Raw genomic sequence first — 144,179 nt, 5'->3', positions numbered from 1 at the left:
GGGACTGCAAAGAGGGACATCACAGGTTGGATACAAGATAAAAGGATCCTCTCCAGGTTGGCACCATTTGCCTGTAAACTACAAATTCTATTCAAATGTCTTCTTGGCATTTACAGCATTAATCTCCTGTAGGGGATTACTGTGCATCATTAGCACATAACCAATAATAACAAAATATGAATCTTTGCAAATATGATTACAATTTTTCTAATCAGATTGTGTTTCAAGGTGCATTCAAGGGAATCTAGGTTTTTACATGCTAAACTAGACCTTGATATATGAACTTGATGTTCAACAGTCTTAATAGTTTTTCCCATCCTCACAGATGATGCATATATTTATTTGTTGGCTATCTCTGAAAACACTTAAGGTCACTTTAGAACCTAATCTAAAAGTATCAAGTTATCTGACAAACTGTTAAAAGCACAATACATAAATGTTAAAGGCAACAGCATATCTCACACAGTGAAGGATAGGTAACCACATGAAAAAAAAATCACATACATCAGTGAACACTTTCATCACAGTAAATAGGCCAGCTTAAACTTGTCTGCTCTTAGGCATTTTAATGTTCTTACAGTGCTTGAAGGAGGGAGGAGCTCCATAACTTGGATGCAGTGCAGCTGAATGCTGTGGCAGAGCTTTAAAGGTGTGCAAAAGGATTTTGAAGTCAATCTGGTGTTTGAGCTAGTATAGTGAGGTACGAGGGAAGTGAGGTGCTTGCTGGTCTTTGTTCATCTTTAGCCATTTAAAATAAATAACAATGACAAATAATGTCCCAATGCCCATCTGTTCCACCTGCTAAGACAGAGACTGAATATTGATATGCTGAGAGCAAGATTTACTGTGAGAATGATGTTGTGCAAATGTGCACTTTATTATGTTTGCAGCAATCAGCATGTATTCAGTGATTATATTGATGATTAGGTTTAAATTCAAATTTTATGAATATAAACCATAACTTCTTGTCCACTATTTGTTTGCCTTACAGTAATATGATTTCTTCATTAATAACAGCCTATGGCTTCATTTTAGTTTCTAATAATTGGTTTTTCATTATATATAAGCCCATATTTAATGCATGTTAGTTTTGCCCACTACAACCTTGTGGCTCATTTAAATCTCATTTGCACAATGTTATAGAGTAAATTGCATGACCTTTGTAAATCCAGCAGAGTACATAATCACCCTCTCTTAACATGTCTCTTCCTATTATTTGCATGATCCTTCCTTAAAAGCATTTGCAGTGACGAAAGAGGCACACCTTGCACACACTCACACAAATGACACGCAAACTGCGGTTCCGAATCTGTGCCCAAAAATTTTTTGCAAAATCCTTAGTGAATGTTGTCCTGAGTCTGCTGCTACTGTATATTTAACAAGTCCTTCAAAATATTGTTTGTATCTGACTTCCACAATGACCCATATAGTAAGTGTTTTCTAATCTGATGGCCCTATCAGCAGGACAACATAATTTGTCAGTACTTTCCAAAACTGTAATCACCACTGCTAAAATAAAGCCATTTTATCTGACATCTTACATTTTGTTGACCTATCCGCCCATCCTGATTTCCTCCCTTTTAGGACTTTGTGACTCTATAGATTGTCAGCGCTGTGAGGCCAAGACAAGATTCCATACTTGTTTCACTGCATTTTCCATTTTATCACTAATTATGACGTAAACTTATCAAAACAATAAAAACAGTTAACTCTGGAACAACAGGGAAAGGTGTGGCATATCAAAAATACAGCCTGCACTGGGCAACCAAATCTTTTCTGAGAAAAGAATATGATATTGGTAGATTCTGAAAAACCCTGGATTACATTTAATGACAATATCTTTTAATGTACCATGACAATGTTTTAAAATAACTTTTCTATAAAATCTGCACATGGCAATTATGAAATAGTTAATGTTTCATAATGGGGGGTTTGTGGTTATTATAAATTAAATAGAATAAGGTTAGGATATTGTTAGGGTTAGATAACTAAAACATTGGTCAGAGTTGGGGAATGATTGTGGTTACAGTTAAAAAGCAAATTGTAATTGCAGGTTTGATATGTGATAGACACAAATTCCAAGCAGCAGCAGATTGGATGCAGTACATGCCCATATAACCTAACCTCCATGGCCTTAATTTCAACTTCGCTACATAAAGGGCACATAGACTCCTGGACGTAGAATCGTATGTGCCAGATTCATCCAATATGAATGTAATTCCAAGGGCTGTTTGACTATATACAGTGGGCTGATGGAAATGTGTCTCCACTGTTTTAAATCAGTTTGCATTTTAGTTAAAAATAGTGTGGTTTGTATTTAAATGTGTTATGTGTTTGGGTCTGCTCCCAAAGCTCCCTATTAACTTGGAAGAGATGGATTGTTTGTGTAGCCTATATAAATTATTGGCTAGATTACGCAGTATGGTAATATAAATTGGAAATATTGTGGATGTACAACAAGTGAGTCCTGTATGTCCTGCAGCGATACTGAGGTTCACTGTCTATAGTGGTAAAAATAACCCACTGGCAGATAATCGCTATTAATATTTAATACTCTTTTTCTCCAAAGCCTCATAACCTTAGGATACCTTTAATAACACCATTTTAGGAAATGTCAAGGACACACATGATATATGGGTTGAAATGAACACTTATATAGACTTAAAAAAGAAACAGGAATTTATTCAGTAAAAATCATTTGTCAAATATGTTAATGACTGAAGAGTAAGTACAAAGCATATGGGGACTGTATTACTTGTAAAGCAATTCTTTCCCCCTTTAATATAAATGTGTCGTGGCTTCATGTTTGTTAGCCTACTGTACCTCAGCATGTTTCTAACTATATTATAATTTAAAATAATTTCTTAGTTAATCTTGCTGGATCAGTTACTGTTTAGTAAGAGGATTCAAATAGATCATAATTTGCATGAAAATATAGATCAAATACTTTGTTTCATCATACCTAGCTGTCTAGATTGAGAGGAGGCAGATTCAGGGATATTTTGAGAAATACCACTGATCAACCCTCAGAGGGAAGATATTTGCTTATATCCACGGTTTTAACCAGACCCAGCCTCTAGTGTCTATGATGTATTCACACTTTCATTGGCTCATGCTGTCTGCCTATTGACCTTAGTCAGAAAAAAAGTAACCTTTACTGTGCGTCAAAAGGATTTATTTAAAATTAATGTAGGAGAGGCTTTTGCTTTAATAGACAAGAAGCTATTGACGTTTACTTTTCACATTATCTTGATGTTTACTATCTGGATGAGCAATGGGAGTAATTTCAATGCAGGGCGAACCGAGCAATCATACATTTTAATAATAAAGATTCTGTCAAATGCATGGTTTGAGAAGAATGCCTTTAAAACTGTAGATATGCATCAAGGGAAAATACTGCTAAGCCAACAGCCTAACCCACTGTTGCTGAAACAGGAAAAATAGCCTGTCAGTAATTTAGAATGTGAACAGTTTGTTAGAATCCGAAAACGATGGTGGCAGAATAATTATTTTTGACAAGTCGATTGATAGAGTGTTGGGCTGTTGACAAATTGCAATAACAAAATTCTGTTTCTGTCAGCCACTTTTGTGTATTACCATTTCCTTTTATGTGAATAGAACATTTTTAACATAAAAAATTGACATCTGAATTGATACAATCTGTCATTTATAATATAATTCATATTTCTTTGTCAAATTTAGAGATCTGCACACATGGCATTTTGACAAAAAATGATTCTGATGTTCCTGTTTCATATAGGAATGGTTAATAATATGAATGTCACTGTCATGGCTTTAAGCAAAAGCAATGGACTAAATTCTGTGAAAGTGCTGGATAGTGAAGACAATTGTCGCACAGCAAACACAGACCATCTATCTGCAAAAAGTATATCACCCTCAGGTACTCTCTAACACAACCTTTTCAGCACCATAACTGGTAACATAGAAGATCACTGCTTCTTTTTGTGGTCCAACCAATCAAGTTGATGACTAGCCTTGAAGGATAGGTTCACAATTTTTCAAGTCAGTCCTGAAACAATAGCCAGGTGCCCAAATGAACACTGACACATTTTTTTTGCTGTAATCATTCCGCCTATTCATACCAGCCTTTGAGAGATCTCTTCATAATGCCCTTTTTATGTAAGTGATAGGGGGCAAAACCCACAGCCCTCCTTCCATGCAATAGTGCATTTAAAAGTTTATTTGAAGCTAATATGAGGACTCAGCCATCCAAATTAGTTAAATTAATTCAATTTCTTTCAAAGTTACAGTCATTTTAGTACAGAATTCCCTCTTCTTGTTGCTATGCTTCAACTTAAACTGAACAGGAAAAGTGTCCGTCAAGACACAAAGAGGGATTTTTTGACAGTAACTGTGGAAGATTTCCACGTTATTTGACTAACTCAGACAGCTGAAGCTTCGTATTATCTTCAGACAAGTTTTTAGACACATTTTTTTTCTCAAAACGAGGACTGGATTTTGTCCCCCATCTCTTACATTGTAAGTGCATTTGGAGATGATTTTCTAATGGTCAGTATGAACAGGAGGAATTGTTACAGTGAGCAAAATCTGTTTTAATGTTCATATGGGCACCTGGCTGTTGTTTTAGGATGGACTTGATAAATTGTGAACCCATCCTTTAATGACTATGGGTGGATTTTTCAAAAGTTGGCAGGAGTACAAGTGTTAGTTTGAAAAACTAATCACAGGTGCTTCCTAAAACCGCTGTGAACATGTAGTAAATCAGCACTATAGAAGAGTGTACCAAAATAAAAACAGAGCTCTAATCAATTAAAATAATTGACTGCAAGTCTGAGTTTTTAAGCATGGGTTAGAGAGGTTCATGTATAGTGTTTGGTCCATGTCTTTGTAATTTCTTATTTGTGTTAGGGATATTTGACTCCATGGTGTACATAGCAAAGATCTAAACAATGAGTCCATCAGTCTCAGGGCATAGTGTTGAGCTTATCTCTCTTAGCTTGTTGAGCCACGGAAGGGAGAAGCAGAGAAGTCTTGTAGATTCAAATATCTTTTTTTCTTTACTTGAAAGATCTGCCAAGAATAATTCAGCACAATCTTTGCTGGATTAATTAGTCTTCTGCACTTAATTAATTAGTCTCTTGTCAATTTTAACACATTCTATAGTTGATGTATACACCATCATACTGAATGAGTAGAATGAGATTCCCCCTGTAAATGAAACAAGCATTAAAACATCTGCACATGTTTCTAAAATGCTTCAGCAAAATAACATCAACACTGGATTACAAAGCATTCCCATAATGAGGACCTGAGCGCCCCCAAAGGGACAATTAGGAGCAATGAGAGAGTTCTGCTGACATCGCTGATCTGTAGAATAATTAACACCTCTGCCCTTTGTGTCGTCCCTGAGGAAAGACCTTCTTCAGCACACTGGTGGGTAAGTCTAGTGGAAACTTTTACACTACAGTAATATACACACACACATGCAGACATACTAGGCACACACACATTGTTTTAAACCTTCAACAACAGACTCAAGACAGGCATGATACTCAAGTCTTGCAGACAAGTTAGCCTGTGGGTGACATGTAGCAACTGCATGAAAGACACATGCAGACACATTCTGGGGAATTTTATAAAAACGTTTTGAGTTATTTTTGTAGTCATTTTTATCCTGTCTGTCCTCACAGTTGCTACAACTGCAGATAGCAACAAGCAATATTTTTAATGACTTATTAATTCACATACATTTGGTCAAAATTGGGTATGTACTCTCTAATCAATATGGTAAATGCTTAAAAGGGGTCCAAGTTCAGACTCCATCTCTGTCTGGAGACTCTCCGCCTCCAGTCCAGCCAGTCATTGCTGACTCCATTCCCCAGGCACTGTGAGGCACCTCTCAGTATGACATAGTACTCAATGAGTAAGTAATGAAAAATATTTCCAAGACCATTAAATTAAACTTGACTGTGTGAAGGCATAAAAGCTATTTGAGCAAGAAGTTGGATAATTGAAAAGTCACAAGCAAAGTTAGCCTTCAGCAAAGTTACTAGCTTAAATCAGTCACCACACTCTGCAAATGCAGAAATACATTTATATATACTGTAAATTATCTTTCTACCTAACACTCGCAGCATTTAAAGGAAACGTTTTATATGACGTTAATGCCTTTTAAAATATTGCTGACTGACTGTTTTTTCAAACATGTAGAGACTGTTTAGAATTCCTGAAATTCTGATTTGAATTACATTTCCTACTTTTTGAAGGTAATCGCTGCCCTTTTCTGTTCTAATATTTGTGTTTTTGACAGCTATTGGGAGATGCGAGTGGAAATATGACTTACATCTGCTGTAGTAAACAAAAATTACTATCAGAAACATTTCTCCCAATACAAAGTCTGTCACAAGGTTCAATTTGTCCATCATTTCAGTTTTGTTAGACTTTCTGGAAAAAGAAAAAAAAATGCCATTGAATAAAAGCATGTTGAATTTGAGATCTTTAAAATAAAGGAAATCTTCTTTTTGAGTGAGAATAAGTGTCATTCACAAGAATGGGCCAGAATGGTATGATAATATGCATAACAGAAAAGAACAGCCGCTGTTCCCCCAGGTACCCAATGACTCCATGTCAATTTAGCAAATTATATTTCCATTATTTTCTTTTCATTCCACTTATTAGAATGGTTGAGAAATTAATGAGGGATATACCCGCAATACAAATTTGCCGTGAAGCACTGTTTTTTTCCCTGCTAATCACATTCCTCTTGAAGGATAGAATGAGAAACAGAGGGAATAGGAGAGCGAGACAGAGACATGGTGTGTGTGTTGGGGGAAGGTGGTGCAAAGGGAAAAGTTGTGGGGTGAGTTAAGAGGACCCTTGGCAGCAGCTTTAAGAGTCATAGATAAAAGTGAGGGGGTAATGTGACTAGGCTGAGCAGGTGAGGTGCACTGAGATCAGCCTAGAGGAGAGATAATTACACAGAAGCACAGGGATTACCATGATTCTAGATGAAGTGGAAAAGCCATGCAAAGCATATTATTATGATGAGAGGAAGTAGAACTAGATCTGTATATAATTTATCCTCTGTGGCAGCATGAGAGGGGAGGATTGAGGAACTTATTTATCCCTGAAGGAGTTCAAGGTATTTAGGCCTAAATAACAAGCAGGGAGACATCAAAGGGTGTCATCCCAGAGAAAGAGCTTCAACCTTGCCAAATACCATGATTGCCGCAAGATCGGTAAACAGATCTATTAAACAGTGAGATCACTATTACATTCTATATATGCCTTTTCTGTATTATGAAAATTAGATCAAATCTAGTCAGTATTTTAGTTACAGCTGTGAGTATTGATATTCAGGGGTATGCCTACTAATCACTTTCATCTATATGGAATGCTGAGAAATCAAAAATTCATACATAATGAAATATACATACAGGAGTACATACGTAATGTGTTAAAACATTCATATGTGATTCAGCCCAGCATCCAAGCACTTGTGGTTTCTCACATTGAGAGCAAAAAGCCAAGAAGCGATGGTTATATGATACTATGAAACACTCTTTTGCTCAAAGGAAGTGAGCAGACTTGTATCACCCTTGTATCACACTTTAAAGGTGTGGTCTAATTTACACCATCATGCCATTTTTATCTACACAGTAGTTGTCTGTCTCATCCAGTAGAGTATTAATGTCCCTTTACATATTTCTACCAGCTGTGTTTTTGTCAGTATGTAATTAGCCATAGTAGGTGGGCAAATTAGTCTCAGAGGATTGTCTTCTGTTCATGCCCTGGCATGATGAAACACACACTTGTAACACAGACTATGTAGATTTTCCTCAAACCCACATTTGTGGTGATAATATAGACCTAATTATTATGATAATTGCACTGTTGTTTAATATGATCTTATCTCCTGGGTCCCTTGCACAAATCCCAATTTCTAACTCATATCTCTGTTTTATGATACATACAACTTGAATTCACATTACAACAAAGACATTATAAAAGAAAACCAGGGCAAAACATTGAGCCTGACTTGATTGAGTAAAATACCTGTAAAAATTCAATGTTTAGCAACATTTAAGGCACAAATTCCTATATTCTGACCAAAGTGTTCACATTACACCTACACATTTTGAATGTCAGTTGTTCTAATAAATGTGCTTGAACTGTGGGACAATGCTGTGGGTCCTTACATAACTAAGAAGATCCTTACTGGATGCTTCATAGTGTGGAAGTTGCAGTGATGAGGACTGAAAAGTACTGGAGCAGCGATAATTATTGGTGAACATTGATTTTTGCCTCCATCGGGTCAAAAAGTCCCTTTGATGAACACTTCGGTCGATGACAAAGTATCTCTAAAATTAATGTCTACATTTTCATTAAATTTAATATGGATATTTATGATCCACAGAGGATGAAATCTATTTGTTTTGGAGACACTCCATAACTCTTACCTTTATCCTAGCTCTACTATCAGGCAATAATCTTATCTTGTTCACAAGTAAAAGCAAAACAGGCAGATCTGGTTTGGGTTGTTGTGTGGCATATTGTGGATGAGTCATCCCATTGTCGTGAGCCTGCAGGCAGAGAGGACACCCCAGGGGTGTGAGGGTAGTTGTTGGTACCCAGCGTGTTTCGTTTATTGGCCCTACTGTTGTTTGGTTGGGTTTGTTGTTTATGAGGCTGATGACGTCTGGTGGCTGGAACTGCTGATTCTCTACAAGGTGCAGGTGACTCATTAATCAACAGATCCACAGCAACAAGAGGAAAGGGCTGAGTCAATGGATGTTTAGAAGAGTCATTCAACATCACACATGTAACTCAACTGAAGGTCAACTTGAGGAGTAAACCGTCAGAGCTTCCTCACTAATAATATTTGACATGGAGAAAGCATCAAGGCTCAGTGGCAATGGTAAGCACTTAAGGGTCAAATAATGGTCCATGTGAGGAACCCAAATGTCAGCAGCAGCACCCATTAGACTGTAGATCACTCCAAGATCTACAGCTCATGTGAAGAGTGAGTCAAGTTTTTCATTCTCTCTATAATCTGATGAATCCCCTTCACACTGAAACATCACTCTGTCCTGCCAACAGAAGTGTGGAGAGAGTGTTTTCACAGTTAGCACAGCAGATTTCATACACAGCAGATGTTCACATACATACAGACACACTTACACACTTACAAATATTCACATATAGTTGGGGTCATGTAGCCAGCATAACATGCATTGTTCTGTCCTTTTATTTGGCATTGCTGTATATAGGCATTTTCTCTGTTAATTGTGTACAGTGTTCACAAAGAGACATCTTAAATAACATCTCAGACCAATATAAGACAACAGAGGGGCTAATTTTGTACTGTAGAGCTTGCAAGGCACTGTGAGATATTCACACATCCCATTTAAAACACTAACAATGAAATTGCAGATGGGATAATTTTATTCATGATGGACTATACTGCTGACAGTGAAAAACTTATAAACTTGTTTTATTAATGCATTCTACACTGTGATGGAGAGGTAATAAGATATAATTGCAAATTAGTATCTGAAGTGTACACTGGAAAGCATGAGAGCATGAAGCATTGTGAAACACCCCCGGAGGCAAATGGATCTAAAGGTCTCAACAAAAGTATTACATCAGGTACAGGGTGTTGGTTATGCTTTACAAAAGCTCCATGACATCAAAGTTTGTGCAGCATTTTGATGCCCTAAAATGTCACCACAGTCCTGAGAACTCCATCCTAAATGAGGCTTGCGAGGTGGATAAATATGCTTTCATTTTTCATCGTCTGTCTTGCCAAGGCGAGCAAACTATCCTCCATTTGCTAAGGTCTTTGCCAATAAAGACAGAAATTTGATATCTTAAGATAACAGAAATGATATTACCCAGAAGCCATAACTGAGTCCTGTCAGAGAGGAGACGGAGTGAGTGATTGCCCCCAGTTATGCAAGAGCTGATCTATCCCATTAGGCTTTGGTGTAGGCGCAAGCCCAGAGCTTGTGCCACTGAGGCTGACTAGCGGTTATTGCCTGACATGAAAATTCTTTTTCAAGCATAAAGTGTCAGAAAGTAGGATTGATGCTTCTGCTCATTATTGCTTCTGCATTTTGGGATGAGAAAGGTAATATTAGCTTGGAAAAAAATATGAATCGCAAAGCCATGTGATTGATATATCTGGGGACTTTGTGGCACTTCAGACTTGAGGGTACCAAACATAACTGAAAATAAATAACTGTAGGAAAAAGAATAACATACTATAACATTAAATATTGTACATGTAACATAACTGTTACATGTACAATGATGATCAGCCAAAGAAATTCTCAACCCCTTTGCAGTTTTGACAGCCTACACACACACCCACACAGACCTATGCATAGTTCATACATTCTGGCACATATTGTAGTAATATAAATGGCTGCAGGCTGTTGGGAGCTCTCAGCAGTGTTATGACCAATTTATTCGCTTGGTATGGTCCACCCTCTGTGTCCTCCAATCAGGCCATATTTTATAGACTAGAGTATCAACACTACCTCAGTAATGTTGGGTTTTGAAGTCTTTTTTCTGTGCATTGGACAGTAGGATGTGTTAAAGAAGGATGGAGGATAAAACAGACAAGAGACAAGAAAAAATTTAATTAACAGAAACCAAAAAAAAAAACAATAATAAAAAAGAAATGTCAGTCATGACTCACAGTAATCTATAGCAGGACCCACAGTTATTGCTGTTTGACTTTCAAACTTTCATAGTATGTACACTAGCTTGAAGTTCCTTCCTTGAAAAAGGAATCAAGCTATGATCTCATAATAAGAGAACTACAATAAGAATATACTACTTATGTCATGATTTCTGGATTGTTGTGGACTTTTCAAATGTAATTTTTTGATATTTTTGGTTGGTGATTGTATTGGGGTGACGGTGGACATCTACTGCAGCCATCTTCAACCCTCACCAAATCAGACTGAAACAATTTGGATGGAGAGATAGGATTCCCGGTAACAGAATGAGTATGTGAGCCTTTAAGTAAGTCAGCTCAGACTAAGGTCTGGTTGCTACGAGTATATTTTAAACCATTTCTTGTCATATTTCCCACATATCTATATTTAGCAAAATCATGAACAGACTTCAACTGAAGATGTGTTGCTCTGTAACAATACCTTACCACCCCTTTAGATCAACATTATCTTGTAAGGTACATACAGACATACAGTACAGTATTCAGAGCATAAATACTGCCACATTTCATTTCAGCTAATTGAGCTGATTAACGTAAATATGGAAATAAACCTGAGCTGAACCAGTGTAATTTGTAATAATAGATTCCCATGGTAACTTAGGTTAAGCTTATTTTAACTCCACTTGCTTCACTGGTTAATTTAATTTGAGGAAAAGCATGGATGCATTAAGTCACCTTTTAAAGGTGAAATCTGAACTTTAAGGAGGTTTGAAATTGTTACCTGACAGATGTTCAGGCTTGAAAAGGTTCATTTGAAATATGGCACACTAAGCCAATGCATCTGGAAAACAAGATTTTTCAAAATACAATTTATTAAACACTATCAATACCAAAACATTCTGATTTATTTATAGGACCAGTGTGTCAGATTTAGTGGCATCTAGCGGAACAGACTTGGCAGAAATTGAATATAATATTCATAAGTATTTTTTCATTAGTTTAAAATCACCTGAAAATAAAAATAATTGTGTTTTTGTTACCTTAGAATGAGTCCTTTGTACCTACATAGGGAGTGGGTCCTCTTCCATGGAGTCTGCCATGTTGCATCACCATGTTTCTACAATAGCCCAGAACGGACAAACTTTTTGTTTTGTTTTGTTTGAAAAAAAAAGAAGCTTGTCCTGTTTTTTGAGAGTTTGACAGCCACTGTGGGCTCTCCTGCACACTTGGAAGGGGAAGGGAAGGTGTATTCATTTGGTTGCAATCTGTAACCTCGCTGCTAGATGCCACTAAATCTTACACACTGGTCCTTTAAAAACAAATTTGTTCTGAAAGTGGCAATAGGGCCCCCTATTGATCAGATGTCAGATACTTCCACCAACATTGTTCACTTGTCTTTCTTCTAGCTCTTAACTGTTATCAGTTGTTCAAAAATTGAAATTCACTCAAAATTAAGCTCGTAATTCCACTATGACATAGATACTAGTATGGTATCATAGAGTATCTCAGAGTATCATCATTTATATTTTAATGCATTGAGTCAGTCTTAACAGCCAAATAGTTAGATGTGTGAATACTTTCTGGTGACTGCGTTTTTTAAACCATAACACCATCAGTGGTCTTGACATTGTTTCAGACACACCGTTGGAGCCACATGGTGTCTAACAATCGGAGACAAAAAAAGACAGATGGGAGGTGGAAGGAAGCCACAGGGGAAAGGCTTATGTCTCAGTTTCACTGTGACAATGGAGCACGTGTGCTTGGTATTGTTGCTATTGTGCACTCACACACTAGGCATCAGCTGACCAGAAAACTACATCACATCCTGTCTCAGAGCTATTGATCTTAAGTTACAGGGCCTCACGGTATTTTAACGGATGAAGAGGTTTCCTTAGCAATCCTCTGCTGTGAGAGGGGCCCCCACGAACCTGGCATCTGGCAGTTGCATCATTCAAATAGAAACAGGAAAGTGATGCATGCATTTCCACCAATTACATCATGACATTTTGTGGTGTTTTGCTGTTTTAACCAATCAAACATCTCTGCTTCAATTCAAGTACTTTTTCTTTTTCTTCTCTTTTTTAACTGAATGATATATAACCCTTCCGATCACTAATTGCCTGGAAATGGACAAAGCTTTAAATTGCATATAAGGGAAGTGATGGTAAACAATATGTTTTTTCATAGAAAGATGAATTAAAATGGACTACCTCCTAATTTAGTTAGATTTTATGCACTTAAGTTCTCTAACAAAAGACATATTTTGGCACACATTTCCCAAATTGAAGGGCGCCTTTGTGATATATAATGGATTATAGCCTCTTCTGTTACCTTTACAATGGTAACTTAGTAAACTTACATTTAAATTACTAGACAAGGAAAAAAGCATCCAAAGTCAGAGGCTGCTGGATTAAGAAGGTAGAGCAATTTATCACAGGATATCTAATAATAACAAGCCTGTTTAAAAAAACAACAACAATTCATTTAATTATATTTTTGTGTGCATTTTAATAATTAACACTATTTTGGTTTAAACAACACATTTACCTGCTTAAATAAATGGCTTGAACTGGAAATTATAATCGTAACCCATAGTTCAATACAGCATGTGTAGTACATTTGTACCTGTGTGGTATTTGTGCAATGTTATTTTAATAACTAAAAGTGTTATACATAAAGAATGCCCCTGTATTCTGGGCAAAATAATAAATATGGAGCAAAAAAAATGTAGCTTTGATTAAAAAATACTATTCATATTGCATACAATTACTTTTAAGCACTTTTCAATGATTTGACACAAATGTATCTCTCTCTTGACCAAGGCTGCCTGTTTACATTTGAAAATCCAAATTATCTTTATAAATACTGTACATCCTCCTCTCTGGTGGTTAAGGCTGTTTAATTTCAAACAGTTAATAGAAAATGTATGAGCGGTTTCAGGCATGCAGCTGGGTTAAAGAGTAATAAAAGCAGCTTGGGTATTGAAGAGGCTGATGAAGGAAGTCTCTTTGAAAGGGAGGGGCTGGACCACTGGACTGCTTTCTATTGTTGACCATCTGTAAGTGTGCCTCACACACACACACACACACACACACACACACACACACAGACAACTTTTTGGACAGGAGCCAGAAGGTGGTGTCAATAGTCTTCCTGGGGGATGGGCAATTTCTACCGTTAAAAGTAATTATTTTCCTAAGGGTTACATGGCTTTTTTTAAAGGAGGGGGTTGGGTGTTGAGAGGTCACTTAAGGAAATGAAATTAATTTCCGTTGGGAAGGGAAAGTTTTGTCGTTGGGAATTGACAGATCTGGTATGAACATTTTGCAACAAGAAAGTGAACAATGTATTTTGGGATTTAGCCAATAATATAAGAGAAAACAATCAACATGTTGTATTTATCATACATTTAAAAATATACATACATAAACAATAACATCACAGATATCAGATCAGTGTTGGGCATTATAACCACAGGATAAACGTGGCCATTAAGCTTTTTCATGTATCTTTTTTAACTTGCTATAAAGTGTGTGAGTGTGTGTGTATGTGTGTGTATGTGTGTGTGTGTGTGTGTGTGTATGTGTGCGTTTGAGCAGCCTTACAAAAAAAAGCCCCTTGAAAATGTAATCAAAAGTGTTTCTCTATAACTTTAATGCCTCATGACTAAAAAAAGCAATAATCAAAGTGAAAGTTTTTGAAAAAAATCATGTGCTTGTGCTAAATCCTGATTGGTTCCCATAAGTATGTGACATCACCTTTTTTCTCCAGCAGAGCCACACCCACTACAAAGCACTGAGAGGGGCCCAGACAAAAAACACTTGAACTTTTAACTGGTTATGGGGCAGTCTCATTATGCCTCTGATGCCTCTATATGATCTACACAAGCAAATGAGACCATCAGCGAGAAGGTTGGCTATTTCTATATAGTTATTCTAAATGGGTGAGATTCCCTGCAAAATCAGATTAAACAATTTATGGCAGCCAGCGCCACAGACAGTTCATTTTCCTCACCCCACAGAACATGAGTTCTCTTCCAATGAGTCAATTAATCCACATCCTCCGTCTCAACGATCCAGACCGTGGCAACAAAACACAAAGAAATCAAGACGAGGATCAGTAGTATTACTTGCTACGAGACCACTAGCAGGTGCTGAGACTCCATGACAGCAGGACAGGCCACAGCGGGGCGAGACAGAGCTTCCCATCAGAGTGGGAAACAGTTAAGTGAAGAACATATAGCATTGTACCATGAGGGAGTACAAAGATGTTACTAGGACCATGGACCACAGAACGCATTTCAAATCCCCCCCCTGCCCCGCACACACGCACACACACACACACACACACACACACTTAACTTTAACTTGACTTCCACTTACGATCTTTATGGTATTACAGCTAACATATTAAGAGCCTAAAGACTATGTAGAATTTAAAAAGAAACATCAAACTCACCACTGCTCTTTAAATATTGCCGAAGAAGTGTATCCGTCTGTCATTGTGCTGGATGAAGTCCCTGGCAATCCCCAGAGCATCCACTGTTGCCAAAAAATCCTTGTGTGTGGACGCACATCAAGCTATTTAGTCTTTTCTGGGTCATCGTTGATCTCAGATATGTCTTTAAATGACGGAGGGATAAGAAACACCTCTAAGCACTGGCAGTTGACAAAGGGATGGTGTAGAATAACTTCAACAGCTTGTGCACCTCTGGCAATAGAGGTTTTGCCACAGGAGTTGTATTCATTGCCAGTGCTACTGATGATACTGTTTGGCCTGCTTCTATCCCAGAAGTCTGAATTGCGTCTGGCAACATATCAAGCTGTGTGCTTTGTCAAAGTCAAAATCCCTCTTGTAGAGATCCACTATGGAAGACGGGAAACCGACCGTCTCCCCAATCAGGCACTCCAGGGCAGCTACCATATGCAAGTCTCTCTGCTCAAAACGCCATTCCAATACACCATCAAGTATATCCAGAACTTCAAAGTACAGTCTCCTGTAATGATCTGCTGGACTCAGGAATGCGTGTGCAGGCTTTCACTGCATCTGTGCATACAGTCCATCTCATTGGACAGAGAGTACTTAGGTTATTATTGCCCAGGGATATTTCATTTTTTAAGACTTGGAACTTGTGGTTTTGTTCGGGGTACTGTTTCACAATATGTACCACCTCTTGCATGAAGTCCAATGCATCTCTGATTCACAGTATCTCAAACATAAATTAAGACAATGCGCAATGCACATAAATGGCTGCAGGATTGTCCCATTTAAAGCGTGCTGCAAGTCCAAGCAAATGACCAGACATACTTGCAGCCCCATCGTATGCCTGTCTACGGCACATACTGGGGAAAACGTTGCATTGGATGAGAATGTAATTTAGTGCAGTGAGAATGGTCAGAGCGTCAGCCTGAGGAAAGTCAAATAAACCCATTAAATCCTCGTGAGGGACATAGCTGTTGTCAACTCTGTAGAATAAATCCATTAGCTGCTCTTTATTTGAAATGTGGTCTCATCTGCAATTAGTGCATATAACTCCCCACGAATAGGTGAAATAACCTGGGATAATATTGAATGAGAAATTGATTTAATCAGTTCATTGATTATGTCATTGCTCATGTAGATTCTGTCAGCTAACCATTGGTAAATTTCAGGTCAATCCTGAGCCCGTAATTAAAGCAACTTGTAGATTGCTGTTCTTTGGATCATTAACATCTAATGCCATGCTCTGACCCATGAGATAAATGATGGAGGATATCTCCTTAACTAGCATGTCGCTTCTGTACTCTTGTTTAACTTTCAGCTGGGTGTCAAGCTGGGGCACAATACGTTGCTGCTGGGATAAATACAAATTGTAGTAAGCCATGGCCTCTCTGTGATATTTGCTGCTTTCATGTTTCTGAAAAGAGCACACAGCATTTTTCCAGTTTTGAAATCCAAACACAGAGAAAGCATGTTCATTAGTTTTGCTTAACCCCGAACGCAGTCTTTTAACAGTCCATAGGTGACATTTTTGCTTGCGTTTGACACAATGTTAGCCACTGGGAGTCTTTAAACCACTGTGGTTGAACGGAATGGTTTTTCTGTGTTCCACCTTGTATATGTTTTGTACCTGAGAGAATAGCTGAGTCATCTGGTTGGTGGGACCGGTGAGTCAGATCCCTACAACACTCACTGGAGCAGTGGACTTCTGCCAGGCTTGCAGAGGGAGCAGAGTTGGGAGGTGGAGGCCCTGGAGCAATGGAGGAGTGTATGGCTGGATAGGAGTACGGAGCACAGGGCAAATGGTTAGCTGGAGCAGCAACATAACAGGCAAAGTGGCCAGTACTAGCTGGAGCCAAGGCAGAGGGGGTAACGTTAGCTAGAGGACCAAATGGAGAGTGAATATTGTCGGCTGGCTTGTTGGGGCAGCAGAGGCAGTAACGTTACATGCAGGGCTATTGTTCTCCTTAACATCAGCAGACTGGCTAGGTGGAGCAGCAGCAGCAGATATAGAGCTTTTTTCTGAAGATTCTTCAAAGGGCTCATGGTTGACTGGAGTGACAGCAGTCCCCTTTCCAACTTTCATTGGTATTGCTGCGAAAAAATCTGTTATTTTTTGATGTTTCATTTTCATCACATGACATAAATCGTGCGATCCTTGACTAGGACAAGGGGAGGACGGGGGAAGGACATTTTTCTTAGTTTGATAATGTTAAAAGTAAAGTTAAACTTGTTGTTAGCCTCCTGACTCATTTTAAAAATGACGAGTGCAAAAGAGAGGGAGAGCACGAGCAAGCTGAGAGCACGAGTGAGAATGAAAGAGAGAGAGAGCAGTAGTGGTTAAGTGAGCTAGAGAGTGAATAAAGGGAGCCAGCAGTGGTGCAGCAAGAACAAAGCAGTTAATCTGAGAAATAAAACTTCATTTTCTGATTGTTTCACAGCGGTTACGTTCTAAAGAACAAATAAACATGTCCACACCTCTGCACAACCCTGCGGTAAGGTGCCGCATTGCTGGACTTGGTGGTGAATGCAGCCTTACATGTAACCTAGGTGTATGAACGGTACTAAAACAAAGTTTACTTTGCTTCACTATCTTCATATTACAATTATTTATCTTACATAGCCATAAATAGATACTTTACCTCTTTGCTGTGCATCCTGCAAACAGCTTTATTTAAAAAAGGAAGAAATTGTATTAAAAATGCATGCGCTCGCCAAGATCTTTACAACACGAGGTGGTGGTACTCATGAGAAATGCAGTCTTCTTTTTGAGAAAACACTACTGCTTTTGTCCACAGGGGCCGCTAAAATCAATACAAAATGAAAGTTCCTTGTAGTAACTTGAAGTTAAATGACCAAAACTGTATAATTTTGGCTGAAAACTTTGTTTATAAAAGACCACATGTAAGGAGCTGATTGAAAAAGGTTATAGGTTTCAAGGCCTTTAAATTTATAATCTCGAAGATTTTCATTTAAGTAAATGTCTGTTAAGTCACTATCTATCACTGAATGAGGTAACTGACTGAGCCTAAGGCCCGCTGATGAAAGCCCTTGCATTTGCAGTATTATGATTATTACAAACTGGTTGTCGGCAGCAACTTTCCCGCCATGCATTCAAATCAGCGGAGCTTGTGTGTGAAGCGGCTTATTTTTCAAAAGCTTACTCTTATTGGCTTTTTACTTGCAAAGCTTTTATTGCAAGTGCAGTAACTGTCTCTTCTGTGCTGCGCTGTGTGTGCAGCATGCGGGGCTGAGCACTGCCCCTCAGTACTCCTCAGAGCGGAGAAGAGGACTGACAGCAAAACACAGTAGAGACTCTCACACTGAACTGAAATGAAACAAGTGCACATAAGTTAGGTGAATAACATAAATAAACAGTCTCTGTTGCATTTTGCGGTCATTTATGGTCGCGCACTATCCTCTCCTGTCCACTCCACTCCACTTGTGCTTCAGCGAGGGCTCCTTGTGTCTGTGTGTGCTGCACACACAGCGGAGCAGATGACAGTGAACCAGGTGAAGTACTTGAGTCGACAACAACTACACTCATTATGTTACTGTAAATGCAATAAAAGATTTGCGAGTAAAAAAAACAACAAAAATAATTTATTTTGGTTATCCGCACAAAAGAAAAACACACCTGCAATTACCGCTTATTGCCATATGGTACCACCAAAGAGAACAAAACGGAGATCTTCAAGATTATTACTTCAAAGAAGTATATAAATTAATACTGATGTAAAGTGTTGACGTTAACAGGGCAGCATGCTGAAATTTGCACATGCTTTCTCAGCTAATCGGGATTGGCCTTCATACCCACAGCAGGGTGACAATGGTAGCTCTGTCTGTGCTTGGCTTGCTCACATTCTTGTAGGCCTACCATTCTACCGGAGGTGAGTTAGACATGACCACTGTAACTGAGCCTGACTGACCTCAGACAATAATAGAAGCAGGTGAACCACAACCCCAATGTGTCTGTATGTCTCTCAGGGAGCCTAAGACTCATGCAATATAGAGATGCCCACGAGGCCGCCAAACCCCCTCTGTCTGGGAGCCACTGAATCATCAAAGCACTGAAAGTGTCTGAAGTCTATAGTGGTAAGCCAGCTGCCCAATTGCACTAGCTCCAGTTGCTCTTTTAGGCTACATGCACTCAACACGTTTTTGTTTTAAAACGCATAACTTTTGCTACATTTATGCCTAGTGTCCACACCCCTAAAATGGAGACTTTTGAAAATGCTGCTGACCCCATTTTAGTTTGAAAACTCCAGGGTTGCATTTTAGTCTGGATAGGCAGGAACGGAGACTTTTGAAAACGATGATGCAAACACCCATGTTTGCTTACTGATTGGATCTTATCAGTCATGACGTGTCTTTCCCTGATTCTTCACGCCCTATCACATGACCCTTTTCCAGAAGAAAACAAATGACATCAGCCTTGACTACCAGTTGTTAATTCAACATAAATAACAAATTACAGGTGTTGCTGACATTGTTGTCTATGCTAGCAGCTGTTGTGCAGTTAAATTCAGCATTTAACAATGCTAATATTGCCTACATGTGCAGGAGGCAAGTTATTATTCGAGCGATTTATGACAATTCCCATGTTCAGTGGTGTTATCAGCCCTATGTGGATTTCAGGTATTTCAGGTGTGTTAGTATGAACAGAGATAATTTCTGAAACGGGGCTAAAATGCTTGTGTGGACAGAGATCATAAAATGCTGTTTAAAAATGAAAACATATTAGTGTGGACATAGTCTTAGTGTGAGCATCCAAAAAGGCACACACAAGTTCAGTAGGCATAGGTGCAGAATGGGCCTAATGTATTTTCTTGGGAACCAGGAAATAGCCAGAATTGAGCCCTTTCTGTCTGTCCTCCTCAGGAGCTACTGAAATTGTTGACTGTTGTTCTGGAAAGAACATTCTGCATTATGGGTTAGTCAGATAATTCAGCAGCATAAATGCAACAAAGAGAGTCTATCGCTGTTTTAGCTGGCTGGCTGTATTGCTAGCCAATATTACAGTATATAGACTGACTCACCAAGCAGCATCATAGCTTGCCAGGATGATAAAGACTGAACTGCTGGGAGCTTAATACTGTAGCCAACAGAAGCTGAGTCACTACATTGTAGTGAGTTTCAACATGAACTGTTTTAATATAGTAAAAATGAAGCTTTGGTGAAAGTTCACTAATGAAGATCTCTATCATCACACTCTGCCTTCAAATGTCAATTGTGAACATTATTATTTTCTTCCATTCTATTTCTTTGTCACCTCCACATTCCCATTACCTTGCAAGGCAGCTGGATTTGTGAGACCACAAGATGATGACATCATGACATCACGCGAGAATCCATCTTGTTAGGCCTCAAGTTATGCACTTGTGTTTGAACCACTGATGGTTCGGACCAATCAGCATTGCGGATCCAGATGCCTCGCAAGGTAAGATGAGTATAGACGGTGATGGATGGATTCATCCAATCACGTGCCAAGTTGTTTTTTTTTTCGAAAGCACCTGCCCTTTTCCAAACAGTTTCCATGGAAGACTTCTCAGATGGTTCTGTGTAATAAACCATCTGACATGTCAGGTTAACTTTCCCATGCTGTCAAAAATGCCGTCACTCACACTCGCACTTTCCCACACTGTCAAATCCTTTCATTCTCAATTCTGACTTCACCATACCTGACCATTGATCTTCCTACCCACATTCCTCTAGTCAGTCAGACCTTTAGTGCTGCTCTTAAAATATTGTTGCAATTATGCACTCTGTCCTTCAGACCTACATGTGTCCAGAGAGACCCAAACAAAGGTTCATCAACCATCTGCTGGCTCATTCCACGACCACCACCAGCGTCTAGACTCTAGGGGATCCCATTCTATCTCCTACAGCCTGGTGCTGGTTGCTAAGATTTTAATCAAAATAACCACATTGGATAAGGTATTGTAAGAAGAGGAATAAGTTAACTAATCTTAGATTTAATTTCTGTATCCCACTAATGTCTTGAGTGCATGTTGACAATTACATCTTAAATAACTGAATTATAGGTATGTTATTTAAAGCCAGTTTTCTAACAAAGCCATGAAGAGGAGAAAAATCCATGGCCTAATTTTTTTCTATACTACTAGGAAGGACAAAGATGTTGTACTGTATAAATGAATTTAAGCTCAAGTGTAAGTGTGCTAAAAAATCCTCATTGCACATACCAGTAGTCTGAATAGCAAAAGCCTGTGCATTCTGAGCCTTTTCTTCCTCTCTATTTTGCAGTGAATGTGATGTTTGGCATATAAGGCTATTAGTATTGTATATGAAACATTTATTATGATTCATTCATTCTTTCGCTTTGTGGGTTGTATTCAGGGGTATAGGAGCTAGAGTACATCCCAGTATACATTGGACGAAAGGCATGGAAATACACAGAAGTAGGTAGAATCTTGATTTGCCTTAAGTGCTGTCATACTTTTTTATCACTATATGAGGCAAGATTCTGTGAGGCTTGCTCATACGAGTGTTCCTAGATGGATTTGCCAAACTCTCTTGAAGGGACAAACTTGTCGTAATTTCCTTGTTCTAGCCTGACAAAATATAACCACAAGAGGGAAAGTTTGACATGAAGTGAGGTGCTTATAAACATCTTTCTAAATCAAAGCGGTCAACCTCTAATATGATAATCTGTCATGACAGCCGATATAACAATCAAGAAGATATTAGACGAGATAATATTATAGGGGCCTAGAGGCAGCTGTCGGAGTGAGAGAGTTTTCCTAACAACTTCTGAGATGCTGTGCCAAAATATGCCAATAAAAATGATAAAATCTAAAAAACCTCCCAGTAAACTGGCAAACCATGATGATGATAATATGGTGAACAGAATATTAATTTTGCATTAATACTAGTGCAAAGTGGTAGGTCATGAGCACACTAACTGTGTGGGTGTTTCCAAACGGAACTGCTATTTTGGATCATGTATGTGCAGCAGTGCTAATTGCACAAGGGATGGGTCTGGAATATAGATCAGAGGGTGTGGTGAATAATAATACTAATAAATACTACTAAATATAATGATAAGCCAATCACATCACTGGTCTCATAGCACTCAAACAACCATGCCAAACACAGTGACACATGACAACAAGGACTCACCAGATGGTGAATCAGCTTCAACAGGGAATTATGTTGTTTTCTGGGTGGTGTGGAGTGGCATGACATGAACACATAGCACCACAAATCAGCAGCTAGAAGCTGATGGTGTAGGGTATTTTTGAACATTTAATTAGCACAATGATGATAAAAACAAATAAAAAATAGTTTAGTGAGGTCATTTATATGACCGCTTTGATCTGACCCTATTTCAGTCATAACTAATGTATCATGTCATAAATGGTCAAATCATGTAGTAACTTATGAGACACAACTGAATCATCAGTGGACTGATATGAGAGAGATATTTATCTGTATTAAACAATTGTGCTTTAACAAATCATCTATTTAAATAATGCCATGATTCAGGCACTCCTTTTGGGAAACATGTCAAGAAGAATAAGTTTTTGTAAATTGCCAATTTTGGATGGAATACACAGAGACAAGATCAGATAACGCTGAATCACCAAGGAAAGAAAACTGCAACTGCACTGCTCTCTGTAGGTTATTTTCAAGCATGTTGCATTTCTGGCCACACCCCAATCAGCAATTTCAAAGCCATTAAAAGCTGATTTAAAACACCTGCATGCATTATCAGTTATTATGTTAGTACACTTGTGTACTGAATGAGTTGCATCTGAGGCTATTTCAATACCTGTTATTATACAAATTTCTCTGCAAAATTCAGATGGCCAAGTAAACCAGGAGCAACCCAGTAGATTTCAATGCCATTAGCCACCCTGCTCAATAATCAGCTTCATTTGCTAAGAAAACAAACTGGGGCCAGATGGCGAGGCTGATGAGTGTTCATCGATCTGGGGTCCCTCTTGCATACTTGCTTAATTTTGGAAATGGAGGGGATGGCCTTCTGAAGGGTGAGGAGGGAAACTCTGGGGCAGATGTGCCTTCCCTCCTCTATGCTAAGCACAACACTCTAAATGTGAGAGGCATAAAAGCTTTGGAGCGGTCCTCTTGGAGTTTTAAACAGCCCTAATAGTGAGCATATCTTCACTTTCCACTACCTCAGTATTTAGTATTTTTAGTAGAGAGCTAAGCCTGTGTGAAATAGAACTTTTCATCAAGATATCATATGAATATTGTAAGAATACCCTTCCATTTAGTGCACTTTGGTCTATTGCCATAACACATGCAAATAATGTTTTAATAGTCTCAGAGCCATATGTGATAAGTCAGATCTGATGATTAAAGTAGTGTTTGATGAGCTCTTATTTCTCAGGTAGAGGAGATTGATCCCTCATAATCTGATAGTGATTTTATTCAGGTAATATTTAACCTTCAGTCTGAGGTAACACCACCTCTGCCACTTTCATCTTTGCATGATCTTCTGTTCAGTTGGTTTATGAAATAAACATTTCTGCAACCTTTTTTGTAGTGTTAGATTAAATATTTAAACAGAATGCAAGTTTGATGTTTAAGAAAAGGTGTGTGTTTTATAATACAGTCCTTATCTTTACACCATAATACCACAGGATAGGTCTTAATATTTAACTCATCTTTTTCTTTCATGTTTCAATAGATACTGAAGATTTCAGCATTAAAAGTGAGCAGCAATTTCATCTGGATTTGACCCAAGTGACCCTCCTACTTAGGCTGAGATATTAGTCTCACATTCCAGTGAGAGAGAACAGGCAGCTTATTAAAAACAACCCTTCATTACCATAAGACATAGCAAAGCACTTGCCTTCCTAATCTTTGGAAAGCTCCAGATGAATATCTATCCGTGTGACCCAACAGTTGTTGTGGACGGTGCAGCTGAATGCCTGCGAGAAGAAACTAGTGGTTGTTGTTGATTTTAGCTGGTATTGTGGCCAAATAACTATTGTCTCTGTTAAATCTTGTTTAGTCATGCTAGGATTGCCCTTCATTGGCAAGGACATGGTTGTTGAATATTGGTTGCTGTGAGTGGAGGAAGGAAAGTAGAGAGAGGAGACAGATGGTGTCAGGATCATGGTCGCACATATTTAGTTTAACAAAAACAAGAGAACAGAAATGTTTTGGAGATGGAAGGGAATATTAACCTGTTCATTGAGCTGATTTTCAAGAATCAAAACAGATATTAAGAATGTGATTAAGATCTTGGATTTAGATGAAGACCAATATGACCAGAGGCATGAGAGAACCTGAATCCACACCAGATATGACAAATGCGGGAAGGCAATCGGAGATGCTGGATGAATACTAATTGATCTGAATACAATGTGATGGCGAGTGCCGTCTAGAGAAGCTGGCAAGCCTGGCTTCAATTCTGCCGGTAGCAAGAGACCATGAAACAGATTGAGCTGATTATGCAGCTGATTATGTTCACAGGAAGAGAGACAAGAAGCACTGATAGTAATGGAGGAAGAGGCCTTACCCTCTTAATGAACAACTGACTTATTTGCTGGACAGGCAAGTGGATGAACCGTTATGTTGACATAAGCTGCTTATTTTAATGGTTTGACTGGGATGCTTGGACTTACGGTGACATAACAAGTCAAAATATAATTGTAAATCACAACTATGTCCATGTATTTTTTGTAGAATAATCAAGAGCTTAAAACTTACTCTTATGAAGGAGGATATTGTTGAACAAGTGTTTTGTCTGTCTTTAGAGACTTGTTGCTTATATAACCCATATTGAGCTACAAATTAAAATAATACTGAACATATATTATACATATTAACAATAATTAACCCCTCAAAACAAATTTTTGCCATCCATTAAACAACATAAAACATACTAACATATTGATATCTTTCAACATAGCTTATTATATTTTAGGTTTATATACACAAGTTACATATGGGCTACTGTAAATGTGCACTTCACAGTCAATCACAGTCACTGTGTCATGGTCATTGCAGCATGGGTGTCTACGGTTTTGCTGTCAGGTTAATTGTATTATACTGTATATACAATGGACTTGACAGCATTGTCATATTTTGTATACCATTGCCACAATTCTTCTAAATTATCTGTTTGATCATTTTGCACAAAATATAATTCTCATAATTATCAGCTTTAGGCTTATCATCATTCAGAGTTCATTTCATCCGAAACCTCCGACATCAAAGAAGGTTCTGATCTGAAAGTATACCTGACACACCAGCACTGCACCATCACGTTACTGTAATGGTAAACTACCGTAAAAAAAAACTTGTTCATGCTTGTATGTGCATTAATTTATAGTATGAATGACATGAAATAAGGCCAAGCAGAAAAAAAGAACGTGACCTGCTATCACCTGCATACTGGAGAAAAAAGGACTCTTACATATCTATAAGAAGAATGTTTTTTCAACAATTTTGATGCTTCACATGACAGAATTGTTAAAAACAAATAGATTAAGAGATATAAATGACTTGAGGGCTTATCTGAATAAAATGAGGGAGTTTGTAATTTGGTCATGGGTCTCTAAAGACCTGAGGTATCCGTTTAAGGGTTAAACAGCCCAATGGACTGTTATGAACAGTCCATTTTCTGACTAGGCAGCATGACTGAGTTGAATCTGCAGACTACAGGGCTGCTTTTTGTAGTAAACATATTACATGGCCAAAAATATTTTCACTGTTTTTGCAAATGATATGTTTTGGATTGGTTTCATGAGCCTTTGTTATACTGCAAAACAGAAAAGGCACAAAAAATGAAAGAGTTCTATTAAGTAGAAAAGAAGCAGAAGAGGAAAAGAAAATACATGTCATTCAAACAGTGTTGGCCTAGTATCTTGTGTGTGATGGATTTGGTCATTTACATCAGCTAGTCTTTTGTGGTACTGTACTCACGATTGTAGGCAGACCTTCCTATGAGCAGAAACCAAATTGTTCCTCCTGTGTCAGTTTTCTGCTACAGAAAATATTTTCAGGCTTCAGACTTCTAGCTTGCCTTATCTGCTTATTTTACATTACAGATTGGCGGTAGATTAAGATAACTAGCAAACCTGTTAAATACATACTTCATTATAAAATACAATCACACCTGCTACAGCCCACCTGTGAGTGAATTTCTGAAAAAGAAAAGCTTTTAAATTGTTTAACTTCCCATGTCACAGAGAACTAAGGGAGTTTCTATTGCCAAGGCTTCCTGAATGTAAATGATCTGGAAATTTAGCTTCATGATATTGTTGGCTGGTAATGCCTTTGAGGAAAAGCTTGTCGAAAAGCAGAGGGAGTATAATGAGATTTTGTGTTGCTTTCTTAAAACTCGGTAATGATGTCAACCTGAATGTATTGGGATCATAATAAGAGTCCATATTAAATATTCTTCTCGATCTGTTCTTCCAGCTTAATCGATTAGCATTAAAAACAGATGGATTTTCAGAACCCTCTGAGTAAACGGAGCTCCCAAAACTGTTCCCGTAATTGAAGGAAAGAAATAAAAAAAAAGTGTGATTTTCAAACAAAAACAGCACTTCCCATTTTCTCCTGTTCAGTCTTTGTGTCACTGAGCACTGTATGTAAGTTAGCTACCATACAATTTGTGAACTTCTTTTTAATCCATTTCTTTTAGGTGTGCCGGCGTGAGTTGCTGTTGAATCAGAGGTGGGCAATAGAAAGACTAAGGCTTCGACAGAGAACACAGGCTTTTTCCTGTTCTTCTTCTCCCAGCATTAATGGCTGGAGCATTCCTATTACCTGCTCTGAGCCCTGAAGATGGGATTCCTGTGGTGCCGGCCGGGAGCTGCTCTGCTGCGCTGCATTGTGATGAGTTCTCCACTGATGTTTTCCTGCTCTCGCTCCTCTCAACTCTGCCAGTTCTACTTTTCTCTCCCGCCTGTCTTCAACCACGGTGTAGTCGCTTTCTCAATATGTCTAGTACTTTTCTGCTTCTTTTTTCTATGCTCTTGCTGAATTTTTGTGCACTCTTTTGGTACGGTCTCTTCCTTTATGAGTGTGTGCGCACATTTTTTTTTACTACGTTGCATCTGTTCTCATTATTCCTGTATGACCAAACTACTACTAAGGATGTGAATTGAAAAAATATCATCAACTACAGTCAAAACTGACAACTTGGTAACTATACATTTCCAGGTGTGCTGTTAAAAAATTATCAGGTTATAAGGTGTCACCTTCTTATCTGGCCAAGTCAAAATATAATGCTAGAGCTGTAATTCCCTTTACACAATTTTTTCCCTGACCTTTTGTATTCTCCTTTCCTTCAACCAAACTCAAACGTGCTTTTACAAAGGGCTTATTCAGTGCATGTTTTTTGCATGAAAAAGCCATATTTAAACATTCCTTAATACAGGGATAAAAATTCATTACCTGTGAGAATTGTGTATTGTACATTTACACAATAGTCTTAGTTTTGGAATGTCTATTAACAATTCCAAAAAAAAAAAATAAAATAAAAAAAATCATTCATTTTGCATTTTGAATCATTAGCACACAACCAATTTTACTGAGATAAAATGACTGTCTGTAAAACATTTTAAGATATTAGATTATGAATTATTTGTTACTACAAATATATTAGTCACTGCTAGCTAGTTACTCATTAATAAATTCATAGCTATACATTGTCACTATCCTCCTCCTTCTATCCTCCTTCCCTTTTGTGTATAAAAAACACAATTTAATATGTGCACAGTATTCTTATTATGAGTTGCAATGTTTTTGTGTTAGCAGCATTTGTTACCTACAGCATCTGTCTCATCTTGTGAAATATTACCACAGCTTTCTGTTCCAGCATTTAATCCAGCTCGTTAACAGTTTCACTTGCTATATTGATGTATGATGTAATCAATAATGTAAAGCAAAGTCTGTCTGGAAAATGTTAACCTTAAATATGCAAAATGCTTAAAGAATTGATTGTCTTGAACTGGCTTTTACAACCAAGCCTGAGCTTTCGCCACCTGCAGTTGAAGAAATTGCATCATCTAAGAGAGAAAGACAAAGTAAGATTGCTTTTCTTAAGAAATAAGATATTTGTTGTGATGGATTATGCTTTAAATCAGCAAAATATTCAAACCATATACAGTTATTATGAACCTAAAAGCAGCAGAACATAATGAATCCACACATTATGCTCACCATGTGTAGTGACAAAACTGTCTGGATGTTTTACCCTCAGAGAGAGGGACAGACATTACAGGCTCTTTGGTCCTCCTTGCTGTCAGTTTCTCTCCTTATTTTCAACTTCTGTCCTCTTCCTCGTTTCTCTCTTTCTACTAATGCTTCTCTGTGCTGTCACTCCACGTCCCGCTAACAGACACCATTGTTGTCTCATCTGTTCATACTCTCTTGGGAACCCTGTTTGTCTCCTTATTCCCTCTACATCCTCCTCTTCTATTCTCTCCTCCTACTTTCTCTTTCTTCCCCAGGAGTCTCCTGTCACTGTCTGTGCTCCCAGTGGTATATCTTGGAACAAACAACCAAGAGACAGCAATGTAATATGGACAGAGCTAAAACGAATAAAGACACTGGAGGATCTAGAATATTGCACTGACAATGAAATGCCTAAGTAGTAAGGATGTGTCTCCAATAACATTTTAATTAAAACGTGGTAAACTGGCCACTGATGAATGTGTGGATTTGTGCCTGTGTGTGTCTTTGAGTGCTCAAAAATATGTGTTCCACAGATGGACTTGACAAAGCAAAGATGAAGTCTATATTCCCCAAACAGCCCCTTGCTGCCTCCCCAGGCTCTTGCTCCTCCTACTTTCTCATCCGTCCTCCGGGTAGTTCTGACATGGGAGCCTCTTTTGCTGTGGGGTTGACAGGAACCAATATCTCCCCCATCTGAGCCTGCATGAAGTCTGGGTCTCTCATCACAGAACTGGCTGCCTGACAGCTCATTCATTCAGGCTGGCCCCGCTAGGCTTTGCCCCAGTGCTCGCTGCCTTAACTGGGCCTCCATAACGAACTTCTTTGCCGTGTTGACTGTGCAAAAGGAAACTAAGCTGGAACTGGCCAGCCTGTATGGCTGGCCTGTATGGTGCTCTGGCCTCAGGGCCTGTACAGTGGTTGAAATGGAAGGGGTGGTGGAGACCAGCTAAGGGAGTAGGACAAGGAAAATGAAGTAAGGCAGAATGAAGAGAGATGTACAGTCAAACCTAATACAGCACTGGTGGGCAGACCAGGCATTCCTCTTCTCAGTCCCTTGTGGGTAGCACAGCGAGCCATTTTTCAAGTTAAAAGAAGGATTTGGGTTAGATGTGGAGGCCCATGAGAGTCAATGTGGCTTTTGCACTATGCATTGGGTATAAAAGAAGGAAAGAAGGCATACTGTTGGCCAAATAATCTCTCAATGTTACAGTGCAATATGTAAATAACTAGTTACAAACATATACATATATACATATACATAGACAAAAATGAGAACAAGCGAAATAAAAAAGCAAAATATTACCACTCCGTTGTTCTGTCTCAGTTTAGTAAAGAGATGAGAGAATATCAAACGCAACAATTTGAAGACACCTTAATTGAGAAGAATGTGGGCATAAGACACTCTTTTAATCACTTAGACCTAGATACTGAGGAGCTCAACCAAAATAGCTCGGTGTTCCGCCCTGCTTATTCCCTCACGTCTGAGTGGGTGCACCATTGCTGAATAACCTCCTCCACACTCTGATGGTGGCCAGCTTCTACTACAGATGGAGGGAAATTGGATGGGTAGAAAAAGAAATAGAAATAGGACAAGCTAGGCCTGAAGCAAATAAAACAGGAGTGGGAATCAATTTTATCATCCAATTATCATTTTGGCCTGACCCCTGTGCACTCAATATTACTAGTTTCAATAATGGATTCAAAAGTGCTTTCCCTACATGCTAATTAGAATTACTACATAGAAATAGAGATGGGCATCTTATTAAATCACTATACATTAAGTTGTGTGTTTGCATGTGTTTAATGTATAGGCTGAACCACAGTGAAATAAGACATACTCATGTCAATTAACATTAAATTAACCTAACAATTGTTTATTCTCACAGAATGCACATATTCTATCTCTTCAAAATAAAAGCTTGACAAGAGACCCACTGGTGAATTAGCATGATTAATCATGGTTTGCTGTGAAATAGTCCAGCTGTCATTGGCCAAGAACCATCACATGATAACTAATGCCTCAGTTAGAATGCTTTCTATTGTAGGAAAAGAATAATTTTGCCTGAATATGCAGACAATGGTGTCAAAAGAGTTATATTGATATGTTCATAACACAGTGCTCTGCATATCTTCTTTGTTTGATTAAATGCTACCGAACGTCATGGAGCATAACCAGCTAAATGTCTCAATTTTGACTTATTTTAATCTTTAGATGTAGTATCTTATATTTAAGGGAATTTGTATTAGTCAAACTGTAAGAGTAACAAACTTTCAAAAAATCAAATCCTGTGGATAAGTGCTGGCACAGCATAACAAGTCCTACAGGAATTAATTGGAATTGATTTAATTAATTCAGTGTGTGCCATTGGTGGACATAAGTTATGCCAAATACTATCACATTTCGTGGTTTATTATCCCTTCTGCTGACAATACACAGTATTTCATACATATCTTCCTGTTATCTGACATGGAAACCCAGATATTAGAAAACAGGGTGAAACTATGTAAATTGCTATTACCTCAACACCCTCCTCCAATTTAATGAGTTGGTAACAACAGATTGTAAATGGATCGAAATAAATGTTATTATTATTCTTGCTTTAATAGATCTACAGTCACCGTATTACAAATATTTCACATATTGTATTGAAATGCATTTTCACAATTTGTTTACTATTTATATATGCACTTTAATCATCAGGAATAACCTCCATGATGGCCAACTATTTGGGACATCATTTATATATAAATGTATATATATATCTTTGGTTGAGCAAATGGATGCGAAGGATGTATGCTTATTATATGCTGATATGAAGTATTAGCATAGCTTGCTGTTAGCTGTTGTTTAAGTGACTGGTATTTCTTTCTCTCAAAGTGGACAAGTTGATTAAAATTTATCAAATTTACAGATACATCATAGACTTTTCATGTTATTCAGTAATCATAAACAAACTTCATTCACCCAGATAATTCTTGTATTCATTTGTACAGGCATGTTTATTAAATAGCAGGTCTTGCTAACCTTTAGCCTGCATGCACTATTTGTGAACTGCGTAGGCCTGTTTATGTGCCCTGTTTGTGCTTTCTCCTGGACACTCCAGTGACAGCCAACAATGACCCCTGCCAGAGTGTCACAACCTGAGCTGTTCTCATGAGCATAATTATACAAGGAGTTGAACAAATAGAATGAAGCCTCCTTCTTAACTCCTCTGTCACCTTTTCTTTTGTGAAGCAGACATGATGATGCCAGCTCAAAACCTTGAGAGAAATTGATTTTCCACGTTCAAATCTATAATTCTCATACATAATCTAACTTGAAGAATTGCACTTTGATTCAATAAACATCGAGAACTTTTGTGCATTGAAGCATGAACTCAATTCCTTGAGGATGTAATCCCTCTACCCTCAGACCTCTGAGACATGCAAAGCAAAGAAGACTCACAGTGCAATCATAACAACATTGTGACCCATCACCAACTTTATTAGCATCACCCTCTCCATCAGAAGAAGGAAAAAATGTCTAGAGCAATTCTTATCTTTCTGGGTACCAAGAAAATATTCATCTAGAGGTCCCGACATACTAAAACTGTTAGAAAAATATCCATTATATGAGTATGGTTGGATAACAGATGTGGAGAGGGGGGTGGGGTGGGTGGCATGTCAACCCTGTAGTCGCAGTGATGGACATAAAAAGCGATAAAATGCAATGATTTGGGCATGTACAATGTGGGTGTACCAAAGTGCAATTGCTATTTTCATGACATATTAGCAGCATGCTTTTTGCAAAAGACAAGCTGTGATTCAGTTAGTATCCTGTCAGCCAATCACATTACTTATTTCATACCTTTTACTTTACCTTTTAACTGCTGTGCACAGTGGTGCATTATTAACAATGGCTGGCCATTTTCTCTGACTTCCCGAACTAGAAAAATAATACTGTAGACCAGGGAATGCAAGACACCAACGTACAACACCACTGGTGTCTTGCAGCCAAAGTCAGATCATGTGCCTCTTTAAGATGAATTTAGTTGTGGAGATATTAAAGTTGTGTTTATGATTCACAATTTAGTTTGAAACTCAATAATCCACAAGATAAATATATTTGCCATTACTGGCTCTGTAGTACAGTCATATTATTAAAATCACATAAAATTAGATGTAATTGCTCAAAGTAAAAGTTGGCACCAAAAATATCAGACTGTATTAGAGTCTATAGTTTAATACATCAAAGTAAAAGCCTCAGGTGGAACACCTGTATACTGTCCTGTTTTCCTTGGACATTTGAACATCTGACACTTAGTTTTTTTAGGATGCCAATTATTTATTTGTACATATTAAGTTAGAAGCCCTTAAGTATAGGGGATTCTCACTAATTTCTTTTGCTTCAATGGGATGGGATGGGTTACAGCTGGGTTGGGGTAACATTTTAACCACTAAAATTGATGTAATCATTTTAAGTGTGCCAGGAAAGACACTCTGCACAGATGCAGGCCAACACAATGCAGCTGAGATTAGAAATAAAACTCAAAGTAATTGTAACAGTTTCCATAGAGACTGGTAGTAATCCATATGGCAACCTTGCAGAGATTAAAGCTTTTGACCTCAGTATGGACCCCTGTAGGCAGCCAGGGCCGGCAAAGTTTCATTTAGCTGGATAAATGACATTGGAAAGAAACTAATTCAACTAAAAGTGATGACTTAACTTTTATTCTATAGCTTCTTGCCTCAAAGCCAATTTAACAACATGGTTTGTGATGTTTTTTAAGAGTCTATTCTTTTTATTTTTTCTGTCTTTTCAGTGTTGTCATAGACATAAGTCTTTCAAATAATTTATTAAAATCCAAGAAATTCTACCAAATTGTTGAGCAGAGGAAAAACTGGATAGGACATATAGTACCTTGTTCCCATTTACTGTAGAAAAACATGAATGAATAGTCTGTCATTACATCTGCAGATGTGTTTCTGAAATTTGCATTGGTCTATTTTCTGTGACAGCTGACAACCTTGGCTGTTCTTGATGATGTTTACATTATTACATTAAAAAGAAAGACATGGGACATAAATTCAAAATCTTTGACAATTACTGCAGAAAAAAGAAAAAAACAGCTTTGGTCAAATGGGAGGAACTGCAGGCATACATAACTGTGATTTCCTTGACCGATGCCCGTCAATAAAGCAAATGTGCCCGAACTTTCTTAAAATTGCCAAGACATTAGAAAAAGTGAAATGAACAGTTGAGCCAAATGCATGATACAGTCTCTAACTCTGATACAGACTCTGATACAGTCTGATATTTTTGGTGCCAACTTGTAACTACTGAAAATGGAGACATCAATCTAAAGACTTCACCACTGAGCCATAACTGCTAAACAACCTCTCTTGTTCTCTTAGAATCATTATGTTTTACTCAATCCAAAAAAAGCTCAATGTTAATTATAGATAATCTGATAGATCATGTGAGGCAACAACACTCTATCAGTAAAATTATCCCATACTCGGGCTTGGTTTACTCAAATGATGAAGGTCATCTGACCCAAATGTTGATTAATTGTCCACAAGTGTGTTTGTAGGATTCTGCATTTTTTCATTTCTGGGACAACAACACTCTCCATCTCCTCCTGTACATAGAAAAGAATGGAAAATATTCCTAAATATACTAAGCACCCCTCCTTCTCTCTCTCCTGTTCTGTTTTGTTCTGTTTCACACTCACATGCACACAATTATCCTTTACTGGAGGCTAGTTACAGTTCGAAGAGTTTCTCAACATTTTAAGTTTTCTTTTTTTGCATATATTATAAGTGCACATAACTCTTTTAAATAGTGCTTGGTGTCCTGACATTTTTTTCAGTTAATTTGTGTGCATATGTGTGCGAATAACAGCACACACATCTGGCAGACATCTGGCACTTGAAAGACACAGGAGGTGGTCAGCTCAAAGAAAAGCAAAATGCTAAGAGACCATAACTGACAGAGAGAGATTGGTAGGCACAGCAAGTGCCGCACACATCCATCACTTCAGTCAAAAGGTAAACCCTAAGAAACTCTGAAAGCACAAAACCCCCTCTCCAAGTGACAAACTCATGTATACCTGTAAATACATACAATCCTCAGTGCACTGAATACAGTCAAAAGCATGACATTTTATGTCAGAGTTTGTGATGCTGCATTTTTGTGTTTTACAAACGTAAACAAGCTGTACACAGTGTATGTCATCCCCAGATCATCCAAGAATATACACTACCTGTAACTAAAGAAAAAAATCCTGCAGTGTAGAGCAGCACATGCTGACACATTCAAAGAAGGATTACATAAGGGTGCCATGATTGCACGGCCCAGATGACTGCAACGAATAGTGCCAGTTGATATAATAGTGCCACTCAATGGCTCTGCCACCAAACCCATTTTGATTAAGCCCAAGATACTGATGTCTATCAGCAGTAGTGCTCACTACCGAGTCTGATGACGTGATGACAGGATCTTCAGTCCCTAGTAACAATCACTCCCACGCAGGTTCTGTCTGGAGTCTTGAGACAAAAGAGTAAAAGAGGAATTGAGTGTAAATTGTGACATAGGGCGACAGATTTTCTGAGTAGTACATGACAATGAAACAAAAGCACAATTCTGTTTTTCATTCTCTTCATAGAGTCTGAGATATGTTTTTGTCATCATAATTAACACCTGGATTTGCACAATACTGTTCTGTTGACAAAAGAGACTAACTATTGTAAGATTATGTTTTTGGTTTCCTTTTTTGAAGGATGTACAGTTTGTCTTGAAGCACTGTTACAAAGTTACTGTATCATGACAACAGTTTGGAAAATTAATTCCAACTGAGAAGGATCAAAAATAGAATCTTTGGAGGATAATTTTATTTTTCTCATTTTCTAGGTTCTTCAACTGCACATGTCTTATGTAAGTGCAGTATTTTGTTCACAAATGTTTGCATCTTGTGGAGAAATTAAAGCATTGCCTCAGAGCAGGGATGAATAGGAAGTCCTGTTTGAAGTTTCTGTTTCAAGGAGGCGAGCAATTACAATGAGCTCAATAAATATTTAGACAGTGATATGTTTAATGCATTAGCCACATACTCATATTTTGGATGTAAAACAATGAATTGACAATAACTAATGAGTTAAGTGCACATGTTCTGCACGCCCTTACTGGCCTTTTGTAGTGGCAAACGTAATTCAGTACATCATTCATACATTACACTCTGTTTTTAATTACCAATTAACAATTCTACTGATCACTGAGTTATATGTTGAACACCTAAAACAAGAGATGACACACGAATTTCTCTTGTTTCAAGGTTTTGTTCCCAGCCATGTTGCATTTCCACATGTGCAGTACATGACTGGATATAACACAGAAATGAGGGCATATTTAATATGTGTGTGCCTGCTACAGAGACTCGGAATTGTGAGAGTTCTCAACTATGTTTTTCTGGAAGGTGTTGAATCATTTCTGGTAACCGGACAGTATAACCATTAAACTGCAGGCAATGATTGGAACACTTTAGGCTTCAGTAGTTTGACTAAAGAGTCTGTTTTCTTGTTTACCAATTTATGACAATGAAATGACACAAATAGCCTAATGAGAACTGTACAAATTAAATTCAAAAACTCTTTGAAATTTGTGAGAATCTGGACATCCTTATCAACTAATACTGAGTGGAGGGTTAGAGAGGATTTTTGAAATAATGTTAGCTATGGCAAAGCTGTAGTCAACAGGTCTAAGGGACAGCAGAGGAAAGGTGAGTGGAAATGTTGCCAAAACTGCACAAAAAATGAAGAAATGCAAAGTGAAATCGAATATCATATGATTTTATGAATGACTGATATTTGTAATTTGAATACCAGTTTGTTTGGCAAGTGGCCATGGTTTGAACAGGATAAAACCCTCAGAGATGTAGATGTACACTCCAGGACTGTAATTCTATAGCAAATGTGTTGTGTCTTCTGGTTTCTTGCATCTCCATCGTCCATTACAACCATCAAACTAGTCAGATATTATCTCTCCAATATTTTGCTAATATGATATGGAAAAAAATTATCAGTGTATTAAATCTAATTGCAGATATAGTTGATAAATTACTAAGGGGAACAGTCAGCATTTTGATAACCAAAATATTACAGGCTCTATTTTTGTAGAAACTGGATGCGAGTGTAAATGCAGTCACGTTCTTGGGCAGAAGCATGTGTGGGTGTGGCCTGGTTTTGCAGCTCTGGTACAAGTGCAACTGCAGCTCACCATGGCACAACTACAAAAAAGGCCAAACCAAAATGAATCCAGTTTTAGGGTAGGAATGCATTATCAGCATATTGAGTTGGAGAAGTTTGGTAATGGCCCATCACATCAGCTGCTTTCATTCACTTTAAAAGCAGCAGACAATTTTCAAATGGGCAGGAATATAAGTAGAGGCCAGCTTCTTGCAGTTTTTCTATCTCCTATATATTTGGTTGTGATTAAAATGTTGTATTACATACTTGGTTTGTTTGTCTACAATTACTCAATGACTTAAGCTTCTATGATTTCATGTACTGACTACTCCTATATGCCTAATTATCCTATCACCAACAACACATGAATGTGAAGTTTCTAGAAAAATTATAATAGAAAATGATAACAGTTAGAAAGAAAGGTACACTAGGGGTCATTCCAAAGACACACAGGTGCAGCTATTTACAGTAGATAGGTGAAACAGTATTTTAAGCAACCGACAATTTTAGTATTTTCTTTAGGTGAAGACAAACATTCATTCACTGAGAGAGAGCTGTCTCCTTTTCCCTTCTTTTATACTTAAAATTACCAAACTGTGAGCTTTACATCACTTTCTTCTTGGTCAATTCTAGGCATTGACAGGAGATCAATAAGACACGCTGTTCTCCTCCCATGGTGTTTGGAGATCATGTCAGGATGGAGTGATGAATAACAGGAGAACAGGCTCGGCAGTGGAGAAAAATGAGCTGGACGCAGAACACATGGGTCAACCAGGTTAATGATGTTGGCCATGATTATTTGCAGGTGTGAATGATGTGAGATTAATCATTTAGGAGCAATGCTTGAATGACAGGAGGTGAGAAATGGCAATGATCAAACTGGCGGAAATGTTCATGAGCTCTACAAAACCTTTACTGAGGTGGAACAACAAGATGAAGTGAAAGAAAATAATGCAGCTGTACACTCAGCTGTGAGTGTCACGACATGAAGAATTTCAGGACATGTAGGCCTACTCTGGGACTATGGAGGGATTTCAGACCTTTGCTCATTGTGAATACTAAACTTAAATACTGCATTGTCTGTCATTACTCAATCATGGTCCTGTCAGAAACCTCAAATAAAAACAAATTATCTCTGCTGGCCATCTTGATATTATTGGTAAAGAACAAAATGTAATTAAATTGCATCTGTGGTGCAGGCCACACAGCATTATTTCACTTTATTTCCCCTGCAGATGCAAATCAATGACCTACTTAAGATGCACAATCCAATGTTTAATTTCCAACAGCATTCTGAAGATCTTCTTTCAGTCCATTACCCAGTGTATCATCCAGAAAACCATGTTATATGTAAACTATTTTATATTTAACAGATCAGCTGCATGCAAATGATGTTTAAGGGAATAAAGATACTTCACATGAATGCAAAATCATTCTTCTTCTGCTGAGCACAAGACATGGCAAATGGTAAATGGGCTGCATTTATATAGCACCTTTCTAGTCTTCAGACCACTCGAAGCACTACGTGCAAACATTCACCTATTCACGCACACATTCATACACTGATGGCTGAGGCTGCCATGCAAGGTGCCAACCTGCTCATCAGAAGTTCTAATGCTCATTTACACGCATACACTCACACACCGATGGCACAGCCTTCGGGAACAATTTGGGGTTCAGTACCTTGCCCAAGGACACTTCGACATGCAGACTGGAAAAGCTGGGGATCAAACCACTGATCTTCTGATTAGTGGACGACCCACTCTACCTCCTGAGCCACAGCCGCCCTGACATGACTTCAAGGGCATGTGCAGATTTAGCTTAATTGTACAAACAGATGTATCTGCATATTTTAACAACTATGAAAAAAAAATCTCTGGTGCATTCACAGGAAAAATAACCAAGCTAAAGCCCTGCACTCTCAGTGACATGACAGACGTTGCGCTCAGTTGCCCGACTGGACCAAAGCAGATTACCCAAGGCTCTGACAAGTAGAGATACATACATGTTTTTAAGACATACTTGAGAGCTCCAGAGAGCAGCTGATATAGATTTACCGGCTCTGTTTAAAATGCATCCACACGTACATCTAGACCCAGCTGTCTGTGTGGCGCAATCAGCAGCATAGTTCTGGGAATACTGTTGCAACAAGGAGAATGTGTGAGGTTCAGTTCCAGAAGGAAAGACTCTGATATTGCAATCTGCACATGAATATGTGTGTGAGTGTGTGTGTGACTCTTGTATGTCTATCTGTGTGAGGACCCAAGTTGAGTTTTAGATATTTAGAGTGAAAGTGAGGGCATTTGGCTCAAACGAACTCTTTGAAAGCTGTCTGAGGTCACTTTTACACCTGTAGTTATAGAAAATTTTTTTGGTTCTGGTCTGTCTTGAAAAGAAAAGAAAACATGGAGTCCTATGGACTGATAACCAATTCATTGGACAGTTTTGGTGACTATATTGGTCCTATATTGCATCATCAATGCTAAGGGGAAATCAAATGCCAGAAACTGACACCAAGTCATGCAGCACCTTATTAAATTTTATATGTATATTACCATTCTCTAGTGTCACATAGAGCTCACCAGGAAATAACTGATTATAATAAAATACTGTGGTTGGTCTGTTTTGCTTTCACACCACAAATGAACTGCATCAGAATTCACTTGAAAGCAGACCCAGACCCTCCTTTTCACTGTTATGCTGTTATGCTGTTTAGTCTGAACCAGAGTTGGATTGAACCACACCAACCATTTTTTGACGACCAGCGCAATTAGTGCTCCAACAGTTTGATAATTTCCTGACCTTGGAATTCGTTTTCCCCGTCTGTGTAGTATTTTGGTGCCCAGTGCTGGCACAGGTGGAAGGAAAGGTGCAAACAGGTGGAGGGTGTGTTCAAATGAAGCAGCACAGGGTGAGTTGTTGGTATTTTGGTGGAAACTGGATCTTAGAATTTGTGCTGAGAATAGATAGAATAGTCTCATAACCACGTTACTGGTGCAAAGTCAATTTGCTGCCACTTTAGTGATTTTATGAAAATAGATGAAAGCACCCTTAGTTTTAGGGTTAAAATTTGAATTATGTGTGTGTGTGTGTGTGTGTGTGTGTGTGTGTGTGTGTGTGTGTGTGTGTGTGTCGGTACATAGCATGTAAAAAAGAGCAAGACCAGGAAGAAAGTTGGAGATCCATGTGGACTGTTTATGTAAGAACAAAACCATGTATACATTACACCTACTCATATGTGGATGCATACATAGATGTATACACTTCCCATGATACTCTTCTAAATCCTGTGGTGATATTTAAAGATACATCTGTCGTTTAATGTAATGCAGAGATTATTCATCATTTGTGGACATATTGTCCATAAGTGTCAAGGGGTGAGTATACAATAGATGCATTGGGCTAGATTCACGGGAAAAACATGATTTGTCACAAGTATCTCTGATGCGATTTTATTATGCAACATTTGCGTTCTTGTAATTTAATGATTACAACAAGGTCCATTTTCATAAGGCGCACATTTAATCACCAATGGAAAGGCAAGATTTTCTGCCAGGAGCCTGTCATTGTGGTAAAAGCACACAGCATGAGTCTTAAGCTAATCAATGAAGTAAACTCTCACAGAGCAGTTTATGTCTTATGCATCTGACACATAATCAATTGATAAAAGTGCAAATATAAAGTTGAACCAATCAGATGCTTCATCTGGAGTCGCCAGCAATTCAAAACATGAGCTGCCTGACTGAGCAGCCTACTTAAAAAAAATGATAGATAAGAAACTGAAGCAGGGAACAACATGAAGGCCACATACAGAGTGCTGCTGTACAGGCTTGCAGCAGTTGTACCTGTTGGTGTTTTGTGTGATGGGTGTGTGTGTATAAGATGATATAGTGCATAGACTTGAGGTATATCATAAATGTTGGAATTGTGAGACATAAATGCACTTAACATTTCATCAGAGCTTTTAATAAGGGCTTATTTATTCTCAATGGCAACATTGAATTGATTGACTACTTGTTAATCTTGTAATTTCAATTTAATATAAAATCATGTGCCCCTTGAGACATATTCTAAAATATTCACATACATTTTATATTAGGCCATTCCTTGCATTCCATATGTGTTTTCAGTTAAGTTCAGTTCAGTAAAATCTGTAAAAGGCAGCATCTGAAGTAGTAGAGTGTACTTTTGGCAGGTTGTCAAAGACACTTCCTGGGTGTAAATCTGGAACCTTTGTTGCATGTCATTATCTTATATGCGTCTCCTGATGCTTTTCGGTATCAGCTATCTAGTAAAGGCAAATAAATAACTTTAAAGCTTATGAAAGCTTTTCAGGCTCAATAAATGTTTTGGACTCATATGAACTTCGTACACCATATTTTGATTTGGACATTTGAGAAGATGGATCATTTCAAAAAGCCATTTTCTTAGTTTGAAAGATAATTTTGGTATCCCTATAATTGATAAATAATGCAACTATTTCCCAAAATCATGAATATTGAATGCAATCTGTATTTTAAACTGCATTCAGGCAACAAAAGAAAGAAAAGTGATTTTATTATTCCAGTTAGTTGAGTTGCCCAGGTACATCGATTAGGCTGATGATGTCATAGGCCTAATCTACAGTACTTATAAAATAGATAATCATCAGTCCCTGAGCCATCAGCTAACATGCCTGTGTTATTACGTCTTTATTAGCTGTTGTTTCCTAACACCTCTATTTATTCCTGATGATAGTTTTAAAGTAAAACCACAAGCTTTAAACTGCAAATATGCCTCTGTCCTCTCTTGGAGTGACTCCACTCTAAAGTGCTCTAAATATCAGTGGACCTTCATGGTTAGTTGTAACTGCACATGCATTTTTGTATGAGAATTAGTACCTTCCACACTGTGAATGCACATTATCCTATATAAAAACACAGTGATAAAGACTTAAATATGAAAAATGAATTCATCCAAAAATGCACTTTGCAGCTCTGCATATCATATTTTTTTTTAGTTTCTTTCATAAGTTTCTTTCAAGGAGAAGCCCGTCTGAATTGTCTGCTTCATTATAGAAATGTTGATGTGCTGTGGTGGTGAGTGTACTTAAAGGGAGAGGAAAGGGGATGATTTCATTGGCCATGATTAATGACAGGCCCTGTCACACCCAAACATAATTTATGTCTCCAAATCCAACCCCTTTAACAACTGTGCTATTGCACCTCTGTGCTGCCTGTGGGTCTGGTTATGAAATTACCAAATTTCTCTTTTCATGGCCAAGTGAGTTTGCATCAGTGCTTTTCTTTGCCTTCTAATTTTAAAATAGATCCACGCCTGAAAGGCTCCACTCCCAGTACAAAAACATCATCACCCACACACACACCCATGGCTTTATCTGACAACAATGAGGTAATAGGTAGCCTCATTAATTTCACTACAGGTTACCTGTGCTTTGAAACAGTGCATCATTAAGGGGACCTGACATATTTCAGCACTGTAAGACAAGGTCAAAAAATGACCTTGTAAAGTGAGCGATAGGCTAGATTGAATGTGGCCCTGTCCTGAGAATCAGGTATCTCAGGGCTCTGTTGCTGTGCAGACAGGAGCAGGGGCAGGACAGGCTATGGTGTATAGTTTGCAGTTTGAAACCGGGTGGGGATTAGGAAGAATACAATATCAATGGGCGTGGTAGGGGTTGACATCAGTCATGACCCATTAATTCCCAGGTTTTTACTCCTAGTAAAGGCAGTGCACTTTGCAGAGCGGTTATATTTATGACGTTTTTCTTACCCCATGCAGACATGTTCTAAGTGAATATATAGAACCTTAATTAATGAGCTTGGTAGGGGATAACACATTTGCTTTGTTTCTATGATCCAAGGTGAACTCAATGTAGGAAACAGAGTACTGCAGTAAAATGGCAATGACTATTGGCACTGGTCTAATGAAGTGGAAGTGAATGCGGGTTGATGGACATGCACACTTTGGTGCTACAAACAACCAGTTCACGGGAAGGTACCAAAAAAACACCAAACCACGATAGGTACAAAGAAAAATATCTAAAGATGGTCCATGTTCAATGGTTTCATGACCTCTGTATGAAACTCTCAAACAGACAAAAATCTAATATATGAGGTGACCACATACATGCAAATATGTGGTTAACAATATTCCCCAAATCAGTCAGCTGTGTTAAAGTACAAGACAAATACTTATCACTAAATGTTTTGGAATAGTCACTTTGATTATGATGGTGGAACATAAGATATTTGTTGTTTTTTATGTTTTTTATTAAGCCCTCCATGGATGCTCAAATGGGATTAAATCTAATATTTGTGAAGGCCCTGGCATAATGGCTGCTCATAACCTCACATCACAGATATCATTGTCCTGGAAGACTCTTCAGATTTTACCTAAATTTCATCATGTTCACAAAATGACTGTGACATTAGTCGTGATTATAACTGGTCTAATCCTAAAAGATGATTGGACTGATTCATGGCCAAAACTGCTGCACACTACTTCAAAATCAGGAGAGCTGCTGAGGATATTAGGATTCTGTTGTTTGTGTTCAGTCTTTTTATAAGCGTATCAACAATGTCCTTGGTGCCAAGCAATCTAGATGATTTCTGTGTTAACTTCAGGGCTTTGGTTATCACACACTGAGAGTGAAGTGCAATAAAGAAACATTCCAAACCAAAATGCACATTAGTATTCAGAAGGAAAATTCAAAATGAGGGCACATGCAGAATCAAAATGAGATGTTTTATACTGCTGGAATAGTGAAAATAGCAAGTACAGTAGTGTTCAGTTCATAAATCCAGCATCAGCTAAACGTACCTCTGATAATGGAAAAATATTACATTGAAAAATTACCAACAATCCTGCTACCCCCCCTCCTTTTTTTTTTTTTTCTTTTACCAAGGTTGAGAATTCCTATACATCAACAATAACTGTCTCAACATCACTTGGGGAATTAATAAAGATAATTGTTGATAAATAAACTAACTTGGATCTGAAATACTGCTCTGAAAAAGTCATTCTGTATAATTAGATGTAAAAATGACAGTCATAAAAACACAATAGCTTGCAAATTTTATTACTCTTGCTTTCCTTGACTTTGAGCTTCTGACAAATATAGACACTTTGTAAATCTAAGGCATAAGACCATAAAAGCTGTTCCTATAAAAGTATTCTTAAAATCTCTTTGGGCCATGTGATTGATTCTGAACGTGTAAAATCTCAGGCTGATGTTTGGTTTTTCACAGATCTTTAACAAATCACGGCAAAGAGAATTTTTTTTATCATAAGACATCTTTCTAAAATTGGTGGGGGGACTGTTGCTAACATATGGTCCCACAAAGTAAAGATAAACAATTTTCTAAAGTGATCTTTTAAAGGCTATTAAGTATAGGACTAAAATGGAGGGCAACAAAATGAAGGTTTGCCCAGCTGGCCCTCAAAGACGCAGTTTTGAGAAGCGAGGAGACACAAGGACATTCTACAAAGGACAAAAAATTGAATGCTCCTCAATAATGTTCAGTATGAATTACAATAAGGCTGATTGATGGACATTAAAAAAGTCAGTCTGAAAACCTCTCCGTCTGTCCATGAAAATCTAGAGGTCAACGAAGCTCTAAAATAAAATATTACCTTAAAACACAACACAATATAAAACATTCTAATTCATTCCAGTGGGAGTGCCAGGGTTACGGGCAGGCTCACATTCCTTCCCCTCCTCCTCCCCACTCTAACTAATGAGAAGCTATAAATGAGGAGGTTTGGATAGTGTTTGGTTCTGAGGGGGCCAAGGTGCCCTCACACACAGCAGTGTGTAGAGAGGGTGACTGCTGGGCATAATACTTCACACATCAGCTGCCTCTCACATATGGCTGTCCTCGTCTGGCCCTGGCTCCTGCCCCATCTGCCTTCCCACCTCAGTCCCCAAAGTTTGTTTTTCCAACCAGTGATTGGCTGCCTCTGAGTCCGTATTGTGTTGCCACATCGCCCCCAAAGCCAGCCGTTCTATCATTCCAAGCCCTACTCTTCATTGTCATGTGCACATAACAAATCTGCCCTTCTCCACTCTACACAAGCCCAGTCACCCTCCTACCCTCATAACCTTCCCTCTATCCCTCCCCCCTGGATCACTGCCCCCATCCTGCCAAGCTTGGCGTAGGGTCACATCTGGAATGGAGAATTATTACTGCCCCATTCCTGCCCTCCCTTCCATCTATCCACAGATGGCCTGTTGATTTTAAGCCCTCTACTGTACAGTGAATGCAGCCTGTTGGCATACAGCGGATGGTTAATGTGGGGGGAAGCCTGTTGAGGGTTGTGATGGCTAAATTGTTTTTTGGAAAACAGATGCAAAGATTATTACTAAACATTTTACACTGATAATTTATACTGCCGTAATGATCTGCTCAGGTGACCATGGTATTTGCCCTGCTGCTAGGTAAGGCCAGACAATAATGCACTAATATACTGGATAACTGAGCTTAACCGGGCTGAGATGGTTTGGATTGATGAAGCTGAGTGTGACCTGTTTGGCTACAGTTCTGGTTGGAAGGGACAGTGGTGGAAGACGTATTCAGATCCTTTACTTAAGTAAAAGTATGAGTTTTAGCAGCAAAATGTACTCAAAGTATTAAAATAAAAGTACTCATTCTGCAATAGCTGATATGTTATTATACTGTATATGAGATCATTACATCATTAATACTGAAGCATCAGTGTGTAAGTAGCGTGTTACTGTTAATTTCAACTACTTTATATACAGTTAGCTAGTTTAGTCGAGTGGTTCCCGACCTAGGGGTCGGGCCCCTCCAAAGGGTCACAAGATAAATCTGAGGGGTCGTGAGATGATTAATAAACAAGGAAAGAAGAGAAAACAAAGTTCTGATATACAAATTTGTTTTCAGTTTTTGGACTTTTTCTCTAGCTTTTATTTTTGGTGAAATATTGGACCATTTGAATATTTATCGAAATGAAACCATGTGAGAAGTTTAGAGGGAAAAATCACTATTTGGTGGAGCTGTTAACAACTCATAGACATTTGAAATGTGACCCTGACTACATGCTGCTTTTTGTAAGACGTCAAAAGCCAAAAAGGTTGGGAACCACTGGTTTCATCTTTAACAATGTGTTGTTATTTAAAGCTTTTTATATTATCCATTATGTCAAATCCTCATCTGAAAAGTAACTAAAGCTGTCAAATAAATGTAGTGGAGTAGAAAGTATAATATTTCCCTCTGAAATGTAGTGAAGTGGAAGTATAAAGTAGCATAAAATGGAAATACTCAGGTAGTACAAGTACAAGTACCTCAAAATTGTGCTTAAGTACAGTTCTTGAGTAATGTACATAGTTACTTTCCACCACTGGGAAGAGATGAGGTTAAAACAGACATGTGTTTCTTTTTTTAACATAGTTAGGATCCAGTGTGACATATTTCTGAATGCTGTTGTTGCCTGCTTTTGATTTTCACATTTTATTGTGTTGAAATAGCTATTGCAATAATTTAATGTTTATGGTGTAACAGAGGCCAAAGGTTCCTTTACCTGCCATTGAACCATACAATGTATGTTATTCTCCACTCAGTATTGATTGCATGTTATGGAAGAGGCACAACATGCACAAATGAACATGGGCATTTGTGCATGTTGCATATATTTGTAAATATCTCTGCAAATAAATAGAGGTGGAGGTGTTATTGTCAATTATCTACAGGGTTTTGTATTCATGTAAATATTACCTTGTATTACATTTATTCCTGGTGTTGAATTTATGTAAACATGGTATTCTATTGTTTTGCCTTTATGTTGAAAGAGCCTGGGGTTGGTATTTTCTAGCCAATTATGTGCATCGGGGATCTATGAACAGCTGCTGGATGCTCTCAGTTGAGAAAGGTGTTGGCGTGTATACCAGTATTGTATGTGATGATTACAAAACAAAAGCTACAAGTGGTAGACTACATATTACCTTGTCTCATGCCTCTTTATTGCGTAACTCCAGCTGCTACTGATCATGTGGAAAACACTGATTTTAGAAGTTAAAATATCAATGTCTCTAATACAGTTAATTTTAAATGGCTTAATTTTCAATTTGCAATAAAAATATTTAAAATTCATATATATAATTGGGTTCCTTATTAACAGTTTAACTCTGCTAAACTAGCATACTTTAAATTAAATGCATGCATTGATTAAAACACAGTGTTGAGTTTGTTCAAACAGCCAAAGTCCATAGAGACTGAAAATTAATAGTTAATTAAGCTTATTCACTCAACATTCACTCATGTTCATTATCTGTTCTGTTTATCTTCATATTTTACTGGAGAAATCTAGTTTGGGATATTGACACCATAATTGGGTATTGTCATTTTTAGCATTTGTCTTTAACCAGGGGAGGAATTAACTTGAAATGTGCATCACCTGCGTCATATTCCCCTTTACCTACATATAGCCAAAATCCCATTACTTTGAAACTGCTTACAGCTGTTCATGCTCAGGAGTTTGGCAAATGCACCCTGTCGACATCAACACACCATCTAAAGCCAGAGGGGTGATAGTGAAAGAGTCAAAGAGCCAAAGAGTGACTTCCCAAATTTGGGCAATCTTTCTATCAGCTGCTTATCTGCTTGGCTAACAGAGGAAAGGAATATTTCTTTATCTGAAAGGCTTGCAACCTTCACAAGGTGATGGACTATCATTGCATGTGCAAAATCTCTTATCCAAAATAAAATTAGATTTTGAGTCATGGCTCTGACATAAACTGGGCAACACAATTTCTCTTCTTCCACCTGGAGGCAATAATTGTAGATCTCTTGTTAAATCTGCACAGCAAACATACCCAGGTTAAGTACTTTTAATAATGGAAATTATCCTGAGCATTTGTAAGTCTGTTTGAAAACTCAACTTATTCACAGTGTGTCATGATGCAGGTATTAAATTGGATAAACAATGAAAATTGGAGAGTTTTTAAAGACTTGTTTCAGCCACCTGCATGTCATAAATTTAAAGAGAGAGGGTATGGAAGGAAAAGACAGCAGTTGTTTCCTTTGATCATAACAAGATTGTCACATATTGCAGCATACTTATAGTTAGCATAACTATGTCACTTGCAGTGTTTTCCCATAGTGATGTGCAACTTTGTCCTATTGCTATTTAAAAACACACTGTTAGTACTGTACAATGACTTTGTACATTCATGCTAAAAGTAGAGCGTGGGAACACTGGGAATAAGCATCAACAACAAAGGAAAAAATGTACAGATTTAAAGGGGGAGATGGGTTGGTTAAAGTAAAAACAAAAATTGAATTCCCCGTAACAGAACAAGAAACTATGTTTGCTGAAATAGTTTTAAAGGTTTTGAATTTTCACTGAAGTGATTTTTCTATGCAACTGTTCCTGTTGACATGGCCAGTCTGTTTTGCTTTCCCCTTTTAATGCGTGAAGACAGTGAGACAATCCTGTTATTCTGGTGCTTCCCATCCAAACTGAGGCCTTGTGGCACACAAGAGGTACAGGTTATTAATAATGCATTTAAAAACACAAGATTACAAATGAAGGAAAATATTGAAAAGTGGAGGGCAGTTCAGTGTATCAATTAAGCCACTGCAACTTGATTCATCAGCAGCAGCAGCCCTTTGTGCACCTTAAACCAAAACAGTTGGCCTGGGGAATTTCAGTCTGAAATCACATTTGGCAAGCTTCCCTTAAACACCCCTTCCCTCTGGTAGCTCTCTGTTGGTAGATATTGGCAGCACAGGTCTATCTGTATTTAGCATCAGTGATTATCTAAGTATTAGTGGCAGATGTTTTATGATGCAACATGTGTAATATATTCAAAAATACAAAAAAAGAGGATAATCGTGTAACACTGACTTGCACCATATTTTGCCCTCTAAATAGGCTTAGTTAAAAATTCTGGTAAAATTAGCTTAAAACGCCTATCCAAGACATACTTAAAGTAAATTGAAAGTTGTTCTTGAAGAACATGCATAGTTTTGGTCTCTTTTGAAAGGTAACACTCTGAAGTTTTTCCCAACAGTTTCCCCAACAGAATTACTGTAAGTGCTACTGGCCTTGAGTAATAGATGTTTGAACACACTGAAGCATAAGGTTTTTAATTCCACTTTAATACTTTTTTTCTTTTTGCAAACAGATGCCTGCAGATGACTTATTACTGTGACTTATTAGCTGGAAAACACAATGAGACCACAGCATGGAGCCTTACCTAGTCCAAGTTCAAATTTAATAACAATACCACAGAAATTTATATTTTACACAGGTTTTTCTAAGGGTGTGTCTAGGTGTCTTCCAACAAATAACCCCTGCTTTAGAGTAACTGAAACATAAACACATTATAGTGCTTTGTTCCCCTGTTGAAACTAAACTTTGTACATATAAATGAGTCAAAACAAGTGCTATGGTGGAAAAACAGTTTTTATAAAAAAGTAAATCACATCAAACTATTCATGTTTATAAAATTTCCATGTTGTGGCAGTTTTAATCAATTATAGAATTGAATAAAACTGCACATGGTCATTTTTGGAATTTCATTGGTTATTTGAAACATCAGTCATCAGCAGAATCTGTTCCCATTGGCTTGGTCTTTACATGAAAGAAAAGGGACAGGCACATCCTTTCAGTGCGGACTCTCATTGGCTATTGTAGGCTGAGGACAGGATATGGAAGCTCCTGATGGGTCAAGTGAGGTGTCAATCGAAACATCAGAGTTCAGCCGCCATTTTGATACCAAGATCTGGCTAATGTTTACGTGCTAACACAAGTTATCATGGAAAATACATGGGAATATTAGGACATCTGCTGGCTAATTTGAAATGATACAACAGCCGTTCGCGGATATTTATTGCTGTGGTCCAGATCCGGCCACGCCCAGACCCGACACTTTTGGCACTTTCATCCGGCCCACTTACTGCGTGGTGATGGCACTTGGGCAGCCCGCTCCTGTTTTCCAGATTTGAGCCACAAGCAAGCCGTATGTCAACCAAGAACAAACCAGATAAACCAGAACTGGCCCACATCCAGAATACACATACCTGAGAGCACTGCATCTTTACCAAAAAAGGCCCACATTTGATTCGGGATATTTGGGCCATATTAGCTACTTTATACGTGGGCCATTTCAGGCTCACATCTATTTTGTCCGGGCCACAGGAAGGCCAGCAGTGCCGCATCATTGCCTGAAGTGGCCCACTTCTATATGCTATCTGGGAAGACTGTTTTTGTTGGAGTTGGAGTATCAGTCAGTGGAGTAATATGAGGCTTCATAGTTGAGTAGCATGAATTTTGTAATTGCGTGTTTGTTTGTTGGTGGTCTGACAGAGACGTTGATTGTACCTGCTGTTGTGATTGTATCTTGAAATGGTTTACATCAATCGAATCATAAGAATCTTAGCTTTCCAAAGATGTGTTGCATGATTACCCACTTAAAGACAGGAGTTGTGCACATAGCAGAGTTGTGTACTTAATAGTATGACAGCCCGTGGATGGGCCATCAGAACGTTAAGAGGTTAACTGCTGTGCAGATGGTAAAAGGTGATGAAAATGTTGAAAAGACATGCTGGTTTACGTTGGCTTCAATGCTTACAGTCATGTTAGGTTGCATAAATTTGATCTTGAGAGTGAAAGATTTATTCCATCTCCATCTAATCCCATGCCATAATCTGTCTTTGTCATATTCTAGTAAAATCAAGGCATTGTTTTTCCTTATCTTCACAGGGAGGTGAAAGTGGTTCAGATATTGAACAGTACCTGGCTTGGACTATCTTGCTCAAAGACATTTAAACAAGTTGGATGCTTATAGTCACAAGGTCCTGAGACTATGCATTCCAGTTGAAGGGTGATGTCACTACATACTACACCAACCTGCTTATTTAATGGGATCCACTGACAGGCAAGTCAGCAGTATGTTGAGCATGTCATGTTTGTGGGACCATTCCTGACCAGCCGTAGCCTTGTTGTATGTGATATTATCATACTATAAAAAATGAGAGATGGATTCATTACTGCGGTTAAAGAATGCACCAGCCTGGCAGTGAACGCAGTTGGCCCTGCATACCAGTGCAGTCTGGTGAGTCATGGCCCACCTCAGCTTGGAAACAATGGGCTAATTTTAGGATCCCCACCCTTTTCCTACACAACAACAGATGAACAAATACAGAAACAGAATATCAGCCGATGAATCAGCTTATTATTAGCAACTTACAGTAGGTGAGCAAAGTGCAGACTCTGTGCCTTCCTCTATGATAGGTAGGGTTTTTATTAGGAAAAACAGGGAATTTATTTTATCCCTTTAGAATAAAATGAACAGTATCACATCAAATTAAAAAAGAAAATTATATATTAAACCATTTTTCTTTTGATCTTTTCTTTTGTTTTTCCTTTTTTCTTTCTTTATTTCTTCACTGTCTATTACAGGAAGCATAAACTGTCCTTGCTATATCATGACCCCATTTACTGTAAACGGCTTCGGCTATTCTCTTTTTGCAGCAGGAGACTATTTTTGTGTTGGAACATGAAATCACGACAATGATTTATAACATATCTACTGTGTTAAAAAAAACTTTCATTTGAGTTAAAATGGGCAACATTTTAAAATAAGAAGCCTTAAAAATAGAATACTTACTGATTTTGTCTCAGGACATCCCTCTGTGTGATGATTGTCAAGCCTTTACCGAATGTAAAACTTCAATATATCATATTCTGTTGTCAATATTAACACAATCACAAATTTTTAAAGACACTGCAGCGTAGCAGTAGTAATGGCTAGTGCTACTGAAATATTAGAAACCACAATGGGCCTGTTGTTGCTTCTAGTGCAGTGACTGAGTGGGCTTATGATAGCCACCACTGATAAAATAACCCAAGGACAGCCCCTGGGCAGGATCTGTCTAGCATATGCTCATAGCCTGTTTCTAGAATGATGAGAAAACCATTAGAAAACTGCAGATGGCTGAATCGTGTTCAGGTTCAGGTTCACTGATTTAAAGAGCCCTTTATCACAAATAAGACATTTTGAAAGGATGTTTCAGAGGAGGAAAAGAGACAGAAATAAAATAAAAACTAACTATGTCCAATAAAACAACAACACAGTGCAAACTAACAGGTCTGTATTGTCAGGGGTACCCAGCACCAGCCTAGTAGGTAACCTAATCTGGCATCACAAGGCATCCTGCCTCTCAAAAAAGTGAAATATTTTCAAAACAAGCTTTGATAGTTTTCTAGGATCATGCACACTTGACTCCAGTAGTAGCCTGGAGGTTAGAGAAAAATCATTCTGACTGAAAATTTGCCAGTTCTGGACCGACTACAAAAAGCTGAGTGAATACCACTCTTACCCTCAACAGCTACCATCAAAGTACAGTTGAGCAAGGCACTGAACCATCATTTGTTCCAGGGGAGCTGCACTGATGCCAACACAGAAAAAAGTCATAATGGTGCTGGGCAGGTGGGAATGTAAAGCCCTGAGTGGGTGTCAGACTCTCCAGCTTTCAACTGCCTGCCATAGCTTTTGGTGTAAGTAAAAATATATTTAAATTTTATTATTCATAACATTACTTTCCCTCATTTTTTGTATCATTGTGAGAATGGCAGAAGATGTGAGCAGACTACTGATTTACCTTCATTTTGCATTTGAAAGTCACAGCGATTTGTGTTATTACGGCTCTGTCAGATTGATGGAGTCAGGATTGATGGGGCTGCTGAGCTGTTCCTGAATGCTCGTATGAGAATAGAGGTTACAGTCTTTTTCTCATCAGCACCTATGACACTGTGATGAGTGGAGGTTTGTAGTTTTGACTGACAACTAAATACGGAGGCCTGCCACATACTTTTGGATAAGAGGCAGCATGTGACTCTAATTTCAGGAAAACACTGCAATCCATGAAGCATAGCAAGACTTGGTTATAGAGTTGCATGAAGATAATAGATATAAAGGGAGAAGGAGGGCAGGGAGGGGAAAAAAAGAGAGAAGTGAAAAGGTAGCAAAAGAGTGTGAAGTCAAGAGGAGCAGAGACAAAAATAATAAAAAGAGGGAGTAAAGGTAAGGAGGAAGGAAAGATGCGTGAGCTTGTAGCATCAGCAGTGTGGTGCATAACTTCATTAGCTTACTAGTGTAGGACCAGCCTCATTTTACACAACAGCAGGTAGAGGTCTAGACGGAGGCAAACAAAAACATGTCTGGCAAAAGCAGGAGCAAAGAACTTTCATGAAACTCTCATACTATCCCAGCAGAGCTTGGCTAACCAACTGACCCTGATGAAAAGAAAGGGTAAACAAAACGAGTTGCTGGAAAAGGTTTTGTCTGTTAGAACTGGGAAGTGATGACTGGCACAGCAGTGAGTGCCAGGTAGGGAAAATTGGACTTTAATGCCACAAAGGGGAGCTTAATTTGGTCCCGGTACAAATCCAGGATATTTTTTTCTGCTTCCTACAAATGAGAAAAAACATTCAGGCAACAAAAACATAATTTTCTACATTGGTAGTTAGTCATGTTGGTCAAAAGAGGCCAACATAGTTTGACCTCTTCAATGTCATGTTCATCTGTTCCAGCATCTGTTCATGAACAACATGCCAAAGAGAGAAACAAGCATTAGGACTTGTGAAAAAGACTGTTTATTATCTGCCCCTTCCCCCACCTCTATTTTGTTTACATGGAGGATTTATGATGGCATGACCTCTATGATTTTCCTACAGTGAGGGATAAGCCAGCTAATCAAGAGGGAGAGGCAGAGGTTACACCAGAAGGCAAGAAAACATATGGTCAACATGATCCTGCCATAAATTTCTCCCCTTTCATCTCTGTCTTCGCCTCTCACTCGGTCTAGTTCAGTCTTTTTGCATGAGTGCCTGTATCACAGATCCCAGTCCCCTCTAAAGCAGACATCAGTTGGCAGTTTATCTAACTCCACAGCCCTCCTTCATCACAACAGACCTCCAGCTGTCAGTAGACATCCTTCCAGCCACCACACTGAGGGGAGAAGAGGTTCAGTCCAACAGAGCTGCTCGGGTTCCTCCCCGACACATCAAGCCCTCCTACGAAGCATGAAGCAGAAGCAAAGGGAGATTTTCCTCTCTCCTGTGGCTCACAGTGTGCCAAGCTAGTTATTATCGGTAGGAGGAGGTGAGGGAGCATCTTATGAGGCAACAAGGTGCCGTATGAATGTATCTCTTTCTTCCTTTCTTGTTTTTCCATGTACCTACCCGACAGTGTTTCTTCCTTGCTGTGCCTCTCTTTCACCTTTCCACTCCCTATGCCTCCTCTGCACACTATTCCACACAGCTGACACCAACACAGGTAATTCTGACTAATGTGACAAATAAACTCTTCTAATCTCAACAAAGCGGCTGTTGCTTTCTCCTGTGCATTCATCTGTGTTAAATCAAAGGTTTTATGCAAATAAAGGTTTTTACAGGGTCTTACTTTTCATCCAAATAAGCAGCTATATCAGGTTGTAAGCTGGACAGCTTTGAACTTACTATGTAAACAAATGTCAGGCTTCGTGCTGAAATGCAAACCTCTCCAGCATTCACCTGTCAAAAGTAGACCTTTTTTTTTCTAAATTACACCTTTTCTAACGAAGCAGCATCTCCCGCAAAGAGGTTTAAGTTTTTAATCAGGTGTGTCTAGTGAGTGATTCACCTGCTCTGCTGTTTGAAAACTGCTGTGACCTTAAAGAGCTTAGCACAACATCATCACTTCCACCGTAGAGTCTTACTGTATATGCAAAGCTTTACACTGTCAGCTGTGCAAACTAGATAAATAACGTCTGTAAATGCTGAAATTCCACAAGTAAAGACGTCAGATTTGTTGGTCTGTGCAGTCTGGTCAATCATATTCCAACTTATATCTCCAAATAAGCTTCATACACCCTATTTTTTTCCATTTCTCCATCTCTTGCTAGTGGGAAAGTACATTACCTTGTTTTTTTTATTGGCATGGCAGTAAAAGCATTTAAACATTAACAACAATACATCAGAATATATGGGGCCTGTCAGGGTGTATGCTGTGTACAGCTGGGAAGCACATTGCCAAAGCACAGCTGTCTTGTAAGCGAGGGTAGGTTCAGTGCAGCAGAAAGACAAAGCGTCATTCTGCAGTATTTATGAACAATTTTTAAAGGGGTGGTGCTGAGTGCTCTCCTTTGTACTCGCCAGTCTACATATCCTGGCCTACATAACCTATGTGTGACAACAAGCAGTCGTCTGTTGAGTGCTGTCTGCTCTCCAAGGGGAAGTCCTGTTTTCCTCTCACATTGGCAGTACCTTGTACTTGGTTAAATGTGCCAAACAACTGATTCATTGGAATACAGGTGCACAACTCATGTCAGTTCACCTGAATCACAAATAAACATAATTTCCACCTTGTCCAAGTGCCACGTAGCCATGCAGATAGTTTGGTTGTGTTTGCCAAGGTTTTGAGATCTCTGCCACTGAGATTTGAAACTGCTGCCACCCCAATTTAGTGGAGGTGGAAGAAACTTTGTTTTTTGGTGCACTGAAACATTGTATTTCAAAAATTAAACAACCTTCATTTCTAGAAAAGTCATGGCTACTAATCCACAGACCTTGCTGTCAACAGATTTCATCAAGAACAATTTTCTACCAAGGCTAACATACGGTAAAAACTATTCACAGTGAGGTGTGTACATTTTTCTAAGTAGCAGGAGTTGTTCTAATATTTCTATTCAGTTTTTGTATTGAAAATGTAATAAAGTCAAGGCCTTTACATATTTTCATAAATCATACTTATACAAGACACGTTTTTGCTGCCAATAATATCATTTTCACAGTCATTTGATAATCATAATGAGATTTGTATTTAGCCTAAATAATAATAATTAAAAAAAAACAACTGTTCTCTTACCGTATGACCAACTGTGACGTGGAACCTGTGATTGTGAGCCACATGAGGGATAATACCCAACAAGTGCGACCCATGATTTCAATGATGCAACTGAATCCACGATGTCAGCAGGAGTAATGACATCAGAACAGGTCTCTTGATCCAACACACACTTCACGTTAAATTTAGGTCAACACATTTGGACAAGCTGACTACTGAAAGGACCAAATATGTCATGTTGTTTTACCATTTCTTCTATATAAATTACCCCCTTTTTAAAATAATATCATGGTTATTTTGATAACATTAGTTGTTACTGAGTTATCAAGTATATATCTGGTATTATATGTGTTTGACATGCATAGGAGCTTATAGCAGTAATCAGTTAAAATATTTCAGCAATGAGAGAAAAAAAATCATGATGAACAGTACTCGCTCCTTGTGAGAAAAAAAAAAAACTAGGGCTCATAGAAATCAATAATTGTGATATGATGTCCTGTAAACACTGTTAGAATAATGAATAACAGGCTTTCATCACAGTGAAAGTCAATTTAAAGAGCTGTACAAATACAACATAAATACAGAAGCTTTTCTTCATCCAAATAATCTGCCTGAAATGGAATATTTTAACATAAAATTAAAATTAGGTATATTAAATTTCTTGGAATATTTTGCATTTATGAATAAATAATCTACTCTATCTCCTCTATTTGACATTTTGTAGGCATTGGGCGGTTCCTCATATGACCCTGCAAGTCATCATTGGCATCAGTCTGTGCCCCAATGGTCCTGGACGGTGCCATCAGGAATGGACGTGGTCTAGATATCACACAGGCCTCTCAATACCATGCCAGATGCAGCTTTGCCACCCATGGCACCATCTCAACCTTTTAAAATTTAACGGTTCATGTACAACAGGGCTGAACCATCTGGCCCTTCAAAGACTTTTTGCATGTGAAAATGACTTTGGAAGGTGTTGAAATGGTCAGCTTGATAAGTGCATTATGCATTTTTCACTTTAATTGAACTGGTGGTTTGTTACACTATGAAAATGTATTTTTCCATGCATTTAGCAGTACACACATTGTCAATATCTATATATCTGTCCATTTTTCTTTTTTTTTTTTTAGGCTAAGACAGAGTAAAGATCTTAGGTTACCTCTATTGTAAATGGAATATAAAAGAGTTATTCTGTTATAGAGAGCCATCCTGCCCCCTTTTAAAGCTAGTCTCTGTTTCACTAGCCTCTGCCTGAAATGTATGATTGCATAATGTTTATTTCATCTGGTTTTCTAAAAAGCTGAAACATGACACTGGGGCTTCAAAAAGTCCTCATACTCCAAAAAACAAAATAGATTATTTCTCAAGGACTTCCACAACAACCCATAAAACCACACAAAGACTATTTATATAAATATTCTGATCTGCTATCTATTTGGTTGATGTCTGGTTAAGTTAATGAGGCAACTTAAACTATGGTATTAATAATAATAATAATAAACTTTATTTATACAGCACTTTACATAATAGATTTACAAAGTGCTGCACATGGTAAAATCAAGATAAAACAATTCAGTACAACAGAATTAAGGTTAGAAAAAGATCATGGTGATGGTAAGGTTAGAAAAAGATTGTTTTCATGGTTAAAGGAAGCAACTTTGCCTGCTGGCAGGAAACAAAGACAGATTCCGGTGTCAAAGGCGCAACATTTAGTGTGATCAACTGTCCACCCAAATCTTCTCCGTTGTGGTGTATTCACATGCATCTCCTCCAGTCTTGTGTCTGTCGTGTGTTGCAATTGCTCTGTGTGGATGTCCGTGGTGCACTGAGCAGAGTGGGGGATGTGCTAAAAGTTCAAATTTGTTGAACCTTTGTGAGTGCAGCCAATCGCTGTTGACCACTGCTTGAACTGAAGGATGGATGAAAAACAAATGACTTTTTCTGTTTCTCAATTACCTTAACTGTACAATAACATATTGGCCTCATATGGAGACCAGACAAAAAAGATGCTTGCTTTGCAAAATATCAGCATGCAGATGCAGTTCCAGTACCAGGTTTGTGACAAAAACACTGTTTGAGTGTCTGAAAACGATCGACTGCTAGCAACATTAGCATTGTAGCTTGTAGGTTTGTACCAGAGACTGTAAAAAATAATGGACATAGCCACCGTGATGTCACCCACTGGTTTGTGGACTCCAGCTTTAAAGTATGGATGTATTATAAGAGCTGGATACCGGACTAAAAATGGCGCCCATTCAGTCTAATAAGAATTGCTCGGCTGGCACATATGCCAAAAAAAAGTTTCTAGCTTCCGGGTTTGCTTCCACGTTGTGCGGTCCACTGAATATGCGCAGTAGTGTTTCCCCCGCTGGTCCCGCCCGCGAGTTCCCGCTCAGCCCTTAGACTTTACATCGTGATGATGTCACAGATTTTTAAATCGCTTTTCTCAGCTCGAGGAAAGTTTTTCAAATATAAAACCTCCATGGATCAAAAACTCATAATAGAAAGAATCATAATTGACTTTGTTTGCGATTCGAGGTGTCCTGTCAACAGTTTTACTTCTCTTACGTCTCTTTTACAGTGGTGGCCTATGGGGAAATGCTTTTTGGGCCACAGGGGGATTTTTCGCTGCAATACAGCGAGTGGCCACTGGGAAAAATTGGCTGCAAAGCTGAACAACAGAGCCCTATCCAGCTCTTATAATACATCCATGTTTTTTAAGCCTCGAGTTTGCATTTTGAGCATTGCCATCTTGGATCTTTGGCGCCAGAAGTGACCATATTTAGACGAGAGGGTGGAGCTGACCCTAACACTAGCTGATAGCTTGGTTAGCATGGTGCATTTACAGTCTATGGTTAACTGTGATAAAGCTAATGCTAACACTAATTTTCACTAGCGAAAAACAGGCTTAAAACCATTAAAACAAAATGTACTTACCAGAAAAAACTGAACATCCGAATCCTTAGAGGGTCTTTTAGTACAACCAAACGCTGAACAAGACTTCTTTAGGCGACCAAAGTGTTACAATTAACTTTGATAAACTTAAAACACAATGAAATAGCAATGGCTACGGCTATGGCTACGCCTTCGCCTATACTTTGTGAATCTGGGATTATGCCATGGTTACTTTACCTAACCAACGTTGCCTGTGACAGCACCTACGTGTCACTCGAAGCAGCCATGCCCTTAATTATGCATAACTTTAAGCCTTAAAAAAATGGCTGAGTTATATAAAGATTCACCCCTGTACAGTTGTCATGAATGGGGAAATTAGTTATAGAGACCAAAACTTTTTTTTTTGTACCAGGCTGTATGGGCATTTTAATATGGGGGTCTATGGGGATTGACTTGCCTTTGGAGCCAGCCTCAAGTGGCCATTCGAGGAACTACAGTTTTTGGCACTTCTGCGTTGGCTTCATTTTTCAGTCCTGAAGGTTGCCGCTTGGTTTGTTCAAAAGTCAATCCACCAGGTAATCAGAAGAGAATACTAGCAAGGCAAGACCCTTGTTTTTCTGTAGTAATGTGAATCCACCTTTAGAAGTTTGCAGTAGAATACCAATCTCATTCTTCTTCCTTCCACCTCTTCCACCTTTGCCACAGAGAGAGGACAGGAGCACAAAACCGGAAGAGGTTGCTTGCCAGCAAAGCAAAAAACTTTTTTATATTTAATCAAATGACCAATGCTGCTGTTTTGGTGAGGATAGACTCTCCTTTGGGATGACTGCACATTCCAATTATTTTAGAATATGTTAACATTAAATATGGATGTGTCTCATATGCACGTCATGTAAAGCGGGGTACCTTGAGTGCACAGAGCTGGAATCAATTATTTAATTAATTGCTTAATCTGTTGAGCAGTAAAATGATCAATAAATTGATTGATAAATAAATCAGTCAGGATCTACACATGATTTCCTGACAAAAAAAAGTGATTCGACCCGACTAATTTGCCCGAGTTCATATCCTTTAGATGTACAGTGTGACACCTTATTGTAAACTGGTGTCAAGCACATTGTGTCACATGGACAGAGGATCTGAGACAGCACTGTCACTGTCCTTCTGCCACCCAACTGACACCTGAAAACAGGGTGTTCAGATGTGCACTGGGCTGTGATCTGAGTTGTAACACTAGCCCGGATGCACAACACATGCACTGTTACACAAACACACACACACACACGTCACTTGCAGTGATAGTCTGGGTGGTCGGGAGGAAGGGAGAAAAGAGAGAGGCAGAAAAAGAGCAGTATATCTGAAGGAGAGACACATTAGAAGGGCATCTCTTTTGTTTTCCATTAAGGTAACAGAGATGTGATGGCAAGGATGTTGGAGCAGATAAGAACAGAAAGAGACATAAATGGAAATGGAACACAGTTTTTTCCTGGATAACCTGAGGTTAACATGATTTCATTGTGACTCAAAAAACTCATCCACAGTGTCAAAGTTATTATCTTCAATATAAAGTTACATTCTTGCTTCATACAAAGAGCAAGGTAAGTAGCAGATACTGGGCATTCTAGTTTAATGTATGCAGTATACTGATTTGTGGAGTGCCACATCAAATGGAGAAAGACAGACAGAAGCTACTATCATTGTTGAGCCAAATTGAGAATCCTTAAAGATAATTTCCCTGCAGCTGGTTAAGTAAATGTCAGATAGCATTCAAACAAATCAAACACCCAAACCAGGGAGTCTTTGTGTTATGTGGCACACATCTCTGGGGAGTGCCTGTTATTTACACCCTCTCATCCTGTCTAGGTTGGTGCTGTGCAGATGCATCACATTCTCACTTTGTTGTAGATCAGCTTTAGACTGCTTTAACTGTCAGCCGCAGCCCTTTAAATCCCTCAAGGCCCATTCTATTTGCACTAGCCATTAGCTGAGGAAAAGGCCTCGTCTGTCGCCTGGCTTATTTAGCAGCTCTTTGTTTGTTTTTCCCTTGCTGATTCCTATTTGATTGTTCCATTCCTAACTCCTCATTGATGTGGACTGCGTATTCATTTTTTGTTAGTGTTTCAGTGTATAAGTTTGGGGGATAGTTGGGGGTAGTGGTGGGGGTTCAAAGCTCTAAAGGATGGTCTAATCATATGCAGGCACGCCGTCAGAGGCTTTAATCGCCTTTGTCAGCCGTGTCTGAGTTCAGAGAGGGGCCGACGTCGCTGCATGATACCCACTGCTGTGTTCATACTGGAGATACATAAACTTTCAAAACAAAGGGAGGAAGGCAGAGACACGAGGCTTTGATCCCACTAAAAGTTGCCAGTTGCCGTTGTTGTTCATACTATACCATACAAAAGCCTGCAGTTTAACCAAGACTGAGTCTTTGAACAGGTGCCAACAGACAAATGTCTCACAGATTTTCATTGTGGTCAATTGACTCCCGAGGCCATAGTCATTAGCCATCAAAGTGAAGTATTATCATTGTGGAAGCATTCTCCATGCAAGTTGACTCTCAGTGAGTTGCCATAAGGTTGCTACAGTTGACTAACAAAAAAATGTCTCAACTTTCACCTTGATGGATAAGGATGACAATTTTCTGTATTTTTCTTATTGTCAACAAATCTCATGTGCAGACCCAAACCAACAATCCACTCATCCTATAGTACTTACAAGTACTGTGCGTTTATCCAATGTCTGATATATTGTATTATTCCTCTGTACCATAGACCTCCATTGTTGTTCAAAAACTATTAAAAACATATCAATGAGTCACACCGTTGCACTGGGTGACATGTTCCTTCGTCCTTGAAGAGTGTGATTACCGTAGCTTGTTTAGAAACGGATCCAAAGAATAAATAACAGCGATAAGATTGTAAATCTCAGGAGAGAGGTTCCATGTACGGCAGACGCCACTGCACATGCTCGGGAACGTGGTTTGTTTACAGAGCTTCACTAACTTGTTGTGGTACATATCACAACCTCTTGACTTTGTGCTACATTATGCATTTCTCAAAGAACTCCAGTACAAAGTCAAGATGGCAAAGGATGAGTTCATTGTTGGTTTGGCTCTTCACATGAGATTTGTTAACAATAAGAAAAATATAGAGAATCACCAGCCTCATCCTTTGAACACAATTGTAGTTTACTTATATTATACAGCATATACATAATTCTTGCAGTTTTTTACTCAAAGGAGCAAACACCAGGTTTGTTATATATACCTTTATTGTGGCATAATAAAAATAAAATAATCAAATAATAATTGAATAATAAGTGAAAGTCTATGCATTCCTGGCAGTATAATGCAACCACTATCCTGTATAGACAGAATCTATAGATCGCTTGATAATGTTAGTGATGTATATTTCTACACCACAGTGGACACAACCTGTCTGAGGACAGCAGCGCTGATGATGAGAAATGCTGAACAGACAGAACTCCTGGCATTAAATCCCATAATTGTTTGGAAATGTCATTTATGTTCTTATTTTAACAAAGAGAGTCAATATGGCAGATAAAGAGCACAAGCTATTAAGGTAAATTTAATTATCTGCCCCACTAATTTATTTTTCCTATCATGAGATTTATCATGTAGCAAAAGTAATTGGTGAGTGTGCATGTGCGTGTGTGTTCACATTTCTGCATGCATACTTATTCTGAAAAGTTTTTACTCAACAATGAACATATTCTGTTTATTGGGTTTCATTGACCTCAGGTGGGATATTGACTGTTCTCCTGGAGGAACTTTTTAATATGAGGTAATGTCATGAAAATCTCTCTCTAATTCTCAACCCTTGCGTTTAGCCCGATTTTTCAAGAGTCTCTCTTACACAAGCTTCCCTTTTCATACAATGCTTAAATATAGAGTAGACAAAACAGGTAACTCAGGATGTATCCCAAAGAACATTGTCAGAATGACATTGTGGTAAAGCTAATGGCAACTAATTAATATTAGAGCAAGGATCAATGTGGCAGCTTCGCCAAAGGAGAACAGCTTCAATAGTAAGGAGTTTGTCCCCAAGGTCATATTCTGTTACCATAATATTGACCTTCCTGTTCCCTTCTGACATTCTGTCCAAATCACATCCTGTTGTTATCATACAGCCATTTAGGTGTCTGTCTTCTCTTTCATCCAATACATCTTCTCTGTGATGGCCTCTGTGGCAAGTTATCAAAGTCTAACAATAAGTACTGACTTTTAAAATAACTGATCCAAGCATATTATACCTAAGCAACAAATGAAAAGTCTCATTATTTCCACAATATTCCAAACTCTTAACATCCTTACTGTCTTGCCTTTATATTCAATCAACATGTGTTTGTCTTTTTATGTGAACAAATATCGAGAAAATCAAATATTCAAGCATTTTTGATTGCATTTGGTAATGAACCAGATAATGCTCGTCTAAATACAATCAAAAATATATGACTAATAACCTGGAACATCTTGGGAAGAAACCTCAAAGAAGCATGGCCAGAGACTAGGAATGCAGGTGCACACAGACTCAAGAGAAATCAGACTACACAGCATCTGCTCTGACTGGAAACACCCGAAGTGATTCCAAAATTCACTAGTAACAGGAAACAAAATAGGCGCATATAATTGGCTTAAAAGTCCAGGTGGCATTTAGTGAAAGGTCCTCTTAGCTCTCAGGTGTCTTACACACCAGATATTGGATATTTATGAATTGATTCAGTAGTGTCAGTTAGTCCTGCACTTTGCCAGGGGCACTAATCCATGTGATGGAATTCATATGTCTACTTCATATTAAGTTTCCCGTGTTGCTTATTGACCTTTTCATCTAGCATTTTCCCTCACTGATGTGAGCTGGCCCCTTCACAGAAGCTGTCTGGAGCCATTACTTTGCTGCTTACTATTCTGCTTCGGGTGAGAAACACTCGAACACTTAACACACTCCTTCTCTTTGAGGTGACTGAGAAGGAGGGCTTCATTGTGCAGTCACAAGTTCCACAAACGGCTGAATGTAATACAAATATGTTAATCGCTATTTTTGTCTCTTCATTCCGTATCCATGCTTGATATATTTTTGTAAAGTAAAAGTTGTCCTTTTCTATGTGTTTCTCTTACAATAATAACCTAGGTGCCAGAATAATATTCACAAATTTTCAATTAGACAGTATCTCAGATGATGGGAGGAGATGCCCGGCAGGGGTGACATTCTCAGCTTGGCAGTCGCTATATAGCAAGTAAGTATCACAAGATTTCACATACTGTATGTATAGCACCAACAGCTGATATTGTGTGACATTTGTCCTCAAAAACATATCTAAGAGTTTCCTACAGGCTAAAGCATGGCTTTCTTTTAGACAAGGAAGTGTTTTTAATAGTCTGAAGTCACATTTACATATAGCAACACAAAAAGTCTTATCACCATGGCACATTAGTAGAGTAGTGCCATGCATTGTTATTTAGGCATGTGACGTTGTTTGCCATGATTGTGTGCGCCATCATTTCTTCCACTTGATGAAAAGTGATCCTCTTAAACACCCACTCAGGCACCGTGACCATAGATACGTACTGTGTTTCTGTTTTTGTCAGTGGTATCAAATCAAAGTTGCCACGCCTGACTCTTCCTTTTGTAAAATGTACATTCACTTTTCCGACCTCAGTGTCTCTCTTGTCTCTTTTATGCAACCGTACACACATACATACACATATATTTCAATTTGCTGTACCTTCTCCAACATTGCTACAAATGAAAGGAGGACCCTTATCCTTTAACAACGGAATATGATGAATACCTTCTCTTCTATGTTGAAAAGATCTCCTCTCCATTTGCCCTTTTAGCCAGCTTAATACAGAACAGTACTTGATTAAATCCCATTTGCACAGTTATTTGGATCAAGGACCTTGATTCAAATTCAGAAATATGATTTTGCTATCTACTGGAACTCTAAAATCTCCAACTCAATTACCCAGAGACTAAACAACTAAATAAATAGACTAAAGCCTCCATCAAAACTGTATGCATTTTTTAAATTCTCTATGTATTAAACTAATATATATGATGTTGTTATGATAATTATGATTGATGCATGTTGCTAAAAATGTAATTTGTTGTCAGACATATAAAATTCTTTATTATGTCCAGGTTGTGTCTTAGCTTATGTACTTGTTGCATCTCTACAACAGTCTACCGTACTATAAATATTTCACACTTAGTCACAGTTTCTGTAACAAGTTTTGTGATCTGTAAAGTTCTGAGAAACTATGACTGAAGGTGATTGACATGTACAAAGGGACAAGCTGTTATTTGCTTGAAGGTATACTGTAGTTTTAAAGAGATCCACTGGGGCAAATGAGACGGCGCTGCATGCTGCAGTGCTAGAAATGGTGTTTTTAAGAGTACCTCTGCTATCTTTTTAATTAATATCTGCCTTGAGGCAACTTTTTAGATACAAACAGAAAAAAAGCATTGGCGCATACCTGCATACCAATGGTCTGCAAATCCAGTATGGGGTAAAACATTCTGTCTGTGGTCGAAATGAAAATTAATTTAATCGAGTCCTCTTCAAATAATAAATAATTTCACAAATAATTTATCTTGATGCATTTGAATGAGTTCTTTTTGACACATTTTTGTACACATAAAGCAGTAATAATACCATCCCAGATAATTAAAAAAAATCCAAGTGTATTAAGATGGATCTTGAGACAACTACAGATACTCCAGACATTAGTTATTTTTTATATTTTAGTTTTATATTTGATTTTTTCCTAATATTTAATTTCTTTAGCACCGAAAAAATATCCACTGGCAGGTTAAGGGAAGTTTTTGTGCAATTAGACTGATATTCCTGAATGAGTATCTAGAAGGACTGCAGTCTGGGAAATTACTAACTTTAATCCTTAGACAACAGTATGCTGATTGATGCATGAATCACAAAAATCATTCAACCATATGTACTCCTGCAATTAAACAGTGATGATGGAAAAGTTTCCTGAGATAAATGTAATAGTGTGTCATTAGCTTCCCTGATCTGTCATTTTGTATTGTTAAACACTGAAAAAGGACATTAAAAACCCATTCCGAAGCACCAGTCAGCTCTAAAAAGTTTGTTTACTATTCTTCTTGGGGAACTAAGCACCACAAGGGAGGTCACATCTGCTGCTGCCATCGTATGTTCCACTCTGAGCATCTACCACCTAATAGCCATAAATTACAAATTAAGCAAACTCGATTTGACTAAGCAAATGAGAAGCATACAGTATATCTCTCTAACCACAGGCCAGTGTTGAAGAGACTTCAAATTGGCCTCTGAATTCAAATCTAGCTGAAGGGTGGAGTGCAGCATCTTATCTGAGAAGCATTAGTACACATAATTTCAAGCGCCAATTTATTTGCCTTCAAGCAATTAGAAAAAAAAAAACGAAAAAAAAAAAACAACACAGCGAGAGCAGTAATCTTTTGTGTGGCGAAAATGTGATCTAATGTGATGAATGAAGAATCATTAGCCCAAAGCAAAAAATTTAAGTCAGTGTGTGTGTGTGTGTGTGTGTGTGTGTAGGGGCATGAGGTGCCAGCATACGTGCATTTAACACCAAAGAACGCAATTGAAAAAGCCAATTTTTATCTTTTCCAAAGAAAGCTGGCACTGTGAACGTAAACAATACAATCCTATTTGACAAGGCAAAACTGGCCGCAAAGATGCTTGAGAGAACAAAAATAGCGGGTGTGCGAGGTTATCTCCTGGCAGGAGAGAAATTAAATCAAATCCATGACTAGCCATTGCTTAACCATCTCATACAAGAACAAGAGTAAACATTATTAGTAATTGCTTTTTTATTTGACCTTTTCATCTTTTTTTTTCAGATAGATCACAATGAACACAGCCTTTAGACAATAGCAGTTGAAATAATCCATACAAATGAATGTCTCTGGTCTTTTCACCAGTTGCCCGTTGTAGCGTGGAGCCCTATGCTATCAGTGTGGGCTTGGGGGTGAGGGGACGACAAACATTGGGTGCTTATTTTAACCAACCAAAATGGCATGTTGTCTCTATGTGTGTGTGTGTGTGAAGCAGTGGCTGTCTGAGTCTGTGTGCACCTGCATCAGTGTGAGTCGGAGACCAGAGGTGGTTAGCCACATTCAACAAGGCCCTATCCTAATCACTTGGTAAAACCAACAGTCTCAAGTGGGCAAAAATAACCCACTCTAAATTTGAGTAATGCACTGCCGACTGCGTATGATGCCAACAGTGTGTAATTAGACAATAATGAGAGGCCTTACATTATGCTCAATATCCAACTATGTGTTGACCTCAGCAGCAGGCTCTGCTCTAATAGACAGCAAATAGCCTGAGAGAGGGGCCATGGCTTTAAAGAATACCTTCCATCCACTGGACCCAGCTCATTTCCTGCCCACGGTTTGTAAGTGTACAGACAATGGCCAGGCCAGGGGAACACCATTAGAGGGGACAGCACTTTAAATGTGCCTGAACTGTGACAGTGACTGTTAGTGGCAGCCAGACTCTGAGTAAAAGACGGAATCCTGGAGTGAACTCTGCGCTAGTTTTTAATTAGTGCCCAAATAAAACAGGGAGCACAGGAAAAGAGGTTTAATGTGAGTTGGAATTAATTCTATAGTACACAGGTAAAAGAAATTAAACAGCAAGAAAGGAATTGTTTTGTCAAACAAGAGGAGCATGAAAGCGAATAAAGCACATGCGCGCACGCACACACACACACACACACACACACACACTGTTTAGAGAATGCTTGATCTAGCATGACGACTGAGCACAATGAGATGAAAAGAAAATAAACCATGAAGACAAGTGTGGAAGCGTCACATTTGTCTGGGTAGTGTTTTGCCCTCTCTCTCAGCCTTTATTTTACCTTTAAGGTGCTATGCATTTAAATGAAAGGCAGTGTGTTGCTGAAGTGCCCAGGTGTTTGTGTGCGTGCCTATGTGCGCACACGCACACACGTGTAACAGTATTTTTCGCAGGATCACAGTTGCAGTGCGCAGTTTGAAGATCACATTTTAACTGTTTGTATGATGTGAACGTCAGGCTCGCTTGATTTATCCAGATACTTGAGTGAGATAACAAAAAAATCTCATTTAAAAATAACCATAAATATTTTCCCTCTCTAAAAACAGTCTCTGCCATCTCCCAGGAAAAGAGCAAGGGCAAACCGAAACCAAACACTTAACAGACGAAAGAGAGGAGGAAAGGCAACAGTTACTTTGCTCCTCAGAGGTGAGAAAGCAAACAGCTGAAGAGGAGAAAAGTAAGCAAATGAAGAGTGAAATAAAAAGAAAGGAGGATGGGAAATAGGCAAAAGATGCAGCAGAACAGCAGGATGACAGGAAAATGTCCAGACATGTACCTCGATTAAGAAAAATAGGCAAGAACAGAAATAGCAAAAATACTCAGACGTGACATGCCTGCGGGATAGAATGTGTTATATCTGTTGTCAAGATTCCAACTCAGCTTGGATACACTTTACACAGTAAACACACCAGGAGCCATATGAATGTAAGTCACTGTTCCCTCTCATGGATGCATCTTACATAGATTTGGTGATTGTGGTCACATCTTCCAAAACACATCTAGTCTAATAGCCTACTGTTCTGCTTATTTTACTGTCAGACAATATTAGAAAAAGCACCTCCCATTATTATTTCAGAGAGTGGCCGAAATGTGCCAAGATTTTCAAAAATAAATGTCTGTATATTTTTTTTTTTAAGAAAGCCTGAATGTGAAGACACTTGGTTATATAAACCGTGTACCTAAACAGCTAAGACATCAAATCCAAAGTAACTTCAGATAGAATTTCAGATGTCAAGTTTCTCTGCAAAGTATGAGAATTCTAACATGTATTGAGAAGGAGTACATACATAAACAACACAGACTGCTGAAAAAGAACCTCTTTTGGTCCTTTATAGAAAATGCACATTCTGGTGGACCAGGGCTTCATAAGCAGTCACAAGCTCCACAGATACAACAAGCTCTCCGCAGAGACAGTAAGGCAGTTTTATGATCACCAAGGAAACCACTCCACTTTCCATATGGCAGGTTTCTTTTTTGGAAAGAAAGTAAAAACATAATGAACACAAAATACGCATACTAGTTATTGTTAAAGAAAATAGCTGCCCTGTAAAAATCTGCTCAGTAAAAATATTCAAACTGTTATCTTGTGGTTGTTGCTTTTTGTTGTTGGTTTGAATTGTATTCTAGATCAGCTGGCTCATTAAGCTTTCAACAGTTATTGTATTTGATCCAGCTGGATCTCAGGGTAAAAAGAGGCGACATCTCAAAAGCATGAAGCCAGCCTGCAAAGATGCAGAATAGAGAGGAAAAACAAAAACACCAACAAAAACCCAAACTAAAGCAAACTCACAGAGTTCGACAGCTACTAAGGCAACTTTTGCCAAATACAATATAAGCCCATGTATATTGCAACACAACTATATATTAATTTAATAAAATACACAATATAGCTTTTGTACACATAACAATTTGGCTCAAATGCACAGAAATTGCAGTAAAATCAATAAAAATATGTCAATTTTTTGATGTAAACACATCTAAATTGAATACATTTACACATATAATGATATTATGTATAGTGATAATGTGAAGGGACATTTTCTTGTTTATTCATATTTTTGGATATTTGTCTTCGAAACAATGGCAGTGTCCTTTGCAGTTCTTTGAGTTAATACCACACTCCTGACCTTAACTCGAGGACACGTTTTGCTGAGATTCCTCATTTCTTTTTTTTTCTGATAAAATGTATAAATATTTTGTTAATATTTGGACACTATACATGGATTCATACATATAGTCATCTATATAATCATATAGATATCATCTTTTCACAGTTGAGGAAAAATGTCCCTTTTTATACAACTTGTGATTGCCTTAAGGCTTAGTCACACACATGGTAATTCACTCTACACAAGGGACTGAAAGCTGATGATGTACATGTATAAGACAATTACACAGATGGCCAGTTGTGTATATGCATCAATGTGTGTGTGTGTGTGTGTGTGTGTTTGCGTGTGTGTGGGGGCATCAGTGCATTTGAGTGTATCAGCGTGTGTATGCGCAAAGTGCAGCACACATGTGTAAAATTGGTGCGTGCGACTACACCAGTCAGCAACATGAATGTTTAAATAGAGGCGTGAGACAGACACAGCTTACACATGTGGCTACAAATGACAGGTGAAACATGGTTACACTGTTAATAATTCTCCTTCAGTGGAGCTTTTAGGCCCCTCTAACCCGAAGTCCATAACCAACCCCTGCAAACACACCCCTGATTAACAATCAATCTCTTCATGTTCAGATACAGGATCCATCACACGTTAAACACCTATATTAAAGTCAGAAAAGATAAGGTTGTTTTGTGTATTTCGGTCTTTCACTGTCCCAAATAGATTAGAATTTGTTTCTCTGTTTTCGCATCGATTGTCATGTCTGACCATAAATAGTCCTTTCTCCTTCAGTGTCTATGGCCATCACACATAACAGAAATCCACCTACACACACTTAGATATGTAGGATTTCACGAGAGACCATGAACAACACACTTATGAGCTGGTGGGCACTTAGATAAAAGCTTGCGAGGTGCCAGAGGCATAAGCCTCTGCAATTTGCTTAAGAATCCAAAACAAAAGAGTTTAGAAATTCAGCAGAATTCAGATGTTTGTTGCACAGTTCCTTTTTTCTTTGTAGGGATCTTAGCATCATAACTGGTGCCAAATGACTGACATAATAAATGTTCCCATTGTCCGTCCAGTGTCAGTACTTTTCAACAACAAATACAGTGAAAAGAGCTCCTATTATAAGAGCCATTTAACCTTTTGATTTGTTTTGGTGACAGTTTTGGCATGAGAGTTTTTGGAATAGCATCCTATTCCTCTCTCTACCTCCCTACATCTTTTTGTTGAAGTCCTTCATGTCACTTCCTGAGTGTGCCAGTGGCCTCACTTCCTCTGCAGTCCTGCAACAGTTTGTCGATGTCTCTCACCACCTGGTCAGCGTCCATTCCGTCACGGTTCGCGTCGGGCTCCACCTGCTCCAGGACACACTCCATTTCACCTGTTGTCTCTTGGCTGATCCTGGAGCGGGCCTCAGCGAGCACCTTGGCCACTGGGTCTGAGGGAGGCAAGGGTGGGTAGACCCCCTGGTCCCTGGTTTGTTTGGTTGGTGACAGGTACTGACCATCAGGAGGCCCGTAGTGGCCAGAGCAGGTGGCAGGAGGAGGCTTGCCTTCAGCCCCGTCAGCTGGGCTTTTGACTGAGGAGCAAGGAGACATGGTGGAGCAGCCCTTGGTTGGACTGCTAGATGCTGAGGGTACCTCTTGGAGCAGTGGGCTGAGGGCACGTTTCGCCTTCAAGTAGGGCTTGACGTTGGCAACCAGGATGGTGTGGTCACGCCGCTCTTTGCCAAATGTACAGAACGTCTTCTTGCCATTGGGGTTGACAGTCTCGTAGGTCTCTGTCTCAGGCACGGTCTCCATTCCTGCTGGCACGAACATATTGTTGCGGTAGTCGACACCCTCTGCCTGGTTTCCCCCAGCTGGGAACTGAGGCATCCAGCAGCGGTCAGAGTGACCCAGTACTCGGCACTCCTCTGTACAATTCACACAATCCTCATCTGCAGATAGAAAGAAAAGGAGGGGATGGATGGAGAAGAGAGGGATATTTATATGAGTAGTGCGCATAGAATAGAGTAAAACCACATCGTAAGACGGTAATATAATCACAGTGTTATTATGAAACTGAAGTTAAAAGTACACAGAGTTGGAGCCCAGTGTTAGGGAAGTAAAGCCAAGCCTAATTGAATTATGTAAAAAAAAAAGGAAGAGCCAGCTAAGGATGTCCCATCCCAAAGACACATATAAATGCATGCACATGTGCACGCACACACACATACATACACACACCTTTCCAAGGGACTGGGGGACACCTGCTAGCATTTTCCAAAGCTCTGATCAAGGGGATGGCAGAGCATAGAGAGGAGATGGGGAGGGAGCAAGAGAAAAACAACAACAGTTGAGGTTTGGCAAAGGCATAGTGCCGTTATCATAAATTCATGTCAGTGGGCTTTGAAGCCCTCCCTAGACAGAGAGGCTGTGCCAAATGGCTTGTGCTTCTTCCCTGTGTGTTTGTGCCTGTCTATTTGTGTGCTTGTTGTATTATGTGTATGTGTGTATTTGTGAGTGTGAGTGTGTATTCCCCTCTTTCATCTCTATTCAGAAGGATGCGCACTCTGGCTGATTATGGGAGTGTTCATGCCTGTGTCAAACGAATCCAGAACTTGGTTAAAAAAATAAATAAATAAGTAAAAAGAGGAGCACATTTTTTCTCCTCTTGGGCGTGAAGTGAAAAATAGAGGAGAAAACGGAGCATCTGTTGTCCCACAAATGGAATTTTTCCATTGGCCGGGTGGGATGAAAACAAGAGAAGACACACAAAAAGACAGGATCCTAACAGTTGAGACTATATGAATGAAATTGGTATTGGGAGTTGCTTGTTTCTCATCCTCCCACCCATACCAGACTGTAATATACTATAAGTGGTCATTTACAACAAACTGTGATAAACTGACTTTAAAAAGCAGTGACTGTTATTTCTGGCACTTTTTGGGGGACATTTGTTGTATCTGTTATTTAGATGGACTAAAATAGATTAGTTGCATACACTACTCAACACATCTCAGTGTGCTGTCTTTAAAAGGCTACAAGGCACAGGTTAGACAAATTGATGAACGCAACAAAACACCAGCATTTAATAGTGCTCTCCAGTAAAAATCCAAAGGTTGCTTGCACAGGCTCCTAAACAAATGCGGCAGCTCAGGCAAATCAAATTTGCATGTTGGTTTTGAGATATGTGATGCGTCTCTGCCTGTTTGTGGAGCCAAACGCTCAAGACAAGCACCACATTTCTAATTTCTTAAAGCGACACAGCACTCACAGAAACAGAACTGAGGCAGCCTTATTTGTTGAGAGGAATTAGGCAAGTTTTCATAGGAGCTTCATTTCTGCATTATTGGTGTTTTTATTGTTAATGGCACAAGTGGCAGACAGCAATACATGAACTAAAAGTTAGTCATAGAGTTAGCAATGTCACATTTTTATAATTAACAGTTAACAGCTTGTTGTCACCTCCCCTCTCCCCCTCCCCCCTCCTCTCTTGAATGTAAATGGTCAAAACCACGTTTTAAATCAGATTAATTTATCTTCCTGCAACAAGTGTGGTTCAAAAAAATTAAAGTCAGTAGGTGACATCACACAGGAAGTGAATACGGGATGCTCTCAAAGAGGTTATTTTAAAGACAACATTTAAAGGATATAGATTGAGGCTACTCAGAACTTTACATCATTTCCACTATTATTCTCCACCGAAGGTGAGAAGACAACAACATTACCGTTAGGGGCTGTAAAGCCACCCCATCAATTCCATAATGCAATGCATGGACCTTTACAGCATGTCGAGAGTGCTGCTTTAAAGACCACAAACTTGGGACTAATACAATCTTTTGTTGATGCGAATGAGCAGGCAGAGTGGATATGCTTGAGTGCACTTGGCTAGGCTGTCTTTGCCGTGCTGCAGGTCAGCAGCCTAGATTCCTGAGAGACTGCCCTCCTAAGCTGTAGAGATGAGCTTAACACTTCACAAATGTTTGAAGAGGCCAAACAGCGCTGGCAAAGAGAGCCTGACATTTCCCATGTCGCGGCAGTCATCTGAAGAGGAAATAAGGTGAGCTGGAAAGTGGAGGCCTGACCAGTTTCAGATGGACTACATTTAAATGGTGTGGGGGGTGAGCGAATGCATCTGCACATGCTGAGGAGCATTTGTGTGTGTTTGTGCGAGAATGATTTGAGTAAGAGGATATAAACAACATGTCAAAGCACAAAGATCGATGATTTGGTCCAACCAGAACACCCTATAATCCATCACCAAGCCACAAAATACCCTACATGTATCCAAGCTTAACAGCAAGACAACCACTGACTTTCACACACCCAGCTCACATGCATTCAAGACACACACAATTAACTTAGCCCCTACAATGTCTTCATGCTCTCAGAGGTGATTGTCCATTCACTGTGTGCATATTAAAGCATAAATAATCCATGCAGACATATTTCCCTCTATTTAGTTGGAGGAAACCTCTGATAGATTATTCATGTCTCAGCTGCACGTTCAACCTTGAGGCGTTCTCCTCATATCTATGGCTAACAATATGACATATGAGAGCAGGGGTGACATTCATCCCCCCCACTCTCTCTCTCTCTCTCTCTCTCTCTCTCTCTCTCTCTCTCTCTCTCTCTCTCTCTCTCCACCATGGCTCCAACAACTCTCTGGAATGGGCAATAGAAGCCTTCACCAAGGACACATTTGCCTGTGATGATTTGGCTACCAGGGGCTCGCTCTGTCACTCCCACTCTCCAGTTTCTCTCTTTGCACTGTCTATGTTCCAAGATAAATTACGCTGATAGATACACTGATTCATGCAATATGTTGTCACAATTCAATCAATCAGTCAATGATTTGGTATGGTACAATGATTAAATGCACTAATAACTTGCAAATGTTTTTGAATATACAGTAAATCACTAAGAAAAACTGCCATATTAGGGGGGTGGTGGGTTACTACCTTTAATATATCTCCATCACTTTTGACCTGATTATGCTGTCCACTCCCTTGTCCTTAATCTATCATGGGACTATTTTTTTTCCTATTTGCAACATGACTGCTTTCCTTTTTTCAGATGAAATTCAAAGTATCTGTTCTAAAAGTCAAAACCTCAAGATATCAATCTATGTTTACAACAGGCAGACAGCATTTTTTATCTTTCAGTGTTCGCTCTTTTATCAAGTTTCTAATCCTGGGCACTGACATTCTATAGCTTAAGATACTTTTGTCCGTAAATCTCATCTTACATAAAAGCTTTTAAAGGAACAGTACATCTTATAACCACATAGGCCCTGAACCAAATAGGAACGACGAGAAAGGGAGGGGACAATCCACTGATATGCAGCAAGGATTTTTGATTGCTCTGTATCAAACGTGTACAAAACTTCTTAGACATCAGAAGAGGAGAGGAGAGGCAAGATTCAGCTTCATTTACAAAGAAAGAGTCACTGAGACACTGATCAAATGGCCTGGTCAGAGGCTGGCGCAGTTGATATTTGTATCTTTGCAGCCCTATTGTAGACACTTGACCTGAATCCCTGATTGAAATCAGTTATTTATTACACCTCTATTGCTAACAAAAAAGTTTAATTAACTCCGCACACTCCATTGTACTTGTGGATGTTTTTTTTAACGGCAAGCCAGTGCTATCTTACTACTTCTGGCAGGGTTAATTGCCTTGCTTTAGGGCAGAATAGTAAGACTGGGTAACAATGAGTTAGATAGGATAGCTATGTGGGTGCCAGTTATCTTTACTGCTAAAAGCACATGAAACAGTTATAAAAGTAGCAAAGCTGCTCTAAGAAATCTTTGAGCAATAGCAAAAGGACACACAGTGTCAAAGAAACCTTTACCAATTCAGAAAGACCGTTAACTCAGCAACATTGCATACAGGGGGAAGGTAAATGATCCTGGTTCATTGAGTTGTTTGTCAGCATCAGATATTGCCAAGCCTCGTAACAGCACCTGGGATGAGATAGGCTAGTGAAAGCGAATAGATAGAGGAAAGAAGGATTTGTTAATTACTTTCTGAATAAATGAGGTGCCTTATCTAAAAAGTAAAAATCAGTTCAAGTTTTTGCATTGTAAATTAAGAAGAATTTGAATGAAGAATTTGAGTGAAGAATTAAATTAAAAAGTGAATAAATCACCTAAAACATACAGTGTAATGACTTACCAATGTATTTAAAAAACAACAATGGACAACAAAACAGAGGCCTACATCTACTGTGCTTAGAAATTGCATACATGTGCATGTATGAGTTAGTTTATACCTATACCACACAATATCTACTATCAAAGGTCCACTTGATATGATTCACAACCCAGTGTCCACTGTAAAATGTCAAAATGGAATGAGGTTGATATTAAATAATTTCAATAACCTAAAGGGGTCAGAGCTAAATGTTGGAGGAAAGAAAAACCCCAAAAACCCAGTGGACTACTAAATTGTGTGTTCTGCTGCTATTTAGTAATGTAGTAGTAATGTAATCATATATATACAGCCACATTTTATAACCATAATGAGTGTATCAGTGTCACGAAAACCTCAGCGTTGCAGCAACATTGAAGGTACTTCTTCTACTCAGCCATAAAACATCTCGCATCTCTCTTCAATTATAAAAAATGCCCCTCTCTTAAAAAAGTCTTTTATGAAATTAACACTTAATTAACAAGGGCCACAGGCCATGCAAAACACAAATTAGTGGGCAAGAAGGCACAAGGCTCTCCCTCAACTCACACTAACAGAAAATAACCAGTCACCATCCCTAGAATCCAGAGATGTTTTTTGTCCTCTCCTCGATTTAATTTTTCAAACTTTCAGAGTGGAAGCTCTCTCGGTACAGTGCGTGAAGGATGTGCACCTAAACCTGTGAGTGTAAAAGTGTGTCTGTGTATCAGTGTGTGTCATAAAGCATGGTGTGATTTCCCTAAACACCCTTTTCTCCCTCCAGACGCCTGCCCCCCTGGCCCTACATGCCCATCCCTCCTCGCTTTATTACCCAGCCCTGTGATTAATGTCCCTCTGTCACACACTGTGGTTCCTGTGGACAGAGGGGGGGAAACTAGAGAGAGCTGTACACACAGGCTATTGCTAGCAAAGCAGCAGCAGCAAAGTGAAAACAGGACAAACAGATAGGAAACTTAAACATGCACTAAGTTAAAAAATAATGTGCCGGAAATTAAAAGCGAAGATCAAATAACAATTTAGCATCCAACACTGTGATGGTGAATTATTTTACCATCATGCACACCTGGGTGGTCATTAGACAGCTCTATGAGCTACTAAAGTAGCCAATGAAAATGGAGAATGATCCGAGATAATGTGTGTGTTGAGTTGTGTTGTGGTGAAAATCCCCCAACCCACCCGAGGTGGACAGGAGGACTGGCAGCTGACGAATTGCGCAGAGCATCTGTGACAGACCACGACTGCACCTGTTCACCTGAGGGAGCTCACAGTATGTGTTTATGTGTGTGTGTGTGTGTGTGTGTGTGTGTGTGTGCATGTGTGTTATTATGTTTTTAATCTCCTCGCCTACTGCTACCTAGCCCAGCTGATTCATGCAGCCCCCTCGTCGTGTTCTCAGCCAATCAGGGTGACTAAATATTTGAACTGCACAGATGACAGAGTCTCAACTCTGACTGAGCCTAATGTTCAGTAAATATGTTATGACGTCTCAGGTCGCCAGTCTACCAAATAGCAGCAGTCAAAGAGAATTTAAAAATTTGGGTCTCAGTGCACAGGTTGCTTCGAAATTTTCAGTTTTTGTTCCCTAATAAATCAGTTTACAAGGTAGACTACAGGGCCAATTAGTCCTGGGGCTTTAAAACAGTCATTGAATATTGTATTCACTAGAATTTGTGAACATCTACTCCCAGTTTTATAAAATAACTACTGTAGTATTATGAATATTATGCTGTGACTTTAGTTTTATCATGACACAGACCTAAAGAAATCACAATATTTATCATCATTATTGTCACTGTCATCGTTATTGTGATGAAAATGAGAACATTAATCAAGTGTATTACTGCATCTGATACTGTTATGATTCTAAAACAGAGTGGTGCGGGGAAAGCAGATTTTTATTTATAGTTAGGTCTGTTTTGTCAACATTTTGAGGTTTCAATACAGTGGTATTTCCATGGAACTGCTGTTTTAGTGCATCCATCACAGTTTGCTTAGGGACCAGCATTTCATAGTAGCTTGCTTCTCTGCTTGAAACCTATTAACAAAAGTAAATGGTGCCCATGATTTGAATTAATATGTAAATGTGGTGTAAATTGCAGTTTTAAATACAGTCCATATTTTTATTTCTAGTGAGGCTCTCATTATTTAAAGAATATATGACATCCCAGGCACCAGAACCCACAATCAATTTAATGTATCTAAATAATGTAGCTGTATCCAAATCAAAAGAATTTTATGATATAATATGATAAATTGTTGGTTAACAGCATACAATTACTATTTCAAAGTTCTACTGAGTGTGGCCGTGTGTTGAGGGAATAGGCTAGATCTGGATTGTTTTGTGCTGTGGGTGGCTTAGCACATAGTGAAGGATACTTCTCTCCAGTGTAATAGCTTTTATCACAGTGGGAGGCAAGAGAATACCGATGCATAGCAGGAAATGCTTGGCAGCAACGGTGGGGGTGCCCAGTGGCTGGCGTTGCCGAGACCGAATGAAGGACATATATCTCAGGATCAAACACGTCCTCTCTTCAGGCGTTCCCTCACAAACTGCAGGCCCCTCCGTCAGCTAATGCCTGGCTAAGTTGTTCAAAGAACACCCTGAGGAGAGAGTATTTATGCATGGGAGAAAGAGGGATAAAAACCCAAGAGGAGGAGGAAGAGGAGCATAAGCTCATATTCAAACAAAAACAAACACACAAAGCCTAATCAATGATGAGCAAGCAGGGCTGTGTGCTGTGGGTGGTGATAAAGGTCTGTGGGTTGTAGAGATGAGGGGCATCTAGACAGGCAGGTTGATGTTCTCAAACAGCACTTTCCCTTTAACACAAACCAGCAATGAGGGCCCTGAAATGCACAATGTGGTCCTTGTAAATAAAAATTTGTTTGCAGGTGACCTACCTGGTTATATAAAGGCTGCTGCATGTGTGTACCCGTGTGTGTGTGTGTGTGTGTGAGTGTAGGCATTTGTGTTTGCCCTTTTGTATCTGAGTAGAGCAGAATGGAATGTGCGCTTAGCTCTGCCAGTGTCAGTGTGTCTGCAACTTGAGGGTATATTGATTGTTTTTTAATGAACCTCATTTAAAGATACTCCATTAAAATATGAATTGGATTTCCTTGCATTTTGTATGTTTTCACTGCATGCTTTTGACGTGTTATTCACAGCTGAGCCATGTGCTGCCTGCTATAATCTCAATTATCAAAGGTTTCAGCCAGCTTTAATTGTTCATGAAGGTTGGCCTTGAGACAACTGTGTGAAAAGGGGGTGGGGGTGTTGGGAAGTGGAAAGATCTCAGCATTTCTCTGTTATCTGTCGACAATCAGACCTCAGACCAGAAAAAAAAAACAACAAACAGGTTCAACAGTAATGAACGGCCATGGGAAACCATCCAAGGCTAAAAGGCGCTGAGTACAGGCAAACTTTATCTGTGACGTGTGACAACTCTGCTCAGAAAATTCCCAACCTATTGAGTAACCTATTGAGGAATGTGTTCTTCATTCAGGTGCTTTTCTTGCCAGAGACAGACCAGCAGAGAGGAAGAAAACTAAGACAATGAATAAACTATTTTTGTGTATTTTTTCCCCCTGTTGCACATACAGCAGCTCAGAGCATTCAGTGTTCACAGTAGTCAGAGGCACTCAATAAATATTGCAAGGTCAGTCAAGAATGATCTTTGCTTTAGCCAATCAAAAAATCTGAGGCTTTTTTTCCAGCTTGTGACTTAAGACCTTGTAAAATTCACATTTCCTCTGGCTATAGCTCACTCTTCAACTCCTCTTTCTCTCACTCCTTAAGTGTTCTAATGGTGGAGCAATTGCAGCAGAACAGCCACAGGCAGGCTATTAGATATAGATGTCATTCCTGCTGTCATCAAGCTATTTATATCAAACATTAATATGAAAAAGCTATAACCTAGCCTGAAAAAATATCAATAGTTTTACAATACATTGAAATAATCAATGCACATTTGGACAATTATCTGAAGGTATGTACACCAATCAGCTACAACAATACACTCATACCATGTATTTTGTTGTAAGCATGAGAACTAAACCTGCATGTTTAATAAATAAATTTAGATTCCACACTAAAAAATGAGAACATCATGCATTTACCCAGCAAGTGCAGCAAGTGAACACACCGACGTAAACACATGCACTCACATAAAATCTCTTCATATAAAATAAGACATGATATACTAATGAGACTGTGTTTTCTATGTACTGGTGATGTGAACAGTGTCTTATGTCTAAATACCGCACATAAAATGGTAGTGGAGTCGTTGTCTGAGACTGACATGTTAGCAAGAAGGAACAAAGACAGCTAGAAAGCCACAGGTCAATAGTATCTTGCTACCTTTACCTGGAGAGAGACATGGAGGGTGGCACAAAGGGTGGCAAGGAGACAAGAAGGGGACTTATTAGAAGATGAGGCGAGAAGCGTGGTGAATCAGTGGCTAATCCTCCGTTTCCTCTAAGCCTGTGTAATTAGGACATGGGGGATTGCACCGTGACAGGGGATGCTTCTGGACCGCCTCGCTCTTTTTTCCTCTCTTTTGTTTATTTCTTCCCTCTTTAGCCTGGGTTTACAGCAGTTTGTCATCTAAATATAGCAAGCTTGTGTGTGTCTTGTTTTTATTTTGTGTGCATCTCAGCATGCTCACTCATAAGTAACATAAACAGACACAGCATGCCTTCACCATGTTTTATTTCGACTCACTACTACTGTACTTACTGTTTGCAGACGTGACGGGGAGTGCACTTTTTTTTGCTGCTTTGGTCACTGCATGACACCCTTAGAATGTATTTGGGCATATTTGTGGGAATCAAGTGGACTGTTTCAGCCAAACAAAACACCCTTTGCCACACACACACATACCAAAATCACCAACCAAACAAACAAACACACCGTGATCGAAGGGTGTTTATAACTAGAGAGCCTTAGGAGAGAGAGCGCAGTATGGCCCAGGCACAAGACCAGAGACCAGAGAGGCTGATCAGCATCCTTCTGCCTGTTAATAGCCTTAATCTACTTCCTTCCCCCAGTAGATGGAAAGGGAAAGTTGCCTTGGCCCATTTAGAGAGATAGTGAGCGCAAGAATAAAGTGAGAATCAGAGAGAGAGAGAGAGAGAGAGAGAGAGAAAAGGGAGAGCAAGGAATAAAAAAAAATTAAGCCACGAGAATCTATGACTCACTAGCTCATTACAGAAATCCTGTTTCTATCCAAGGAGAAAACAGGTTTAAAACACCCTATTAACGAAAGAATGAAGGGAAACCTTTTGTTGCTAATTCACAGAGGGTAGTCTTTTGAAGTGCCTCGCTCTGACAAATTTTTACATTTTAACCATACTATTTTATGATGTTATTTCCAACACTCTAGATTTGAGGGATCTCTTAAATAGATTGGATTTAGTGCCTAAAACGAGGCGTCGTGGCCCTGTCCTGATATCTGGCCCAAAACAACAAGGATAAACACAATTGCAACTGTTGAGGCTTCATTCAGACAATCCATATAATAACAAGATCCACCAGACATCATACAATCCTGTCACATTTGCTGAATTAAATCATTTTCTTTTATTCTCTCTCTCTGTCTGCCTCTCCATCGTTCTCTTTTGAACAAAGGGATTTGAACAACTCAGGGTGTCATGGCTTTGTGCAAGTAATCATTCCCATGTGTACTTCTTTAGCAGGATTAGGGAGAGTGCTTCTGATTCTCTGTCTCAACAGAACCACCACTACAATACAATACAGATTTAGAGTATATAGTATTATAATATTGTCTTTATTATTACACTGAGGTTCTGTAATATTAAATGACCTTGAGTATTTTCAGCTTTGAGCCGTATGTAGAATGAAGCTACAACATGAAGTTGCAACAGCAATATTTATAAATTCATCAAGAGAAACAGAAAAATTCTGTCAGCCTTATGCTTATTTGACAGCTTGCTGCCACTGGCAATACCTTCTTCTTAGTGGCTGAAGATCAAACTCAATGAAGACAGGATATGTACTGTTGGTGAAAGATGTCAAGAGGCTTGACACTTAAGCAAGCTAAGACGGGGCCAAAACCCAGTTGGTCATGGCTGTTGCTGACTTGAGATTATGATAAATGTTTCAGACATCAAAAAAGTGACAGAAAATATTAGAAATGCAAGTTTTCATATCACAAATACACATTTGAAATGCTTTGGAAATCTAGGCATAATACAGCAAATATAAAAAAAAAAAAATCCTAAACCAGTTTGGGACTTATGAGCAAGTCTGACTGGATGAAAAGCTAGAAACACCAATGAACTGCGATGATATGTGTTCCTTATTCAGATTTGATTTGCAGATCGTGACAAGAACCTCAAGTTATTTCTCAAGAGAACTACTGTGACAACTTTAAGTATGTCCCCCGAAACCTGGTTCTGAATTGGAACTGGTTCTATAATGTTAAGATTTTTTAAAGATCAGTTTTTTATCGGTACTTTTATATGTTTTGGTGTAACTCATTGTTGCGATGAGGGCAGCTTCTTCTCTCTAGCAGACCAGGGAAGCCCTGGTGGAGACAGCGAACCAGGTGAAGTGAAGATAACATTATACTTGAGTAAACAAAGACTATGCTTGTTACTGTAACTGCAATAAAACCTCCGTGGGTAAAAAGCCAATAAGAGTAATTTATCAACACACCAATGAGCATAAACATGTGGAAAACAGATATGTTTACTTGCTTTGCCCACAATCCACTGCTGGCTTTTTTTTTTTACACAACCATAACACGCTGGTTAGGCTAACAGAAAATTGTTATAAAACAAGCTAAAACCAGAGCTGTCTATATATAGCAAAACTGTTTAGCTTAGTTTGCCACATATATCAAAGCAAATTCTTTTAAACTCAGCTACTGGCTGAGACGGCAGCCCCCCTTCCATCCCAGCTTCTCCTCTCTACCAGCAGTACCTGCAGGCAGCTCTTCTTTCTAAACTCCACTCAGTATTTGATGTCAGGGATATTAGTTGTTTTATTGACATTTCAGATTAGTTTCCATGGAGATATTACTAAGTTGATATAGGATTTCTGAGGTAAACATTATTGTTGCTGCTCTAGAAACAATATTCAGTTATGTTTAAAATATCAATCAATTCTAATCCTGTTCTGAATTTATTATTTTTTAAATCAAAATATTTTTTGACCAATAAGGATAATCGATAAGAATAGTAGTATGGATAAAATCCTAACGATACCCATCTCTGTGTGCCATGTACCTGTCTTACATTAATTCAGCTAAACTAACAGCATCTATATTTCTGTAAAAATGCTGACGTAACTGTGAGTTTAAGCACATACCTCATATGTCAGATGTTTTCAAACAGCCTAATATGACAGACTGAGCCTGCTTACTAGTGTGTGCAAATATTTTCATTTTCTTCCACTTTGACTTACTGGAGCATAAAAAATCATGCATTTTCACTTTGTATGTTATTCATGTATTACAAATCCTCTCAGTGCACTAAAGTACATAGAAGTTTGCACTGTTTACATGGAATTTGGTAAATAATAACAAATAAACAATTATTTATATGGCACTTATCAAAATCAGCAATTACACAGTTATCTCAATGTCAAAACAACCATCATCAATACTGAAAATGTATATGATAAAGTTCAAATTGCACTTTTCCTTTCTTTGCACTATAAATGGCACTGATACTGTGTGAAATATCAAATTATCAAATAAAGTAGTATTATGACATACTGTATTAAAAATGGGATTGCCCTGAGCCTGGCCTCTTGTTAAACAGTGTGATAGATCTGGCAAAAGAGGGTAAGAAGTGTGAAGACACACCACCTGTAAAGCTACCTGCCATGCCGCGTACCACTCTGAATTCATCCTCCGGCACATGCCCTCATGAGACTGATACGTGCAATAAGAAAACTGTACACTTTAGCATGTAGGCATTTGATCAATTGTGCCAATGAACAGCAGTGTAGCTCCCCTAAGGATATTGGCGGGTGTTGAACAGAGGCTAAGTGGAAAGGTGGAGAGAGGTAGGTTGAGTCGATGGTGTTGGCTTTCTCAGCCCTAGGGCCTAACACATTTAGAAAGCTAACTGACACACTTTGGATGTATTAGCCACAGTGAGCTCTGCCAACCTCTCTTCTCTTTCTGCTTTACCTCCTTCTCCTATTGCCGTCTGTCTGTCACTACAATCTCCTCTCTATGCAGGGCTGAAGAACATACCTAGTGTTTCAGCAACATTGCTTTAGCATTGATGTTCCTCAGTGCCCCAGCCAAATTGGTGTTTGCTGTCTAGACACTGGTTGCTTGTGTCTCTGTGTGGATAAACATGCTCACACACTAACACTCTCACTCGTCTGTTTATAAGTATGATTAGATTAAAAGAAACTGACGGAAATGCAATAACGGTCTATTAGTCTACCCATCAGGGGGGATAATCATTTCAAATAGAAATGTGTTTTCCATCTCACTATCTAATTTATACTTTCTTTGCCTCTCCATCTGTTTCACTCCTGGGACTGGTGGGTTATGAGCACAAGGCTTTAAAATAGGCCGGGTTCAATTCCAGGCCACTGCAATAAAATACAAATAAATAGAAATATATAGCAATAAATACCACTCAGACTCGGCTCATGAGAAAGAAAACCCAAAGGCTAGAGGACCCTAGCTCTCTCACAAATGTATGCATTGAATTTGAAGGTGAAAAAAACAACTCTCCTCAATCCACGCTGCCCGATTCTATGTGGTGGTTTAAGATTAGGGTCAAAGATTAGAAGGCTTACACAAGATAAGAATGGGATTAAAAGAGCTCAGAGATGTAAAATTACAGATCAGAGAACTGGTAAAAACACACCTGAATTGTAAACAAACTCATAACATGGCAGCCACCTGTCCTGCTGGATGATCCCAGCATCATGGGGGAAAAAAACACAAAACAATGTATTCCTGACGAGAGAAAGGGAAGTGAATATTATGGAAGCAGCGTCCAATATTCCAGAGAGGGATTCAGCACACATCAAAGGCTGCCTCTGCAGTAAGTCTGTTAGATTTGGGATTAATGGACTCCAGAGGGGCCTGGACACACACACACACACACGCACACACACACACACACACACACACACACACACACACACACACACACACACACACACACATACACACATACACTAACAAACATGTACACACACACACACACAAAATCCACTACCACAACTCTGCCTGATAAGATTCACAACCTAGGCTAGCAAAGCACTGCAGTGCAGAGTATATCTGTTCTAGTAACTCTCCACAGTAGACTCTCTACTGCAGCATGATACTGTGTTACAACATGTCGTAAGTCAGTGACGGCAGTTAGTGTAATTTCTTAACATTCCAGTAAATTTTGAGTAATAAATGCTTGCACAGGTAGTTTGAGTGCAAGATTTCCATGAATGCAGCACAGGCTCTTTCCAGTCATGTCTATTTGATTGTTTGGACAAGTTCTTTATTTTGCTTGTCAAATTACAAGGCACATGCACAGACACACAAACACACCCATGCATGCATACATGCACACACGACCGTAAGTTGCCTCCAAGCTCCGATGAGTTCATGCAAATTACAAAAATGCAAATTCTGCTGGTAAGACTCAGCTGTCCTCTGATGCATTTTGAGGAAAAACACGACAAAATGGGGGGAAACTCACAATAAATCTATTTCGTTTAATCTCGACAGACAGAAAGACAGCCTAATCCCAACCCTGACTGCCTTTCCACCCCAATACCCAGCCTCTCCCCTTTCTGCATCCCCTGCCCCCTGGGCTAAAAACCACAGGTGTAGGCAAATGCAAACCACTGGGTGGAAAATGCTCGTTGACAGCATTCTGGTGTGCTTGTGATTGGTCAGTGAACAATGAGGGAGTTTCCTGAACCACTTGTCGTGCTGATGGAACAGCTGGACACCAACACCAGACACGGATCAGGGTGGGAAGAGACCATGCGGAACAACAGGGAACTTAAAACTAAAATGAGATTCAGCAGAGCTTAAGCTCACTGTCATTTCACAAACTGTGACTCGCAAATAAAACAAAAATTCACAAAGAAAACAAACACAGTTACTGGGTGTAAAGGCGTTATGAAATAAGCTTCTGTGTGTGTACAGTAGGATTGAGCTGATTACACTTAAAAATATACATATATGTATATTAATTCATATTTGAGTAGAAGTGGTCATAATTTAGCAGCTCAAAGCTAGTAGGAAGATGCTGGCAATCACCTGTTGTTCGATATGTCTTGAATTCTGATGTGGTTGCCTGGATACAGCAACAGCAAGAGTGTGTATTTTCCATCAGTCTATGTGCTCTAATTCACTGGCTCACTCTGCTATTGTCTGCCTCTTCTCTTTTGAGCACCAACACGCAGGCACACAAGCACATGCATGCACACACAAGTTCGAACCCACATCCAGTAGCACACCCAAACCCGGTCTCATCCACATGATCATCCTGAGCAGCATTATCACAATCTAGGGAACGAGATTATCCTTAGGCTCAAAACTGCATCCTCTTTGATCCCCACTTGGGAGGGGATGAGAGGCAGCGCAGGAGACCATCACCCAGATTTCCCACTTGTTAATCAAGGCAGATTTTGATCACCTTCAGGGACAGATGGACCACTGTTTTCAAAACATCACCACAGAATGAGCATTATATGCTATCTAGGGTACTCTCTTCACCAAAACAATCCAAAAATGTCTTTAAAACCCTATAATAATAATATAATAATGCTTACTTTCTAAAACTATATCAGATATGGCTGCAGATATATGATGAATTGCATGGTGCCTCATAAAAACGTATGCTGTATTTCACCTAAAATGTAATAAAAATTCAGGTAAAATAATGTATTGCTATACACTCTAGGACTGTTAAAAAAATATAAATACTTATAACTTACTACAACTAATTCCAACAAAACACACTTAAAGGATAAGGGTGGTGATCTTCTATATTTTTCTTATTGTCAACAAATTTCATGTGCAGAGCCAAACCAACAATGACCTCATCCTGCTTTCAAGTATTGTGTGTGTATCCGAAGCCTGATTTATTTAATAAATCTTATCTCTGTTGTTGTAGAAACACGTCAGTGAGTCACACCACTGCACTGAGTGACATGTTCCTTCACCCCAAAAAGTATGGGCACGTTAGTTTGTTTAGCGATTGGATCCAAAGACTAATAACAGCGACCACATTTTCAGTTTCCAGAGAGTAGCTCTGTGTAAGGCAGACGCCACTACACATGCGAGGGAGTGCGGCTCTGTTTACATTGTTTCTCTAGCTTATAGTTGTATAGTCACAACATCTTACTTTATACTAAAGTTATTTACAATGTACAATGTAGTACATAGTCATAAGGTTGTGATATGTAGCACAACCAAACCAAGCACTTTAAACAGAACCGTGTTCCTGTGCATGCACAGTGGCATCTGCATTACACAGAACGACTCTCTGGAGACTGAAAATGTGATCCCTGTTATTAGTCTTTTGAGCCATTTCTAGACAAACTTACATGCCCATACTCTTTGTTGTGAAGAAACATGTCACTCAATGCAACAATGTATCTCGTGTCATGAGTTTTTAATAGTATTTGGACAACAATGGAGGTCTATGACAAAGAGGAATCAGGCTTTGGATATACACACAATACTTAGTGTGATCAATTCTTGAGTAGATCTTAAGTAGATTAATTCATTGTTGGTTTGATTAGATTTGTTGACAATAAAGGAAAATATAGAAAATTGCCATCCTTACCCTTTAAAACTTCAGTGAATCTAGTGCTAACTAATTGGAAAGTCACATCTGTTGATGAACTGAGTGGGGTTTTCTTTCAAAACCTGTTATAGATAAGCCTTACACATCCTCAATACATCTCACTCCCTACCTCATTGTGGTCTGAATTTCAATGAATTGCGTGTGTGCGTGTGTAAACCAAAAGAGGAGGTGCAAAGACCCATGAGCACTGTATGAAGATCAATCATACTTAGTTGTTTACACTGCAAGCCTTCTAAATCTAAATCTCCATAATAGATCTTTGTTGTGGTTTGAGTTTGGATGGTGAGGTCAGCTGTTAATTGGCTGCTGGTAATTACAGATGCATCTTAAGCTTGCTGACATTGTCCATGGGGCTTTGGAGACCTGCCTTGTAACTAATGCACCACAGAGATTACTGCAATATACAGAGCTTTACGCAACTTTCGTTCATACATACTGAAGCAGCAATTAACTCCTGATTGTAAGTCTAACCTGTCTCACACCTTGTCATTCAGCCATTTTGGGCATCACATGTTAGGTATGTAATTTATTTAGTTTTTTTTTTTTTTTTTTTTTTTTACAAATTTAAGATCCAATCACTCCATCGTTATCCTACCTCTCTTCATTCAAAGGTTTAAGCTCAGAATCCCTTCAACTCTTCCATCCTTTGCCAGTAGCCATGAGGGTGTTTTTTTCCCCTCTGTGGGGCTGCTACCCAGAGAGGAGAGGCAGCACAGGGACAATAGCAGCCACCCAATTAAAGCTGTGTTGGCCTCGCAATTCCTCAAGGTATTGCCATGTGACAGTTTAATTAACCAAGCCCCTTATCTTAATTTAGCAGGATCAAAAAGTAACAAACTGAGGTTATCGGAGAAAAACACTCCCATTCGCCATCCTCACATACTCCCCAAGACACACACATATACACGCATTCTCTCTCTCAATCTCTGTCAGCATGAGAAAGCTATGGTACAGTGCCACACATGTAAAAGAGATGTTTAATGAAATTCATACAGCTAGCTCACTGTGGCTGGAATGTGGAGACATCAATGCAGATACTGTACCACAAAACACTATTTATAGTGCAAATGCTTAAGCGCATCTTTAATACAGCTGTAGGGGTCAGCCTAATGACAATCTTTTTATGCTGCCACAGTGTGTGCAAGTATGTCCATGAGTTTGTGTACATGTGACTGGGTGCAGGCGTGTCGTAGCAGGGTGTGTGTTTATGTTGACAGGTTTCGTTTTTGAATTTAAACTGGTGTCTCAGTGGCAGCAGGGAGCCGGGCACCATGCTACTTAAGTCATCTCCCATGGAGCTTGCCTGCTGTCCCACCCCTCTTCATCCATCCATCCACCCATGAGCTCTTCCATCTCATCATTTGATCATTTATCACCTGGTTGCCATATTTCTTCCTTCCTTCATTGTAGCTCTTTTCAATTTTTCATTCTTACAATCCATCTCTTTGTGTTTTCAAACACATTAGCCCCATTTCTGTACATTCTCTTTCATATTTTATGTTTTTCTTCTTTTCTGACATCCCTGATCATCACATCCACTGTCACTGCATAAACCACATACCCTCTCTTTGTTTTAGTATTTCCTATTCTTCAAATACTCCATTATCTATAGCACTGCAGGCTGTGGATGAAAGGACATTACTAGTTATGGTTGAACAGAGAAGAAGTCCTGATGCCTTGGATAGGCCAGGCCCATTTATCTCTCTGGTTCCTGATGCAGTGTAACATGGGGAAACAATGCCCCAGGGCACCACAAATATTCATTCACATCAGCTAAGGAAACAGCCTGGACAAAAGGCCCTTCACTTGTATCTTACTGATTCAGTGGAAGCTGTGCTGAATTCACTGTCAAGAGAAATTTCACCAGGCATATCGTTTCCATATAAGCAAAGTTGAACAATTTCCCTAGCTTGCAACTGCCAGCACAGAATTGATCAAACGATCTGTCTTAGTAATTAATAACGTTACTGCATTCAATATGGCATAACTGAGCACAATATAAGTCAAACCATGGCATACTTCAACTCAAATCTCATAATAATAATCATCACAATACTAACAGTTCACTTACAGGTGTCACTTTTCAGCCTTGGTTTTTATGTTGTACATGGGGAGCAAAGATATAATTTGTACCTAGTGTTTGCAGATACTATAATGGTATACAGCTACTGAGTTATACAACATATGAGAAGTACATTATGCCAACCAGGGATTCATTAAATGAAATGTGCATGGTGAGATCAGAGACAAAGTCGTGTAAAAATGATCCATGCCACCCCATGATTTCAACTCCTACAATATTGTTACCAGCTGATGAGAGAATCAACTCCTCTAATTGTGTGCTGCATACTACATGTGTGAATTTGTCACATCTAATACATCACTGTGGAAAAGTGCAAGTCTTCTCTCTCCATTTGTCTTTTTATTATGAAGTATAATGTTGTAGGTGCATGATCTGATATCCTATTTTTAGATATATAGCTTAGGTTAACTCTCATCCCATTAAGCATACAGTGTACCCAGCCTGTAAAGGGATGGTGAATTCTTGTTGTGGTGCTCCATGAAGAACATTTGACTGCAAACAAGAACATTAAAAAAAAAATAGTAGAAATGTACAAGAAGCTATATAAATAAGTACATTTCACATAGACTTAATCTTAATTTCAGCTCCTGAACTTTAAAACTAAACACTTAATTGTAACATGTGGTTATGTGCAGTTATAACATGAACATTTTGCTTATTACTGTCTTTGATTCGAAAGACTAGTTTGTTGTGCAACTACCTACTTTTTTTTGTTACGATTAATCAACTCATCTTTTAGCACAAATAAAGACAAATCAGTCAATTCTGAGTAAATGGAGAATCGTGCAACCCAGTGATGTTTTACACATGCTGACTTACTCTCTATTCATTTGACTGTATAATTACTTGAAGTGGAGTAAATCAAGTAGATTCATGTATCTGTGTAATCTTTGCCATTTTTGCGTCCTACAAGCAGTGAATGTGTCATATTTTACTTGATATGCTGCTTTAACTATCATTAAAATTTAAACTAATAACACTTTCAGGTATAAATCAGTGAGAGCTGAAAGGAATGAGAATGACAATGTACGGTATATGATTGAAAAATGATAGGGAGGAAGTAAACAAGGCTATCAAAGCATATGTAAAAGAGTGTGGTTAATGTCTCGAATTACACTCGAAACTCACACACATGCACGCACACACACAAATGCCCGGCTGTCCGTGGACAGAGGACAGATGGCCGTGGAGTGGCTCTGGTCCAGGAAGTGACGATGTTCTGTATCATTATAATCTGCTCCGTAGTATCCTCCCTACTGCTGTGCTGGACAACATGTTTCACCCACTGAGAGCAGATACTGGAACAGCTCTTCTGCTGCTCTGTCACAAATACTCTTAGAGAGGTGCTGTGACAACAAACTAACTCGTATTGTTAGTGCTCCTTAGAAAGCTGGAAGTAAAAGGTCATTTGGCAGCCAACACCAAGGATATTTCACAATCATTCCCTTAATGTAGCAAAGAAACATACACAAGGGCAATGTAAATTCACAGCAGCAGTATGCTCTGAAACACATCCACTCAGCCCTTTACAAATCAGTCTTGGATTGCTCACAGGAGTTATTTCTGTCAGTCTGTGTAACTAACTGACACAGACACAAGCACGAGGGTGCAAAGCACTGATTTTGATTCACTGTTCAGCCTGTTTATTATTTTCAGCAAAAGCTCACCCATAAGCTGAAACCTGTAAAACAACATCTTCACTCTCTGCACTAGAGCTTCTATATTTAAGTATCGCAGCATCAATAGTCGTGATAACATCCTAATTGTGTGTGCTGTAATCACAAATTGAACTAAGCTATTCAGTGAGAGGTTAAAGCCTGAAAAAAAAAATCCACGCTGCATTGCCATGGGCCCAAGCCACACAATGTTAATTAATTTCATTTATAGTATCTACAAGGTTGTTGTTCATGTGATTACAAAGGGAACAACTGGGAGCAGAAACATGTCTGTCGTGATGATGGTGCTGATAAATGCATTGGATTTTCTTTTGTGTTGCTGCTTTGAGGGAATATGTCTAATGTCTATGCGGTAGAACAAGTTTGGCAGGTTTTTTTTTTTTTTTTCTTTTGTTTTTTTGCAGTTAACTCACACCAGTGTGAAAACATACACTCTGGATGACAATGTAGGCTACTAGTGTGTTTACAGCAAGCAAGTCTGTGTGCATGTATCAACTGTAAACATGAAATATGCAAACTAATCAAACCGCCTAGCCTCACTTTCTGAGCTCTATAACACACAAATGATGCATTAAAACAAACAGATTCAAATTCATCTGCAGGTGAGGTTTATGACAAAAACTGTGATAGAGGGCATTGAAGGAAGTTGAAAAATACCTATACTAAAGAAAATAATAAAGATATCACAGAGGACTTGACAGTGGATGAAACTTTAACAATATGGTTGAAGAGTGATTAACTTTAAATCGCCATGACACTGAACTAATCCTCATACTCAGTCCTACGTTTTTAATGGGCCTTGAATAACATTTCCACAGCATTTAATGGCTTTGTGTGTTTTTTCAATGTCTAATATGAGTGAGCACACACTTGGATTAATACCCTGTAATGTTCTCATTACAGAGCGGTGTGAGGAGACAGGGTTGGGCAGCTGTGAGCATTTAGGGGCAGCAGCCTTTACTGGAAGGTGCAGAGGAAAGCACTCTCAATGGGATTTAACACCATTTTTTTAGATGAGAAGTCCAATCATGCTATGATGAGAGGTTGTAATGGTGCTTAGAGTGAAATAAGACATATTTTTACTCATTGCTTCCATAAACATGCCATAATTATTCACTGCGGCTACCAGGGTGAAAGGATAATGTCAGAGATTTATAGCCCAAGTGGTAAGACTCTGAGATATTCATCAATCCTCTCCAACACTGTGGTGCCACAGTGCTTGAGATAGGCTTCACTGGCTGAATGCGGATCAGGGGGTGAGCCGCCATGCAGGCGGGCTGAGGTTTAGAGGTGGAAATCACACCCCACAGCCAGTCCAGCCCAATATCACACACACTCAGCACAAGAGGAAGGACACAAGAATGGACATTACCCTTCATGAACCACAATCATAACAATGGAATTTAATAAAACTTCGTGTATTAAAGAAAATAGACTAATCCCTTTAAATCTTCCATAATGAGAGAGAAGAAATCCTAAGACTGTGATATTTCCCCTCCCTTCACCCCACAAGATTTTAGGCTTTCCACAGGATTCCACGAGCTTAGCCGCAAATCGCCTCACTGCTGTGCGATACCGCCCTTTCCTCTAAGAATGGGGTGAACACACGATGGCACATGTGTATGCACACAAATACACACACACACACACATACACACACACACACACAAATCTTATTTGACTTTGAGTGATGCATCCTGGAGAAGTCCAGATTGCTGATGGTTCTCATTTTCCCCACCAGGAAAGTAGCTGGTGATGTTGCCATGAATCAGGCTATCAGCCCAGCCAGGGACAGGCCATGGAGAGCTGAGAAGATGAGGAGCAGCAAAAGATGAAAGGCTCAGAGACAAATCCTCTCTGTCCGATGGCTCGCACAAACAGTGAGAAGAAACATGAGCATCTGGCTGCTGTTTTCAGATGTTGCTTGTTTTTCTAATCTACTGCCTGAGGCCATGCTACAGACTTTTAGAGAGATTCCTCAAGGTATTCTGGGATTAAAACATGACAGATACTTCATAAAGGGAAACTAAAATCTATCTTAATTTTCAAATACATGATTGCTGATGAAAAGAGCTAACAAGCAGCCAGTGAAATGGTAAGGTAAGTAAGAGGGGGCTCTGTAACACATCGATTCCTACTCATGCTGCTTTGAAAGAGTTGACTGGAATGACGCACGTACATGTCTGCACTGGAACAATGGGTGTAAACACACTCTGATGGCCTCAATTAATCATGTTTAAACAGACAGATGTGATAGTATCACATGAAACCATGACTCCCCCATATGCTACCTGTTTATAGAGTAATGTTTGCAAACTGACTAATTACAATGCTCTCAAATGAAGCTTCACTCTCAGCAGATGTTTGTCCATTAACCTGCAGAACAATTACTTTAACATTGTGTGAAGAATCGCACATTAACAATGCCCTCTCTACACCCTATTGGAAGCTTCACAGAAACTTTATTGTACCAACTTGCTAATAGGAGGTGTAAGAGGAAAAATGGCAGTTGTAATTTTAGCTTTGAAAAATGTCTTGCTGTGCTGATTAATGGAATAAAAGATTACATTTTCTATTCATTTTTCATTCATAAGTGTAAATCAATGAGAAATGATTGTTCTGTATTTGTTGTTGTCACCGATGATATATACATTTACTAAGGACTAGGGGTTATTTACACAATACTGCAATAAAGCCTCTTGATCACATGGCCAAAGGGAGGGAAAGGTGTGAATGCCATATATTATAAAAATCAAATATGTTGTATATGAATATTACAAGTAAGAGGGGGCTATTAATGGTAATGAGCAATGACATTTTTGTTTTCTAGTATCAATGATCTGGCACTTTTAAGACCCTCAAAGCTACAATAACTGATGTTTTTTTCTGTTTTTTGTTTTCATCTGAAGAATAAATGTCTAAATGTCAGTTGTACACAGGACATTGTTGAATCACATTGTGGCTATGCCGTGACTCCATCACATTTCCACTTTGGATCCAATGCCCACTGGAAGTGTTTCAGAAGAAGTGCATCTTCAAGCAGCCTGTCTTTCACCAGCCAGATTTTGGGTTGCTTTGTTCATTTGTTTTTGGCCTTCAGTCCTGCTCTGTCTAACTTGCGTGTTTCTCTCTCCCTCTCTTGCTCTCTCTCTCTTGCTTCAACTAGAAACTTCACATCATAGATATTGGTTTACCTCTAAAAGGGAACCCCCATACCATGGCTGAATGACAGTTTTAAAACAAAGAAAGATATAAATTCATTTATAATTTAAAGAGACAAATGACAAAAATATTACAGAATCTTTCATGCACCAAAATTAATTTATTGAGAGGTGGGTGCATATTTTTTTTATTTAAAGCTATGATTGGTCTTCCATAATAAAAGCACTTGATATTTCATACTGAAAACTTTTAGGGGAAGGGAAAATATAAATATTCCCAATTTACATACGCATGCATTATAAATTGCAACCATAACTGTAATGAATTTTAATTGTACATGAGTGCACTATTTGTAACAAAATGAAAACATGTCAATATTTAACTCCTAACAGACCAAGTGTGCCACATTTTGAATACAAATTAAGAAGCATTCAAATTAGAGATGTAATGCGCATTTACCAACCCCATGAAAAACCTGTCTGCATTTATCTGTCCATGAAATATGAATGATGTTGAATGGAATGCCCTTTTCCATCAGTCAGATAAAGGTTTATTGAAGGCCAGAGTGAGCAGGATAGAGGTTGCTATGGCTACAAGTGTAAAAAGGGCATCTGATCTGACTAGTCAATTAATCTTGGAATTGCATTGCATTTTTTATCAAAGGTTCACTCATTATTCAAAATTAATTGCTGCAAATAAAAGGAAAAAGGAAAGACTGACTGTGGGGGCTTAAGACACTTTGGAAAAGTACAGTAATGATAGAGTCTTAAGATTAAGACTGCCACAAGGGAAGATGGGTGAATATTTAAAATGGATTAAAGTCTGAATATTTAGTTTGTTTGGTCTCTGTGTGGATTGGTAGAGAAGACCTATTATTCAACAAAAAAACACACAGAGACTTAATTTTCCCAGGATTTAAGAGATTATTAAATTTAAAGTCATAACCTCTTCTCTCTTTTCTGAGACATAATTAAGAATCAAAAACCCATTACATAAAATTGTTTTAAAATCTATATTGTGGTCATTGTTTTAGAATAGAATAGATTTACTGTTTGTCATTGCAGTACAACGAAACTGAGTGGCAATCCTGACGGTGCATTCACAAACACACACACACACACACACGTATATACACACAGTACGTTGCTGTAATCTATAAAACAATACGATAAAAAAAGAAAAATTATAAGCAGCTGAGATATTGCACTTCAGGATATTGCACATTTCTTGAAGTTGCCCTGTATACAAGTAGTGCAGTTAGGAATATATACACACAAAAAGTGCAGTTGTAATGTAGACATCTGTGCAGTGTTCTCTAAATGTGACTGTAAATACTGTAGTGCTGATAGTCACACAGGTCCCAGACAGTCAGTGTCAGTGTTTGGCAGTGTTCAATTCTCATATGGCTCTGGGGTACAAGCTGCTCATAAGTCTGTGTGTCTGTGATTTGATGGACCTGGAGCGTCTACCAGAGGGCAGCGGGTCAAATAGATGATGTCCAGAGTGGGATGGGTCTTTCAGTATGTTGGCTGCTCGACTGAGGCAGCAAGAGCTGAATAAGTCCTCCAAAGAGAGCAGTGAGGACCTCATGGTGACCTCATGGTGACCAATGGCTAAACTTACCAGTGTCACTCAAATCTGTTGGGTAGCCGTTAGCCATGCCAGTGGCTTGGCTCTATGGCAATGTCAGTCCACCATTTTTATCTAGACTGAAATGTCAACAACTATTGGATGGATTACCAGGACACAAACTTTCATGGTCCCCAGAAGATTAATCCTACTGACTTTGATGATCTCTTGACTTTACCACTAGTGCCACAATGGGGTTGACATCTGTGGTTCAGAATTAAATATCTTGACAACTATTGGATGGATTGCCATGACATTTGCTGCATATTCATGGTCCATGATTATTCATTCATGCCTTTACTGATCCTGACTTTTCCTCTTGCACCACCAGCAGGTCAAAGTTTTCACACACAGTGAAATATCTCAAATTCTACTCCATGGATTGGCACAAACGTTTCGACAGACATCCCATGATTCCCGGATGGGGTATTCTATAGACTTTGGTTGTCCCCTAATTTTTCCGCTGATGCCACAATGAGGTTCACATTTTTGGGTTTTAGTGAAATATCTCAACAACTAATTGATGGATTGCTGTGGCATTTGGTACAGACAGTCACGGTCCTCTGAAGATGACTTGTAATAACTTTGATCCCCTGAATGTCATCTGGCGCTATAATCAGGTCAAAATTTCAGTTTGACCAATCATTTGGTCTATGATTGAATTCTTGATTAAATTCTTCAAAACTAATGACACTTCCATCAGCCTTAACTGTACTTCGTGTTTAAAACTAATGAGCAAATGTTAGCATGGTAACACGTTAAGCTAAGATGGTGAGCATGGTAAACATTATTATCCTGTAAACATCAACATGCTACCATCGTCACTGTGAGCATGTTTGCATGATGACGTTAGCATAACTCAAAGCATCACAGTGCCCAGGTACAGCTTCACAGAGCATGGCTGTAGGCTCTTAATCTTTTTAAGACATTCTCATAACCCTAAAAGAGATATAAACAGATAATGTGCTTTAAGAACATCTCTTTAAAATCACACATTTGATATAAATAAACTACACATGCATGCAAGTTCAAAGAACTCACTGGCATCCTCAGCACCATAAATTACAAACACCTACAGAGAAAGCTAGCGTCATATAAATATAGGGTTTGGTGACTAAGAAGTACATATAGTGCCAACATCATCATTTATTTGTTTACAGTATATACAGTATGTCTGTGTGTGCCTTCACATCAATGGGTGTGTATGTGCCAAGAGTTTGCGTGTGTTAAAGCAATTGACAAAGCATGACATTTCCCTTATTTAAGCTATTCACAAGCTGAGGGATGATGTGGGGGTAGGGATTTATATCACTCTGCCACAAATAACAGGGAAAAGTCAATTTCATCGCCTTCTACTGCGCTGTCATAGGAACACATCTCATGCTGTCTCTCCTCACTGTATCCACGCTGTCCTTGTAGTATTACATCCTCCTCCCACCACCCCCCTCCTCTGTCCCACTCATGCCTCCCTTTAAAACAGGGCAGGAGGCGGTTTGATTATCAAACTCCTATCGCAGCTAATTAGGATAGGTCAGCTGGTACAGTCAAACAGTATCCGTCCGTCAACGCTCCTCATCCTCCTCTTCCATCATGCCTCTCTCTCCATTTCCTCGAACAGCCCTATCAGTGGGTAACATCTTCCTACACTACTGCTGCCTGTCTGTTCGTGATAGCGACTATGGCAGTCATCTCCACAGAGGCGAGCGATGCGCTGCCAGCCACTCCGCCGGAGCCAGACAAGCCCATATCAACGTCTGCTGCAGGCGCGTTGGAGCATCAATTAATCGCCGATTAAAACTGGCAAAAAATGCATTTGATATACTTAAGCTTAATTAATACATTGCTACTAATTTTGCAAGGCTAATTAATCAATTTGAGACTGGTCCCTGGTGTGGAGATGTCCAGATTATGATGTCTTGAAGGAAACTGTACTGAACATCACAAAAGAAGATGAATTAGAAGCGTGGAAATAAGAAGTTGTATGTTTGTTCAACCAGTGCCTATCACCGGAGGTGAGCATAAATGGTGAAATTGAGGGGAAAAAGAATAATAGGAAAGAGAAAAGCCCAAAGATGATGGAGAAATTGGAAACAAAAAAGAGACTCACTCAAGGCCACAACCTGACTATAAAGGCTAAGAACTGAAACGGGGTTGGGGATTGATTGGGACTTGAACTACATGCTTTGCGCACTTGTAGTTCTGTTTATACTGAGCCAGTGAATGAGGCCGCAGTGTCCTGGCAGGCAAGCAGAGAGAGCTACACAAGAGTAATTGGGAGGGTTATGCTTGGAGAGGAACAGAGGACTTAAGATGGGATGAGAGAGGGAAAGGGGGGGGGGGGGGGGGGGGGGGGGGGTAGAGAGAGACCTATGAAGTAGATGTTAAGTGCTGAGATGTGAAGAAAATAAGCATGCAGGAAAATGACCCTAGGGACAGTGACCAATGAAAAGCTTTCTTTTCCTTTTTTTTCCCTCATCCGATAATAGACATACCTGTGTGCTTGTGTACATGTTTGTGTGTGCACAGGGAGCTTAATTTAAACCACAGTGATAGTGATATCTGAATACAGAGCAGCACATTACATCATATTCCCTTTGATAGTTCATGTTTCAGTTTCCTCTATTCACTATATTTTTTACTATGTCTCATTAATTAGCCATAAATCATATGTATTATATTATTATATAATTATATCATGTTATATTATATTATATATTACTATAATATATTACCTATACATGAGCGGGTCTGCTTGAAAAAATAGCAGATGGGACTACTCTGGAGCTTAACAGGCGCAAGGTGACCATCTTGTGATTCATCTTAAACAGCAGGAGGACATAAAACATAAAGGCAGACCTTTTGGAACGTTGTAGTTGTCGTAAAGGCAGAATATCACACCATTAAATTGTTTTCTCTTGTAAATATTAACTCAAAGTGAAGCATAATTCCTCAACATTCAACTTGTATCTTAATAAAAACATAAACACTGCCAGAGTGATGTTTACCACCCCTCTCTCCTCATCACTGCTCTTGCACCATGCCTTGGCCTCCTGCCCCTACCCTCCCCCACAGCTAATCTAAGCCCTCATGTTATTGGCTAAACACAGCCAGTTGCAGCCAGTTAACTGTCTAATCTCACATCAATCGATTTCCCCAAACAAGGAGAAGTGGAGAAGTGGAACGAAAGTCGCGGAGCGGGGGTGAAAACACAGTAGAGGGTGAGAATAAATGGGAGGGCAGCTATGAGTATGAAGCAGGCAAAGGCAGGTTACAGCCTCTCACTGAGTTTTCAGTGCCAAAGGGCCGGTGAATGAGTGTGTCTGTTGGTGTATGGGTGTGACAATCTCTTGTTCAAGACCATCAAAAGGATATTAATTGAAGACACACAGACAGTTGGACAGACAGGCTGTGGTTGGCGCTAGCATGCAGTAGCCGCACACATCCACTAACAGTATTGCACTGGGACAGGTTTTACTAACTGACTACACTAGCACTGTCCAACACACTAAGCTCCCTTTATCATGTGTGTTCTCTGTATAAATGTGATTCTTTCAGTTCCCTCATGGACAATTAAATGGGAACATTTTCAAAATGAGAAACATATGGAGCTTTTTAATTGGCCAATTTCTCTTGCCTACGTGTGTGGCTTTTTTCATTCTAAAAACCAATGAAAAGGAAAAAAATGCTATCTAGTCAGACATGCATATTGCAGAACAGAGTGTTGCACAAATTGTCATTGTCCTTCCACAAGGAGTAAAACAGCCCTTCTGTTCCCTGGATTGATAGCACCATTACAGAGAATCCATGTTCAGTATACACCACTGTACTTCTGGATCCAGTCAGTAAGATACATACTTTATGGTGTAGAGACTTTAGTGAATTTCTGTGGGAATATCTGTATTGCCAAGCAGGTAATGGCCTACACTGAGGTACATGACTAGTTGAAGCTACAGTGAGCATTTACCATACCTCCTATGCCATTAATTCTCTCTATACCTACGTATAATCTTGGCTTTCTTGCCTCCCCTGACCTTGCACTAATCATGCGAGGTGGCTGGGGTAAGGAGGACTGAAACAACTCATATCTGGGGAGTTATTGTTCTACACATGTCATGTGTAATCTGCCCGACCCACAGTGCTTGGAATAATTATTCATATTTAATCACCACACTACGAGGCTACATCGCCTGCCGCTCACTAAGTCATTTTCCATGTTCCATTATCAAAGTTTCAGAGACGGGTGCTCAGGGAAGGGGGACTAAATGGAGAGGCTGAAGTAGTTGGGCTTATAAAAACATAATGGGCTTGTCTGCTTTGATAAACTGAGGACGTGTATAGGATGCACACTCACTCACACCCTCAAACACACACATAGACGTACACACACCACACAAACATTAAATGAGAAAAGTGCAGAGAACAAAGTAGGAGAGAGTAAAGTAGCCAAGTATAAGTTCAGATTGTGAGCGTTCAGGCAAGTCAGGAGCTTGATTGTTAATACAAATAACTGCAGCACAGAGAACGGATAGTCACTCGGATCAAGTGTGTTTGGCTCATGCAGTCAAATTAGCCAATGAAGGCTTACCTTGCTCCAAAGGTGGTGGTTTAACGCCTGTAGCCTTCAACTTGAGGGCTTCCTTTGCGGACATATCGCAGCAGGAACCTTTGTTGGTGTCCTGGTCACTGTCAGCCTGGTCGCTGTCACCGTGACCACTGTCTCTGAGGCTTGCTCGCTCTGGGTCTTTGAATGTCGAACTACTAGACAAATAAACAAACAAAAAAAAAAGAGCATTAGCACAGTCTGGCTGACTAGGCATTTGTCAAAGCTTTGTTTTTATGTTTTTAGCCTGAGTGGAAGTTTAAAGACAGAATGAAACATTGATGAGCACCCCTGAATGCTTAAATAAAACAAGAAAAATTATAATAATAGCATTTAATGGATGTAATAAAATGCCTCTAAAAACCCTGCACTAGCAGCTACAGTTTGTTAAAGGAGATTAAAGATGAGGCAAAAAAGTGTGCATCTTGTATGTGATTGTATTTTATGTAATATGCTGTTTGTGACCATTTTTAAACCTAATTAAATGTACATGACTGTCCTCTCGCTTCTGTGACTCAGTACAATTAATTGTCAGTATAGCTCCCGTTGTTACATATAGTACTGTGTTGGGACTATTGGAGAAAATAAAACAAAGGTCTGAGATGTAGTGATGGTTATAGATCCCAGCTCTTACCTTTGAACAAACTGTTGTCTGCTACCCATATAATTAGGCTCAGTGGGGAAATTGTCCGTCTGTGGAGGAGAGAGAGAAAAAAAAGGTATGTACTGTGCTTTGCAGAAACGAGTCCTGCTGTGAAACAAGATCTCCTGGTGACATATGATTAATTATGCAGAAAAAAATGAGGTAGAGAACAGAGTGGGGGCAAACAAAATAATTGTGATGTGAGCTCTGTATTGTACAGGTTTGAGCATTTCATTAACCACATAAAGCAGGCTAATTAGCCATTCACGAGTAAACAACAGAGCTGAACATCAAATCTGGCAGACCTCATATAATCAATAACTGCTATAACAATAGTGCTTGATGAGCACAGAAAACTTTGTAGTAACTATGTCAGCTAAACATCTACTATCCAAATTACAACACCATTTGTGCAGAAATTAAAATACAATTTGCTAGTTCCTGTAACAACGTCTCTGTGAGAAACTGTTTATACTCTGAGTCTGAACACAGTTGTTTCCACATTTTCACACAGAGAAAAAAAACATTGTTTGTGAAGAACCGGGGTGTATGTGTTGAACCATTTGGCGTTTATTTGATATGGGGCAACCTGATCATACACAGGGGGCTTCATGCGTTGTGGATCAATAGAAGAACCACAAAATGCATGCTTGTACACACTCATCCAAACATGCACACGCACACACTCAAAGTAAACTCTTACATACATAGTCACACAAAGAACTAGAATGGGATGGAGTGACCACATACAGTACAATGGAATAGTCATACAAACCATATCCTGCATAAACTGCAAAAACATCTCTCAATCCTCAGTATTGTATGCAGCAGTGCATTACAGACTGGATCAATCACATTGGCACTGGGAAGTACTTTCTCTCTGACTCTATCTGTCTCTCTCTGTCGTTAATTACATCAAAGAGCGGTATATGAGGGTTTTTAATCATGTCAATTAAGATAAAAGGTCACTGGGATCGCAGAGCGCATCCTGGCATTTACAGAAATACCTGTAACCCTTACTAATAATGAAAATAAATATCTAAAGGCAATCAAATATATAGACTTTACTGTAAGCTAATAAGAATAAAGGAATGAAGAAATGAATGTGTTTACATTTTGTTAAAATTCTTACAGGAATATCTCAAAGGGTAAGAAGTGTGGAAACAAATGCCTGCAAGAGAAAAAGCTTTCATACTGTTGTAGTGGTATTCATCACAGTAACACAAATAATTACCCTATGTAGTGTACAATTCTCTGTCTTGAATTGATAGCAGTAAAATGTCCTGTTTAGTGAGTAATGTCTCCATGTGCCAGGGTTTTTCACATACACAGCTTGACTCACAGTCAATAGAGTATTTCAATGTCATCCGTGCTCTGTGGTGGCTCAGTATGAAAAGGGTGCATGAAGGTCAGACAGGCCACCTCAGTATTTTGACCTTCCATGCTTTTGCCAGCACCTTTATCTCTACCTAAACACTCTATTTCACTTCAGCCTTCACCAAGATTAAAAGAAAACACCCATAGAATATATCAAAGGCTAGAATCTGACCAAGGAATAAGAGGAAAATGAATGTTTGAAATCATTTAGCATTGAAACGATAACAGCCTGAGTTTTTCCAAAAAAAAAAGGGGGAGATGGAAGTCTTTATATTGATGTGCCCCTTCTGTACTTCTATGACCAGAGACTCATCCTTGGACATACTTTTCAATCAACTCAGCATTGTTGGCACTGAGTCTGATCAGTATGAAAGGACATTAACAGAAAATGGTTTGCTTTTATTGTTATAAATTTTAATTAACTTTCCACACCTGTGCATGTAGAATAAATATCTAAATTATAGCCTTGCACGCAGAACATGTTTCCTTTGTTAAAATAGACTAGAAATGTTTATCTTTTGTTACCCACTGTACAGTTTCCCACTGGTGAACTAAACTTGAAATGGCAATCGGTTACTGTATGTTAGTGTAAAACTGTTTTGTTAGTGTGTTAAATGAACATACATTAATCACCACTTTTTTAACCAAAAAGAAAATAAATGCATGTCACTTTTAAACTAGCACATGCTCTCCATCCCTCCACAACCTACTCCCTCTATAAGCCAATAAAAAGCACATTACACCACTTCATAGAAACCTCTTTCCTGCCAATTAGAGGCCAGGCTGATCTTAAGCCTCCATCTCTTCCTGCCTGTCTATACTGCCCAGCCCTTTCACTACAATGGGCCACTTTCCGATTAATGGATCGATAACGGCCGGTATGGGCTGCTTTGTACTTAGCCAGTCCAAGCTGACAATGAATACAGGATAATTTGAGGGGGAATGATAAATACTATCTAGATGTCCAGTAGTTTCATTATTATTAGACACTGTATTATAGAGTTCATAAATTCATTAAGCTTTAGTAAAGTATCGTTGAGTATTTCATTTCATTTCATTGCATGCTTACACTTCTTGCCTTTTAATTTCTCCTTGTGAGATTTCTGGAATTGAACTGAACTGAACTGAATTGAGCTACACTGAACTGACCTTAGTTGATTCTTTGAACTTAAAAGTTCAGAGAAGCACTGAACCTATTGAATACAAGATAAATCCAGCAGTTCTGGGTCAGTGTACTTTGTGTGGATATTAGCAGAGGTCAGTTTGGTTTTGGCGTGTTGTTGAATTGTACTGAATGACGTGTTGTATCTAGTCTATGCAGCAAGGCCACAAAGGTCAGAGCGATACTGAGTACAGTGAGGCTGAGTAAGTGTAAAAAGCTGCACTCTATTCTGTATTCCCATTGAGGCCCTAAGACTGACCGAGCAGACAGCAGGCCGATTGAGACAAATGGGACGAGCATATTGGAGTGCTATTCTACTCTCAGGCCTTGTTGGTGCATTTTGGGGCAATGTTCATTTCTGCAGGGCCTATGTTTATCTGTATGAGTGTGTGTCTATGTGTGTTTGATATCTTAGGTACGGGTGGTGAACGAGGACAAATTGCAGCTTCTCTTTCACACATCATTGGACAGCTCTCTTTTATTCACAGGAACAAGAGTACACCCCCTCCCTCTATCTACCACACAAGGTATGATACATGCGTTTGTCCTTTACTGTCTTCCAAAAACACACATAGTGCTAACTCTGTGTGTGTGTGTGAAAAAGATTGAGTGCATGTGTTTCTTTGTGTCGGAAGGGGTGAGCCATTCCAAATTTACCATAATCTCTATAAACATATCTGCATATGAATGCAGAAAATCTGCTGGCTACACCAGAACTCCCGAAATATTGGCCGTTGCCCCCAGAGGCTAAATCTTGTTCAGAGCGATAGCCGATGGGTTCCCAGATTGAATCTACCATAACCTTGTCAGTAAGTCAAAAAGTTCTGGGGCCTCATTTATAAATGTTACACAGGCACAAAAGAAGACGTATGCCACTTTCTAAGCAAACTTTGGGATTTCTAAACAACAAACTTGAGAATGTGCACATAAACTGGAATAATGAGAAACTGTGACTCTGATGGTGGAAGGAAGAAACACGAGAACTGGCGTGAAATTGATACCAGTGTGTAAAATAATCTAAATATTAGCTCTCACATATCATATATGAAGAGTTCATTTGCAAAGATGGATAAATGGAGATATCTTTTATTGAAATCCCCACAAATATGTTCTGTAATTAGTAAACAATACTTGCATGTTATGAAATGTATTCTCATAAATAATAAGGTGAATAGAGGGACAAATTATGTTTACACTGATGCTATTTTCAGTGCCTCAGTCAGGTAGATACAAGTGCATAGTTTCATATATTGTTACTGTATATCATATATTGTTTTTTATTATGTGTTTATTTTTATGGCTTTCAGTTCACTTTATCTCTGTGTTTTAATTCTGTTTTGTTTTTATTGTAAAGCACTTTGTAACTGTGTTTTGAAAGGTGCTATACAAATAAAGTGTATTATTATTATCACATGTTCGTTGTGCAGAACGAGATGTTGATGAGATATTGGCCCTTTCGTTATCATTTACAAGCAGGGTAATTCCCACATCTGAAGGTGCTATGCAATTGAGTAACTTTTCAGAAACAATGAAATGGGAGGGCATAAAAAGGCATGCAATCAAAATGCCTAATGACACACAATGGCTGATTGGCACTGTTGGAAAATGTGGCGAATGGAAGACTTTGGGGAGAGCGAGTTTTCAGAGACCAGCAAGATTTACTGGCCAATGATGATGAGTGGCTTATGAGTCGGTTCCTATTTCCATGAGCTGTTCTCTTGGATCTCTGTGTTGCATTGGGCCCAGCTTTACAGTGAAGCACCTGCAGAAACAAAGCCGTGCCAGTCCCACTTCAAATCCTGACAACACTAGGATTTCTGGCAACCAGCACTTTTCAGAGGGAATTGGCTTACAGGTCAGGGATATCTCAGCCAACCTTTAGCCGTGTTATGCCAGACGTGTTAGATGGTATAATTGGTTTGTTGCATCTGGACATAAAGTTTCCTTACATGGTGGGTGAACAGGCAAATAAAAAGGGCAATTTGCAGTAATGTCTGGTTTCCCAAATGTAATCAGTGGCCTGGGTCAACCCATGACTCATTCATATTGAGAAACAGCAGTGTTGTGTGCAGACTTGAGGCCAGAGCTGTGCGTGATGGCTGGCTTCTAGGTACAAATGATTAATGTATAAAAATCCTAAATAAATTGCAATTTTTCTCTACTGCAGTGCCTAACTCATTCACTAACCTTGCAGGGGACAATGAATATCCCCTCAAGCGGTGGCTGCTCACCCCTTTCCCCAACCCACAAAGCACAGAGGAGAGGAACTACAATGTGTGCCACAGCCAGAAATTCTCTGTTGTAGAGAGCACCATCGGGCTTCTGAAGGGCAGATGGCATTGCCTCAGTGCCACAGGCGGAAAACTTTCATACGAGCCTGAAAAGGTGTGCCAAACTGTGAGGGTGTGTGCTGTGCTACATAATGTGGCACGGCAAGGAATGTGGCTTTACCTCCTGACACTGATGATCATGTTGGCCCCGACCCCTATCCCCAAGCATTCAAGGCAAATGCTGCTGCTGTGCGCCAGCATGTGGATATGATGTGTCGCTTATAAAAACACAAGAGGTATGGAAACATATAACACTATTTATTAAGTAATTGTTTCATTGTACAGTGCATGTCACATAACACATTTTTTAATTTTCTGTAACTCCTTAGCAACCTCGCTGATGGAGTTGATTGTGTCCCTTTGCATCTGTAGGACTGCATCTATGAGGACACGGCCGCTGCTGGAGGGCTGAGACGCACGAGGTGCAGTAGAGACACTGGGTGCACACGGCTGCTCAGTTGCAGCAGCACGACTCCGCTGGAACAAGCAGCGCCTAAACGAAATAGAAAATGTCTCAATTTGTTTTTGTGAATAAAGTCTCAGTTGTTTTTGTGAATAAAATCTCAATTGTTTTTGTACATAAATATGTAAACACAACTTCAATGCATTTGGTTTACTCTCTTTTTCGATCAGGGAATACAAATAACGTACCTGGGTCATCCATTGCATCTTGTATATCTGTGTACACCTCCGCTTCCATCACAACTCCACTCAGGAGGGATCCCCCGATAATTCCTGCCAGTTTCTAATCAAGGGGGTGAGCTCTGGTGTCCTCTTTTTGTGCCCATGCCACAAACACTCTGCCTGTGTAAGATTATGCACTTTTTGGCTTCCACTTTTATGTCGGACCACTCCATCTTTTTATTTCAGAGAGGGTCCGACCTTCTGAGCCAGCAGCATTCACAGCGTCTGCCACATGCTGCCACTCTAATGTCTTTTTGGCATTTGTAATGCCCACACTGTGTCCACCAAACAACATCTTTTTTTTTTGCCTCAACCTCCTCAACAAGAACTTCAATTTCACACTGTGTGAAATTTCTTTTTTTTAAAGCTTTCCTGTCGGCATTTGCCATGGTTGTCTTCATGTAGTCAGTATGAATAAATTAATTAGGGGCGTTTCACTATTTATAGGCAACTATGGGCGTTACAAGGGGGGGACATGAAGCTTGTACAGGTGCGCCACATTTCAAGTTGAATTTGATATATAAAGAAAAATCGGCATAGGACATGTGTGCACACTGTGTTATATATAAGAATATTTTGTGCACAAGCACTTTGTATAAGCACTGCGTATTGTCCATATGCAACCTTTTGACGTGAATCCTCTGCAGAGTTTTATAAATGAGGCCCCAGGACTGCAGTTTTTAATTTGATAAACTATGTGTGTGTGTGTGTGTGTGTGTGTGTGTGTGTGTGTGTGTATTACCACCAAGGGAACTCTAGTTTATTCCTCTTGGAAAACTGTCAAAGTAGCTCAGCAACAGCCAAATGGGAAGAGTGGGTAAAGGATAAAACACTAAGAAATAAAGGTTAGAGGAAAGAAAACATACTGGTAAAGGAGATGCAGCAAACGTGAGAAACAAAAGAGGAAAAGGAGAGTAAAATGGCAACGTGAGAGGATGATAAAGGAAGTAAGAACAAAAGGGGCGGAGACACCAGACAATAATTAGACTGCATTGATTACCTAGTGGCTGAGGAGCAATTGTAAGTGATCAAATCTAATTAGCTGGTCCTATACATCTTCCTGGAGATAACAGACCAATCAATCAATGGGCTTAAGTGAACTTAAAGCCATCACAGTCTACTGCCTGCTAAATATCTCCCACTTTTTTCCAAATAACCTAGAAGAGGCCCAGTCCAGATGAATTTCAGACGAGTAAGGAAGTGCCACTGATGCCGGTAAATGGAGAGCAGAAAGATTTCAACCACATTGAGTGTTTATCAATACAGATGGACACTGATAATTATTCTGGACAGTACTTAATTAAATTACTCTTGATGTATGTTAACCAAAGTATAACAAATTCATATGAAAAATGTGCTCTGTAAAAGAAAAAAGGGTTGAGTGAAACACTCAAACATGATTGTGTGTGTTCTTGTAGAATTTTAAGGTGCCCTGGTGAGCTGTGCTGTGGAAAAAGGTACAAAATAGAAGTTAAACTGGCACCTCCCAGGTGTGAACAAATGCAACTGTATATACAGTATGACACAAGGCATGGCTGAAATCAAGCATGTATGCTCAGCAAACCTCAAGATAAACTTATAACTTCAACTTATAAATAAAAAAAGCTGAAGGTTTCTTTTTCATTACAGAGAATCACCACTAAGGGAGAATTCACAACTAGCCTGTTGGGTTATTCATCTGAATCACACAGCTTATAGTCCCCTCAGTTCTGTTGGTTTGGGCTGGAAGTCTTTTTTTTTTTTTTTTTTACATTTTGACTTGTGGTCCATGATTCAATGTTTAGTGTTACTGTTTTTCAAGATAAATTAAAAGAAATATATGTTTTGTTTTCCCAGCTGTAATGAAAACATACTGGTCCCTGACCCCAAACCATGGTGTGTATTCAACTGTGAATTTTGTATCAAGTTACAGCGCTCATTACCAGAAAATGTTAAGATGTGGGATGTATCATCTCTTCTTGCTTGGTATGTATATGGTATAAAGTGCAGCTGCCTGACTGACTTCATATGCTCTTTGCTTTTAAGACGACAACAGAAGATAAAAAATCCCTTGCGGCAGGGTTTTGTGCAGAATGATCTCCTACTGTGAGTCACCAGCAGTAACTACTGTATGTGTTGATTTCTCCTCTATACCACAAAGCTTGTCACAAGGCATGGCAGGTTAAGTGTCACGCTAATGAGTAAGCTGACACTCCTTGCAACTTGTTAAAAACTCTGTGTTGTTTGAAATAAGGCGGTGTAAACCCTAAATAGGCAATAATGCATCTTTTTCCGGCATGGTTCAAAATAGAGAAACCTAAAGACTATACGGTATGTGCCATCAATGGTGCTGGAAATCACAGGATAACTCATGATGTAATACTATCATGATATGCTGTGAAACATTAAAAAAACTAGTACAAAACAGTCTTTTATCTCTATTAACATACCACAAAAACAAACCAGGAATCAAACAAAGCCTTTATTTATTCACTGCATTGTGAAAAGCCTTCAGTTTAATGTTTCGTTAGGTGACAATGAACACCGTGCACCGAGGAATATTACAGAAATGTCTGCAACAGCAAGGAAAAACCTTAGCCTCAGTAAAGCACGAGAAAATACTGTGAAATTAGTGCTAGTGTAACGATAACATATCACTGGAGACTGTATCAGAATATATCGATCATCTGTCCCAGCCCTAGTGATCAGTCATTTAAAGTATCCCTCTACTGACAGTCTCTCCTCTCTTCCCTGTCTTTAATTGTCCTGAACTCAACTTCAGTCCCACAAATCTGACATGACTCAAGCTGAATAAAGTCGCCCACATCTGCATGTGTTCGAGTTGCCACTACAATGAAATATTATGACAGTGTTTTTTTTTTTTTTTATAGAACTACTGTTGGGTAACTGTTTCATAAAGTTGCTGGCTTATTATGAAGCTGGTGACTCAGGCAGCTCTAATCCAACTCAATAGTCTCATCTTGTTAATCATGGTTTGCCATAATTCATAATATAACTGCATTCCTTTTTATTTATTTTTTTTGTGTTCATGTTCATTTGGTGGGAATAGGGCTTTTCTTCATTCATTAAATAGGGCTAAGTAGTAATTTGGTGGCTTGTATATACAGTAAAGTTGTATAAACAGCCATGACCTTTTCCCTTGTATATTCACTGCTCACCAGCAAAGACGCAATATTCATAATTAATATGCAGCCACTCATATTGATTGCCTATTATTTTGGTTGACCATAAAGTGTCATTAGAGATGTCTATTAGGAGCCCAGTGGAAATACATGCAAGTTGTCTTCGTGGCATGAACCCCGTTTTATCATCCTCAATCTCAACAAAACCACTTCATATGGTGAGAAAACTGCATGCAAATGAAAGAGCTGACTTGTTATTCTAGCCACACACTGAGTAAAGGGCTGAAATCATCCATAGGTGAAAAGAAAAGAGGGAAGACAGAAAAGCAGGGGGCAGAGGGAGGGCTGAGGTGGTCGTGCTTGCCTTTCTTCATCAAGAAAGACGAGACAAAAACGCTGCTTCAAAGCTGATTACCTTCAACCTGCACGGTTACTGCTGTTTTATTATTCCTTTTGAGGAAGAGCCATAGCAAGCATAGATGTAATTTTCTTTTCTGTCTACAAATGACTACTTTGGACACATTTTTGATGTAGCTTCCCTGTGTACAAGTGGGATAGCAGTGTTTGCCTTTAAGAGTAATGTCTATGAAAGAGTCAATCATTGTGCTTTTTTTTTTTCTTTTTTTGCTTTCTTAGAGGTGCTTTTGTGGAGCACATTCATCGTTTGTAATAATGTCTGTCATTTAATTTTGGAGACTAAATTACTTTTAAAAGAACATGACATGAAAACTCTAAGGGATAAACAGACCCCTAAGTCTGAGAGATGGTCAAAAAAGCGTTGTTAAACTCTATTCTTAAGCCTGTCATTATCATCTTGAGAATCAACTCACGTAGAAAATAATAAAATGCAAACCTCCTGAGAGAGTGCATATCCTTGAACTTGGTCTTTCTCTTTCTGTCTCTCGCCCGCTCTCTCTCACTTACACACATACACACACACGTAACATTACAGGTAGCCTATTTTATGATGCATGGAAAATCAAATGAGGGGCTAAACTAAATCCTGCATAAACAAAATGGCTCAGACGGATTGTCTTAATAAGCATATAGTAATACAGAATAATCTGTTTACCATGAATTACAAAAAAAATATATAATAATCAGTTTTTTTTAACTCCTATGCATGTAATTGATTTATTAATGGGCTGATGAATCTATTATTGAATGAATCATCCTTATCTAACTAAGAGGACAACATTACCCATAAATCGCTGTGATGTTGACCAACATCCCCTCGGGTAAGGATTACAATAAGCTGCCACATTGGAAACACACAAGTGAGGCTCCATACAATGGCGATCTGTCAACATCTTTTTTTTCTTCCAAAGAAAATAAATGAAATCAATTTGACTGTGACCTATTTTAGTATGGACCCGTAGTTTGAAATCAAATTAAATTGAATACAAGTTGAGTGTTTCAGTCAAAAAAAACCCACACCTTTGTAAAAGGATTTTTTTTTCTTTTTTTTTTAATTATATTTTTGTCAAAAATCTCACCCAGATGGAGAGAACATAGCAAATTATCTACTGATAATACATCACAATAAATAAATAATATAGTGTTGACACCCAGTGGTTATATAAGCGATGGGGATGTGATCGCTGGTGACCTCATAAGCTCCTCCCTGCCTACCCCTGCCACTGCTGGATACATATTGAACATTTTTTCTGCCACAAGTAACATGTCTTTAATCTGATTTACACCTTGATTTTCATATCACTGATGATTTTGTATCTTAACATGTTTTTTTATGAAAAAAAAGCGCTAAGAAAACATTATTGTATGTCTGCTCATCAGCTGCTGTTCCATTTGTCTTTAGGCAAGCTGAATGTGAGGATCAGTAAAATACCATGTGAGGGGGATTTTTAACCAGCAAAATTAATTCTTATTTCATAAGGGGTGGCATTGGCAAAATTCCTATAACGAGCTGCAAACTAAATTCAAATTGAGTGAATTCATATGACTGACCCTGGGGTTTTGAAACTGAGAGAGAAGTCTACCATAATCCTCCACTACCAGACAGGGGAATTGGTGTGTGCATATGTGAGGGTATGTGTGTGTGTGTGTGTGTTTGGGTGGGGTCCCAGTGAAGGAATACACTAGTCAGTTAGTGAAGCAAATCAATTTCATGATGACACTCTGAAAAAGCCATTTTACAACAACCTGGCGCGCCATTCATTTTCACCAGCTCTAAGGTGGAACACAGCATACATGCATATTTAATGACATAAACATACATGAATGAAGTGATTGTGTGTGTATATGTGTTATTCCTGAGCCATTACTATGAGGTGTAGTTGCACCTGTGTGCAGTGCAATATAATGAGTCAGTCCGTGCAGCTGTTCAGGCAGTCAACACCAGACCAAAAAATCATTAAATGGGACCTGGACATGCAATAAAAAAGTCCACTAGACAAAAAGAGTCTGACTGGAACAGGTTGTGACCCCATCTCTATTTTTCCAAAAAAGGAAAAAAGGTAAGAAGTACTCCTCATTCTAATGTTACTCATAAAGAATAACATGCTTTGTTGCTATTATATTCTGCAATATTACTGTATTTATATCTGAAGTTCCTACCAGAATTATCGTTCAGAAATGCAAAAACACTGACACGCAGAAAATCCAGTCTCTGCTGCCATCTCGGAAGCCAGCTCACAGGAAACCTTTCTGCTCTGAAGAGGAGGGGCAACACAAGACAGTGTGTTTGTACTCCTATCAACACATCTGTGGCAGTTTAGCCCCAGGAGTAAATGATAAATGTAGCTTTTGGCATAGATATTTATTCCAACACACAAAAATCCCTAACGCAGCAGTTTGCCAGCTCTCCTAAAATAGCAGTGTTGTTTTCCCTCACTACTTCAGACGTTTTGTGTAGACACATTTAACCAGCTGGTCTGAATAACAGGGACCGGTCTTATGATTATTGATAAAGGAAAATATGTAAACTTTGGAAAAAGTGAAAGTAGAGTGAGAGACTTGATGTTCAATTATTTATATGCCTTTGAAAATGTGAGCCGTACAAAAAAAAAAAAGGGAAGGGAGGGGTGCAGTGTATGATCTTGGTGTGAAAGCTACTAATCATTCAGTACTTGCTCATCAATAGTTACAACAGCTTTGCCGTTAACTGAAGTCTTGAGTCAGCACTGACCTTGCTTCACCCTCATTAATCCAAAGCCAACTCAGCCCAAAAATCCAAAGCTGTTACAGAAGCCACAGACCTATCAGATTCTACATGCATGAATGAATGCAACCATACATAAGAACAAATGGGCACAGGTGCATACCTACTGAGCAAGAAGCCTATAAATAGAATTTTACAGTTGATACACAGTAAGCCAAAATAACCTGGTCTTATATTTTAAACATACTAATTTTACCGTGTTACTTTTTTATCAAAAAAGTGACCTGCTGGTGTATCTTTGTCCAACTGATGGCAGCATCAGATCGGAAAAATGCTCATGGTTTAATCAAAAATGCACTGACAAACAACTTATATTTTTGTTTAAGTTTGCTGTACTACGCACACAGTCAAAATGATTAATTACTTCTTAACTTAATAATTTAGTAATTTCATTTCAGTAAAATCTGCGTTCATTATGCATTGTTAAGTTTAAAAAAGAAACTATATTCTTCTGTTAGATTTAATGTTTTTCCACATCTGAGGAAATACAAATAATTAAAAAAATACCACAGAATGGAGCAATCTGATAAAACTGCAATACAAAAATGAATTCATACGACAAGAATAGTGAACATTCAGTGTTTGGCGTAAAATGAAATTGAGCATGATCGGCGGCAAGTCAGCATTCAACTTTAAGTCCTTCAGAGAGTGAGTGTTTGCAGCCTTGCAATCTCAAATTGAAACATTGTCAACCTGCTTTCAGGATGCTAAAAGCACATGTTTACAATACTTTCAAACTGATATCATTAAGCCCTCTTATCCGGTATTTGGATCAAATTTGACTGAACAAAGAAGCATTTTATGATTTAGTGTTGAAACAAACCATCCACAAAATGTGTTCCAGTTTGCAGGTTAACAAGACAGAAGCTAAGAGCTCATGAACAAAAACATTAAAGAACAAAATTATTCCGTTTGAATTGATGGCGGAAGAGCCGTTCCGGGATGAAAGGATTTTAGATATTTCCCCAAAGCCCAGAACCAAGGCCAGGCGCAGATATAAACACACAGACACACAGAAAGCAAGCACGCATATGTCTAATGCACAAGTGCTCATACACGCATGTATTTTCATACACCTGGGTTCTTCCTCTCTCTCTCTCTTTGTGTGTATGTATATATATATACACGTACACACACACACGCACACACACACACACACTAGAACAGCAGATGGACTATCTTGTTTCACTTCAAGGTGACCTATCTACTGTATATGTGTCTGACAGGGGGGATACTGTTCACCTGGGTAAAAACTGACAGAAAGGGCTTTAGCATAATACTCCGTTGTCAAAGTGTTGGAGGGCAGTTCCTCTCAGTCTCTTTTAAGTGTGTCTATGGTGCATTAAGAATCTGTCAGACCAGCTTTAGCATTAATCAGCTAGCCCACAGAAGAAACAATCACACATAATCTCGAGCTCTAAACCCTGCTGACCTTCTCTTGAAATGCACAGATAAACTCCCCTTCAAACCTCAGTCATTTAAAGACACACACAGGCCCAGGCTCCGTCTCTGGTAATTTCTTCCTCCCCGCTCTCCCTCCCCTGTTGTCTATCTGATTGGTTCCTCCCACAGCAGCACCCATGTCTCTCCACCTGGGAGTACATCGACTCAGCATGTCAACGTGACCTCAAAGAGGACACATTTCAGGCAATGTGTGTGGGGGGCTGTTTTGCCCCATCAATCTGGGGAGGGTACAGGAGAGGAGAGGAGAGGAGAGGAGAGGAGAGGAGAGGGAAAAGATGAGTGGACAGAGATTAGGAGATGAGGAAAAAAAGTGAAGAGAGAGGAGAAGGGCAGAATACACAAGTTCCATTCATCATCTCTGTAGTGTTGAGAGTGTATAAATAGCAAGATTTGCTCAGAGTTATCATTGAGCCAATGGTTCCATCGTGGTACTTCATTTATTAAGACTGTGTGCAGATCAATACAGCAGACATATACACTCTGTACTGTTGACAAGATAATCTCATCATTATGAATTTGGCTTGGGTCGTCAGTAACATGAGCAATTGCAACGCTTATCTGAGATGACAAGAGCATAGAGAAAGAAAGGGAGCCAGAAAAGGAAGGGAGTCAGAGCAAGCGCGGGGAGAAGTGTGAAAGAGAGAGCAGGCACTAGTTCCTTTTTTTTTCTTTTTTTTTTTTTTTTTTTTTTTTACCAAACAATGCTCAGAGTGATAGATAATGAAATACAGTATTTCAGTACCAAACACAACAAAAATCAATAAGAAACTGAGCAAACCAGCAATTGATCTGAATGTTAAAGGCCCTGAAAAGATTTCTCTCTAAGACATAAACCCAGTGAGGGGCCAATTGAGTACATCTGTGTAGTACAATAGAAAACGATGAGACTGGCCAAATATACCATTTTCAATACGCCATTAGCACTTGCCATGGCCACTGCTGCCCTGAAGAGCAGACACAGTCAAACGTTTGACAACAAATCTTATGTGCCCACCACTTAGTGGGCCTTTTGTTTAGGCAATAACATCTGAGAGCGCCGACTCATTCGCCTCTGTTGCCACTAACACATAACAGCCACTGCAAAACACAGTGGCTGTCAATTCTCTTCAGACACACACAGGGCTTTAGACATGGGAGTCAGATTTCAAACTGTGCTGCAGATATAAGCGGGAACAGAAGAGACAGTGGGATCTTTCCTATTAGACTGTCGGACCTCCTCAGACACACGCATACCACACACACAAACAAACACTGGCAGGATTACACAAACACTCTTCAAATAGCAAAGCAAATGGTAGTTTCCGTACTGGGCTGTAATTGACTCTGGTGGTTGTATGAGGGAGAAGACGCTTGTTTTACAGCCATTTGTTTTGACATGTAGTTAGGTGAAATTTGAGCAAATGAGATGGTATTCATGGTATATCCCTTCGATGAATTAATCACATTACTGATGAAGCTGAAGAAGTGCTGAACTGTGGAAGGCAAGGACAAGGAGAGGGATAAATCATTTCTCTTATACTAATGAGATAGAAGGTGAGAACAGATTCACATAACTCATTCTTTGAGCTGTGTGTTGTTTCTACAGCACGTGCCTTGGGGGCACAGTGAAGGAAGATGTGGCAGGAATAAAAGCTCTCTCGGGCTGGACCGGTGCCAAGACACAGCAGTGCGAGTTCCACTTTGTTTGACTTTGAAAGTGTTTGATTTACAGCAAGGAGACCTAGCTGCTGGCAGTTCAAAGACTACATCGCCATGCCATGTATGCCTATGTAGCCTTCTGTGTGCTGTGCATGTCAGTGCACATTACTGTGAGGTCAGTCCTAGCTATACCCATCTATTGCTGCATCTACAGCACCCTGCTGCTGAAAACGTTAAAGTCTAAAGACCCCAAGAGGGATCTAAGAGCCCTCAGGGGGCAGCCGGCCCCTACAGGGAAGCCCATTCCAATCTAAGGGAACCAGCGAGAATGGTGCTTCAGAGCACAGCTGGTGGTAGCGCAGGTGCATGGGTGAGTGTGCACGTACACACACACACACACACATATAGACACATGGCAGCTGAATCTTACATTCCTCCACTGTGAAGGTTATGTTTTGTTCTCTTATTTTTTGGCCTCTGTTGATGCTACGTTGGTTCCTTGTGCCTGAGTTGTTTGAGCACAATGTCACCGGCACCAAGGTAAATGCTTCTACTGGGGGCATGCACATATGAATTTATTGTTCGTCACCATCTTCTTTTCCCTCTATGAAATAGCATGTATTGAGGGAGCTTTTATTAAAAAGAAAACACAGTAAAAGGATTGTTGAGTACAAAACAAGCGGATACATCTGGTGTAGGCGTGTGCTTGCAATGCAACAGAAATATTGCAACTCACAGTATCAGCAGGGTCGGGAAAACAAGACACACTGTCACACAAGAAAACAGCCACAACAGACAGAAATAACTGGCAACACAATCAACAGCGGCCATGCTCTCAGTAGACTTGTAATAACAGAATAGAAAAGTAATTACTGAGTCTGATCGGACTTGATCTGAAAACCACTTAAAATGACAATCTGTCTGTGGAAGGTAAACCAAGCTAAACAATGGCACTTGCTACTCAACAAAATGACATGACAAAATGACATGATATTTTGAAGGTCTGGTGTCAGGGAATTAGACAGAGGAGTCCTGACAATCCAATTCCCTTCTACCACACACACAGATGCGCACGCACGCACATATAACACACAATAATTCAAGAGTGAATGCTCACTGACAATCCAGAGTCTTATTATCGTGCCCATGTCATCTCCAATAGTCTGCTTCCTATTGAACCACGCTAATTGGTTTAATGTGTCCGGCCAATCTGGGTATCACAGTGGTCAACTTGTGTTCTCATATCCTGTCTCTTTCTCTGGACTTGCAAAACACAAAATTTCTTTGTTCCCTTGCACTGCCAGGTCAGAAGGTCTGTTAAAATAATGAAATTACACAGCACAGATAAGACTCTGTCTCCACATGAATGCACAACAGCTGGCTGAAAGAATTACAAGACCAATATATATGAGAAATATCCATGTATAAAATGTCCTTTTTACATTTCATTTTTTATAATCTTCAGTCGATTCACCCATGTATCTACCTATCTATTTTTTTCCCTCTCTACAGGACTCTACAGGTGTTTCTTATAAGTTACAGTCTGGGGTTGGGCATCGTCAAGGGCCTACATTTATCTTCAATTATTCAGCAGGGTTACTTGGATTTTTGAGAATTTGCAATAAATAAAACATTCACTTCCACAGCTGCCTCCAAGCTCAAACACATTTTCTGTGTACTCTTAATATGTATCTGCAAATGAACTATTAATTGTGTAAATCTTTGAGTTTTCAGAGTCTGTTTAATGTTTTTTTTTTTTTTTTTCTTCTGGAAGTAGTGGCCAAAGAAAACATTACAAGTGAGGGAAGAAGATAAATACAAGGATGGTGTTTATAACTACCAGAGCTCTTTTCTTTCTAAAATGCAAAAAAAATAATTTCCACATGTGTTGAGAGAGGAGAAGAACAGGTTATTTGTGAGATTACAGTCATCTCTACTTTCTTTCATGCAGCATCACAAAACACATTGCAAAGACTCCCAGTAGGGCTGATCAAAATTTTATTGAAATCGCAATATCAGCTACTGCAATTTCAAATCGCAGGAGGTGCGATATTTGTTCAAGACGAAATGTGTGTCAAAATACCATTTTAAATTAAATACTGTAATGTTGCGGAGATGTGGCCTACACATCATATTCTACAGACTTAAGAAAACATCTTTGTTTGGTACAGATCCCCACAAAAATCACATCATAATCAGTGTAATGTTTTCCAATTAAAATGAGAATAATGATGTAAAAATTGTCGTTCCCTCTAATATCACCAATCATATTGCAATTGCAATATCAGTCAAAATAATCGCAAATATTTTTTCAAAATCATTCAGCTTAAGTCCCAGGAAAAGCATATAAATGCTCTAATTCTGCTTCTATCAGTCTGCTTATAAGTAACTTCTGTTTCCACCTCACTCTGTCTGTTGCCCTCCTCTTCCCTGCTTGTTCACAAATATTTAGCCAGAGACCTAAGATGTTTATCGTGACATCTTCCGCTTTCCTCTGATTTGTTAAACGTTATGATTTATTAATGAGGGAGGATGCAAATATAGCTGCTGTTTTGTGCTGTGCATTACACTGCTCCTGCAGCACCAGGATCCGCACTGATACATCTGTACTGAAACAAGCACATCTGGAAACCCCACAGCTAAAATACCAGTAAAGGCACCTAATAAAGAAAAAACATGCATTGAAATAATTTCAATGTTTTGGTCATATAGAGATAACGTAATTCACTACTGTTCCCCCAGAGCAAAATTCAGTGGTCTGACGGCACTTCCTTTCAGATGTATCTATCATATGAGCTTGGGGAAGATGAAGAAAAATAAGAATGTCTATTAATAATTCAGAATTTCAGCGTGTATAGTGTTATGTACAGTAGCAGCAGGTTTATTTGCGGAAATATGAAGATACACCCTAAGGCTAGCTGATTTTTTTTTTTTTTCATGTACTGGCAAGCTCAAATAAAACATATCTGGCCTTGTGGCCCTTAAGAGCTCAACTGGGGGACAAGAGTACAGAAATTACAAATGGCTTCTTGAACTGTCCCTCATTCCTGTAAATGACTGTTTGTGCATCTAGTTGCTGAACCGCTCAATCCTGTCTGCAAACGGGCTTCACTACATACAGGTTTACCAAACTCACTCCATAGAAAGCTCCAGAGGAAAGCAGTTATCTAAAGATAAAGTGAAAGGGAGAGAAATGAAATAAAGAGCGCTTTTCTATTCATTGCCTCAGTGGCCACTGAAGTGTGGGAGCAATTTCAATACAATATACAGCAAAGGCTTTGATAAGACATTTCAGGAGAATTCTTAAAAACAGCCAAAGCCCAGTTACATGTGCATCTGTGTGTTTGTGTGTATGAGTGTGTGTTTGTGTTTCTTGGAGGAAGGGGGTTCGGGTTCGGACAAATGCAAGATTGTCACGCTCATAAAAGAGAGGGACTCTGTCACGGAGCCTGTCAGCTAAAGGCTTAAATCACATGCCTGGAATACACAATGACTTTACACCCACACACACACACGTGCTCACTCACACACACACACACACACACACAATCTCCCTAAATTATGCAGAGTAAGACCATTCCTGGAAGCATCCATTTTCAACATCTGCTCCAGCTACATTGTTGGCATGCATATGCTCAAGCCAGATCAAAGGAGTGAAAATTTTATCTACTATATTGTATACACACTGCTTAAATGATCACAGTCACACCTCTTAACTGTTTTTTTCAGCTTTCTTTAAATTTGTCATTTTCAGAAGGGATTGGTTTATTATAAAATGTTTAAAGAGATTTCTGCCTGCCTTTTCTCATTTACAGTATATGCACTAAAACTAGACTATTTTAAAATATCATGCATTCAAATGTCTGCTTAGTAAATTCAGTGATTGTCATTCAACCCGGTTATGAGAAAATACTCAGGCAGGCAATTCCAGAAAAATATTCTATGCTCCATGTGTTTATGTTACATTTTCATGTCTGACATTTTCATTAGAGCAGTAGAAGCCTCCTTACCAAGTGACGAGTGACAATGTCAAGGCAGCAGACTAGAGCCCCTTTTCTCCTTTACACCCTCATTTCAGTGCCACCATACTCAAGGCAGACTGCCGCCACCTAAAGGCAGCTTTTATTGCCTTTAGGTGGCGGCTGGTCTCACGACCTATCTCCACTCTTGGTGAAGATAGGTCGCTGTGCCAGTGCTGGAGAATTATCTGGCTGCACCCATTATCATTTGGGGGGAAAAAAAGACTGTGGCTTGTTTGTATTTCTTTAAACCAATCACAATCACCTTGGGCAGCACTATGCCCAGGACGCAGCGACAGTGTCCTTGCAAAATAGTGTCGGAGGGGGAACTTGTTTTGGTGGAAAATTTGCACGTGCGGAGGTGAGCCCTGGCATTAAAATGGCTAAACCCCCACAAAAGCAAAAGCACATAAAACGGTAAAAGACCTATGTCGACTATGTGATACGATTGACTGATGAAAAAGACAAACATAACCTGATCATCGGTGCCCTAGAGGTGAAGCCTGTCTATACTTAAGCTCTGGAGGAGCTCACTAGACTCATTAAAGGCACAGACGATTTAATAGCCGGATGTAGCTCTTGCAGAAGGTTATTAAACCGGTATCACAGAAGCTGGTGTGAAGTGAAACGAATCGGTACATTGGTCCAGTCAATGTCACTGGCGCATGCCACTGCCAGAGTTAAAAGATGTGCCAAATCAACTCCAACTGACAACGGCCATGTCAGAAAACAGATCAACATTACAACCATTTTACAACTTTAAAACCATTCACCCAAAGAACCAAGCAGGCCTGCCTTATTGCAGAATCCCAATCTCTGTCAAAACTTGTCATTTTCAGCATGTAGGTTGCTAGCTCTGAGGTTGATGCTGTTGTTTCCCATAGCGACGGGGATTTTGAAAATGGTAACATGCAGATAGCGGAAGGAAAGGAGAATTCCGACTGAAATAGCCAATAGCAGATTTATACCCACAGTCTACATCTGATGAGTCAGATTAGGTGGCAGCAGTCAAAGTCTCCCCCTTTGCCTCTGTACCACCTGCACCTTATCAACATGGATGGTCTCCCACTGAGACAGGATTCTGTTTAATTAGAGTTTCATGGTGAATTAAATAACAACACTCAAAACTTATCAAAACAAATCAATAAGATAAATTATGGGTAAGTAATGACACAGGAGTCTTTAAATGTTTGGTAACAAGGCAGGCAGCTTCTCAAAAAAGTAGTTCAGAGAAACATATGAACCAGTCAGTGGGCCACAGCCTGGCACAACTGCTGAAGCTAAACATAATGTGGGACAAAATCCGAAAACGTATTTTCAAGACGGAGTGGGTGAAGGCTCACTCTTTGGAGCGAGTCACTGAAATCCCTTCTTCCTGAGCATTGAGGAATTTTGCGGCAGATTGGTTTTAACCTTGATTCCACACTAAGTAATTCCCTTCAACGCCTTAAGCAGAATTAGGCATCATTACGTATCCTCCATCTCCTTATCCCAGGAATTCTCTTTACAAATGAAATGAAGCTCTCCACTGGGCCGGGTGTTGGCACGGTGGTGACAATGATAAGGCCAGCAGAGCTCCACTGATATGTTCATATTATTCCTCTCTCCCAGCTAGAGACCAAGCCCAGCCTGTCTGCCAGTGCACCACTATAAAACATCATTAGAGGCCGGCAGCAGTGTGAGAGAGACTGGGAGTTGCAGGCTGCTACAGTAGCCCTACTAGGTACAGATGAAGACAGCAGCACTAAGGTGCCCTTGCGAAACTGACTAAGCAGGGGATATGCTCTCCCGCTTTATCCATCTCTTTATTTATTTTTCCTATTTAGACTCTCCTACCCAGGCAACTGTAGTGACAGATGGGCTGAGAGGCCTTGGGATCGATGGAAGGGGAATTCTGTCTTTGTTTCCTGACATTTTTCCCATAGCCAGTCTCCTCCTGACTCAGGTTACTTACTGTCCACACGAAGGGAGAGAGGACGCAGAAAGCAGGGAGGAGGGAGGAAAGTGATACGCTTCTGTACAGCTTCTGAAGAAACTTAATGCCTCAGGCCATCTCCCTCTACACAGGTTTCTGTTGAATAATACAATAGAGCACCCTGCACGCCTGATGCTTCTAGGGGACCCTCTGTAAACAAGACACTAAGGAATGTGTTGTTGCTGCTCCTGCTTGTTTTTCCATTGACAGTCTGAAGGGGGAGAGAAAAGAAAGTGCATAAAATGGGTGTGCAACAGCCTTGCACAGTCTAATTCATCATCACTACATTAGCAGAGAAACAGCCTGCAGAATGGACCAGCAATTATTCTGTCCCTCTGATTAGGAAGCCTTAACGGTCTTTGTTCTGACCCTTGCCCTATGCAGCTGGCTCATAATAGAAGCAAGGCTGAGACTGAGAGTGGGAACAACAGACAGTGGCCTTCCTCCCTGGTGGGAACACGTCACATGTGATCACAATCATCGTCGCATCCACGTCCAGCTCAAATAGTGGGGATAGGAAAGACAGCAGAGAGCCTAATCAAGAGACTAATAGTTATAGTCCATCAGGATGTAACCGGAAAGAATGGCATTCCCTAACTGTGCCACATAGTATAAGGCCATATGGCAGAACTGAATAATAATAAAACGCACTGTGTACCCTTTATTATTTCTATCAAATTATATTACTGAACGAACATAACATTTTTATTTGTTAACAATAGGTAAACATCAGAAAGAGGGCTGCCCATTATCCCCAGCATTACATACCACTGTCTTAAGCAGGCCTTAATCCTCGTCTGACACGACAGACTTTTAATGGGCTTAAGGCCAAAGACACAGAGAAGATATCACGTTAGAGGCTTATACACCCAAGTACTCCACACAAAGACGTATAAAGTAGCCGTGAAAATAAGTACAATCTGCTAATCTCTAGGAATTAAAATCACTAGAATTAACCGCAAAAATCATTACAGGTGTAGAATGTGATGAATGATATCACTTTATAAATAGAGTAAACAAGCTTCTGTCATTGTCTGGAGTGACTTTACTTTTATGGTATGACATTATAGGCTTTATTATTACTGTGTACAGGTATACTGAGATTATGCATATATAAATATACACATAGACAAAAAAGATACATGTAAATATATATATATGTTTTTGGGTCTTTTTACATCTACAAAATCTAGTTATTAGATTATGTAAATGTGTGATAATTAAATAGTTTACATTGAAAAATATACATACCTGCTTAAAATTCAGCAACAAACTAAACTATTTATTCCACAGGAATGAAACATCACAGATTGAGTGATTAATGAAAGTAAATCAAAATCAAAACTGATTTCAAAAGCCCGCCGTGACATATTTCAAACACAAATGATTTGTGTTGATGTCACTGGGTCTGCTCTAAGAGGCAACCAGAATGACTGTTTAATCCTTCTAATGCTCACTCCTCCCTCCCTTCTTTTTCTCTCTGTGCTCCTGGGCCTCTCTGCCTCTGCCTGTCCTTGTCTTTTCTTCTTTCATTTTACAAAACAAGGGAGAAACATAGATATCGGAAATGGGTGCTTTCTGAAGGTTGTGACGTGGAAACGGTGGCACAACAGTGAAGGAGAAAAGTGCAATTTCTCTTACCTGTATGATGGACATGCGGTTAGTAGGGGTGTCTGTAGTGCTGGTGACTGGGCCTGTGAAGCTGGTGTGGCATCCCACGTGGCCTTGGGGCACGCTGAGGTTATTGGCAGTGGGCTTGAGGTACATGACCTCTGACCTTGGTGAGCTGAGTGGCAGGCGTGTCTGGTAGTCAAAGTACATGGGAGAGGTGGCCAAGGAAGGGCTGCTTACCACATTCATCACATTCATGGCATCCCGCTCCTCCACCTCGCTCTGCACCAGCATGATGTCGTTCTTGTTAATCTTCTTCTTCTTGCCTTTCCCCAGCTGAGGGTGCGAATATTCTGCAATGCGACAATTATAAGTACGGATCTCCTTGTTTTCCCGCTTGCACTTGATCGCTATAGTCACCATGGCAGCTAGAAGCATAATAGATATGATGCTGAGAGTTACAATGAGAGGGAGGGACATGTCCCAGTTCTGATTGTCATCCACATGTAGCAGTCCATCAACAGGATGTCCATTGGAGGCCTTGATGATGAGCCTGGCAGCAGCAGTGAGTGTTGGCTTGCCGTGGTCCGATACACGGATGATCAGCTCCACAATGGGGCTCACATTGTCCCAGAATGGGTGGGCTGTTCGCACCTCCCCAGTCACCGGATCAATCTCAAAAAGGTGCTCCTCATTGCCATCTGAGATCTCATAGGTGAGTCTCCCACTCTCACCATAATCATTATCCACTGCCCTCACTGTGGTGACAATGTAACCAACACCAACATTACGCGGCACATGGATTTCAGCCGTGTCATTTTGGAGTAGGGGCAGCACTATGACGGGAATGTTGTCATTGACATCCAGAACACTAATGCGCACAGTAGCGTTGCTCTCCAGGTGTGGAGATCCAGCATCTTTAGCAAGAACCTTGAAGTCAAAATATTTTATTTGCTCATAGTTGAAGGATCTCACTGCATATATGGCTCCATTGGCAGCGTTCACATTAACATAGGTGTTGACATCGCCCCCACTCACATTGGAGTTGATTATACTGTAGTACACTGTGCCATTCTGGCCGAGGTCTGGGTCATGGGCCAGAACTGAACCTAAGTACTCCCCTGGGATGTTGTTCTCATGTATCTGAAGAAGGTAAACTGACTTGGTAAAGCGAGGAACATTGTCATTCTCATCCAGAATCTTTACAGTGAAGGATTTAGTGGAGTTTAGAGGGGGGATGCCATTGTCTTTGGCCACAATGGTGACATTATACTCATCCTGCATCTCTCTGTCCAATGGCCTGTCTGTCACCACAGTGTAGAAGTTATCATAATTCTCCTCAAGTTTAAAGGGGACGTTACCCAGCACTCTGCACTGAAGCTGCCCATTCCTGCCTGAGTCCTTGTCCGTGACACGAACCAGAGCAATGACAGTGCCTGGAGGTGCTGCCTCACTGATGGCTCCCTGTCTCACAGACACAAAGCCTATAGATGGCCAGTTATCATTCCTGTCAAGCACTTTAACGGTGACTTTACAATGGCCTGGGATTGGATTGGGACCTAGATCCTTTGCCTGGATGTCAATCTCAATAACCGGGCTCTCTTCGTAGTCAATTTCGCCCTGAATCTTTATGACTCCTGTTCTGGAATCTATGGAGAAGAGCTCCCGGATTCTCTCTGGGGCATAACCACTAAAAGAATAGACTACTTGTCCATTGTTGCCCTCATCGGGATCAGTGGCGTTTAAATCGATCAGGACTTTACCGGGCGGTGAATTTTCAGGAATTTCCACAACATATGAGGGCTGATCAAACACAGGGCTGTTATCATTGGAATCAATAACTTTAACATTTATCTGCATGGTACCTGATTTAGGATATTCCCCACCATCAGTGGCTGACAAAATAAGGGTGTGATGGCTTCTTTCTTCTCGGTCCAATGGTCGTTGAATGACTAATTCAGGGAATTTAGTCCCGTCCCCACGGGATTTTACCTCCAAGGAAAAGAGATTGTAGTCATCACGTGTTATTTGATAGGTTTTCAGGCCGTTTTCCCCTGCATCTGGGTCATGCGCGCTGGTCAGGGGAAAGCGTGTCCCTGGCACTGCATTTTCAGAAATGTCAATATCAATCTGACCCGATGGGAAGGTGGGTGAGTTGTCGTTAATGTCCTGAATATCTATTTTGATCATGCAGATCTCCTTGTCATTGGCAAACACCTCCATGGAGAGCTGGCACTTGGGGTTTCTCTTACACAATGCTTCCCTGTCAATGCGCTGCTTTGTGTACAGCAGTCCACTCTGAGGGTCCACGTCGATAAGATGCGGGGCTGAGTTCTCCAGCACCCTGAAGTTGGCTTTCTTACCCTGTCCTCCCTGCCCAGTCTGTTCCAGTCCGAGTCTGGCATCTTTGGCAATGTTCCCAATAACTGTCCCTGGACCCTGTTCCTCTGGGACAGAGTAATTCAAGTTTTTCAGTGTCAGGGCTTGAGCCCATAAGAGGAGGAAAAAGAAAATAGAAAGATACATCCCCACTCTGTAAAAGCTGCTACAATGTGTGTTGTGTTTTTACACTTCCTTTGACCTGTTGATATTTTGTTCAAATTTGGTATTTCTATTATTCGGGATCAAATACAGAGTTCTGTTCATCATGTGAGGCCTTGGCATTTGTCTTTGTGGATTGTCTTTGCTCTGTCTCTCTCTTCCTCTGCCTCTTCCAGCAATCTCTGGTGCTGAACACCTAATTTATATTCAGCTGAGCGCCCAGACTCATCTGAGCAATAATCGCGATCCTCTCTCCAAACAGAATAGTCATTGTAAGTGTTCACTCATTCCACCTAAGAAGAAAAACAGAAAAAATATATAGGTGTTATAAAGTATTTATGTCAATTAGTCACCCAAATAAAAAAACACTAAGCTACACTAGCCTTTCTTCCAGTAAGAAATCAGATCCACCGCTGAGCCAAAAATGAAACAGGGCTCATGTGTAATTCATCTCTACAATTATGGGGGAAGCTTGTCAATTAGTTAACCTTGGGAAGACACTCGGCGCAGCCCTGATACACGGGGAAATAACGATTCCCCGTGTAGCCTATGTACTATGTGTATTATGATAAACACAAGATTCAGAATGTAGTTTTTAATCTGTCTCTAATGTGCGATGCCCGACCTGACCCGAGTGTGATAATGGCCCATTCAAACATTATGAGAATGCTGACTGAAACTGTAATAGGGCAACTTTAATAATATGGTAACACTGCAGGCGTTCAACTGAAGATGGCCTATTGTGGCGGCTATTTGAATAAGTGTGTATAAAATGAGCCTCTTACACGCATTAACAAATCCGCATAATCCGGATATTTAAAATGAGCCTTATAAAAATTCAGAAATGAGCTGCCAACATCTCAGCACAGCCGTGTAATTCTCTCCACTGATTTCTCTCTCTCTCTCTCTCTGTCTCTCTCTGCGAGATTCAACGGTCCTTGGAAGAAGCTGTTGCATCCGCATGTATAGGGTTGATTTTGAAATAACAATCATTAGGAAATGGGTGACATGCTTCCAGTGGGAATTTATACAAATAGAAGAGACCTAAAGAACGTAAACGGCAAAGCGTAAACTTACCTAAATAAACTGCTGTAATAGTCCAAAAATGTATATAAGTGTAAAAATCCAAACAGTCAGTTCCAGCAAGGTTCAGGGAGAGTTTCATTCCCTAACCACTACAGTACCACCCGTATCCTCTCTCCTATCTCTGTGCAAGGAAAAAAGCCACAAGTCTCCGATGCACACGCAGGCTACAGTGTAGCGCAGTGGAAATAAAAAAAAAAAAGTGCTCCAGAAAAGTATGACTGTAATGTCAATGAGCTGAAGTCCTCTCCGCTGTCTGATTAGGATGCAGCGGCTCGCCTTCTGCCTGCAGTGAGTCACCGTTCTTCAGGAAGGAAAACTGTTCGAAAAAATACTCTATGAAGAGAAAAAAAAATCCAGATGTGTAGCAAGGTAGATCCAAAGTGGATATTGAAAAGGCGATCACTGTTTTCCCCCAAGTCCGAAAGAGAGCTGAGTGACTGATTCCCGTACTGGCATTTTGTCCTTGCCCGCCGTCCCCCGTCAAAGTCCACAGAGGGAGACAGCTGCTGAGGAGGTGGTCAGCAACAACGCCGCATTCAGGCACAAGTCTCTTTGTGGCTGTCAGGAAACGGGTGAATTCTTGAATATATACGCACAGCCGCTATTAAGTATTTTCTGCACGTAAAACTGCCCTGACTGCATAGAGTGCTTCCTCTCACTGACTGAACTCCGGACACCGCATGGTGCATTAAACATTGTCGCTACTCCTCTGGCAGCCAATGAATTTGAAGAGGTGGGAAGAGAAGGAGGGATTCAAAAGCCGCGTTGGGTACAGACTACAAATGATTGGTGGCTCTTACTTCACCGGTGGCGCATCTGTTTTCTTTCAAATATCACACTTCATTGTTGTTTACAATAAAGGAAACGCTTGCCATGAGACACGCAGGAGCCGGTCTGAAGAGGTTTGAAATTTCGGTTAAGGCGTTTGTCATATAAGGCAAAAAGCCCTGAATTCCGTGCAAATGATTCATTTTAACGCATTGAAGATGTGGGTTCTCCACCTTTCACTCTGAGATTCATTTAATGTATTCTGAGCAGAGACAAATGAGTCTGCTGTAGAAGAAAAGCACAAATTAAATGGTTTTCTTGAATATATAATTGTATTTACTTAAAAATGTTTATCTTGGGATTGTGACCGATTGGATTCTGTATGTTTTTTACTGTACCACACATCACCTTAAATTCAAATAAACTCATATCCCCGTTTCATTCTTATTAGCTTATGGTAAATGAATGGTAAATGGACTGTACTTATATGTCTCCCGACCACTCAAAGCGCTTTTATACTACGAATTTGACCTTATTTATTTGACCTTTTAATCTACTTTAGAGACTTATGTTTGACTTTATTTTTTTGACTTTACATTCAGTACATACAGTATCTATGAAACTATCCAGCATTATTATGCCGGTCTGTTATACCACCTGAGAGGCTGCAGTTATTGCATTAAACATTTTTTGTATGTAATTAAAAGTGTTAAATACGTGGGAAATTATATGATGGAAAATTATGTGAGATTTGGAATTCATGATTGCAGCAGCTATTTGAAGTGATATATCCTTCAGTATTACACTGTAACGGTTATAGTTTAAAAAACATAATTTCATCTGGCATACCTGTGTCTGTTATAAATTTCTTTCCTAACAAAAAGAACTAACAGAAACCATCTGTTAAGAAGATCAGCACTGAAAATGAAGGGAAACACTGTGAACAGGTTGCCAGTCCATCAGAGAGTCAACACATAGACGAAGAATAAAGAAAACATGCAAACAGTAATCAAATCCATCAATGTTGTGAATCACAGGTTGTTTTTTGGCACTTGCTGAAACAACTGATTTTGTCATTTTTCTTGGGAGAACGGTCTCCTTTTACTCATCTTTTGACTTGACTGTTACTTTGTCATATAGTCACAGTTATGGCAGTTTAACCATGCCCTTCATTTGATATTGCTATTTCAACATATCAGCTTTGTTCAGTTTAATCTTGTAGTCCAGCCATGTATAAACATGGGTCTCAACCTCTTTGACTTTCTCACTGACCTTTCTAACTGACAGGAGCGAATGACAAGAGTGTCAGAATCATTGGTGACTGAAGCTCATTATTAAACAGCAGGTTTGATGTACTAATGTCAAGATGTTGATAAGTGATGAAGGTAAATGTCACATCAGTGTCTCTATCTGCATAGTTTGTGTGTGTGGTCTGTTGCCTGCCCGTGTGTCTATTCAAATGTAATGCATATTATGTTCAATGTGTGTACTTTCTTCTGAAGTCCTCTGCAGGTCATGTGGGTGTTTCCAGCATTATAGAATCCAAGATGAAATGCTGAGTAGCAATAGGATTTCTATGATAAGCTACTAGTGTGGAAAATAATTAGGAAATAATTCAATCAACCCTTGAATGAAGTTGAATTATCCATTTTGCTCAAGACCACATTGTTCCAACCACACGTTTTTATAATTTGCCCAAACAACATATTTGCTTTCTCTCCTCTCCAACCACAAAATGTTACACACTGAGCTTAAACAATGCCTGGAAAATCACCTGCCTTGATGAAATGTCACCAGTGCCGCCAGAGATAAACCCAGCCATTAGCAGCTTTCTTCATTAGCCCAATTAAATGGCCCTCAGGAAATGCACTGACAGAAAGCGTATTTGGAATGGGCTGCTGGTGAACAGCTGCATTAAAACACTATTTCGTAAATTAAATTTCAATCTAATGGCAATGGCCTTTCTTCAGGTGGTAATAAGAGAGAGAAGGCTTCTTCCTGCCTACACTATTTAACCCATTTTTGAATTTGCTTTTCCTCTCTCTTTCTTACACTCTCTGATTTCACTTCTTCTTCCCTTGAGCAATGAAAAAATGTGTTCACTCTTCCACCAAGAAGAAATTTAAGCCTTGAAGATGGACTGTGCTGAGGGTGAGCGTTTCTAGTACCTCTGTCAGAAAAAAAAAAAACAACATCTGAGCTGACTTTTACATATGGAGAGTTATTTCGGCAGCAAATTGTCAACTCTTTCACTACTAGTCTCTACTTGCCTGTTGTTTGTCTCCCACATAGATTTTTTCCATGTTGCCGTCTGAATCTGCACCCCTCCTTACACTGTTATGTTGGAGGGAAAGGGGGTGTGGCACCTCTTTGTTTACTTCACTTTGCTGTGGTTCAGCAGTAGAGATAAGCTGATTTTCAACACAGTTTGAGTAACTCTTTCTCTATACCTATGATAATATAAAAACTGAGGCAGTACCACTGATGATATTTTTAAGGAGATGTCTCTCCTTCATTCTTCAAAGTCGAAAGCCTGTCATACTTAGTTGTATCACCATGCAGATGTCCAAAATATAACACGCTTTACGAAACATTCAACCTGCATTTGACCTCGTATTCTATATATTTTGACAGGTTGATCTCTGAGCATCAAAAATAGATGCTGTAGTTCCATACACATTAATGCTAAATCACATAATTCCATTATACAATCAAATAAGTACCAAATAAAGGTAAGTTTCAGTTTCTCTCTTTTACTCTCACTCTCTGTTGCTTGCCTATTGAAGATCTCTTCTCTTGCTCGCTTTCTGCAAAATGCTGTGAAGCTTAGAAATGTGGATAACGCTGCTCTCTTTCGGACAGTTCTCCTCAAAGGCATTTCATGGTGTTGAACTGTGCAAACGAAAAAGGACAGAAGTAGTTGTATGTGGAATAAAAATGGAGAGCTTGGAAGACAGGCATTTTGTTTGAAGCATACTAATGCCTTAAATGTTCATGAATGTTGTTTAAACCTCAATAAATTAAACAAATCTTTCAATCTTTCTGTTCACTCTGCAGCTTCTCCTTCTTGTTGCAACAGAGCATCTTAAATCGATGACACGGCTAAGTAGTGTCATTCAGCCTCAAGAAAACAATGGTTTATTGAAAGAGGTTAATAGACAAAACGCTATCCTACATGCACTGTACATTGTGCTGATAGTCTGTACCCTATGTGTTTGTCTTTTTCAGTGGGTCTATATGTTGATTTCTAATCTGTCTTTACATAGGGTGCAGGTAATGAATGGTTCTTTTACAGGGTTTATTGGACAGGATGAATGTGTTTAATGGTCAAGCACAACTTGCCTCTGTCTGTGTGCCTGTTTCTGTTAATTTCCCTTTCTGTCAACCAAATGTTCACTGCTTGCACTTTCCAAGAACTATTTCCTGATCAACAAGCCTCACTGTTGGATTGTTAGCCACAACAGGATAGGTGGAGGGCAATATATTGGAATATCACAATGAAAGGCTTTTGTTTATTTTGGTGAGATGTTCAGTGAGAATTTTATACTGTATGTTAATCTGCTCGTACACGAAACAAAGTAAAGATAAGATTCATTTTGGTCAGCGTTGGTTTTGCACAAGCAAACAGCATTGAGAAGACACTGAGTTGCATGCATACAGTAATACTCTCAGCATCGTCTTGTGGAGTAAGGGCTGGGTTATGTTAGAGAAGAACTAGTTTGTACAACGTGTTGTCTGACCACGTCAGAAATCAAAATTCCCACACTGAAGGCAGAGTGAAAAGCCACCCACCATAGAGAGGCTAGACTTGATAATTGTTCAATATGGGGATAAAGGCATACATTTTCAGACTGTCTCTCCTGGCAGGCATTCATAATGTTGCACTTGGTTGTACACATGAAAAGTGAAATAGTTGTGTAATGAGCAAAGAGAGAGAATTTCAAATGTTGGCCCCTTTCTCACCTCACGTAGCTCTTTTTACATTCTTGACATAACTATTTATGTCACTTTTTATTTGAACAACCAAGTGCAACACTATGAATATCCTTCTCGACAGACTGTCTGAAAATATGCAGTGTTATCTCCATATTTAAATGATCTCACCTCTGCAGCCTCTCTGTGCCAGTGTGGCTGTTTGTTGCAACTATAAACACTTTTGATGTTTGACATGGTCGAACAATGTCATACAAACTAGTTCTGATTAAGCATAAACTGACCCCTAATCATCTTCTCTTCTGCCAGAACACAAGTGAGGGATAAATTGCAATTGTCTCCTATGGCTCCTTATATCACCTAGTGCTCATGAAGGGGTAAATCACATTCTGTCAGCTGAGACTGGACACATGAAATTGGTACGGTAATGAGAGGCAGCATCATGGTTATACCTATAGTATGTGTTTTATTCATCCTGAGGTGCAAACAATAACCTGTCCTCTCACCTGCAGAGGCAGGTATCATGCTGAGACAAGGAGATTAGACCAGCAAGTCCCTCTTGCATTGGTAGGCTTTTAAATGGTAACCTAACATCAAATGATACACCAACACATATAGCACCATTTCTGATTACCATCAACCGCATTAAAAATGTCCATCAACCATCTGTCCTCCACACGCTCCCTTCATTCAGACAACTCAGACACTTTAAAAATGCAGCATCTTTATCTCCTGGGTTTTCAACATCATTTTTTATTTTTAATGTAGAACATTCCAAGACACTTTTTTTTTCTTTTTTATACAAGAGATTCAAAACCTGTGGAAGAAATCATCAGTATTGGCAACAGCCACTCACACCTTCCCCCGCAATGCTTTTGTTTTGCTTATTAATATTACCAAGATTAATTAAAACAACAGAGTTGTTTATTAGACAGCACAAAAGGCTTACCAAAGTGACAGAGGAGCCCCCCTGAGAAACAATACACAGACAATGGCTTTTCATCAATGCCTATTAGCAGGTTATTATGTCTGTTTTTTAAACCAGCCTAACAATGTGAAACAAGTCGGTCTAATAAAAGGTTTATTTTTTCATGTTCCTTATGCAATTTGAGATATTGCTTTGCATAATTTTATGAGCATGACACTAAAGATGGTGATAGTGATATTAACATGCTTGATTGAAATGTTTACACTTGTGGTCCATTGGGTGAAAGCACCTGACAAATGGTAATATATGAAATGGTCAATTGTCTTAAACTAGTCTAAAGTTAAAGCTGTTGACAAAAATCTGAAATGTGACTTCTTGCTGTAATTTCTTTACTCCCCTTTTGTTTCTGTAAATATCAAACAAAACAAAACAAAACAAAAATTGTCTGATCACATTTACATTATATTCTTTAAGTTCTCCTTGAAATGAAAGATGTGTTTTTTTATGGTTTTGTGTCGTGCTGACAGATTATATAAAGAGGCAAAAGATGCACTGAAAACCTTTGAATTGGATGATGAGCAATGCAACATGTGTAGGCAGGAATCCACACCAAAAGTTGAAGTTTTATTAGCATCATGAGGTTAAAAGCAAACCATGAGCAGTTCAACAAAACAACTGAAAACTGAAGTTAAAGCTACTAATGAAACCCACAACCTCACAGTGAACTACCACCCCACCCCTCACTGCAGACAAGTGACCGGCATTTTATCTTCTCAATCTGGAACTATGTGCTCAGATAAACATGGGGGTGAGCTCAACAGGTACTAGTTTTCTAAGAATTCACAGCAATGAACAAAATAGTAATTTGAGATACACTCAAAATAGCCATTGCTGACATCTAAATTTAGCAATGTGTCCACCTGCACTCATGCCTACATTAGCTCAAATATCATCTACCCTTCCCTCAACCACTTAGAGTTCTTTGTCACTGCTTACAGAATAAAATACAACTGTTATTATTAAATGAGCAGACGGTCTGCAACAATGGCACAAACACTAGGTGCGTTTCCATCCACTTGTTTCTATATGCACTTTCAATTTTGCTCAAGTGAAAATGCTGAAAATTTTTAAAAAATCCTGAAATATCGCAAAAAAGTATTTATGCTTGGCTCAGGTGGAAATGATGGCATATTGATAAAAGCGAAATGTGACAAAGTGCAATGGCAACAGACTAAGCAGATAAATGGCGTACATGAAACACTGACTGAAGCTTCTGCTTCACTGAAGAGATGAAAAATAGTGGCAGATGAAAACATTAATTCTCTGTGGAGAGATGCAGACACTGTAACGTTCCTCAAATTACATGAAACAAACATAAATGCCATACTTCCATCACGTTTTTGTTTTTCACTGTTTGAGCTGTTTGGCTGTTGCTCTTTTAATTATGTAATCTTTTTAAGCCTCTTCCTCTTCTGCAATGGTTCAATGTGCCTAGACTGCAGAGTTAGCGCCACTAGTTATTTATCTTGAGGACCCAACTCCTAATATTTGCATAATGGCTGTGGATGGGCACACACATAATAAAATTTTCTTTTGCTGATTTTCTGAAAACTTGGTTAAAATTTGCGCTACCTTTGGATGAAAACCTAGCTAGTGACACAAGCTTGTATTCGCTTACTTTTATAATTAAATGATAAGTTGTACTGAAACAATGAATTTGAATATATGATTTCACACTAACAGGAACTTGATAATAAAAAATAAAATAATAACCAAATTGTTAACTTTTAAGTACCACCTAAGCCTAAACAAATCTAACCTAATACAAGACATGAATAGTGATGCTTTAATATAGCATGTCTGTCAGTCCACCCGACTCTTACATGCAGTGAGATCAATATAATATTTTGCATAACAGCACTGAATGATGCCTATACTGCACAGGCACGTATCCAAACTTGTTCCTCTGTTTCATCTAATTCATTCGTTTATATGATAAAAGACAGCACTAAGAACATGGTCTACTTTACATCAAAATAGGTCAAAGTGATTTTCTACAGAGGAGATAGAATCATATGGGTCACTGCATTATTTCTGGAAATTCAGAAAGAGCAAGTGTTGTAGGATTGTTGAAAATTACCAACCAATTTTATATAGGTGACCTAGTAGAGTATCTATATTTGTCTTGCATTGGGCTTACTGTATGTGGAGGGAGTGGATTTGTCTCTCTCTCCCTCTTTTTCACATCTCATCTCACTTTATCTGGACTTTATAATCTCTCTCGCTAGATGGCTGTCTGTCAAATATGGGGTACTACAAAACCATTGTGACTGCATTTTTTTTAAAAGCATTTCACTTGTCTCATGTTTTGACACAATATTTCAAGATCTTGGTGTGTTTCATATTATGACTCTCAGTCTGATGTCTTAATTAATCCCAAAATGACCTATTAATGGTTTTACAGTAATTTACTCAACAACACTTCTGAGTAGCATTGTCACTTTGATTTCAAGAGATTGGAGATTTGAAAACAGTATTTGAGATTTCCTCTTCCTCTGGTGTTTGACTTGACTTGCACTCAACTAGGCCAGCGCACAGTTTGTCTTGTCTAAGGCGATTTTGACTCTGGGGATGGTCTCTATCTTGTTCTCTGTGGCTGAGCGTCTCTGTCTCTTCCTCTTTATTTCTCTCTCTCTCCTTCTTCAGCTGCTATCTTCTTCTCCCTGTGCCTGTGCACTATACCAACCACTCTTCCTTCTATATTTCTTGTCTCCTTCCCCCTCTGTGCCCTCTGTCTCAGTCACCCTGTAGTGAACAGGTGTATCTGTCTCTTTCCTGATGAGTTTATTACTCTGAAGTGTCTCCATAGTCCCTATGGACCCCCTGCCTCCTAATACGCTTAGCCCTCACAGCTTATGTCAGCCATAGTAGGTGGTCTGATATCGCTCCACTTGATCAAGCCATCCACATCAGGGTCCATCTGGTCCGCAGTCACTTTGGTCAACTTGTATGTCAGGGAGTAGACGCACAGACAGACAGACACCCACGCAGAGTGACCTTCCCCCACCCATTAAAAGTGATGGGAGTGACATTGGAGTGTGGTACCACGGTGACCAGCTTTCCAGACCAGGGGAGCATTTCTAGACATCTCCTTTTTTCTCTGTGATCTGGTATGGAGATTAATGCAGAATGACTCAGCTTGGTACCTTCAACATGTCAAGCTGCTGTGCTATCAAGAGGAATCAGAAAGAAGTCCATTATGTCAACTGTACAGCAGTTAAACATTTGAATTCTCTATTCATTCTAAGAAAGTAAGAGTTGGATGATCCTTTTCTCATTTTTTCCCACATTATTGCAAGATTATAGCGGCTTTAAAGCCATGCTGGTTTGACATTTAATATACACAACATCAATATAAGTCATGTATTGGCACTATAGATAGAAGTAAGAAAAAAAAGATAGACAGAAAAAGATACACAGGACTGTGACACAGGGATCAGGATCACATGTCACAAGATGCTTTTACAAGGTCTCTAGGTTCATAATGTGGTTTCACTGACAGAATTATATTTACTATGTTTACAGTAACTAGGAGATGTGAGGCTGTATCTTCTTTTGATTCATGATGTCATCCTCCACTGTTTCTTATTCACAGTACAGTATATAAATAACAGCTAGCTAACACATGTACTGAGTAATCCATAGTGGCTCCATTCTCTGATCCTGGGCAGCAGAGGTGAAACAGGAGGAAATTTTTGCTTCCCATCAACCGACAAACGATCCCATCCTCCACCCATCTCGTCTCCTTCACTCTCTCGTTCTCTTTCACTTGTGCAGTTTTTTTCCCCTCTCTGTCTTCCACTTGCAAACTCCTGCCCCCCACCTTCCCACCAGGAGATATCAAAGGGGTTGAAAGCAAAACAAAGACTCCAACCCATCCCCATGTGTTGCAGTGCCTGCGCTTAGAAGTGTATCATGCTGAAGTGAGAGTGCAGCACCTGATTCCCTCAGAGCTGCTGCAAGTCTTTGTAGACTCCCAAGGCCTTGAAGTATGCATATGGGCTGTGTTCATCATCAGTAGATGTACACAACAGCAGGAGACAACCTCCTGACTCTATGAAGTGCCTACAGGTGTTACTCGCAATGATGTTTCACATGCAAAATAACACAGGGATGCAGTGCTTACGTTCAGTACATTTCCCAGAAGCATCAGAGTTATTTACGGTGTGTTATTTGTTTAAGCCAAAGCGGTTTGGCGCTCATGTGAGACGAATGGACCGAGAAGTAATAGCTTACTTACAGTGATATGTTGTATTCAATTTACATTGTTCCCATAATCCATTCCCAGTGTTTTCTACACCCCACAGTCCTCATCAATTGTTAAAAAAGTACCCTCTCTATACTTTACACTATACTTTAATGTCTGGTTGTCCATGGCAACCACACACTCTTTTCCCCCTTTTTGTGGTTAGGAAGAAAGCACACAGCTCATAGTAAACTGAGCCTTGAAATGCCTTTTCTTTTTTCTTTTTTCTTTTTTTTACTACAGTAGGAAATTCATCTAACTTAGATGAATATGTTTAATTTATGTTTTTAACCTTAAATGGTTCATGCATCTTAAAAAGAACATCCATCTGCTGGGAGGAATGGGGTGGGAAACACATTAGCACCATCTAGTGGTGACTTTACAACAGCCTTTCTATTTAAATCCATGATCTCACATGTATTTTCTACATGTGTTGTCTAATCACTCCAATTTTTATCAACAAAATCTATCTGTCTATCTATCCATCTATCTCTCTATCTATCTATGTTTTTTTCCTGGAAAATGCAGTAAATTGTATATTCTGGCACACTGTCATCACACTTGCAGATCAAGTGCTCTGATTAAGACAAATCTCAAACGAGAGCCAATTACCTAGATAATAAAGAATTCTGAATGTCAAGTAAATTATGAATTCGCTTCCACCATGTTCATGTAATTATCTCCAAATGTGTCCTTTTTAAAATCCCTCTTTACCTGTTTGAAAGTGCCAGTTCTCCATGTTGTGTATATAATAGATCAGCCCATTTGCCAGAGCATTTAGACCACTAACAAGTCTTGCTCAAGAAAACCACAAACCCTTCTCCAAACCATTTAAATCAAAGATGTCAATGCTCATAACCAGCCTCTCTGCACTTATGCCATGGTATTCTCACCCTGTGATTTGTGGGGATTTTCACATTTGCGTCATTCACAATGGTGTGGATGTTTGTTTCAATGTCTAGAGTGGGAGTCTCATTTCATTTGAGAGGTCAAGTTGCCTACTTGTGTAGTTATAATTTGGTTTGTATCTGTGAGGGCAGGACCTGTTGCACTACACTGAAGTTCAACAAGGTAAATACAGAATCAGTCTGGGTTCATGTTAAACCGCTGTCTCATTCCCTCTGGAATGTATTTAGTTTTGTGGTATCCATATTTAATTGTGTGTTTATTGTTTGAAGAATTAACTCAATTAACACAGAAGACTCCATGTCAAATCTAAATGCTCAGAAGTCCACAAAGCAAGAATAATTTGTTATTTATCTGGAGAGGAGAGTTTTAGTTTTTAAGTTCAGTATTATCTGATGAGAGATTTACATTTTGTTAAATGTATAATGCTTTGCTGGATCCCTGTTATAGCATATCCACACTTGTATGCTCAAGAAAAAGTAATTGTTCAAGATGTCATTCAAAATTATGCTGTGCAGATAGAGTTTTGCAGTTCTCAAAATATTAAGCCACACCATTTTATACTGAGCAGCGCAACACTTCATGAATCAGTCACTCACTGAAAACATTTAACTTGTGTCAAAAGTAAATAATTTCATGACTGAGTTCATTAGTGCCACCTAAATGACATGACCCTTTATCATTGCTTAGGTCAAGACAGTCAAATCTCTAAGAGTCTGTATCAGGATGACAGAGGACAATAAAATTCATAAATAGAATCCCATCCAATAAAATCCCAATGCCATGAAGTTCTCACAGCAACATGTCGTCTCTTTCCTTCGTTGGTTCGACTGTGTCCACCTCTTCCTCTGACAAAACATATGAGGGTATATTTTTACATCTTCCGTCAGTGATGGTACCATATGTAAAAACATCCAGTAACTGTGGTACCATATGTAAAACTCTGTTCTGTCCCCTGTGGTGTGAATGTGCTTACAAATGTGTTAATTTTGCATGTGAGGATATACACAGTAGTCACATTGATGAACATGTAAGAGGATAATACAGGTCAATAGAGAAGCAATGCAATCTATTATGATCACAAAGGCCAATGCATTGCATCACTGAATAATTGGATATTTGTACTTTACATTTCACTTCTGCATGAAAACAACAATACAGTATATACATTAACTGATGTAAGAAAAGGAATTATAGATTTGAAATGCGCACACAGTATTTGAAGAATCATGATTTTCATTCAACAATATGTAGAAATGGGGGAGTTACAGGGTTCCTCTATTAAATTCAATTCAATTTATTTATATGCGCCAAATCACAACAAAAGTTATCTCAGGGCACTTTTCTCATAGAGCAAGTCTAGACTGTGCTCTTTAATTTACAGAGACCCAACATTCCCCCATGAGCAAACACTTGGCAACAGCAGCAAGGAAAAACTCCCTTTTAATGGAAGAAACCTCAAGCAGAACTGGACTCTAGGTGGGCGGCCATCTGCCTTGACCGGTTGGGTTGAGAACTGCCACCAGTTTTTACATCAGCGTCCAGTGCTTCAACAGATTCCTGTGTCAAGTTTGCAGTTATAGGTAAGCGTTATTACTCTTACCTAAACAGGACATTCAAAATTACGACAGTATCTCCACTTATCATAGTATATGTTTTATTTACCTTCTTCACACCTGCATACAAATGTGTTCTGATAGCAGACAAGCAATCAACCACAGGAAAAAACTTTCTTGGACAGATATTGCCAAAAGTTTTAATTCAAACAGTCTTTGTATATGTTTGTCCAGAGTTTATTTGTAATACCCTAACTAAGGTTTAATTAGGCCAGTATCCGTAATGTAAATTCTGCAAACCAAATTGTAATGGTTAAACTAATGTGTTACTGGGAAAACTTATGATATTACCCTCAGAACTGCTGTGGTTCTTGTCCTGATCACGTCTTGTATTAGTAGCCTCATTTCCCAACAGTTACAATTGTTGTCAAGGTAAAATAATACATTCCACTGATTTTCCTTTTTGAGAGACTCCTATGGTGATGGTGTATGTATCATGTACAGTTCCAGGTCTACATTTATATTCTGGGGCTCTACTGGAATATCTTTGCATGACTTACAGTTCAAAAGTTCTTAATTTATCTTATATTGGTCCTTTATGCAGCCCCTCAGTTCATCCCCTGCCTGGAACAGGCTGTTTTAGTTCTTGTCTCTTTAATGCCCTTAACCCAATGAGTCACTCTGTTCTCATTGGTGAGCTTCCCGTAAGCTGCTATGTAAACAGAAGGATTTCACTTCATCACTTCGAAAATATAAACCTCTCAAAAACATCCATACATATTCGAGCCAGAATCCACACCGAAGTATGAGCGTGGACATTGTGAACAACCCATGGACCAACTTTAGCAACAAAGGCTTTGGAATGGACGTCCTTTTGAGGGCATGCAATCTGATGTCATAAGGAGGAGGAAGAGTAGTAAGGTAATTTTGCAAACTAAGTGTTCAGACCAAGCTGAAGCCTGGGCTTTTGACTTTCAGGGAGCATTTTTACATACGTTCACCTCAAGTTTTGGACCTTTGACCATGTTTAACATCATCTAACATCTAACATCGTAACAGTATAAAAATAACAGAAATCCCCAAAAGCATGACATGTCTTCCTTAAATGAGGAAGAAGTGGAAGACTGCTTTAGTGGTCTAATGGGTTTACTCTGACTGACCGTTCATATGAAACTAGTTGTTGATCATTCCATTCTATGAATCTCTCCTGCTGTCTGCATCAGAATTATCCTTTATCTTTTCTGTCTGCATTACTTTAATGCCAATTTCCCTTCACATTGTGAAATAGTAACTGTTTTTTCTTGTCATCATTTGTCTCACTGGGACTCCTACGCAGTGTCTCCCGTTGTTTTTTCTCTCTTACAATTTTCTATTCTCCTTAATCCGACATAGGAAATGAGAGTAGACAAACTATTACTGTAAAGTTATAGAAGCTAGTTAGGAAACTGTTGCAAAGACATTGTATAAAGTCAGTCTCTGACCCAGGAAAAAAAAGATTAAATTAAAGTGAAACACTGATGTCATGAAAAATGGAAAAGAAAATGGTTACAAAAATAGTTACAAAATCCAACTTCTGTATAAGACATATGAAGCTGCAGGAGCAAGATATGACGACAATTGTTGCTAATTTCAATATTATATCTTACAAAAGCAAAAAATGAACAACAGCTATGGATACATTAGGCAGCTAAACCTGATTGTAACTATAAGATAACTTTTTTTTTTTGTTGCATGTCATTTTCCATATTTCCGATCTCTCTTCCTACTGGCTGTCAAATAAAGGCAAATTGCCAAAAAATAATCTTAAAAAATTAAAGAAATTAAAGTAAAAAAAATACAATTTACAATTTTGGAATACTGAGTAAATTCGGTTGAAGTTGATGTTAATAAATTGACATTTATTTGACTGTAATATTATCACAAATAAAACATCATAAGTAACAAAAGTCACTTGATTTCATTACAAATTTGTCTTTTTTCTTCTTTCTCTTCTGTCTCTTTTAGTCTACCTCTTTTTCCATCCCCAGTGCTTCAAGACCTGTGGCGAAGGCCATGCTAATAGCATGAGTAAACATAGTAATTTATGGACACTACATGTAATTGTAGTCTTCTGCTAGGACACAAGGAAGAAGGAGGCATGAAATCATAGCAGGATATTTTTGGGGGCTTAGTGGAGACAGTAGGGGACAAAGAAAAAGACAGACAGAACATAAAAAAACAGTGAATCTCTCAGTCTTAAAATGAATATATTGTTATATTTTGTTTTTGTATTTGTGGTCCTCATAAATCATTTAAATCATCCAAGTGATGTTTATTTTTTCTGGACAGGTGTCATAGCAATAACTAAAAATGCAATTATTCTGCATATAGCTTCTGCCTTTATTTTTTACCTTCAGCCTCCCATTCAGCCACAGAGGGAATGAATCATGCTTTGCTTGATTGGAAACAAACACAACCTTCAAATCCATTTTTGCAACTGCATCAAAAAAATTGACAGAAAAGGGAGAACCACCACCTTGGAAGTAGCTCCAAGTGCATCAAAAAAGTCAGTATTAGCCATTACACCCACAGAATGCATTGAGGTAAGTCCCATTCATGGTCTGTATATTTATACAATGAATCATGGTAGACTTGGTGGATAAGGGGGATTCACCTGACTGAAGAAAATAGATGAGTCCATACCTGAGACTAGCTTGGAATGACAGTGGCATCATGTCAGGCTCTCTCCAGAGTGATAATGCTGCAACTGGGACCATCTAAAGAGCTATGGGTGCTCTCTTTCTTTCTTCCTCCCCTGCCCACACCAGTGGGTGAGTTGCCCCCAGCGGGAAGTTCCACCTAATCACTCACCGTGTCTAATCATTAACATCATTTTCGTGCGAATAATGATTGTTCGCTCAAAAGAAAAGGGAATGGCATGATGTTATGACCACACAAAACCTATTAGAGAGTACATAATTGGGTATATAAATTGTATGTCTTTGACACCAGTTTGCTCCCCATATCCTACCAACAATCAGCTGTAATTTATTTGCACATTCTTCCCCTAATCTTAGCCAAGTAGGTTTAGCTTCCCAGCCAAACCAAAAACCTAACCATAGAGAGGGGAGATCAGATCACATTCACATGGAACGTCTTTTATATGAGCAACTTTGGAAGGCACTGACAAACAACCTATTTTGTCATTTCAGTGAGGACATGTTGGGCATGCTGTCCTACCGATAGGAACACCAGATTAGAAAACGGTCATATGGGTTGTGGAAGTCCTTTTTTATTTTATTTTTTTCTTCTTTAAAGAAGAATTTCACCGCTTTTAATATGATGATTTCTTAAAACTAAGTCACTTATATCGTAGAAATGTGCAACCCTTTCGAAATTGGTGCCCTATGACTAGAGAGAACTGAAAAAAAGCTATGAATTCCCCTACCACTCTAAAGGGGAAAATCCTACAACTACAACCAGAGTGCATTGTGCACGGTCCCATCCAAGGCCACTGATGGTGTGTTTACAGAACGCAGGTGGTGAATTTGTTTCCCAGCAAAGAGGACGGTTAGCAGACAAAGTTAACAATGATCAGCACAGAACACGAGCCAGAATGCTGCCAGAGCACATCGATTGAAAGTTAAAAAACCTGAGAGTCTGCAGTCTCCATTTCACCTCGGTTTGGGAAACAATTGTGGATGAAGGGGTGAAAACTACAACCAAACGCTGTTTGGCTGCCTGCAGCCACATAAGTTCCAGGTAACGCACACTTGCCATTGTGCTGTGCTGTAGTATTTAGAGTTGGCAAAGTCATATATAATATTCCGTATAATATTTATCCAAAAGAAACTAAGCACCATGAAGTTTGTTGTAGTTTTCAATTCTGCCTCTGTCGTGGTGCGTCTTCCACAGACACCACACCAGCCATCACAAGGCACCGGTCAATACTGCAAAGCCACTCTGACCACAGTGCCTGTCTTCCAGCTGCAGCTGTTACAAGGTTGTGGGGGTTGCTTCCTCCTCCACACTATGTTGTGTCTGATTCTACAGCACGATATTCAATCTTGACAGTGACGCCATAGCCTATGTATGACTCCAACATTATTTTTTCTTTCAAAAACATTTTAGATTAAGCTTTTCTGTCCACCTGAGGAACAAAATTCTCTGGGTCATTGTTAGTAGAATCACAGAGTTTATCCAAAATAAATTCAGCACCTTGAAGTTTGTGTGGCAGGCTGCCGCTTCAACATAGCTCTGGTGGTCGCTTCCTCCTCCACACTATGTTGTGTCTGATTCTACAGCATCATATTTGGCCTCATAACAGTAGTGCCATATCTCGGATTCCAATATCATATCATGAAACCATTTTTCCTTTGAATATACTGATATTTTAGTGTCTACTTTTCCTTATCGCTAGTAAGAAAACAGTGTGGCGGACAGAATGTTTTTGTCCCTGAGTTCAATGACCCCTCTCTGACAGTCCTTGAAGGCACCACTACAAAAAATGTGGAAAATTAGTTTGTAGCCCAAGGCAGATCTGCAGAGATTTTTGTAGCCAGATGAAGAGGGAAGACATAGGAAAGTTTAATTTCATTCATATATAGGTACTTCCCACATTAGAACCATAGGAATCAATTTGAAAATCGGTGAAGTTGTCCCTTAATATGTGTTCCACTGATGATAATTTGTCAAGTTCACACATGCTTATAAAACAATATGCATCTTTCTTTCAATATGCTTTACTCCCTGTCTTTCACTTAATGTCAAAGTTAGCACCTAAAATCAACATA

The 144,179-nt window shown here is 39.2% G+C and overlaps 1 protein-coding gene and 1 long non-coding RNA gene across 5 annotated transcripts; one reads left to right on the top strand and one right to left on the bottom strand.

Moving 5' to 3' along the window:
• Positions 1–12,673: 12,673 nt before the first annotated feature.
• Positions 12,674–27,564, top strand: LOC121905905. The gene is made up of 3 exons (XR_006098488.1): positions 12,674–13,724; positions 14,441–14,888; positions 26,790–27,564. It is a non-coding gene; the product is annotated as an uncharacterized LOC121905905 (long non-coding RNA).
• A 39,344-nt stretch (positions 27,565–66,908) lies between these two features.
• On the bottom strand, positions 66,909–127,705 carry pcdh17 (protocadherin 17). 4 transcript variants are annotated; one of them, XM_042408131.1, is made up of 5 exons: positions 127,002–127,705; positions 123,414–126,217; positions 100,812–100,870; positions 100,163–100,335; positions 66,909–70,976 (listed from the first exon to the last, which is right to left on the bottom strand). In XM_042408131.1, exons 2-5 carry the CDS (start codon positions 125,907–125,909, stop codon positions 70,279–70,281), a joined length of 3,426 nt encoding a protein of 1,141 aa, XP_042264065.1. In that variant the 5' UTR covers positions 125,910–126,217; positions 127,002–127,705; the 3' UTR covers positions 66,909–70,278. The 4 variants fall into 4 exon arrangements, with proteins under 4 accessions (XP_042264065.1, XP_042264074.1, XP_042264084.1 ...); XM_042408140.1 differs by having other exon boundaries at positions 100,163–100,332; XM_042408150.1 differs by having other exon boundaries at positions 123,624–126,217.
• Positions 127,706–144,179: the final 16,474 nt, after the last annotated feature.

This window comes from Thunnus maccoyii, chromosome 1 (genome assembly GCF_910596095.1).
Source record: "Thunnus maccoyii chromosome 1, fThuMac1.1, whole genome shotgun sequence".
In the NCBI taxonomy this organism is placed as follows: Eukaryota; Metazoa; Chordata; class Actinopteri; order Scombriformes; family Scombridae; genus Thunnus; species Thunnus maccoyii.
Note: the sequence above shows the minus strand (reverse complement) of the source record. Positions and strands in the feature narration are given on the sequence as shown.

What these genes read in the sequence shown, in the direction of transcription:
- pcdh17 (XM_042408131.1), bottom strand. Translation starts at nt 125,909, where the DNA reads ATGTATCTTTCTATTTTCTTTTTCCTCCTCTTATGGGCTCAAGCCCTG. An exon ending in AGACAACAGTTTGTTCAAAG is followed by an intron (nt 100,336 to 100,811) that starts GTAAGAGCTGGG and finishes TTATTTGTCTAG; the next exon opens with TAGTTCGACATTCAAAGACC. An exon ending in ACCACCACCTTTGGAGCAAG is followed by an intron (nt 70,977 to 100,162) that starts GTAAGCCTTCAT and finishes TTCTATCTGCAG; the next exon opens with ATGAGGATTGTGTGAATTGT.